This window comes from Ochotona curzoniae, unplaced genomic scaffold, assembly GCF_017591425.1.
Source record: "Ochotona curzoniae isolate NIBS_2020 unplaced genomic scaffold, NIBS_Ocur_1.0 patch401, whole genome shotgun sequence".
Taxonomy (NCBI): Eukaryota; Metazoa; Chordata; class Mammalia; order Lagomorpha; family Ochotonidae; genus Ochotona; species Ochotona curzoniae.
The window spans coordinates 867,464-1,011,642 of record NW_024466975.1 but is presented as its reverse complement, the minus strand read 5'-3'; the positions used below and the strand labels follow the sequence as shown (position 1 = coordinate 1,011,642).

Sequence of the window (144,179 nt, the reverse complement as noted above, 5' to 3'; positions counted from 1 at the left end):
GAGTAGCTGTGCTGTGCAGGAAGGAACAGAATATCAAAGGGATGGCAGCCACATTGTCCCAAGAACTACAGCGGTATTCATCCAAAGCTAATTGATGTCAAACAATGTTTTTCCAATGAAATTATTCCCTTGCTTAGAATTTGGAAAAGTTACTGAAATTCCAAGTCCATGAAAGTTGAAGAGAAGGCCATAGCAAGAAACTAAAAATCAAAAGGATCTGCCAAGCTTTTAACCTTCGGTTTGACAATATGCATAAGCAAGGGCTAACACCAAAGAAAGTGCTGATTTCCACTTGGTTCATCTCCCCTCACCCACATTCCAGTAGAACAACAAAGGTCAGAACCCTAACCTGTAGGGGTCAGGGGGGTTAGCTGTCTTATTGCCAAGGAAGTCCTGAACAACTGACTCTGGCACTTTAAGTACTCTGGGATGGAGCAGGAGGGAAGGAAGTCAGAGCAGAAATGTTCTTGAGAACCAAATGTTGAGTCAAAGTGGAGAGAATATCTTCAAGTTTCTCTTCACTTCCCTTTTCTGGCTCCACAGAGGCCCCTACAAAAGGCCACAGAGACTTCTGAGGGCCTAGCATTATGTTCCAAGTGTCAGGATTCCATATGGGTAATGGTTTGTGTTCTAGCTGCTCCACTTCTAATCCACTTCCCAGTTTACAGCCTGGGAAAGCAGTGGAGGATGGCCAAAGCCTTGGGACCCTGCACCCCCTTGGGAGACCCAACAATTTCAAAATTTTTTGCACTAAAATAAATTAAACATTTCATTTTTTTTTTCATGAAATTCTCAAAGTCTGCTTGAATGTTAATTCTATCTTCATGAAACAGTTTGACGGGATTCAAGGATAAGCCCACATTTCACATCAGAGTACTTGGTTTTGACACCTGGTTCTGGCTTATGACTCCAATATCTCAGACCAGCTTCCAATTAATTCAGACTTTTCGAAGCAACATTGATGATTTAAGTAGTAGGGGTTTTGCTAGTCATATAGTGACCTGGGTTGTGTTCCTATCTCCTGGCTCCAGCCACAGTTCAGCCCTCAACATTGCAGGCATTTTGAGAGTGAACCAGAGAATAAGCTCTCTCTGCTCTCTTCTCTCTCCTTTCTTCTTCTCTCTTCTCTCTCCTCTTTCTTCTCCTTCTTCTCCTTCTCCTCCTCCTCTTCTTCTCTCTCTCTTTTCTTTCTACCTTTCAAATAAAATAAATCTTAAAGAAAAAACTCAGCACGGTGTGATCCCTTCTCTCCCTCTCTCCCTCTCTCTAACGCTCAAATAGACTTCTTAAACTATCAATTCAAATACACTTCACCTGCAAATACATCTGGGAACTATTGCTACAGATAGGCTCATAAGCGTGGGAAACAACATACACACTGGAGTCTTTATTCATTGCTATTCCATGTAACAGCAAACAAAAGATTAGAAACCACTTTAAAAGTAAAGGAGCAACTAAATAAAGTATGGGGGTAGGCATCACGGTGCAGTGAATTACAACACAATGTAGGATGCCTAAATCCCACAGGGAGTTCTGACTACTCTTCACTTCCAATTGTAGTCCCTTGCCTTTGTGCACCTTGGGAGGCAATAGATGATGACTCAAGCGCTTGAGTTTCTGCCACCATGTAGAAGTCCTGAATGGAGTTCTTGGTTCCTGGCTTCACTTTGGCCTGACTATGACTGTTGTAGACATTTGGGGAGTGAACCAGCAAACTTGGTACACCACTTGGCCTTTTTATTAAATAAAATTTAAAAAGAAGTTTGATATAAACACCCATACACAAATACTATGCAGCCATTCAGAAGACATGTCAATAAAGATTTTTTAACAGAATTTTTTTTTCCTTTTAAGTTTGAGAGACAAAGAAGTTCCCATCCCCTGGTTTGTTCCTCAGATGTCTACAGTCGCTGAGGCTGGGCTAAGGCTAAAACTGAGAGCTGAACTCAATCCTTCCACGTGAGTGGCAGGAGCACAGGAGATTCACCGAACACTGCTGCCTCTCAGATTCTGTAGAGCAGGAAGCTGGAACCAGAAGCCAGAGCTGTGTTATGTACCCAGATATTCTGATATGGGATGCCACTGTCTGAGCCTGTATCTTTACCCCTCGGGCAAATACATCTCCTTATTGTCAGATTTTAAAAGCAAAAGTAGAACAGTCAAACTTTGATAGTAAGAATAACATATATCTGTTTTTGTTTAATAATAAAAGGATACTGGGTGCCTGTTAATATAGTTTTTTCTTTATACATGTTTTGAGATCGTTTGAACTTTGAACTAGTTTGAATGTGTTGTGGAAGTTAAAAAAAAAACAAACAATAAAAAAAATAGACAAATCAATATGGGCTCTGGTTCCAGACTGGCTGAGTTTAAAGCCTTCTGCATCACTTGTTACTTGTGTGGTCTTAGGGAAATGATACTACCTCATGTTTGTTTCCTCATAAGTAACATTAGTGGAGAGTGATGGTACTGATTTCAGAGAATTAAAGGAAACCATGCAGATCAAACACTTCAATAAACTGCTGAGATTCCGAGCCACACTTCAGGGCTCAAATCCTGACCCTACTTTTCTCAAGTTTTGTGATCTTAGGGAAGTTATTCAGTCTCACTTCCCTCATTTTGAAAATGGGGATAAAAGAGTATAAGAGAATTAAACTAGTAAATACTTGTTCCGTGCCAATAATGGCACTTGGGACACCGTAAATGTTATTTGTTAAACACTGTATCTTTATTTAACACAAATATGAATTGTTACTACTACAATGTCAACATTTTGAAATAAACCCCACTTTCTCACTACCTTCCAGAATTTCCTTACCTACTTTATTCTCTTTCTTTTTCTTTTTTAAAGATTTATTTATTTTTATTGCAAAGTCTGATATACAGAGAGGAGAGACAGAGAGGATGACCCTCCATCCAATGATTCACTCCCCAATTGACCACAACAGCCGGTGCTGCGTCGATCCGAAGCCAGGATCCAGGAACTTCCTCCAGGTCTCCCATGCGGGTGCAGGGTCCCAAGGCTTTGGGCCATTCTCTACTGCCTTCCCAGGCCACAAGCAGGGAGCTGGATGGGAAGCAGGGCTGCTGGGATTAGAACCAGCGCCCATATGGGATCTGGTGTGTTCAAGACAAAGACTTCAGTTGCTAGGCCACCGCGCCGGGCCCATTACCTACTCTGTTTTCAGCCATGTTCTTATACTATCTATAATCCTACTAATATACTGCATCTGTGGCTTGCCTTGTTATACCCATGGTCTGGAGTGCCAATTCCAATCACGGCTGCCTGAAGAATGCTAACTGTCCTTTGAGATCCTACTTAAAGCCTTCCTCACAGAAGGTGGCTGTCCTCTCCTCTTGGCTACTGCACCTCCTTATTCCATTCTGGCTCCGCCCCACCGTGGCTGTTCCTGCTCCTGTAGCTGCCAGAAGACAAGGAAGGTAGTAAGAAATGCTTAAATAGAACACCAGCATTTTGTGCCTGTGAAGAGTTTCCAAAACATAAGCACTTTCTGTTGTGATCTACTTCAGTTAAAGTCTCAAGAAAGCACAGATCAGGGATGCTAAAGGAAGTTAGGAATGCAATATTTGGGTAGTTGGAAGGTACTTTCTTTGAAAAAGCAATCTCGGGGAGAGGGTTTGGGGAGGGGTAGGGGCAATCCCAGTACCTATGGAACTGTATCACATAATGCAACGTAATAAAAAAAATAATAATGAAAAAAAAAAGAAAGGAAAAGCAATCTCCTTTCTCTTCAATGTTCTGGACTGTTAAGCATTCTTTTTTTTTTTTTTTTGCTTTTGTTCTGCCTTCTACCAACATGGACCTAGCTCCCCCTGCTGGATCTAAAGTCATACAATTTTTTTAAAAAAGATTTATTTTCATTGGAAAGTAAAGAGAAAGGAGATACAGAGAAAAAAAAAAATGTTCCATCTGCTGATTCACTCCCCCAAGCGGCCGCAACAGCCGGAGCCAAACCAATCTGAAGCCAAGGGTCAGGAGCCTCTTCTAGGTCTCCCATATGGGTGCAGTGTCCCAAGGCCTTGGGCCATCCTCTACCGCTTTCCTAGGCAACAAGTAGGGAGCTGGGAAGGGAAGTGGAGCAGCTGGGACATGAACTAGAGCTCCTATCAGATCCCGGTGCATTCAAGGTGAGGAGTTTAACAACTAGGCTACTGCGCCAGGCCCAAAGTAATTTGATGCTTTAAACATCATTGTAAAGGCAGGAAAACAAAAGTTTTTGACATATTTAAAATGCTATCTAGAGGCAAGTATCTGATCCAGTAGTTAAGATGCATGTTAACACATGAGCACACACCTCAAATTATGAGGGTTTGATATCTGGATAACTCCTGAATCCAGCTTCAGACCCATGCAGACCCTTGGAGACAGGGGTCATGGGTCAGGTGTTTGGATTCCTCCCGCCTCCGTCGAGAAAGATCTGGATTGAGTTTCCAGCACTGGTTTCCAACCCTAACTGGGGGTTTTTGTTTGGAGAAGTGAATCAGCAGATGGAAGCTTGCTTGCTCGCTGGTGCACGTTCCCTCTCTGCTCTCAAATAAATAAAATAATTAAAATTCTATGCAGAGTTTTCATCAAGGTTCTTACTACAGATGCCATAGCTGTGGCTAAGATGATCCAACACTGCCATAATGACTGGCTGCACAACAATTACAGTTACCTCATATATGTGGAGGAAGAGGTGTGGCTTTGAAATCCAAGTTCAGAACTAATGGCCAGAAAGTCCAATTTGATGACAGTTGTAAACCTGGCTCTGTTTGATTGTTTTACCATCTGTGGTAGGAATGTGAGAATACTACCAGTTTCCAATTATCACTGAATTGTTTGAGTTATCAGTGAGCAGTTAAGGACTAAATTCTACATGTATGGCAATATTCCAGGCTCTGGGAAAACCAAAAACATTACAGTGTTCCTCCTTCAGGAGTCTGAAGTTCTAAAGAGAAAACGGAGGTTACACACAGTGTTTACATGGCACCTGACATACAGCAAGGGCGCTACAAGCATTTATACATGTTTTCATCCAATAGTTGAGCTTCTGCATAGAGCTCGACTCTGTGATTCCAGGCCCTATAGAATATTTTTTACAATGGATTTTTTTACTAATCTACCAACACCATGAGAACAGGGATCAAATTTTATCTATGTCCCATCCCCAGTTCTCAGGATTAGCATATCTGAGACAGGAAAGGTGCTCAATACATTTTGTTAGGTAAATAGTATTGCTTTCTCTCATTCTTTTTTTTTTTTAAAGCTTTGTTTTTTTTATTGGAAAGTCAGATTTACAGAGAAAAGGAGTGGCTGCAATACCAGAGCTGAGCTGATCCAAAGCAAATTCTTCCGGGTCTCCCACACAGGTGCAGGATCCCATGGCTTTAGGCCATCTTCTATTGCTTTCCCAGGCCGCAAACTGAACACTGGATGGAAAGTAGAGTATTTGGGACACAAACTGGCACCGATACAGGATCCCGGGGGAGAAGAGTGAGGACATTAGCCACTACACTACCACACCAAGCCTCCTCTCTCATTGTTAAAAAAAGCAAACTTATATATACCTCCTCAGGTCTGGCACAGTAGTGGCTAACATCCTCGCCTTAAGGAACTGATGGCTCTGGGCATTCTGATGTCAGCAAGGACACTGTCCATTTGCAGCCACCTGACATGCCACCAGCAGTGTCCTCTTTTACATTGCAACCAAGTAAGAGCTTAAATCTTAGAAGGTTCTAGTACTAGGAATATGACACTTGAAATACAACCAGGCACTAAATGGTTCTGAAAAGCTGTGTAAGCGATAGCCTAGTAGCTAAATCCTTGCTTTGCATGCACCAGGATCCCTTATAGACAACAGTTTGTATCCTAGATGTTCCACTCCCCTTCTGGCTCTCTGCTTGTGACCTGGGAAAACAATGGAGGATGACCCAAAGTCTTGGGACTCCACCTGCATGGGAGACCCAGAAGCAGCTCCTGGTTCCCGATTGGCACTGCTCCAGCCAGTATGGCCACCTGAGGAGTGAATCAACAAATAGAATATCTTTCTTTCTGTCTCTCCTTCTCTCTGTAATTGTGTTTACAATAAAAATAAATAAATCTTTATATGTATATGTATTTATATATATCCTGCAGACTTGCATTCACTGATTTGCGTAATCTAAGTAAGCTCCCTGTCTACCTTCTCTCCTCACCTTTCTGTGATCATTGCTCTTGCAGGGGAGAAAAGTTCTTCCTTCACCCTTTTGTGTTTAGCTGCTGGAGATACGCAAATCAAATCAAACCAACAAAGGATACACTAGTAAGGCTAAGACAAAGAGCAACATGCATACATTCTGGAAAGCCCATAGACAAGGAACTCAAAGTTGAGGTTTGAATGTGGGGTTTACACAGCTAATTCACTAGAGGCACAGGAGGAGGAAGAAAACTCTTAGGAGAAGGGGAAACTTTTGGGGGAGGGTCTGGTTGTAAAGCAGAGGCAAATGGGTTTTTAGAAATACAAATGGGAGGTAACAAAGTTTGTTAGTGTTCACGCTCACAGCTATGAGTGGTCTTTCTGTTTTCGTCAGGACCCTAGCATTGCCCCAAAGATTCCTTGTTCTCAGAACTTCTGCCTTCAGTCCAGTAAGGAAGGCTCTGAGAAGGCTTCTTTCTGTGTCTACTAGATCTCAAATGTCTCCAACATAAATATCTCATCCTCATGAATATTGTAAGAGACTCTAAATCCTTTGCTTAAATCCAGATTTTTACTAATCCATAAGCTAAATACGTAAAGGCTTAACAATATAATTGAGGAAATCCATCCCAAAACATGAAACAAAGAGGAGTGAAAGGCCCGGCGCAACAGCCTAGTGGCAAAAGTCATCGTCTTGAATACAGTGGGAAAGCAGTCAAGGACGGCTCAATGCTTTGAGACCCTGCACTCGTGTGGGATACCCGGAAGAGAAAGTTTCTGGCTCCTGGCTCCGGATTGGCACAGCATCAGCTGTTGCGCTCACTTGGGGAGTGAATCATTGGACGGAAGATCTTTCTTTCTATCTCTCCTCCTCTCTGTATATCTGACTTTGTAATAAAAATAAATAAATCTTGGGCCCGGCGGCGTGGCCTAGTGGCTAAAGTCTTCACCTTGAATGCGCCGGGATCCCATATGGGTGCCGTTCTAATCCCAGCAGCTCCACTTCCCATCCAGCTCCCTGCTTGTGGCCTGGGAAAGCAGTCGAGGATGGCCCAATGCTTTGGGATCCTGCACCCATGTGGGAGATCTGGAGGAAGTTCCTGGCTCCTGGCTTCGGATCAGCACAGCACCGGCTGTTGTGGTCACTTGGGGAGTGAATCATCGGATGGAAGATCTTTCTATCTCTGTTTCTCCTCCTCTCTGTATATCTGACATTGTAATTTTTTTTCCTTTTTTTTTTATTGTTATTAACATTGTATTATGTGATACAGTTTTATAGGCACTGGGGATTCCCCCCATCCCTCCCATACCCCTCCCCCCATGGTGGATTCCTCCACCTTGCTGCATAACCACAGTTCAAGTTCAGTTGAGATTCCTTCATTGCAAGCATATACCTAGCATAAAGTCCAGCATCTTATTGTCCAGATAAGTTCAGTGGCCTCTTGGGGAGACCTTCTCTGGTCTGAAGGTAGAGCTAACAGAGTAAAGTTCCGGTCAGTTAAAAGCCCCAACAAAACCTCAGCATCAATATACAACATTATGGAATTAATTGACATAGCTGACATTGTAATTTAAAATAATAAAAAAAAAAAGAGGAGTGAAAGCTTTTGAAAGTGCTGAGTCACTGTGGTCAATGGGAGTATTTTCAGGAATTGAGAAAAGGGAATTAATGTTACATAGGAGAATCAGAAGAATTTTATGCAGTTTTTGAGTAAAGTCATTTACTCAGACATCCTAGAAGATGGAAAAAAATCCAATAACACAGTGCTTGCCCTCAGAGTTCATAATATTTTAGGGGAAGATGGACAACTAGCAGGTGAAACATTTTAAAAAATTGCAAAATGTTGGGCTATAAAGAAAATAAGGAGGGTGCAGTGAGAAAGAATAATGAGGTAGGGTGGGCAGGGAGCAGTATCAACTTGGGGAGGATGGGGAATAAGGTTAGGATGTCTCTAGGGAGTCATCGAGAAGAAGCTAATGAGAACACACCTATCAGAGAACATTCCAGGCTAAGAGAAGAACAAGTGCAAAAGCCCCTGGAGAAAACTTGGCAGTGGTACCAGGAAGCATTGGGGAACAGCTTAAGAAAGAGTAAGGGTGGGGCAGGTTTGCAGCAGGAGTTGGAGGACAAATGTTAGAAGCAGTCGAGTATAAACATGAATTCCAAAGCGAGTCTTGTTTATGTAAAAAATAGTCAACAACAGTACTTACATAAACATCTATTTCAACACGTTTTGTCTTTTATGTTAAAAAATTAAGTACCACTTTATATATGAATATATGCATGCAAACATGTGATCAAGGATATAGTTTACAAGTTTCCAGAAGACTCATCTATTTATAGAAATATATAATGTAATAAATTAGGGAGTTAAGTAATTGGGGTAGAGGTGAGGAATCAAGAAGCTAAAGAAAAGTAAAATAAGCTAAAGCCAATTCTTTTGAAGCAAACCAAAGAACACACTATACTAACATACATTAAAACATTGACAGGGAGATGAAATTAAAGGATGATCTTATTTAGGCACAAAATATTGTTGAAATCCATGCATAGCTTTTTCATAAATTATATTTTGTGAAAATTATATTTTTATAAAGATTTCTTGTATGCATTAATTTCAAAATATTTTTGCATCAAAAGAAAATTATCTTATAATTCAATTTTCATCAATTTTTTTTGAAGTACCCTCATATAATCTTAAACACATTCATAGCTGTATATATGATTCTGAACTCCCAGGGATAAAGTTGTAAGGGAGTGTGGACAATGTTAAGATTCAATCTCTGATAAAAATGAAGTTCTTCTTTCTTTTTTTTTTAAAAAATTGGAAAGTCAGATTTACAGAAAGAAGAGACAGAGAGGAAAGATCTTTAGTCCACTGATTCACTCCCCAAGTGGCTGCAATGGTCAGAGCTGAATCAATCTGAAGCCAGGAGCCAGGAGCTTCTTCCAGGTCTCCCATATGAGTGCAGGGTTCCAAGGCCTTGGGCTGTTCTCATCTGCTTCCCCAGGACACAGGTAGGGAGCTGGAAGTTAAGTGGAACAGCCAGAATGCCCATATGCGATCGTGGCGGATACAAGGCGAGGAGTTTAATAGGCCACTGCATCAGGCCCCAAATTATGTTATTCTTAAGAGAAGTATAGTCCTTTGGTAATGAGTCCCAAGAGAAATTCCCTCTGTTACTCTATGACACAGTGGTCAAAGTCCTCAACACTACCCCTACAATAAAGACAATAGCAAGATTCCTAAGGCCATCTCCTGTAACTAGTTTCACTGCATAAAGTCAAAACACAAGTCAGTAAAAACCATTTTTTTTGTAATTGTTTTGTTTGTTTCTTCTAATGGGAAAGGCAGATTTCTCTCCTTCAGGGAGGACGGAAAGATCTTCAGTCTGCTGGTTCACTCCCAAAAGGCTACTACAGCCAGAGCTGAGCTGATCTGAAGCTAGAAGCCAGAAACTTCCTCTGGGTCTTCCATGAAGGTACAGGGTCCCAAGGCTCTGGGCTATCCTTCACTGCTATCCCAGGCCTGTTGCAGGCAGCTGGATGGGAAGTGGAACAGCCAGGACACAAACCAGTGCCCACATGCGATGCTGGTGCTTGGAGGTGGAAGATTAGCCAATTGAGCCATTGCATCAGCCCCAAAAATAATTCTGCGAAGACCAGAGGCAATGCTTATTCTAATAGGTTAAATCAGGGATATTTCAATTATTTAGAGAAATAGATGAATTAGTTATTCTTCATGCAATTCTCAATGCATATTATTTCTTTCACTTGAGTTTGTGAAGAATAAAGAACAGCAGATAATTAAATTTCATTTGGTAACTAGAATGGAATACAACAGGCTTTGACAAGCAGTGGACTGCTACCTTTTCAGAGCAGTGAAGAATCCAACAACACAATAGCTCAAAAGAAAGTCCTTCTATTGTCCCTGGAAAATGAGCCTACGTTAATACGTGTGAAGGCAAGATTTTCCTTACAAAATAGACCAGAACACATTTGAACACAGGGCAAATGATGATTCAGGCCCCAAGTGTCATCAAGGTCATTCTAGCCCCAAGTAGTTATAAGACCACCTTAGGGGACGGTCTTTGAGGTTAAGATGACATTTGGGAAATCTACATTCCTTATTAGGGATGCCTGGGATCAAGGCCTACCTCTGCTTCAAACTCCAACTTCCTGCTAATGAACATTGTAACAGACAGCCTATGATGACCCAGGGATTTGCATTTCTGCCACCCCTGCAGAAGGATCAGACGGAGTTCTGGGCTCCTGGGTTTAGCCTGGCTGCATGAGCTGTGGTATTTGGGGAGTGAGCCAGAGCATGGAAGATGTTTTTCTCTAGCTCACTTGAGATTTCTCCCTCTGTAATTCTGCCTACAAATAAGCATTTAGAAAAGAAAAAAAAAAAACTGACTTTCTGGATAATAAATGCTATACAATCTTTTTGACAATCTGTCAGCTAAATATTGGAGGACAGTTACCAAATGCAACATTGGAATGCAATAATTGATTTCAAGCCATGCTTTCTGCTAATAATTACACGGTGCCTGCTGAGTGGTGATCTACAACATCAAGGCAAATAATCAATACAAATGGTCTTCTGAACAAAAGACCACTAAGGAAGTTCATCCACAGGTGATTTCAATTCATGAACAGCGCATTTTGAAAAAAGAAGAAGCTTTCTGCCTGAATCAACAGTTACCTGATTGGTTGACAAGATAAGGACTGACTGGCTGGTTAACCAAATTTGCTGTGGGTTCAATCAACTGCATTTCCCGGCCTAGGTAAGGACAAGTGTGTGCAATTATCCATATTTCATCCTTGGGTGAAAGGAACCTTAGAGTCATCTTGACTGTATTGAGAATGACACATCTTCTGTCAGAATCCTGCAACACCCAGCCTCTTAGCATGTGTGAGGGGGAAATAATCCACTGGTTAAGCCATTGAATGTCCAAGTTCATGGTCACAGCAGGCTGCATACAATCAAAACAGCCTTTAACTAATGCAGTCAAAAATATATTTGTACTTCTCTGTGATTGAGGTTTTTTTATTTGTAAGATAAAGCTATCATGAGCACTTACCTAAAATTGGCTCTAACAATTAAATATGTTAATACATGTAAAGTGCTTCCAGCCACGTCTGGCACAGTAAATTCAATCCATGTTATTTTCCTTTCTTAATTCAAGCCTTCCTAGGCAACAAAAAGCAAACCCCATGCAGGTAAGTCAAACTTCTTTTCACCATTCCAACTGTAGTTAAAAATGATGCCACATTTGCGTGACAGTCAGCACTGTGCTGACACACACCCATTATTGTAGTTTCAGTATGTTCCTGAGTCATTTGGGTGGTCCTACACATACTCTAAAATTGTTCTGATTCTCCAACCTCCGTAGCAATGTTTGGCAAACACTTTTGAAGCTACTAGAGAATGGAGTGGAGGGGGTATAGAAGGGTGAAGAGGGCCTGCCACTATGCATGTGCTAATCCTATCCAGGGATTCTTGTTCTCATTTGTCATCCTAAAGGTAGACTCTATTCACTTGTAATTGGGTTTTTCCAAGTTTGGTTTCACAATAATCTAGTGCATTTGGGGACATGCTAGAAACATATTTGCAGAGTCATTCCTAGAAAGCAGAAAGACAGGAGAGCCAATGTCATGGCATAGTGGGTTAAGATGCCACCTGTGATGCCAGCATCCCTTCTGGTCACCAATTTGACTCCTACCTCCTCTTCTTCTGATCCAGCTCCCTACTTGTGTGCCTGGGAAAATCAGCAAAACATAATTCAAGTGTTTAGACTCGTGTTGCCCACAAAGGAGCATTGGAAGAAGCTCCAGGCTCCTGCCTTCTACCTGACCCAGCACTAACCAGTACAACCATTTTGAGAATTAAAACAACAGATGGAAAATCTTCCTTTCAGTCTCTCCCTCTCTCTGTGTAACTATGACTCTTTTTTTTTTTTAAAGAGAGATTTATTTTATTTTTATTGGCAAGTTGGATAAACAAAGAGGAGGAGAGACAGAGAGGAAGATCTTCCATACATTGATTCACTCCCTAAGAGGCTACAATGGCTGGAGCTGAGCTGATTCAAAGCCAGGAGTCCAGAGCTTCCCGCAGGTCTCCCATGTGGGTGCATGATCCCAAGGTCTTGGGCAGTCCTCAACTGCTTCTCCAGGCCACAAGCAGAGAGCTGGATGGGAAATGGGGCCACAAGGATTAGAACTGGCGCCTATATGGGATCCTGGTGCGTTCAAGGTGAGGATTTTAGCCGATAGGCTACCAAGTTGGGCCCTAACTATGACTTTCAAATAAAGAAATATCTTTTTTTTTTCTTTTTAGGTTAGAAAAAAGCAGATAAACATTTCATTTCATCTATTTTTGCATTCTTCATCAGTCATCAGGTTAATGGGCGATGTTCAGTCCACATCACTGAATTCCACATCCCAGGAAATCCTGATCAGTTGCCTAGGTTTCCTCCTCCTCTGCTTGTTGTCCATACTTTGGGTAACTGCCCTCTCAATCTGTTCAGAAACCACTCCTAGGATGGGCCAACAGGAATCCAGAACCAGGACTCCACAGAGCTGTTCTTCCAAACTGAACCCTTGAAGAATTCCTTGGAGAGCGGGGTTGGGTGTGTGAGGAGTGGAGGGAAATAGCTTCAGTTTTTTAACCCTCTACTTGAACTTCTTTTTTTTTTTTTTTAAAGATTTATTTATTTTTTTTAAATTATTTTTTCATTGGAAAGGCGGATATACAGAGAGGAGAGACAGAGAGGAAGATCTTCCATCCAATGATTCACTCCCCAAGTGAGCGCAACGGGCCGATACTATGCCGATCTGAAGCCAGGAGCAGGTGCAGGTTCCCAAAGCTTTGGGCCGTCCTCAACTGCTTTCCCAGGAGGCAGGGAGCTGGAAGGGAAGCGGGGCTGCCGAGATTCATCCTGGGCGTGCAAGGCGAGGACCTTTAACCACTTGCGCCACTTGAACTTCTTTTTTAAGATTTTTCTTTTAAAGTCAGATTTACAGAGAAGGAGAGGAACAGAAAGAAGATCTACCATCCTCCAGTTCACTTCCCAAATCACTGTTAAAAAAAAAAAAAAGTTGAGCCAATCCAAAGCTGGGAGTTAGAAGCTTCTAGATCACCCACAGGGTGGGCACAGGGTCCCAGAGCCATTTTTCGCTGTCTTCCCATGTGATAAAGCAGAGAGTTGAATCAAAAGTAGAGCAGGCAGGACACAAACCAACATCCATATGGGATGCTGGTGCCACAGAGTAGAGGATTAGCCTGTTGAGCCATGGCAATGGCCCAAATTTAGCCACTCTTACAAATGTAGGAAACAAGTCATACTTGTATTAGCAATATCTGTAACTTTGTCATCAACAGGCATCTCAGATATTTCTGTGCCAAATTACATAGTTAAGGGGTGAGAATTGCAGGCTAAGCATCTGCCTACAAAGCTGGCATCCTACATGGGAACCAATTCAAGTTCTAGCTGCTCCACTTCCAATCCAGATCCCTGCTGTTGCAGGGAAAGCAGGAGAGGATGACCTAAGTCCATGGAAACTTGGAACCATGTGGCACACTGAAATGAAGTTTCTGGATCCTGGCTTCAGCTTGAATCAGCCCCGGCAACTTCCAGTCACCTGGGAAGTGAATCAGTGGATAGAAGTGCTCTCTTTCTCCTCTCTGTAACTCTTTCAAATAAACAAATCTTTACCACTCCCCCCAAAAACTTAATATTTAACTCATGTTTATATTACTAGGAACCATGGTTGTCAATCCTGCCATTTGATCTCTCTCTCATAGATACACTGGTGATTGTAGTATCCTTGAGACTGCAGGAGACCATGGCTTCAGATCATAATCCGTTGCTCACAGTGAATCATGATCTCTCTCTATATATATATATAAATAAATAGATACATTTTTCTTAAATTGGAAAGGCAAATTTAGAGAGTGAGAGAGCCTGAAAGATCTTCTGTCTCCTGGTTTACTCACCAAATGTCCACAATGACTAAAGCTGAACTGATCCAAAGTCAGGAGCCAGGAGCTTCTTCTGGGTCTCCTACATGGGTGCAGGGTCCCAAGGCTTTGGGCCATCCTCTATTGCTTTCCCAGGCCACAAGCAGGGAGCTAGATGAGAAGTGGAGCAGCCAGGACACAAACCATTGTCCCTATGGGATCCTGGCACTTGCAAGGGGAAGATTTAGCCATTGAGCCATTGTGCTGGGCCTGATCTTTATACTTTTATTTATTTTATAATTTTTTAATTTAAATTTTAGTTTATTTGAAAGAAGTATCATCTAGACATAGAGAGATCTTCCTTCTTCCATATCCTTTAGCTCACTTTACCAATACCCACAGCAGCTTAGACTGAGCCAGGCTGAAGCCAGAAGCCCACACTTTCAAGCAGGGCTCCCACTTGCAAGGAAGGGAATCCAACTGCTCAGAGCCATCATCTGCTGCCTCTCAGGATGCACATCAATAGGATGCTGGACCAGAAGCAGAGGAGTCATTCACATCAACCCATCTGATAAGAGATGCAGCAGTCTAAATGCTTGTGGGGAGCAGCCGACCCCACGTGTATGTTAGGTCGTCACAAGATGGCATGGCCGAGGGCCAGGAGGCGGGATTTGTCCCGCCAGCAGGTAAACAGGAAGTCACAGGGATAGGCTAGTGATTATGTCATTGCTACCGGCCTATCAGGTAGCGCCCAGTGGACCCACGGGGAGAAGTGATTGGTGGAGAACTGTATATAAGCAGCCCGCTTTCGGCAATAAACCTTTTCGTTCGCCTGCCCCTTTTCGTTCGTCTCTCCTTTCTTGTTCGCCTGTTCGTTTGTGTGTGTGTCCGTGTGTTCATTCAGTGTGTGTGTGCCAGTTGCAGTGGCGGTTCCAGGCCCTCGAGATTCCTCATCATTTTAGTGTCGCCGCAGGACGGTGACAAATGATGATTTAACTGCTATCCCAAATGTCTACTGAAGATAGTTTTACTTTTAACATATTAATAATGGGGACACAGTGCAGTGGCCTAGTGGCTAAGATCCTCGCCTTGCACGTGCCAGGATCCCCTATGGGCACCGATTCTTGTCCCAGCAACCCCACTTCCCATCCAGCTCCCTGCTTGTGGCCTGTGAAAGCAGTGGAGGATGGCTCAGAGTCTTGGGACCCTGGACCTGCATGGGAGATCTGAAATATACTCTAGGCTCCTGGCTTCAGATCGACTTAGCTCCAGCCATTGCAACCACTTGGTTAGTGAACCAACAGGTGGAAGGTCTTCCTCTCTGTCTCTTCTCTCTGTAAATCTGGCTTTCCAATAAAAGAAATAAATATTTTTTAAATGTTAAAAAAGCAAGTTATTATATTCCACAAGCTGATTTAATATTTTAAGAACTATATTGCAATGTAATTAGTTTCCAGTTGTAGTTGAGCTTTGCATATGAAAACAATCTACCTAGTGAATTTGTATACTTCGTGTAACTGCCGAATAAGTCTAAGGTACAAAAAAGGGAAGCTTCCAGGTTAATAGTTTTGACTCTTGTCTCATACTATTTTTTTTTCTTTATTCACCCTCATCTTTAATCGTACAACAACTAAACTGATTACAATCAGACTCATTGAGATGCCATTCCTTAGGATATGATGGTAGGATGATTAAAAGCTCAGGCAGTTGAATCAGCTTGCCCTGTTCCGCCACTTAGTAACATGTGACCTGGCCAGATTGCTTAACCCTTCTGTGCCTCCTATCTTTAATTCCTAAATGGGAATTAAAGTTATTCCTCGTAAGGTGGCTATGAAGATTAGATGAATTAATATTTTAAATCTCATAGTGCCTAACCTGCAGTAAAGCTCCAAATATTCTCTACCTTGCCAAGTATCTGTCACAGCTGTATGATATTTCTGGGGACTGAAGAGAGAACAGAATACACTAGCTATTCCTCTTGGGAGTCACAGCCTACACATATTACTTTTAAGATACATGAAATAGATATCTTATTTTAAAGCACATAAAAAATATAATTGATAGTTTTCTCATGAAAATTTTCCAGTTTAATTTTACATTTTATGCAGTAACTTTCAACTGAACATCAGGGGACCTGGCATAGTAGCCTAGTGGCTAAACTTCTTATCTTGCATGCACCGAGTTTCCATATGGGCACTGGTTCATATCCTGGCTGCTCCATTTTCCTTTCAGCTCCCTGCTTTTGGTTTGGGAAAGCAGTAGAGAATGGCCCAGGCCTTGGAAACCTGCGCCTACATGGAAGACCCAGAAGAAGTTCCTGACTCCTGGCTTCTGATCAGCTCAGCTACAGCCTTTGCAACCACTTAGGGAATGAACCAGAGGATGGATGATTTTTCTCTCTGTCTCTCCTTCTTTCTATAAATCTGATTTCCAATAAAAATAAATAAATAAAATAAATCTTTTTGAAAAAAGAAACATTTGAAAATAAATAAATAAACACTCCAGAAGGCCAGAACTGTGATGTAGTGGGTAAAGCTGCAGCTTGTGTCTGCGACACTGGTATTGACACTCGTAGTACAAATGTTTGCCAGCTTGTGTGCTGGCAGCTCCATTTCTAATCCATACCCTGCTAATATCCTTGGAAAAGCGTGGACCTTTGGTACCCCCCATGAAACCCTTAGGAAGCTCCTAATTTATAATAGCTATCTGTAATAGCTCAGTCCTGGCTATTGTAGCTTCTAGGGGGTTGGAGTGAAATGTAAACCAACAGACGGAAGACTTTTCTCTCTGTGTGTCTCCTCTTTCTCTCACTCTGTAACTCTTTCAAATAAATAAACAATTCCTACATGTATATATATATGTATATATACACATATATATACACATATATACATATATATATATACACACACACACAATAGCTTCAGTAGCAATACAACTGATCTTGCCACTGGTCTGCAAAACAGGGTAGTCTTTCATAATTCATACTCATTTCTAAACCCTTTAAGAGGTGAATGTTTGCTGTGTCATTTTAATGGAAAAAGAAAAATATAAAATGTAAATGCAAGCCATTACACTCTTTCACTCATCAATGATTAACTTCCTACTGTGCTCCAGGCACTAAATGCAGAAGAAAAGTTAGTGAACCAAAGTCTCTGCTGTCGTTGAACTTATAATCTATTGTGGGAAGGCAAACAACTAAAATAAGAAGAAAAAGTATCAGGTCAATGGTCAATATTCACAGGGCATCAAAAAAATTTCAATAGGGTAGCCGTTTTCAAAAGTTTACTTCTTAGGCCTGGCGGCATGACCTAGTGGCTGAAGTCCTCCCTTTGAGCACACCAGGATCCCATATGGGTGCCATTCTGATCCCGGCAGCCCCACTTCCCATCCAGCTCCATGCTTGTGGCCTGGGAAAGCAGTAGAGGACGGCCCAATGCTTTGGGATCCTGCACCCATGTGGGAGTCCTGGAGGAAGTTCCTGGCTCCTGGCTTCGGATTGGCATAGCATAGGCCATTGCGCTCACTTGGGGAGTGAATCATCGGATGGAAGATCTTCCTTTCTGTCTCTCCTCCTCTCTGTATATCTGACTTTGTAATAAAAATAAATAAATCTTTGAAAAAAATAAATAAAATAAATTGTACTTCTTTTATTATTATCATTTTATGATACATTTCCATAGGCCCTGGGATTTCTCTTACTGCTACTCCAAGTCCCCTCCCATTCCACTAAATTTCCCTATATGATTACTGCAGTAAGAGTTCTTCATAAACAGTCATATGTCCATCACTGTGGGCATGGACAATGGCAGAGAGTCCAGCATCCTATTGTCAAGATATTGTTAACAGTTTCGTTGGGAATCCATCGTTAGTCTGGAAGTAGCAATGCATACTGCATGGTATTCACATCTGGATATGATAGTCTCCATTACACAGTTACTATACATTCCCCTTAAATGAAAAGCCACAATATAAAATCAACAACAGGAAGAAAAATAGAAATATACAACACCATGAAGTTAAATAACATGCTACTGGATATGATAATCTCCATTACACAGTTACTGTACATTCCCTTAAATGAAAAGACACAAAACAAAATCAACCACAGGAAGAAAAAAGAAATTAACAACACCATGAAGTTAAATAACATGACACTAATTGACTAATGTGTTGCTGAAGAAATGAAAAAGAAAATCAAAAACTTTCTTGAAGAAAATGATGTTATTGTATGATCTAGAAGTAACTGATTTTAATGAGAAAGAAAGTGTTTTGAAGAGATGAAACTAAATTAAAAAAAAAAAAATCCATGAGCTATAGTTTCCGCTGATCTTTATTGGTGAGAAATGTCTCCTGTAGGCAATACATAGATGGATTTTGTTTTTTGATCCAGTCTATTAATCTATGATGTTTGACTGATGAGTTTAAACCATTTACACTAAGGGTTAATATGAATAAGTGGTAATTTGGTCTTGTCATTTTAGCAATGGACTGTTCATTGATTTAGTCTTCTGATGTTATTTTCCTGGGATGTTCTTCACATTTGCCTTTGGTTTTGGTTGGTGCTATTCCTCTTCTCTATCAAGAGAACATCCTGAAGTATCATTTGTAGGGCAGGTTTGGAAGAGGCATATTCTTTTAACTTTATTGTGGGGGAATCTTATTTCATTTTCAAAGACAAAGGAAAGCTTTGTTGGATACATTATCCTAGGCCAACAATTTTTCTTTTCTTTTAGAATTTGGAATATGTCATTCTCTTCTGATCTGTAGAGTTTCCTATGAGAGGTCTCCTGTGAGTTTAATTGGCATTCCTTTATATATGTCAATTGATTTTTTTCATGAGCATATTTGAGGATCTTTTCTTTATATTCTATTGAAGAGAGTTTGATTATCATTTGTCGTGGTGAAGATTGCTTTTGGTAAACCCAGCTGGGAGTTCCTGTGTGCATTCTAGATTTTATTTCCCAATTCTTTCTCTAGATTTAACAAAATTTTCCCTTATTATTTCATTAAATACACCGTTAATCCCAGTTTCGCTTTCTGCACCTTCTAGTACTCCCATAACTCAGATTTAGCCTATTAATAGCGTCATTCAATTCTTGAATCTTTTTTGGCCTGATCCAGTTCTACTTCCAGCTTTTTGTTTGGTTTCCTTAGGTGATAGGAAGTATCTTCTGAGATTTTTCTTCTGCTTGCTTCATTCTATTTTGGAGACTCTCCACTGCACTTTTAATTTGCTCCCCTGTATTCTTCATTTCTAATTTATCAGCTTTCATCTGATTCATTTCCAGTGTGACATATTTCTTTTTTTTTTCCCTTTATTGATTACATTGTATTATGAGATATTGTTCTATAGGTACTGGGATTCCCCCCACCCCTCCCCTAACCCTCCCCCTATGGTGGATTCCTCCACCTTGTTGTGTAACCACAGTTCAAGTTCAGTTGAGATTCCTTCATTGTAAGCATATACCAAGCATAGAGTCCAGCATCTTATTGTCCAGATAAGTTCAACGGCTTCTTGGGGAGACCTTCTCTGGTCTGAAGGTAGGGCCAAAAGAGTAAAATCCCAATCAATTAAAAGCCCCATCAGCAACAATATATAACGTTATGGAATTAATTGACATAGTGTTGAGTAAACAATATGTTAAAATTACATGTAAGTTCTTAACAACATCCTGTGACTATTTCAATGACATTTTAACAATTGAGGTGCAAAACTGTTTTAGGAGGGGTATGCAGAGAATTTCATACTGTGGTGAAGAGTACTTAATCTTTGTGTTCTACCTAGTAAGGTATGTGTGAGTCCATGCTGACCAATCTTTCCTTGTTGTTCTCTGCTTATCTATTCCAATTTGTGTGTGTATGTGAGTGTGTGTGTGTGTGTGTTTGGAGCGACCCTGATGGTCATTGCAGAGGGTGGGGACCCAGAGCTGGAACTAAGTAAGGACCAGAGAAAGCTCCTCTCCCTTGTCCTGAAGGAAGTTTACTGTTCTTCTGATTCTGAGGACCACTCAGGGTTCCTGGCTGTTGTTCCGATGACCTTGGATCCTATGAGGAAGGATTCGGGCTTCTTCCATCCCGTGTAGTAGGTCCAAAAATGGGGGAGGGATGTCCTCTGAGTTCTCGGCCTCCGAAGGCATTCCAGTTCCCCGTAGTCTCTTTGGCAGTTGTGATGTAGTCGCTGGTGCCCATTTTGACAGTCCTTGTTGGAAATCCAGGAGTCTCTACAGTTGGGATACAAGCCTCCTCCTGTCCTGCTGCTCCACTCTGGGGCTCTCCTTTATTCTGTGCAATAGATTATTAGGGTCGCTCATGATTCCCCCTGTAGTGTGTAACATATTTCTTAAACTCCTTAAATGCTTGCTCTACATGCTTCTCATTGTTGATAAGAAGTTTTATAACAAGTGTTTTGAATTCTGTATCCCCCATTTTCTTGATGTCTTCCTCAGTTAACTCTGAAGTTGGCAAAGGCTTTTGCTCCTTTGCAAGGGAGCGTTCAGTAATATTCATTGTGCCTTTGTCTCTTCTTTTGCTCTTGGTCATTGTACTTCTGGTCAGCAGATTCTTCCCCTTTGGCACATGTTTCTGTGTCACCCACAGGTCTACAATTCAATTTTACTTATTGTTGTTGGCACACAGCTCTTTGTTTGCAGTCACTTGTGCCACTCTCTCCAACGAGTTCCAGGTCTGGGTTCTTATGTTAGATTTCTACCTTGGCCTCTGTAGTGCCAGCTCCTGGCTCACCACTCTTCATCTTCTGTGATACCATGCTGATGCTGCACTGTTGTCTGCATAACCTTTCTTCCACTTCCTGTTAGAGCAGTTCTCAGGATTAGGGAGATACCAGGAGTCTTATATAGCTAGGTTGGTTGGTGGTGCTGATCTGGCCGTTAGGTGTGAGGGCCACACGGACCTATTTTGCTTTTTTTTGTTTGTTTGTTTGTCTTTAAAGATTTATTTTATTTTTATTGGAAAGGCGGATATACAGAGAGGAGAGACAGAGAGGAAGATTTTCCATCCGATGATTCATTCCCCAAGTGAGCGCAACGGCTGGTGCTGTGCCAATCCGAAGCCAGGAGCCTCTTCCAGGCCTCCCACGTGGGTGCAGGGTCCCAAAGCTTTGGGCCGTCCTCGACTGCTTTCCTGGGTCACAGGCAGGGAGCTGGATGGGAAGTGGGGCTGCTGGGATTAGAACCAGTGCCCATATGGGATCCTGGGGCGTTCAAGGCGAGAACCTTAACCACTACACCATCACGCTGGGCCCCAAACGGACCTATTTTGACCTGTACAATGCCACAGTATTTTCCCATGGGACCAGTGCAATGCACTGAGCTCATTATTTTGCTCCCAGCTCAGCACATGTGCATCTCACTGTTGTCCCTGCAGTCTCACAGCCTTTGCCACGCTGCACAACATGTTGCCTGATGTGCCACTACTAGAGTTCTTGATCTGCTGGCTCTCAGGTCTGACCTGAAAGACCTATTTTGGGTGGAACCTGTACAATGCCACAATGTTGCAGTTCACCGAGCCAGAAATGAGTTCACTCCCAGCTCAGTGCATGCTCAGTGTTGTCCCATAGCCTTCGCCTCCCTAGACAAAATGATGCTCAATTCCCCTCTAGGGGGTGGACTGGGCTGTGAAATCCACCCTCTTCCTGCACCACCCAGCTGGGACTTGCTGCATGAAGGGCAGTTCTTTGTCTGGGTTCACCTTCTGAGCTCCCAGTGAACATCCCTTCCCACCTTGTTGCTGGTATAGTTTGGCTGCTGGTGGAGTTCTGATTACTGTTCGCTGAATGTTGCTGGGGTATCAGTCACTGCAGCACCACATCGTTGTGTCCACTGTTTTCCTGTGTCTGTCAGTCTCCAGGTGCCCCTCTGCTGTCGTTCTGTCCTCTCCTATTTCCTGGAGTGTGCCCTGTCTGCTTCACCCTGGCTAATGTTTCTCCCTCTGTTTAAACATGTCCTTACCCTTTTCTACCATCTTGATTTTTCCTAGGATAGGCATTTGATGCAGAAGTTAAGCAATTACACTTATTCTATATTAAAGCACATGGTTGGAGTCCTAGGTTACACCATTTCCAATCCAACTTCCTATCAACATAGTGCATATGAAGCAACAGATGATGGTGTGACTGTCTGGGTCCCTAAAACCCACATGAGGGACTGGGCCTGAGGTCTGGACTCCTGGCTTCTGCCAGGCCTAGCTCCACCTGTTTATAGCATTTAGAGAGTGAACCAAGGGATATTAGATCTCTATGTATCTGTTTCTATGCTTTATAGATTAAAAGGAAGAAATGAATTTTTAAAAATAATGTTGCTAATTTTAAAAGTAATATGAGAGGTTTTCAGAAAGTTCATGGAAATATGAAAATATGCATAAGTTTCATTTTTTTCATTGGAAAATCAGATTTACAGAAAGAACAGACCAAGATAAAGGCCTTCTATCCTTTGGTTCACTCTCCAAATGGCCACACCAACTGGTGCTGAGCCTTTCAAAAGCCAAGAGCCCGGAGACTCTTCTTGGTCTTCCACATGGGTGCAGGGTTCCAAAGCTTTGGGCCATCCTCTCCTGTTTTCCCATGCCACAAGCAAGGAGCTGGAAGGGAAATGGTGAAGCCTGGATATGAACCAATGGTGGTCCTATGGGATCCAGGCACATCCAAGGCAAGGACATTAGCCACTAGTCTCTAGTGCTGGGCCCAGATTTCCTTTTTTGACAAGCAAATAATCTTTTAACTGTTTTTTTTCCCCCCACAAGCTTTATAAAGTAGCCTCATACAGAGAAATTAGTAGTGATAGATTAGTTTCCAGGAACTAATATCTAAGTAGAGTTCTGAAGGAAAAAAAGGAGCCAGCTAGACAAAGGACATTCCAAGCCAAGGAATAGAGAACAGAGGTCATCACAGCATGACTGAGCTCCTGTGTCTCAGCTGTTTGGGACTGGCCAGAAGGCTGCTGTTGTCCAGAATACAGCAAGGCAGAGTCATGGTGATCCAGGAGAAATCAATAGGGTCAGATCTTACAGGGCTCTGTGAGCAAAGAGAAGATACGTCTAGGAGCAAGGGCAAGTTCTTGGAGAACTTTAACCAGATAGTCAGGTGATATGATTTCACACCCCAAATCACTCCATGTTCTGCATGGGAAACCAACTTAGGAGATCAAAATTAGATGCAAGAAGATCAGTTAGATGAGGGTGTGGAATAAGGCCCCAACAGGGAGATGACAAGTGCCAGTTGAGGCTTTACATTATATTTTGGAGGTAGAGCCAACAGGATTTGCTGATTGGAATGTGAAAGAATGAGAGGAATTGAGATGACTCCTGACCAATGTAACCAGGCTGACCAACGGTGATGATCACAAAGATGGGCAAATCTTTTGGGGATAAAGGGAAGGAAGGGTATGGCACAGGTACATGGCAACACAAAGTTCTCAATTTGTACACATCTAATTAGACAGATTGAGTAGCCAGTTACATAAGTCTAGAGTTCAGAGAAGTCAGGAAGTGAAGATGTAAATTTGATAACCATGGGCCTAGAAAAGGTACCTAAGATAAGATCTCATGAACCCACCTAGTAGAGAAAAGTTGGATGAAAACAAACAAACAAAAAAACAAAGGAAAAAGGATGAATTCTCTCCTATCTTTGCAGGTCTGATAAAAGGGAAGGAGCAACTGAAAGGGAATAGAAGCAAAATAAGGTAGAACTGGTGTCCTGGAAGCCTAGAGAACGAAGCACTTCCAGGAGGAAGTGCTAGCTAAAGTTAAAACCTGCTGAATACTGATAGAATTATGATTCCTTATGAAGGACTACACTATTGTAACAAAATGGGAAAAATCTGACGGGGGGTGGGAGTTTGGGGGGGAATCCCAGCCTATACAAAATTGTACCACATAATTCAAAATTCAAAATAAAAATATATTTTTAAAAAAACCTGCTGAATGGTCTGAAATGATAAGGATACAGAAGGGCCCTGACTGGCAAATTGTGGGTCATTACTGACTAGATAGGAGACATTCAGTATATAAAGGAGATGAAGCCCTAATGAGGTGAGTAAACACAGTCAGCAAACACATGGGCAATTCTTGCGAATTTTGTTAAAATAAAAAGAGAAGCAGGCAGAATCTGGAGCAGGTAAAAGGCCATGAAACAATGGAAAGTTGTGTGAGGAGGGGAGATTTAGTGAGGACAAACAATATAGGGAAACTGTGAGGACAGAAACTTTGCTGTCCACCCTCAGGAAAGTCTCTCAGGGAGAAACTAAGGACACTAGCGGTAAAAAACAAAACAAACAAACAAACAAAAACACTAGTAATGTTGAGCAATATGTCTGACATTGAGAAAGAGCTCAGTAAATAAAAGGAAGCTGCAATTACAAAACAATTGGAAAATACTCTGAGAGGTAATTTTGAATGAAATTTAGCAACCGGCTGTTACTATTTCATAAAATGTAGAGATTATTGTTGACCACAGTAACCACTATTTAACATTAAAAATCAAGACCCATGATAAAGACAAAGTTAAAAACAAATCTGCTACTGTACTGATGCGAAAGAATTGACAAAACTCTACAAATTTAAATAACTTTCAGTTATTTATTTATTTAAAAGATTTCTTTATTTTTATTACAAAGTCAGATATACAGAGAGGAGGAGAGACAGAGAGGAAGATCTTCCATCCGATGATTCACTCCCCAAGTGAGTGCAATGGCTGGCAAGGTGCCAATCCGAAGCCAGGAGCCAGGAACCTCCTCCAGGTCTCCTATGCGGGTGCAGGAACTCAAAGCATTGGGCCATCCTCGACTGCTTTTCCAAGCCACAAGCAGGGAGCTGGATGGGAAGCAGGGCCACAGGAATTAGAATTGGTGTCCATATGGGATCCCGGTACGCTCAAGGCAAGGACTTTAGCCATAAAGCCACCACGCCAGGCCCTCAGTTATGTATTTAATCTCTGTCATTACTGCAAATATTTCAATTCCACTTCTTCCTAACCTGTATCCTTAACTTCTGCCTGAAGCACCGTTCACTTTCATCTTTATCCTTCAGGGCCACTCCAGGAAGTTGCCCTTGCCTTGTCCTCTGCTATGAGGGCAGTTGCTCCTCTTCCGCTGATACCAAGTCCAGGTGTAGTACACCTTTCTGTCACAGTGTACTGACATCTGTTTGTGTATCATTTGTATTTTCCACTCAGAGTCAAGACTCTATGCATTGGGCCTGGCACAATGGCCAAATGGCTAAATTATCCCTTGCAAGGACCAGCATCCCATATAGGCACCAGTTCATGTCCCAGCTGCTCCACCTCCCATCCAGCCCCCTGCTTATGGCCTGGGAGAGTAGTGGAGGAAGGCCCAAAGCCTTGGGATCCTGCAACCATGTGGAAGACTCAGAAGAAGCTCCTGGTTCCGGATTGGCTCAGCTCCAGCCATGTGGTCACTTGGGGAAGATGGACTATCTCTCCCAGTCTCTACTTCTACACTTGATCTTAGCCAAAAGGCTGAGAAGCGATTCTCAGTCTCTACTTCTATCTAATCTGCCTTTCCAATAAAAATAAATCTTAGTTTAAAAAAATATTCAGGTTTGACACAGTAGCCTAATAGTTAAAGTCCATGTTTTACATGTGCCAGGAATCCACATAGGTTCGTATCCTGGATGTTCCACTTCCCTTCCAGCTGCCTGCTTGTGGCCTGGGAAACTAGTAGAGGACAGCCCAAAGCCTTGGGACACTGTACCTGCATGGGAGACCTGGGGGAGGCACCTGGCTTCAAATTGCTTTGGCTTGGTCATTGTAGCCATTTGGGGAATGAACCAGTGATAGAAGATCATTCTCTGTCTCTCCTTATCTCTAAATCTTTCCAATAAAGATAAATAAATCTTAAAGAATAAAATGTTCCCAGGATCAACAAGAAGAAATAGCAAATTTGGAAGCAATGAATTCACACAATTTTCCCTAAACCTCAATCCTTCTTACCCTGATCAACCATATAATCATTATTTAAACAATAACAATAATAAATAAATAAAATGCTGCACACACATCTTGCTTCTGCTTAAAAAGAGGTTCTATTCATCGTTTCCTTTGTACCCAGCCCAGATCCTGGCGGATTTCGGTTGATGTTTATTGGACTTAACTGAATCAGAACTGTGTTAAAGAATTCTGGACTCAAGTCCTTGAAGGATTGACAACTTAAACAATCCACTGCAGCTTTATAACAGGTCTGTGACATGAGCTGTACATCAGCATGCCAGCTTTCACCAGTCCCTTGAGTCTGTAAACTCCATGCACTTCTTGAGTTGCTTCATAGACTTTGCAAATGAAACTTTTTCATCTATTTTATTTTATACGTACAGTAGCAGATATGGAGAAATGGAGTTCAAGATAGAGAGCACTTCACTACCGTTTCAGTCTTTAAATGCCCACAATGGCTGGGACTAGGTCAGGATGAAGCTAGGTACCAGGAATACTATCATGGAAGTGGTAGGAACCTGTTTGAGCCATCGCTGCTGCTGCTTCCAGTATTAGCAGGAAGCTGGAGCCAGGAGCCAAAGCCAGGAAGCAAACTCATGAACTCTAATACAGGAGGCAGACAGGACAAACAATGTTTGCTCCTCTCTTCGCCTCCAGCCCCCCTCCCTTTTTTTTTTTTTTTTTTAATCATTCAGCTTTCTAACCAAAACATGCTAGCATTCAGTACAGTATGCTTTATGTTGAAGAGACTGAATTCTCTTGTACTTCCTTGTTGTTCAGTTTGAAATTAATGTGTGCTCATGGTAACAAAGCCAGCTGAAGGAAGGTTTGTATAGTAAAAAGAAAGGCTTCCTCCTACTTACAGGTCCTCTAGAGAAATGTCTCCTTTCCCAGTTTTGTGGTTATCCTTCTGGAGATAACCTTTGCTATCACCACACCATTCTGGGGGAAAAAAAATGACTACTTTCAGACCACAGATTTTTGGCAATTTGGTACTTTCAAACCAAGAGAATATAATGCAAATCACTCCACAATGGAATTTCCCCCTTATTGGTACACCATTTTAACAGCTATTCAGTATTTTATTTTATGACATCATAATCAATGTATCCTATTAGTTGTTGTTTTCATTCTTTTCCTGCCTGATCATCTTTTTGTCTACCTGATAATTGTTTTTAAATTAATTTGTTTTTGAGCATGGTACAGCAACCTAGTGGCTAAAGTCCTTGCCTTACGTGCACCAGGATCCCATGCAGGCACCAGTTCATATCCTGGCTATTCCGCTTCCTTTCCTAATCCCTGCTTGTGGCCTGGGAAAGCAGTCGAGGACAGCCCAAGCAAGCTGATACAATGATGTTTAAACAAATATTCCTCTGTGTGTGAAAAAATACATATACAGTATTTTTTCACCAAACTGCAGCAATATGGCAGAATTCAACAAACTAAATTTATCAATTTTCAAGAAATGACATATTACCTCTTCAAATTTTCTCATTGAACCAATGATGTTCCTCTAGCTACTCTCAGCTGATCACAGAATGGCCAACAGTAAACCCCTGAATATAGGGAATTCAGTCATGCCCTAGTATCTTTGCACACCCTTTTTTTTTTTACATTTATTTATTTTTATTGCAAAGTCAGATAGACAGAGAGGAAGAGGAGAGAGAGAGAGAGAGAGGAAGCTCGTCCATCCGATAATTCACTCCCCAAGCGACTGCAACAGCCGGTGTTGTGCCGATTCGAAGCCAGGGACCAGGAACTTCTTTCTAGGTCTCCCACGCTGGTGCAGGGTCCCAAGGCTTTGGGCCGTCCTCAACTGCTTTCCCTGGCAACAAGCAGGGAGCTGGATGGGAAATGGAGCTGCCAGGATTAGAGCCGATGCCCATATGAGATACAAGAATGTTCAAGGCGAGGACTTTAGCCACTAGACCACCACGCTAGGCCCTGCATACCCCCTTTGTATTATCTGCAATATTCTTTCTCTTGAGATGTTCCCAGGGAACTTCAAATACACTTACCTCAAGGGGCTGTCTTCTTTGCGAATGGTGGGCAACTACTAGGCTGAACTCTGGTCTGAATCACCTGCTGGTATTCATCCTTTTGTATATTCTGTCTCCTTGATTATGGAGCAGGCTTATTTACTCACTTCCAATAGAGAATGACAGAGGTGGCAGCATATTGCTTTTAACATTAAGTTATGGGGGCCCAGCGGCGTGGCTCAGCAGCTAAGGTTCTCGCCTTGAATGCAGTGGGATCCTGTATGGGCAACGGTTTTAATCCTGACAGTTCTACTTCCCATCCAGCTTCACTAATTTGTGGGTCATCCCTGTGTAGGGGACACATATGTTGTGATTTTCTAAACTTGTGCCATGCTAAACTTCTCTATATCATTCCAATTTTAGTGTATGTGCTGCCAAAGTGAGCACATCCCAAATATCTTTAAAATATATATATGTAACTATGCTGGCACACTGGTATAGTTAACAAAAATTTGACGTTGGACTCAGTGCAACAGCTTAGTGGCTAAAGTGCTTGCCTGGCATACACCGGGATCCCATATCGATGTCTGTTTGTGTTCTCTTTGCTCCACTTCCCATCCAGCTCCCTGCTTGTGGCCTGGAAAAGTAGTAGATGCTGGTCCAAAACCTTGGGACCCTGCTCCCACGTGGGAGACCCAGAAGAAACTCCAAGCTCCTGGCTTCAGATTGGCCCAGCTCTGGCTGTTGCAGCAACCTGGGAAGTGAATCAGTGGATGGAAGATCTTCCTCTCTGTCTCTCATCCTCTCTGTATATCTGAATTTGTAAAAAAAAAAAAATCTTAAAAAAAAATTGGAATTGGGCCTGACACTGTGGCCTAGTGGCTGAAGAACTCACCTTGAACGCACCAGGATCCCATATGGGTGCCTGACAGCCTCGCTTCCCATCCAGCTCCCTGCTTGTGGCCTGGGAAAGCACTTGAGGACGGCCCAAAGCCTTGGGTTCTTGTACCCGTGTGGGAGACTTGGAGGAAGTTCCTGGCTCTTGTCTTCTGATCGGTGCAGCACCAGCCATTGCGGCCACTTGGGGAGTGAATCATTGGATGGAAGATATTTCTCTCTTCTCTCCTCCTCTTTGTATATATCTGACTTTGCAATAAAAATAATCTTTAACAACAGCAACAACAACAAAAAGGCAATAACCAGGCCCAGAATACCGAACAGCTGCTGGCTGCTTTTCTCCCAGCAGTGTAAACTTGCCTAGGAACAACTTACGCAGTTGGGGAATATATAGATATATAAAGATATATATATATAAAGCATATAAAAGATTTATATATATATATAAAAGATTTGCTTATTTATATTGGAAAGGCAGATTTACAGAGAAGAGAAACAGATCTTCCATCTGTTGCTTCACTCCTCAAACGGCCGCAACAGCTGGAGCTGGGCTGAAGCCAGAAGCGAGGAGCTTCTTTCAGGTCTCTTATGTGGGTACACGGTCCCAAGACTTTGAGCATCTGTTGCTTTCCCAGGCCTATGCAGGCAGCTGGATGGGAAGTGAAGCAGCCAGAACATTAACTGGCACCATATGGGATATCAGTGCTTAAAGATGGAGGATTAGCCAATTAGGCCATTCGCATCCTGCCCTGAGCCTTATCTCTCATTTCTAGTTATCCAAGAATTTGCTGAAGTACTCTCATAGTTACGATGTCTTTTGCAAAGCTCCAGTTATCACTAAGCACTTCCCTAGAGAGCTACAATAATCTCTAGACTGGGCTGTTCAACTGAACCGGCTCTAGCCCCTTTCGAATCCATTCTGCCCTCAGCCCCACGAAATGTTTCTAAAACACTACTCTGATTTTAAGCATTGAGAACTTAAACTCTTTCTCCTTAATTTAGGACAAAGACCTAAACTCTTCCCACAGTCTCTCAGCCTGGGTCTGATCTGTAAGCCTCACTGTAGTGTCTCTAGCCACTTCCCTTTGTTCTCAGCACAACAACCAGGCCTTTCAGTTCCTCAGATGAACCCTGTTCCTCCCTCCCTTTCTGTCTTGGCAGACACTGTCCCCACTGCTTGGGGGTGATTTCCCACCCTTCCTCCACTGCTTTTCCATATCTGCTCAATGTCATTGCCTCAGGTAAGGCTTTCCTGCCTTATCACAATTCAGATTAACCATCTGTTTAGGTGTTTCTTCCCTGTGGGTCTCCAAGCTCTCCCTGGTGAAGAGACCTCTTGTCATACTCACCACACTGGGTGAAGCATAGGAAGTTAGGTTTAGAGGCAGGCATTTGATGTAGCAATTAAGTACCCAGGATGTCAGCATCTAACATGGTAGTGCCCAGGTTCAAGACCTAGTTGTGCATTTCTTCCAGCTTCCTGCTGTGATGTATCAGGTAGTGGCTCAGGTGGTTGGGTGCTCTGGCTTAATTTGGCCCAAAGGTTGTGGGCATTTGGAGGATAAACTAGTGGTTGGGAACTCTCTTTCTCTGTCCGTCAAAAGAAAAAAGAAATAAAGGAAGGAAGAAAAAGGATCAATACTTTTTTTTTTTTCTGAATCAACTGCAAGACAGACATTTCCTCGACTGCTTTTTTTTTTTTTAAGATTTTATTTCATTGGAAAGTCAGATATACAGAGAGGAGGAGAGACACAGAGGAAGATCTTCCGTCTGATGATCCACTCCCCAAGTGAGCGCAATGGCCGATGCTATGCCAATCCGAAGCCAGGATCCAGAAGACAGACATTTCCTTTACTTCGCATCCTTTCATCATTTACACATGAAACTTTCTGAGTTGTCATCCCCTATGAGGGAGTTATCTGTCTTAGATAGTAATCTCTGACTTCACAACTTTTAAATTGTGTAATGCAGTACTTTGCAGTGTGCCTTCAATGGGGTAGGGATGCAGTGTTGGGGAAGGAAATAGAACTACTTAACACCAGCCTTTGGTAACTTTGGTACCATTAGCCTGTGGGGGGCAGTGTGAGGTTAAAAGAGCACGAGCTGCGCAGGTAGACCCAGATGTGCATCCCTGCTGTATTATTTTGTAGCTGTGTGACTGTGGGCAAGTTCTTTCCTCTCCACTCCTCAATTTTCTCAGCCTATGAAATGAAGATATAAGAACAATACTGTGGGCCCAGCGCAATGGCGTAGCGGTTGAGGTCCTTGCCTTGAATGCACCAGGATCCTGTATGGTTACCAGTTCTAATCCCAGCAACCCACTTCCCATCCAGCTCCCTGCCTGTGGCCTGGGAGTGCAGTCAAGGATGGCTGAGGGCTTTGGGACTCTGCACCTGTGTGGGAGACCTGGAAGAGGCTCCTGGCTTCGGAAAGGCACAACTCCAGCAGTTGTGGTCACTTGGGGAGTGAACCACTGCACAGAAGATCTTCCTCTGTCTCTCCTCCTCTCTGTATATTCACCTTCCCAATAAAAATAAATAAATCTTTATTATATATTAAAAAAAAGAGAACAATACTGTTGGGTTTTTGTTACACTGGCATCCAATATGGCTACCAGTTTGAGTACCTAGTGGCTGCCCTACTTCAGATCAAGCTTCCCTACTAATGCATCTGAGAAAGCACTGGAAGATTGGCCCAAGATCTTGCACCCACCTTGATAAAGCTCCTGGCTTCAGATCAGCCCAATCTGACCAGTTACAGCCAAAAGGGCAGTGAACCAGCAGATAAAAGATCTGCCTTTTCTTCTCTCTGGAACTCTGCCTTTAAACAAATAGATACACCTTTTCAAAGAAGTTATATTTTATGATTATTAGAGGGACTCAATGAGATAATGCTCATAAACACTAAGAACAGAGCTTGGCCTTAGCTATTACTGAGTAAATACCAGATGAATATCTAAAAATAGCTATTTTTAACTGTGGTTAAAACTAATTTTTAAAAGAAAAGTGCTCCATTTCTCGTGTGGTTCTTGACGAAGCTTGCAAATATTTACAGTGAAGTTCTGTGTGGGAAGTCACAACTGAAACACTTAAAATCCAATGCCTCCTTCTCAATTCTTTATTTCTACTTTAAATTGAAGCCAGTAGGAGAAAAGAGGGGAAACAGTGGTCAGCTAAGTTCTGGTTGGCTCCAGTTTACACTCTGACACGAAGCACACTTGCATTTTCATAAGCCATTACCAGGCAATTGAGACACTAAGGAGGGCCACCTGTTGTTTTTCTCCTGTTCCCTAACAGCAACCCTTCTGCTTGATAAAAGACTGTTAAACAATGGACAAGCAAAAGCTGTAATAAAATAACAAAGGCAGAACTGCCACAAGGAAGTTCACTTAGAACTAGGGCTCTCTGCTCCTGGGGCTCTGGGAAAATATTTCTCACACTGGAGTATAGGAAGGAGCTCGCAAAAATCCAACAGTTAATCTTCCCTGAAGACTCAGTGTTCCCTCCAGGCCCCTTCCCTCTTCCTTTTGTGAAGTCACATTCAGTTCTGGAACAGAAGCTAAGAAACCAGCCAGCAGATAAACTGCCTCCCTGCCTCCCCTCCTGCCTGCCTTTAACCTTGTAAAAGAGCTGCCAATTCTAGAAATTCCTCTTTTGATCAGAAGATAAAGCAGAACAATGCTGTGGAGCTAAGTGGATTCCTAAGGGACATTCTTCCAGGGTGTGTAAAGCTTGTGTGGAAGTGTGTGTGTACCGGAGGTGGGTGGGGGTTGGGGGAAAGCTGGGAGGAGGAAGGGTGGCTGGACCAGAGCTGGCAGCCCATAGCTACAAGGAATAACCACACAGTAGCTTCCAGACTCCCCTCCCACGCAACAGAAATTCCATGTTATCTCCCAATTTCCAGTGAGCTGTGGACATATTTACAGTGGCTAGAGGGGACTCTCCTGCCCTCATCCAAGAAAAAGGGCAAGAAACCAGGTGCTATCTTTCTCCTAATTGCTGGAAGTAAATCTGTACTTCTCCAAGAGCTTTCTCACTGTATACAGAAAAGCCAGCCAACACCTCTTCTATGGGGAAAGGGCTTAATGAGAACACACACACACACACACATTTAACTAGGAATTGCAGGCTAAGTCAATCGACTGCAAACTGGATTATTCAATTCTGAAAGGCAGCACAACCCCCTTCTTACTCTTTTAAGGGATAATTATAAAACCCGACAGAACTGGATTTGAATCCTATTTCTGTCCATAGGCTGTTTGTGCCTCAACTCCATCTGGGTCACTTTTCCTTTCTGCTTCCCAGGGTGTTAAGATGTTCAAATCTACCATTTGAGGGCCAAGTGCTTTACAAGCATAATCTCATTCAAAGCTCATGAGGAAGGTATTATTATAATGGAGATTTATGTGAAAGCGTTTGGTAATGTAAAATGAGCCGTCTGGCTGCGAGTTATTATTGTTGGGCTATTTTCCTTACCTGGCTGTTTGGAGGATTAAGCGAGACTGACGTGAAAGCGCAGTACATACTACCAAGCACTTTGCGTGGCCCACGTGATGGGCTAATTACACTCCCGACAGCACTAGGTCCACCGTGTGGAATCGGTAAATGCAGGTTGGAGGGAAACAATTTTAAGTCTTGCCTTTTCTTTTCAGTCTTCCAATCACAGACTATCTCTGCACAGCCTGGAGCCAAGACCACAAAACTGGGAGCTGCAGCCCGGATGGAGGCGGGAAGCTGGCCGGCGGGGCTGCCTCGGGGCCTCCTCACCCGGCTCGGGGCTGCGGGGAAGGACGCCCCGGGAACGTCGCGGGACTCCGGCCTCGTAGGCAACAGCTCCGGCCTCCGGCGCGCTCCCAGGCTCCGCCCACCACCTCAGGTAGGCCGTCCTCTCGAGCCAATCCTCCTGAAGCCTGGCGCGGAAGGCGGTGCTTGCGCCCGGAAGTGACGTACGCTGCTTGGCTGGCCGCGGAGTCGGTCGAAGCTCTCGGCGGCGACTGAGCCAGCTGAGGAGGGAAGATGGCTCGGGCAGTGGCGGCGGCTACTCCGGCTGTGGTGGAGGTGCAGGCTCGGGCAGCGTGAGGTGAGGAGCTGTCTGTGCGCCTGCGCCCGGTACCCTGGACACGGCGAGGGTGGAGAGAGGTCTCAGGACGGCAGGGTCCCTGGTCGTGGTTCCCAGTCCCCCTGGGTGCTCGCCGTTGACCCTCCGTCCCGTTCCAGGCGCTGCCCAGCCCGACTCGCCTCCCTCCGGGTCTTGCTGCCGCTCGGGCCGTTGGCAGCTGCCCCGTGGGAGGTACGGAGGGGCCCGCGAGCCCACCAGGCCCCTGCTTGTAGGTGGTGGGACTTGATGAGGTTGGTCGTGCCCCCAAAGGGGAGAGGAGACCACTCCTTCGTCCCCTCGGGACGGGGGTTCAGGCGCTGGGACCTGTCGCATTCCCGGTGTGTAGTTGTTGTACTGCTCAGGGATGGCTCCTTGTCGTCACCTCCCGTCCGGTGTCCGGCTTTGGGGACTCGGGATCCACATTCTTCTCCCTGGACCTCCCACCTCCCTTCCCGTTTCCTTCCTCCACCCCACCCCCTGTTTTTGCCGCGAATCCACTTGCTTTGGTAAAATAGTAGTATTTCAGGGTGAATTTAATGCATCATATTTCTGGGGGATGGTGAGATAAAAAACATTTGTTTAATTCTTCTGGGTTTTGGAAGAACAATAAGTAATTGAAGGACAGAAAAAAAACCCCAGATACTTATTTTCTTCGCTAAATTGTTTGGCTTTAGAAACGAGGTTTTCCAGCTCTGGAATTTTTTCGAAAGGGGGGCTGTGGGTGGTGGTGTGGAAATAGGAACGGAGGAGGGAAATGAAGCAGGAGAAACGAAGCGAGGAGGGAAGTCTGGAGATAAAAGGTGGCAGAGAGCCAGAGATTTTTCTTTTTTTTCTCCCCCCCCCCCATAATGGCCTGGGAGAAGTTGAGATTATGTTTTGCATTTGAACGGTAGGTGTTTGTAGAGTGAAAGAAAGGAGACTTCGCTTTGAAAAAGGTTACACAGTAAAGGGATATTCTAATATTTTTCCAGGGGAGTGGGGGCGTCTGGCAGAAAAGCTCTGCTGGGGAAAAAAGTGTTTAACTGGTTGGAGCATCAAAGGCCACAGGGTAGGAGAGAGGCCAGAGCCAGAAGGCTAGTCTTGGAGAAGTGCTGGAGACGAGGATCCCAGGGAAGCCGTCCAGGACAGACTTTGCACCTTTGCCGCCTTGGCTGGTGATTCAGTCTGCACAGGAGGCTGCCTTCGCTGCCAGGCACCGCTGGGCTCCTCGCTGGGGCAGCACATTAGACGGAAATGCCTTAGTTGTGGTAAACAGACTTGGAGCAAATCGGCTTGTTTAATATTAAAACAGTGCCTGACTACTGAAAAACGTTACAGTTGCATGAAAGAAGAGATTTTATTATTTGTTACCCCAGATTTAGTTCAAAAGTGAATTTTGTATTGGAACAGATGACATGACTTGACTAATAGATTTTGCTTAGGAAAATCTGTTGGTATTTGCGTTTTGTATGTGTGTTGCTTGAAGTTTTCTTTGCGTGTATTTGATTCATACACAAGTTTCACAGTTTTTTTATATTTAATGGAATAAATGTTTGCATTTTGGAGTTGCAGAAACTACTGTCATTTTCTGTAGTTAACTGCAACTCACAGTGGCATTCTAAGATTTTGGATTAATTGAAGATTGCATCGATTCCCATGTTCAGAAAGCTTTCTTCCATGTAGCAGAATGTCATACACTTTGTAAATAAACACATTCCATAAGTGAGCTTACTCCTACGGAGTGTCCTTTTTCCCAGGAGCTCAGACTCCGTGTCAGAGCATCAGCCAACCTTTCAGAGCAGCAGTACTGTAAGATACATTAAACAATCTTTTGTGACTTTTCTTGGATAATATATAAATAATCTATTTTATTACTTTTGCATAATCCAAAAAGAATTTAATGCTTTTAAATGAAAGTGTCTTAGTGCTGTGTAGGCACATAGTGGGTGATTTGAATTGAGAGTTTTACCAAAGTAAAGCTAAAAATCGACCCTCTGAAAAATGTGTGAGTACTTGACAGTACTTGGCACAACAGGATTTGCAGGGATAGAAAAGGAGTAAAGCAGTGCTTGTCCTTTGGCAATTCTCTAAGTGGTCTGGGAAGACAAACATACGCATTATGTGAGCATGCTTACAAAGGCTGTAGTGGATCCAGAACGCTGAAATGGTGCAGGCTGGAGAGGCAGCAGGCGTGATGAGGAGCATCACGATACTGAGATTAAGGCTGAACAAGTCACTTTTCTTCCATTAGTGGGGGTGGAGTGGGGAAAAGTGATCAGATTCTAGGTTTTGCTCTAACACTGAGTAGTGAGAGAATCTAGCAAACTGCTTATTGCTTCTGTTATCCATTTTGTTATTTAAGATTTAACCATATCTAATGCTCTGCTGTCCAGTTGACCCATTAGGTAAACCTAATGGGAATCACATATGTAAGGGACTTTGCAAATTCCTGCCCCCTGGATCTTCAAAATTGAACATGTATTTTAAATGCTTAGGATACATCTCAACTCGGCATCGTCACATTAGCTATATGTAGCTAGTACCTATCATAGTGTGCAATGTAAATTTAGAGTATGAGAATTCTGCCATTCTATTTTTTGGTTTCTTCTTGAAAAGGAAAAGCAACTTTTATGAGAAATATGTTACTGGTATAGTTTTTGATTATGTTCATATATTATATTTCTTGTGGGCATTGTGAACATACTTCGAAATATTAATGAGTATCTTTTAGGATATTTAGGGCTAAAAGAATCTGTTAAGCCACACTTTTGCTTTGTTTTATGCGTTTTAATGATTTAAATGATTTTTAAATCATTTTCCACTATAATCTGCTGATCCTAGACTAATGGACTCAAAAGAATGCACACTTTAGGCAGTTAAAAGGATTGCAAACCATCTCTTTTGGTTTTCACAAAATTTTAAATGCAGATACTTGATTGCAAAAGCAAATATGATTTTGAAACATTCTTGTAAAGGATTAGAAGAAGGTGCTTGTTGACATAGCAGCATTTGTTTTTTAAGATTTTTTTTTAATGGAAGTTAGAATTACAGAGAGAAGCAGAGACAGATAAAAGAATCTTCTGTCTACTGGTTCACTCACTACTGCAATAACTGCCCGAAGTCAGGAACTTCTTCTGGGTTTTCCACATGAGTGCAGGGTCCCAAGGCTTTGGGCCGTCCCTGACTGTTTTCCCAGGCTGCAAGCAGGGAGCTGAATAGGAAGTGAAACAGCCAGGATAGGAACTGGCACCCATATGGGATCCTAGCCAATGCAAGGTTAGGATTTAACCACTAGGCTACTGTGACAGGTCTTGGTTTTTTGGTGGTGGTGGTGTTTGGTTTTTTTTTTTTATTGGATTTATTTATTTTTATTGCAAAGTCAGGCCGATATTAAGAGGAGAGACAGAGAGGAAGATCTTTGTCCGATGATTCACTCCCCAAGTGACTGCAACGGCTGGAGCTACACTGATCTGAAACCGGAGCCAGGAACTTTTCCAGGTCTCTCACGTGAATGCAGGGTCCCAAGGCCTTGGGCCGTCTTCGACTGCTTTCCCAGGCCACAAGCAGGGAGCTGGATGGGAAGTGGGGCTGCTAGGATTTGAACTGGCCCCTATATGGGATCCTGGCGCGTTCAAGGTGCGGACTTTAGCCGCTAGGCCACTATGCCAGGCCCCATGGGCCCTGTTTTCTTAATTTTGAGATAGTGTGTAATTGATATTTTTACTGTTAAATATTAGGCTTACTATTAGTCTTACAATGCAAGAATTAGATTGCAAATATTAATAATAATATACTGATTTTTACTCACTTGAACTGGCTTAAAGAAAAACACTAAATAGTTGCGTTAAAAATAGGTAAGAGTTATCTAGAAAAGATGTTTTGAATGAAGGATTTGGAAGGATTCCATGATGGTTCAAGTACTTGAATTCCTGCCAGCAGCATGGGATACCTAGATGAATTTATTGTGACCATTTGGGTGGGTGAAGCAGTGGATGGAAGCATTTATCTTTCAAATAAACACATCTTTTTTTTTTTTTTTTCTTAAGTTCAGATGTTAAGTTCAGTAGTAGGAAGATGATGATAAAATGTTCAGGGCAATGTTATTTTGTTGCACAGGAAGGAAAGACTTGGAAAACTTGATAAGGGAAAATAAAGTATAGGTTTAAGGAAGAATTTACAAAGCTTATATGAAATGATGGGGATAAACTAAAGGTGAAGTAAAAGATGAGAATAGACAACAACTGCAATAGAGTTTATAGGTCAGTGGTCAGAACTTCTATATGTGCAGTGCATGAATCAGGAAATCTTAGGCCACGAATTCTTTATTGCAGTAGATATGTTAGATCAAGAGAGCTGAAACAGATGTTCATGACTGAATGAGCAGCAATATAATACTAGCGCCTGTTATGAAATAGGTAAGGAGTTGAAAAGGAATTTGTGGGAAGAGAAAGGAGTAGGCAGTTTTAGTAGATTTAAAAATTTTGTGCTGGTGCTGTGGCACAGTGGGCTAATCTGTTGTCCTGTGGCATTGGCATCCCATATGGGTGCTGGTTTATGCTCTGGCTGTTCTGCTTCTGACCCGGCTCTCTGTTTATGGCCTGGTAAAGCAGCCGAGGATGGCACAGGTCCTTGGGACCCTATACCGTGTGGGACACCCAAAAGAAACTTCTGGCTCCTGGCTTCGAGTCAGCTTAGCTCTGGCCACTGCAGCCATTTAGAGAGTGAACCAGCAAATGGAAAACTTCTATTTCCCTTTTCTCAAAGTGTAAAAAGCTTCCTTTGAAATAAAAATAAGTAAATTTAAAAGACAAAAACAAAACTGGGGAATCCTAATGGAAACATGCCATTTTTCAAAAAAAGGTACTTCTCTGTAAAAAGAGAAAAAATAGTTTAAGAAACTACCAGTGGAAGCAGAAGAAAACAAATATTATATAAAGATCTATTGTTGAAAGAGCAGGAAAAGTAAAGACAAACAAAGGGTGGTTATTTGGCCTAACAGTCAATATACTGATGAAGATACTGACATCCCTGGGACAAGTGTCTGCTGAGCTTGCTATGCTGGCACTGCTGATTGGATTCCTGGCTGCTTTACTTCTGATCCAGCTCTTTGTTAATGCTCCTGGGGAAGAAATGGAAGATGGTCCAAGTACTTGGGCTCCTGATATCCACTTGTGTAATCTGGACAGAGTTCCCAGCTCCTGGCTTCAGCTGGACAGGCAGTTTTGGCCATTTGGGGAGTGAACCAAGGGTTGAAAGGTGTCTTTTCTGTCCTAGGAAATGAATGTGAAGAAACTGCAGAGAGAAATCAATGCAAATTTCTTTTTCTGGCAAGGTGGGAAAATAACATATTATATGCTTACTTTTGAAAATGTCAGTCTAATTAGGGAACAGGAAAATGCTTCTTTCAGATAGTTTATATGTATTTATGATAGTTTTTCATCACTATAACAAAATGTGAGAAAATCCTTATGGCACAAAGAAATTTATTCTGGTGAGGCTCACGAGGTGGCTGCACTGAAGCTTGTATGAAGGGACCATCGCATGGTGAGCCAGGAAATAGACAAGCTCAGTTCACCTTTTATAATCAGCCGTCCATCCAGGGCTACCCTGTGAAGGCATGGAACCAGTTACCTTGGGACTTCCCACTGGGCCCACATCCTAAACATCATAATTAGGTTAAGTTTCTGCCCTCTGAGTACCATTAACATAGGACTTGGTATTTGAAGTCCTGATGAAGGGTGGATTTTTTTGGTATAATGGTTAAGATGCTTCTTGGGATGGCTGGATCCCATAATAGAATGCCTGGCTCTGTTCTGGGCTCTGTTCCCGATTCTAACTTCTTACTAATTGTACCATGGAAGATAGTAAGTTATGGCTCAAGTGGTTGAATGTCCACAAATGTTAAAAACCTAGAATGAGTTTCTGGCTCTTAGCTTTGGCCTGGTCAGTCCCACCTATTGCAGGCATTTGAAAAGTGAACCAGTTGGTTTTTGTCTGTTTTGCCTTTCAAATGCATAACTGAAAATTTTTACAACATCTGTGAGGTTGGGAGACAAATCATATGTATTCATCAAGTAATATATATGGTGTGGTTTAGTGTATCAAACTTTTTTCACCTCCAGTGCTGCGTTGAAAAAAGGTGTTGTTTGTTACAAGGAAATGTGAAATACCCTAATTTCACCTGACTGATTCTGCCATTTACCAGACTAGAATTCTGCATCTATTATAAAGCATGACATGACATTGCAGTTGTTCAATTTTCATTTTTAAAGTCATACTTAAGATTAGTAAATTTGATCTGTGTTAGGTACATGATATGGTTTGTAAACTTTGAAAAACTAAGACAGTTGTGTAACTGCCACAAGTACAATTAAGATTTAGGATATTTCCATCACTCAGAAATTTGTTTCTGTCCCGCAGTAGTCAGTCCTTTCTGCCTGCCCTACAGTCCTGGCAACAACTGATTAGTTATTTTACTTATCCTTTCCCAGAATGCTGTATGAATTGGACCATCCAGCACGTTACTGCTTGAATCTGATTTCTTAACATATTCATGAAATTCAGTAAGATGATTCTTTCTAGAATTGTGAGCACAAAAGTGAGCACAGTGGCCAGTGCTGCGCCAGTCTGAAGCCAGGATCCAGGAACCTCTTCTGGGTCTCCCATGCAGGTGCAGGGTCCCCAAGCATTGATCCGTCCTTGACTGCTTTCCCAGGTCATAAGCAGGGAGCTGGATGGGAAGTGGAGCTGCTGGGATTAGAACTGGCACTCATATGGGATCCTGGCGTGTTCAAGGTGAGGATTTTAGCCACTAGGCCATGCTGCTGGGGCCGTAAAATTGTTTTATTTATTTTTATTATTTTAAGGGTTTATTTATTTTTATTGTAAAGTCAGATATACAGAGAGGAGGAGAGACAGAGGGGAAGATCTTCTGAGCGATGATTTACTCCCCAAAGCAACAACAGCCGGTGCTGCACCAATCAGAAACCAGGAGCCCAGATCCTCTTCCAGGTGTACTATGCGGGTGTAGGATCCCAAGGCTTTGGGCCATCCTCGACTGCTTTCTCAGGCCACAAGCAGGGAGCTGGATGGGAAGTGGGGCTGCTGGGATTAGAACCAGTGCCCATATGGGATCCTGGCGCGTTCAAGGCAAGGACTTTAGCCACTAGGCCACAGTACCGGGCTCTGTTTTGTTTTATTTGAAAAAATATTTATTTATATTGAAAGAGAGAGACAGTGAGAGGGATCTTCCATCTGCTGATTTACTCCCTAGATACCTACAATGATCAGTACTATACCAGGTGAAGCTGAAAGTCAAGAGCTTCATTCAAGTCTCCCGCATGAATGGCAGAGGCCCAGACACCTGGACCCTCTGCTGCCTTCTCAGGCAGTTAGCAAGGGGCAACATTGGAAGTGGAGCAGCCAGACATACCAGTGCCTATGTTACCTGCTGGTATCTCAGATGGCAATTTTACCTACTATGCCGCAGTGCTGTGCCCCTGTCTCTTGTCCCCTCTATCCCCCAAAATGCCCACATCTGCCTGGGTGAGGCTAAGGGAAAGCCAGGAGCCAGGAAATCCATGCAGGTTTCTTATGTGGGTGGCAAAGGTCCAGTTGCCTGGGCCATTTTCTGCTGCTTCACCGAAATTCATAAACAGGAAGCTGGGTGGGAAGCTGAGGAGCTCTGGCTTAACCCATTGTACCCCAGTAAATTATTTCCTAGAAAATTTAAAGAAAATCTGTGAAGCAAGTACAGAAAATTGTTGTGACCCTAGATCTGGTTAATCCTGTTATTTATGTAATTAGATTTCCTTGCTGATTGTCAAAATTAAGTATGAAAGTTGGAAACTGAAAGGTTCCTGTAAGAATGATGAATTTATACTACTTTTACAGTGGTAGATTATATGTATCACAATCTGTCATTGTATCACTTATTATTTTTTTTAAAGATTTATTTATTTTTATTGGAAAGGCAGATATACAGAGAGGAGGAGAGACAGAGAGGAAGATCTTCTGTCCGATGACTCACTCCCCAAGTGACTGCAACGGCCGGTGCTGCACCAATCAGAAGCCAGGAACCAGGAACTTCTTTCCAGGTCTCCCACGCGGGTGCATGGTCTCAAAGCTTTGGGCCATCCTCAACTGTTTTCCCAGGCCACAAGCAGGGAGCTGGATGGGAAGTGGAGCTGCCGGGATTCGAACTGGCGCCCATATGAGATACAAGCATGTTCAAGGCGAGGACCTTAACCAGTATGCTATTGCACCGGGCCCCAATGTAGGACTTTTAAGTGTACAATTCCATGAAGCAGTTGTGAACCTGTAACCACTGTGTGTTTCCAACATTTCCTTGACTCCATACAGAAACTCTATACCGTGAACGAGTGAGTGTCAGTTCCCTCTTCCCTCCTTCTTTTTTCTGCTTTCTTTTAATTCGTATATTCTTGATATTTATATGTAAGTGGAATTACACAATCTTTGTTCTTTTATATCTGACATGTTTCATTTAACATGTTTTCACGGTGTTTCCATGCTGTAACACCTGTCATAACTTTTGTGACTGGAAAATGTTCTATGTTACCTAATTTTGTATTCTTTTGTTGATGGGCATGTCTACCATTTGGCTATTGGAAGTAATTTTGCTATAAATATTAGTATTTAAATATCTGTGTCCCTGTTTTTAGTTCTCTTGCGTTTATATCTAGGAGTGGAATATCTGAGTCATAGAGTAATTCTGCTTTTAATTATTTTGAGGCAACACCACAGTGCTTTTCAAAGTGGCTGCCCCATTTTATATTCTCCTGCCAGCAAAGTGTGAGGGTTTGTTTTCTATATCTTATTTCTCCCCCTCTCTCCCTCTTTTTCTCTCACCCTCTTTTCTTCTTTTGTTTTTCTTTTTTTCCTCTTCCCCTTCCCTACTTCCCCCTTTTTCTGTTAAAGCTTTTAGAGTAGATTTGAAGGGGTATTGTAGTTTTGATTTGTGTTTTCCTAATGACTGATTTATTGATTTTTTTAAACATTTGTTGCACTAAGCTTTTTTTAATTTTTAAATTTTAAACCAAAATTGAGTTTTGAATTTTTATTCAAGGAGTAGAGAGGGAGAGAAAAGGAACAGAGCTCCCATCTACTTGTTCACTCTACAGGTAACCCTTGGAACCAGGACTAATTGCTGGGAGACATGATAAGTCTAGACCTCCCACATGGGTTACAGGGACCCAATTGTGCTGTCACCTCTGCCTCCCAGGTGGACACTAGCAGGAAGCTGCAGTCAGGAGCCCAGTGTCAAATTCAGATACCCCAATGTGGGACGTGGCCATCTTAACCACTAGGCTGATTGCCTGCACATATGCAAATTGTTTTACCAGATGTATTTGCTGGGCCCAGCAGCGTGGCCTAGTGGCTAACGTCCTCACCTTGAACGGGCCAGGATCCCATTATGGGTGCCAGTTCTAATCCCGGCAGCTCCACTTCCCATCCAGCTCCCTGCTGGTGGCCTGGGAAGGCAGTCGAGGATGGCCCAAGGCCTTGGGACCCTGCAACTGTGTGGGATACCTGGAAAGAAGTTCTTGGCTCCTGGCTTCAGACTGGCACAGCACTGGCCATTGCGCTCACTTGGGGAGTGAATCACCAGACGGAAGATCTTCCTCTCTGTCTCTCCTTCTCTCTGTATATCTGCCTTTCCAATAAAAATAAATAAATCTTTTTTTTTTTTAAAAAAAGATGTATTTACTTATTTGAAAGCTAAAGTGGTGCTGCTGGGGAAGATGGGGTGAGGGGGGAAAGATACCTTCCATCTGTGGTTCATTCCTCCCCAATGACTTCAACAGACAAGTCTGCGCCAGATTAAATCCAGCAACCTGGAACTCTATTCTACTCCATAGGTGACAGGGGACCAAATACTTGGACCATTTTCTGCTACCTTCCCCACACATTAGTGGGAAGCTAGGCTATGAGTAGTTGGGACTTGGCACTGCAATAAGGTAGTGTTGTCATTGCAGGTGACACTCAGTGTGTGTTTTAAACTATCCATTATACATTAAGCACATATGTAAACTTTAAAAAAAATATTTATTTTTATTGGAAAGGCAGATTTATGGGGAGAAGGAGAGACAAAGGTTTCCCATCTACTGGTTCACTCCTCCAAATGGCCACGACAACCAGAGCTGAGCCAATCTGAAGCCAGGAGCCAGGAGCAAGAATTCTTCCTGGTCTCCCACATGGGTGCAGAGTCCTAAGGATTTGCACCATCCCTCACTGCCTTCTCAGGCCTAGTGAGGAGCTGGATAGGAAGTGGAGTAGCTGGAACATGAACTAGCGCCCGTATGGAAACTCAGTGCTTAGAGGTGAAAGATTAGCCAATTGAGGTAACATGCCAGCCCCCATATGTATAATTTTATTCAGCCTTGAAAATGCAGTGACATATCTACCTTTTACAGATGAGAAAATTTAAAATAGCAGTTAATGAGAGGGAAATCCAGTATTTGAGCTCATTTTGTTTTCTCCTGTACCTATCAATCTTTTGTAAAACTAACAATTTCATACAGTGTTGATGTAATACAGGAACAAGATTAAACAGTTTTTTTAACCATAGAACTTGATGGCATTTGAAGACCGATTTCAGAAATAGTCATGTTTTTCTTTTTTATCATTACTGCAACTAAGCTTCATTTTTTCCCTGACGTCATCTATTGAACATGTAAGCCTATAGCATATCACTTAACACAGAAGCTTCACTGTTATTTGTCGTGTTGGAACTGGGATAATGTCAAAGTATGTTTAATGACTCATGTGAAATGAATGAAGAGTAAAGTAGTCCAAAGTTCAGTAATTATCTTCACAGAGTGGTACTACTGTTAGGACTTTGAGTTAGATTGAAAACTGCTTGGTTGGTCAGCACATTGACTTCAATACAGACGTTGTGACTGTGCTCTTCCCAGACACATGCAGTGGTACATATATGCAGACATCAAAACTTGTTCTGATGGGATGCCCTGTGTGTGAACCTCGTAGGAAAAGAATGTTGCTTCTGAGGGATGGAGATGGAGTAATAAGCACTACTCATTAGACTTCTGTCTGGTCTTGCTTTTTGTTAACGAATGACAATTAGATGCCAGCACTGTAAAGGGAGTAAAGCCATTGTTTGCAGTGCTGCCATCCCATCTGGTGTTGGTTCTAGCCCTGGCTGCTCCACTTCTTTAAAATCCAGCCCCTTGCGAATGTGCCTGGGAAAACAAATGGAAGATGGCCCAAGTGCTTGGGTCCTGCTACATATACAGGGTTACTGGAAGAAACTCCTGGCTTCAGACCAGCCCAGCTCTGCTGCAGCCATTTGGGCAGTGAACCAGTGGAGAGAAGATTTTCTCTCTGTTTCTCCCTGTTTTTGTAACTGCCTTTGAAATAAATAAGTCTCTTTAAAAAATCAGTCAACTTCTTACAATATTGTGAGGTACTTTTTAAAAAAACGATCCAGGTGGATGGAAGGTGAGAATTTAGCCACTAGGCTGTCGTTAAGGGTGCTAGTATGTTTGAACACTGTAAATTAGATCATATGAATGTCTGAGTTTGAAATCAACCTTTGGCTTCTTAATACTTCTATCTAGTAACTAAATATGGTAGTATGTTTCCTTCTCCCCAAGTATATGAAGTTTAATTATAAAAGGTCTGCTTGGTGATAGAGAATTTTTCTTTTTTGGAGAGAAAAGTTTTGATTTTTAAAAAATTTTAATTTGTTTAAAGGGCACAGAGAAGGGTGTGGGGGAAAGAGATATCAGTCTGCCATCAGATGCCTGCAACAACCAGGACCAGGGCCAGTTCAAAGCCGGGAGCCAAGAACTCCATCCAGATCTCCCATTTAGATAGCAGGGACCCAACTGCTTGCCCCATTGCCTGCTGCTGCCTCCCAGGATGCACATGAGCAGGAAGCTGGGATCAGGAACAGAGCCAAGGCTCCTTCCTTGATACACTGATATGGGCCGTGGGTTTTCAAACTGTTGTCTTTATTGCTGGCCCAAACACTTACCACGTCTGAGAGCTTTTATAAATGTGCTTAACCAAATGGGTAGTTCCATACATTTTGCTAAATCTGTTTGATTAACTTTGACCATTAATTGAATTTAATTCTTTAGTGGAGATAAGCTCAGAGTTAGCTAGACTTCAAAGTTTGAGGGCATAGCCCATCAAACCTTATTAGACCTCACTTCGTTTGTGACACCAGTGACAAAATGGAATAGGAATTCACAAAACCACCTTGGTTTGACAACTTGCGAAAAGGACACATAGAACTCATTAAGTCTGTTATGCGCTCATGGCTGGGGAGCTCATAGAACATTATCCAGGAGGGCTCCAAACATGGAGCTTCTTGTATTATCTCCCTGTGGAGTCTGGATGCATTACTCTCTTGGTATCAGTTTGTAACGAAATGTTTGTAGGATTACCAATCAGAGAGGATCAACTGAGCTTAAATGTTTAGATCTTTTTATTTGAACTTAATTGCATAGGCACTGATTGGTGGGTTGCTTACATGGTTAAACTCAGTCTACAAATTGGATATGTACTGAGACTTCAGAACTCAAAGCCTGCACCCTGAATCACATTGTTGACTTTTCTGATGGTTGGCTAGCCAAATTAGAAAAAAAGACATACCTATCAGATATGATTTAATAACCTCCCAGAGAATAAGGGTAAAAGCAAGACATTTTTGTTTGTTTGTTTTTATATTTATTCATTTTCATTGGAACAGCAGATTTACAGAGAGAAGGAGAGACAGAGAGAAAGATCATCCATCCATTGGTTCACTCCCCGAATGACTGCAATGGCCAGAGGTGGGCAGATCTGAAGCCAGGAGCCAGCAGCCTCTTCTGGGTCTCTCACATGAGTGTGGGGTTCAAACATTTGGGCCATCGTCTATTGCTTTCCCAGGCAACTGGTATGGAGCTGGATGGGAAGTGGAGCAGCCAAGACGATGCCCATATGGGTTGCCAGGGCTTGTTTGAAGCACCACGATCTTTGTTTACATAAGGTCATAAGGTTGTCAGCTGTGTTAGGTAATGCTGAAAGTTTTATCTATAGCCAGATTGCTCTGTTGAACTCAAGGCCGGTATCTCTGATCCCCAAACTGACATGAACTAAGTGTTCAAAGTATTTCATGATAATAGTTGTTTTGGTCTGACCATAAAGGACCATGTGGCTCTGAGAAGAACAAATCTCAGAATACATTTGTGTTTGGTGACTTATTTGTCATATTTAAGATGCCTTTAATTTTTTTTAAATGACTTTGTTTTTTGTTTGTTTCTTTTTAAGATTTATTTATTTTTATTGGAAAGGCAGATATACAGAGAGGAGGAGAGACAGAAAGGAAGATTTTCCGTCTGATGATTCACTCCCCAAGTGAGCGCAATGGCCAGTGCTGCGCCAATCTGAAGCCAGGATCCAGGAACTTCTCCCGGGTATCCCACACGGGTGCAGGGTCTGAAGGCCTTGGGCCGTTCTCGACTGCCTTCCCAGGCCACCAGCAGGGAGCTGGATGGGAAGTGGAGCTGCCAGGATTAGAACTGGCGCCCATATGGGATCTTGGTGCGTTCAAGGCGAGGACCTTAGCCGCCAGGCCACGCTGCCGGGCCCTAGATGCCTTTAATTTTTAAAATAAAATGAGTTAACAAGAGTGGATAAAAATGTATTTGTATTATCTCCTAGAGTAAAACATTCATTTTGAATGAGGTATTTTTTTAAAATTACAGCAAAGGTTTACTATAGAAAAAGAAATAATCTTAAAAATGGACCTAGATTGAGGCTGAGACTTCTCAAAGATAATTGGGGCTGTGGTTTTATAGGAGTTAGTCTAGCTGTGGGGCTCTTGGTATGTGTGTTTTAAGATTTATTTATTTATTTGAAAGGCATGTTTACCGAGAGAAAGAGAGAGAGAGAGATCTTCCATCTGTTGGTTTACCCCAGCAGAGGGCTGAAACAGCTAGAGCTGAACGCTGAACAGATCTGAAGCCAGGAGCCAAGAGACACTAATGGTCTCCCATATAGGTACAGGTCCCAATCCTCTGCTTCTTTCCCAGGCCCTAAACAGGGAGCTGGACTGAAAGTATAGCTCCTAGGACACTAACCAGTACCTTGATCTACTACACACACTAACCCCCCTTGGTGTGTTTCTGAAGTTACTTAGTATATAAGCCTATGGCTGTTATCATATCCATATGCAGTTTTTAAAGTAAAGTCCTTATTTATTTTAAGATTTATTTATTTATTTTGAAAGGCAGATTTATAGAATGAGAATGAGAGACAGGAAAATATATTCTATCTGCTGATTCACTCCCCAAATGGCTACAGTGGCCAGATCTGAGCTGGTTTGAAATCGGGAGCCTTTTCTGGGTCTCCCTGCATTCAAGGTCCCTAGGCTTTGGGACATCCTCTACTGCTTGTTCAGGCCACAGTCAGGGAGCTGGATGGGAAGTGGAACAGTTAGGACGTTAGTTGGTGTCTATGGGAACCTGGTGCTTGCAATGGGAGGATTTAGCCAATAGAGCCATTATGCCAGGCCCTTAATGTAAAGTTCTTTTTAAAAATGCTTATTTATTTACTTTAAAGGCAGAATTTCAAGGAGGGAGAATAAAAGAAATAGTTGGGATTATTAGGCCAGGCCAAAGCCCAGAGTCAGGAACTTCATCCAGATCTCCCATGTAAGCTCTAGGGCCGTCTTCCACTGTTTTCCCAGGTGCATTGGCAGAGAACTGTTTCAGAAGTTGAGCAACAAATAAAAACAAGAAAAAACCAAAAATAAAAACAAAAAAAGAAGTGGAGCAGCCAGGATTGGGATGACAGTATTGGGGGACAGTGAAGGCAATTTGCATCTTGTCTCATGTCCAAGAAGAATTTCTTTGTGGATAGAGACAGGACAGTGGACAAAGCAAGGAGTTCTTTTTTTTAGAAACTTCCTGCTGCAGCAATCAGGAGGGGCCTCTAAGGGAAGAATACACTTGAATGTGATATTTTTATGTACTAGGAAATATCTAGTAATATTGAGGGAACTCTACAGTGAAGAATTGCTTCCTAAATTTGATCTATACAAGATTTATTTATTTAAGAAATACTTAAATGAAAGATTTCTTCTTCCAGGACTACAGTACTGAGGATAGAACAATGAACCAAACAGCTAAGTCCCAGCTTCATGGAATTTACAGGATAGAAGGCAAAGACAGACAAGAAACAAAGTAATTAATATATGGTCTACTATTCCATCAGAGGAAACAGAAGAGCAGAGGCCCCAAGTTAGGAGCCTGAGTATTTGAGGTACAAAAAGGCCAGTATGACAAGAGCAGGGGAGAGAGTTATTGGAGAGGAGTGATAGGGGTTTAGAGATTAGACAGTCTGGGTGGGCCGTTGTGAAGATTTTATCTTTGCTGTGAGAAAGGTGCTGTCCAGAATTCTGAGAAGAATGACATGAGCTGGGCTTTTCAAGATGGCTGCAGCTCCAGCTTGGGGAGAGTTTGAAGCGGGAGGGTGAAGGGATGGCAGATGCAGCAGACAGACAGGTTGTGAGAGTCTTTCAGTAACCCAGGGCATTGCAAGAGATGATGGCGAGGTGGTCTAAGATGGAGACATCAAATGCTTTGCTTCATAAGTATTTTGAAGGTAGAGCCTGTCTGATTTTATGTACATATCCATTACCATTTGATAGAGCCACCACCGAACATTGCTGCCTTCTTGACAAACTAACTAAGTAGAATTAAGAAGTAAAATAAGTTTACCAGATACACATAAAATGGTGAGAGTATGCAACAACTTCTCACTGATTGGAATATTTACTATTTTTTAAAAAAATGGTTTACTTGTACTTTAAAATGCAACAAATATTTTAGTATAAATTGATTGTTCCTGTTATGTGCAGTGTCTCTTGATTCACATATGGTGAGAATTTAGGAAACTATATTTTGTAAAGTTCTGTTTATTTTGCAATTTTACTCTTTCCCTATGTCTTCATGAAAAAGGACAGTGTTCTTAGTTTAGACTATACATTGGCAACTGAAAAAAGCACAGTATAGCTCTAAATTTTTTATGACCTTCAAGACTGAACTTCTTATAATCATATAATTTGCCACACATGGTAAAAAACAGGCCCATATAGCAGCTGTTCTTAGTTATTTTTCACTTACAGTGTATTGTGTAGTTATGGAAATATGGTATTTCAAATATGTAGGGAGTGGATTCTTGTGAAATAATACAGAAAAGTACATAAAGCATGTATGGTTATTTAATGACTAGCTATCAAATAAACGCTCATGTAACTCAGGTTAGGAAGGAGCACATGGCTGGTAGCTCAGAAATCTCCAGTGTATTTCTCCTTGATCACAACTCTCCTTTCCTCTTAAAAACACAGAATGCAGGGCCCAGTGCTGTAGCCTAGTAGCTTACGTCCTTGCCTTGTACTCACTGGGATCACGTATGGGTGTAGGTTTTTTTTTTTATATATAATATATATTTTTTCAATTATGTTTTGACAATCTTTACATAGTTAATTAGAGTAAAAAGGCTCAAGGGCAACAGGAAAATGGGTAAGACTATTATTTTTCCCAAATTGTTTCCTTCATGTTTAAAGGGGGATATTAAGGGAGAAGGCCCACCCAATTTCCCACCCTCCCCAGGTCCCGGATGTAGGGTATGCTCTGAGGTTCTTGCTCAAATGGTTTTGATATTTCAGCAGTTATGAATCGTTGCCAATCTTGCCACTCCAAGCACTATGAGGTCCTTGAAGATTCCACTGATTGATAAAGGCCATCATAGAGTCTCTGCCCCGTGTTTCGCTGCCAACATATAGCTGGGATGGTTGGTTAACTTGTTCTGTCTTCTCTCTTTTCCTGGTTAGGGTTCTGAGTCCAGCATTTTGATTGGGGAGATCTCCAATGAAACTTTGTCTGAGGTGTTCCCAGACCACATTCTGGTATGTGCTAGCAAGTACAGGGCCTGGCACAGTCCATCAGCCCAATCAGCTGCTGGTTGCAATCACTGGGTTGGTTCTGTTTTCACTCCCGACTTCCACTGGAATCAATGGGTGTTGCAACCCAGCCTGGTACTGCCCAGCTCATACTTGGCCCTCGCATAAACCAGTGGGAGCTGCAGCCTAGTTGGAGCGACCCGCAATAACCCCCACCAGGCCCACCCCCTACCCTGGTTTGCCAGTATGTGTAGCAGTAATCCAGTCTGTCCCACACCCCATTCCACCCCAGCCGCTGTCCTAGTTTTATGCCCTCCCATGGAAGTGGTAACCCAAGAGGGATGAGCCCACTATTTCCCTCCCAGGCCTCTCCCACTCCCAGATTATGCACTCTCCAGATAGTTCTGTGGTTTGACTTGACAGAACTGGCCATATACGGGTGTAGGTTTGTATCCCAGCTGCTCCACTTTCCATCCAGCTCCCTGCTTGTGGCCGGGGAAAGCAGTAGAGGTTGGCCCAAAACCTTGGGACCCTGCACCCATGTGGAAGATCCAGAAGAAGCTTTTGGCTCCCGAGTTTGAATTGGCTCAGCTCTCACCATTGTGGCCACTTAAGGAGTGAACCAGGAAATGGATGATCTTTCTCTGTCTTTCCTTCTTTGTAAATCTGCCTTTCCAATTAAAAAAAAAAAAACAGAATGATAAATTGATAATCCTTTCCTCACAGATTTACTCTCCTGTAGGCATATTGTCGTTTTTCCATGTTTTGAAATGAATAGGAATTAAATATTTAATGTATTGTCTGATTTGCTCAACATATTTTAGATTTTAGTCAGTTTTTTTGTGTGTAGAGCTCTACTTTGTTTATTTACACTGCTTTATAGACTTACTGAAGGGTGGGTATTGGGTGCATCAGTTACGGAATCATTTGTGATGCCCACATCCCCCACTTATTTCAACTTCCTGTTGATGTACAGCTGGAGAGACTGTAGATGATGGTTCAGGTTACTGGATCTGCCACTCACTTGGGAGACTTGAGTTCCTGGTTCCTGTTTTCAACCCGGCCCAGCCCCAGCTGTTGAGGGCATTTGGGGAATAATCCAGCAGATGGAACAGCTCCCTTCTGTGTCTCTGCTTTTCAAATAAGTCAATGAAAATCTGTCTTAAAAATAGAATCCACTGGTTTCAGTGGCTAAATCCTCACGTTGCACATGCTGGATCCCATATGGGTGACAGTTCTAATCCCAGCTGGCTCCACTTCCCTTTCAGCTCCCTGAGGCCTGGGAAAACAGAGGATGGCCCAAAACCTTGGACTCTGCACCAGTGTGGGAGACCCAGAAGAAGCTCCTGGTTTTGGATCAACTCAGCTCTGGCCATTGTGGCCTCTTGGAGAGTGAACCAGGGGATGGAAGATCTTTCTCTCTGTCTCTCTTCTCTGTAAATCTGCCTTTCCAATAAAGATAAATACATGTGTTTTTTTTTAATATAATTGAGTAAAGTTGATGTAATTTTTAAGTTATCTAATTTTTTTTGAGATTTATTTATTTTTATTTGAAAGAGTTGCAGAGAGAGAAGTAGAGACAAAGTGGGATTTTCTGCTGATTGACTTCCCAAATGACCCCAACAGCCAGAGCTGGGCCAGTCCAAAGTCTAGAGCCAAATCTTCTTCTGGGTCTCCCACATGGGTGCAGGGTCCCAAGTGCTGAGCCTCTCCTCAGCTGCTTTCCCAGGATGCTAGCAAGAAGCTAGATTTGAAGTGAAACTGCTGAGACTCGAGCCAGTTCCCATATGGTATGCTGGCAAGAGGCTTAGTTTGCAACATCATGACACCAACTCCAGTATTTCGTTTTTGTATCTGATTCCTGCCACACAGTTCCAATGTGTAAAAGTGATTTTTTGGTATGATATTGAGATATGTCTGGAGACTGGATGTTTTTAGGTAGCTTCAGGATGGACGCTGGTTACCTGAGAAACAAAGGCAATGATTAGGGGTTTGTTGACAGGAGGGTTGCTGGAGGTTGAGTTAATTGTCAGTGGCCAGTGATATAATCAGTCATGGTTCTGTAATGGAGCCTGCATGAAAACCGTTAAATGTTAGGGTTTAGAGAGCTTCTGAGTTGGTTACCACATCAAGGGCTTCAGAGGGTGGAGTTTGCAAACTCTGTGCAGTACTGTGCCTTGCCTTAATGCATCTCTTCCATTTGTTCGTGACTTGTAGTATTTACAATAAACCAGTAACAGCAAACTTAGCATGAGTTCTGTGAGCTGCTCCAGTAAATTACCTAACCAAAGAAGAGTTTGTGGAATCCTCAATTTGCAAGTAGGATGTATGCATTGATAACCAGGGAAGCCAGGAATGATATGATGCTCATCTGAGGTGGGAGCAGTCTTGATCTGAGGCCTTGAACCTGTGGAGTCTGATACTGTTTCTGGTTAATGTTACAAATCAGTAGTGTTGAACTTCCTACAGTGAAAAATACCCACACATTTGGTGTTGGGAAATGTTAGGGGTAGACACACCATGTTTGGATCAATGAAGATTTGGATTATTTCTTGTTTGGCCTGTAATGGACATTAAGCACATACTTGGTGCACAAAGTCTGCTTCTGTAGTGTGTGTATCCTCGGTGTAGTCACTAGGTTGTAGAGTTATGAGAATCTTCAGCTTTCCTTTATGACCTCTGTTTTCTGAAATAACTTTACCAATTATATTTATCCCAGGAGTGTGTATGTTTCCATTCTTTCTTGTCTTCATCACTTGGTAATGTGTGCTATTAATTTTTTTCCAATGCTGTAGGAGTATGTGTATCTTGGTTTGGTTTTAATATAAGTTTCCTTGTTTGCTAATATAATTAAGTGGGTTTTTTGGCATTTATTGGCCATTTGGATTTGTAGGGTTCATGTCTTTTGCTTAGTTTTCTTTTAGATTGTTTTTTCCTATTTTAGAGGAGTTATTTACAATAGATTTCTTTCTTTCAGTATATATTAGAGATATCTCCTATGGTTTTTTTTTTAATATCATTTTCTTTGGTATAGTTTTTCTTTTTTTTTTTTTTAAGATTTATTTATTTATTTATTTTTACTTGAAAGTCAGAAATACAGAGAGATGGAGAGATAGAGAAATCTTCCATTCACTGCCCAGTGGTGTCCAAGCTTCTGGCTCCTGGGACTTTGAAGCATCCCAGCTCCAGCTGTTGTAGCCATTTGAAAAGTGAACCAGAGAATGGAAGATCTCTCTTCATTCTCTCTGTAACTGCCTTACAAATAAAAGTAAAATCCCCCCCCCGAAGGGAATGGTATCTTACATTCTTTACTTATTGATATATTCATTCAGCAATTGTATTAAAAGTTTGAGAGTAAAGATGAGGAAAATAAGTGCTTTTGTTTTGTTTTTTAAAGATTTATTTTTGTTGGAGAGGGAATTTACAGAGAGAAGTAAGAGAGATCTTCCATTTGTGGGTTCATTCCCCAAGTAGCCACAACGGCAGGACCTGAGCTGATGGGAAAGCTGGAAACTTCTTCTGGGTCTTCCACACGAGTGCAGGGTCCCAAAGCTCCGGGCTGTCCTCAAATGATTTCCCAGGACATAAGCAGAGAGCTCTAAGGAAAGTGAAGCAGCTGGAATTTGAACCGGTACCCATATGGAATGCTGGCTCTTAGAGGTGGAGGATTAGCCAATTGAGCCAATGCACTGGTCCCAAAACAGATGTTCTTATCCTCAGTATAACTGTAAATTTTCTAGTCATCTGGAGATTCAAAATTAACTCATCAGTTGATGTATCTAAATATCAGTGTTAACAATCATGATAAAATTAAAGGAAATAATAATATATATTAACAGAAAAATAACTGTTTAAGAATAAGGAAAACATGGGCCCTGCGCAGTGGCGCAGTGGTTAAGGTCCTTGCCTTGCACGCCCAGGATCCCATGTGGGCGCCGGTTCTATCCCAGCAGCCTCGCTTCCCTTCCAGCTCCCTGCCTGTGGCCCAGGAAGGCAATCGAGGACGGCCCAAAGCTTTGGGAGCCTGCACCCGCGTGGGAGACCCGGAAGAGGCTCCTGGCTTCGAATTGGCATAGCATCGGCCGTTGCGCTCACTTGGGGAGTGAATCATTGGACGGAGCATCTTCCTCTCTGTCTCTCCTCTCTGTATATCCGCCTTTCAATAAAAATAATAAAATCTTAAAAAAAAAAAAAATAAGGAAAACAGAGCCTGGCTCAGTAGGCTAAATTTCTCACCTTACACACACTAGGATCCCATATGGGCTCTGGTTAGTATGCAGGCTTCTCTGTTTTCCCTTCTAGCTCCCTGCTTAAAGCTTGGGATATCAGTAGAAACTGGCCCAAGGCCTTGGGACCCTTTACCAGTGTGGGAGACCCAGAAGAGGATCCTGGCTTCTGGCTTCGGATCAACTCAGCTCTATTGGTTGTGGCCACTTGGGAAGTGAACCAGCAGATGGAAGATCTTTTTCTTTGTCTCTCCTTTTCTTTTCTCTATAAATCTGACTTAACAATAAAGAAAAATAAATCTTTTAAAAAAAGATCATAACCCTGCAAAGAATATAGTATCACTTTGAGTCATCGGACGGAAGATCTTCCTCTCTGTCTCTCCTCTCTGTATAAATGAAAAAATAATAAAAATAAATCTTTAAAAAAAAAAAAAAGATTAAGAAAAACGGTTTATATTTATTATTATTATTTTTTTCTGTTGCAGACAGAAAAGTGTATTTGCGAAGGGACCAGGTGAGCAAGGAGGGGAGGGAAGGGGAAGCACCTCCGGAAAGGAAGCGAAAGGGGAGGGAGAGAGAGACACCAAAACAGTTTATATTTATGATGAATAAATTATTAACTTAGACATGGTTTCTGCTTAACATATAAGTATACTATGGTAAGTTATCTAGATTTGAATTATGATTCTACTACTGTCTAGCTGCTCTGAGTTTATACAGATTATGTAATTTGTGTGCTTAAGTTTCTTCTCTTGTTAACTAGTTACTTCATGAAATTTGAGATTTAAGCTACTTGACACATTGTTCAAACACTGCCATATATTTATACATGTATATACAGATAAGAATACGTAAATATTTGTTGCAGTTTTGTCAAACATTTTTCAGGATTACTTCATTCTAAGACATTTTTTAAATGATGGTGTACTAGTCAGTTCCGTGGAAGTACTATAGTTTGTTTTTCACTGAGGTTCATTTTTGTTTTGGAGGGGGAGTTTCTGTAATTGTGAATTCAAATCATTGTTTCTTCGTTTTCTTAAGTATCTTTGAATTTTTATTAGGACTGATTGGGTTTTTATCCTCCCTGAGGTTGAAATTTAAATTGTAAATGAAAGGCTACCACAGATGAAGCCAAGAGCTTTTAAATTAATTCTTCTATTTTGAGGGTATGCTAATGATGTCCAGAAGTTTAGCTGAATAGTTAATTGCTCTCTTTTGAAGACTTTTAAAGTAGTTACAGCCTATCCTCCTTCACTGGGTTTATGTTGGGAAGATTTTGGCAGATAATGTATAATTGTCTTTCAAAAACTAGTTACATTGTCCTTCTCAGCTTGAGGTAAGGGAACATTGGCATTGAAATTTTCATTTTGAATTAATATGGGAGAAATTATTTCCTGTTAGATGGTTGCCATTTAATGAAGTTTCATTTAAGAAAAATTAATGGAGCGTACCAGTGCAGCAGCCCCCGAAAAACAGCTGAAGCACAAGGTTCCTCTTGGACTGGCTTTTTGAATCCTTTATTATTCTGTGAGTGTACATGTGTGATAACCTCTTAGAAAACTAAAATGTGGTCATCTAGGTGCAAATAGCTCGCTGACCTGGCTCAGTTGACTTTAGCAGCTATGTCTTTGGATATCGTGCTCTAGAGGTAAAGGAAATATAAATTGGTGATGTGAGAAGCAAGACCATACTCAATGTTAAACTGTATTTCAAGCTGTTAGTTTTACACCTTTGTCAGCAAATTAGAATTAACAGTCATTTGAAATCTTTAGAACCAGTGCATTCTCCAGTGAATAGACTTTAAGTACATTTTATAAAATCCAGATGCAGGACAGGTATTAGGGTACAGTGAGTTAATCTGCTGCATCCTAACAGGTTTGAGTCCTGGCTATTCAGACCCAGCTGACTTTGGTGTGTCCCAGCCCCAGCTGTTGTGGACATTTGTGGAATGGACTAACAGAAGGAAAATGCATCTGTTTGTCTCTGTCTTACAAATAAATAAAATTTAAAAATTATTACTACTATTACTAATAGTAAAATAAATAAAAATAAGCAAACATTTTTAAAAATCCAAATACCTCTTTTGTATCAGTGCTGTATATAGTTTATTATAAAATATGCCGTCTGGAATGAATTTTTTTTTTATAAGATTTTTTTTTTTTTGGTTGGAAAGTCAGATACACAGAGAGGAAAGACAGAGAGGAAGATCTTCCATCCATTGATTCACCCCCATGTAGCCTCAATGGCCGGAGCTGAGCCAGGATCCCGGAGCTTCTTCCGGATCTCCCACGTGGATTATGGGTCCCAAGGCTTTGGGCCGTCCTCGACCGCTTTCCCAGGCCATTGGCAGGGAGCTGGATGAGAAGCAGATGGGGCTCCAGGGACACGAACTTGTGTCCATGTAGGATCCTGGTGCATGCAAGATGAGACCTTTAGCCGCTAAGCTACTATGCTGATCCCTATCTATTTATATTCTTAAAGATTTATTTATTTTACTTGCAATTCAGAATTAGGCAGACAGACAAACAGAAGGAGAGCTTCCATCTGCTAGTTCACTCCCCAGTGGCTACAACAGCCCATGCTGAGCCAATGTGTAGCCAGCAGTTTCCTTCTGGTCTCCCACATGGGTTCAGGGGCCCAAACTTGAACCATTCTTCTCGCTCTCCCAAGCCGTAAGCAGGGATCAGAGTGGAGCAGCTGGGACGCAAATCAGCACTCATGAGATGCCAGTACTGTAGATGGAAGATTAAACTACTATACCACTGTACCAGCCCCTATGTAAAGTACCTTTAAATATGTGAAGATTTCTGTGTACTTAGGCAGCTTATTTTGGACTGTTGGAAAGACGCATATATTCATATTCACTGATTCTGTGTTAATCATGATTTGTTCATCGTGGCAGAAATTTATTTTTAGCTTGCTTATAAAAAGGGATTTATGTATTTACAAAAATTAAAGACTGGCCCTAGGCCTGGTTGGATCAGATCTTAATGGAATATCCATAATCTGCCAGTCTGCATTCGCCTGTCTTGGTTTGGTTCGTAGGCAGCATCTCTTCAAGAAGCAAGAGGTAGCCACAGACTGCCAGGCTCACATCTTCCCATTTAGCAACCCCAGGGACAAAAGTCCTTTCTAAATAGTTCCTACAGAAGTCCTGGGTTAACGGATGAATCAGGCTTGGATCCTCTGGAGTTGTACGGAACAGGAATTGTTCAGTCCTATTTTAACTGCAGAGGATATGGGGAGATAAGCAGACTTCCTAGGAAATGTTATGTTCTACCTCTAGAAGCAAGGCTGCTGAGCCTGCAAAAATAGCAACTTTATAAAATTCGAGAGAAAACAGTGATGAAAATTTTTGGTTATGCTAAAAAGGATGAATTTTGGTAAGAACTGCTTAGGAAAAATTTCAGAGAGGAGGCGGCATTTTAATTGGACTCTGAAGAACAAGTAATGCTTTTCTTTGTTTTTAACTAATTTATTTTCATTATCTTTTTTTAAAATTACATTTGATTTTATGACAGTTTCATAGGCTCTGGGATTCCCTCAACTCCTCCCCATACCCTCCCCAAAGTAATGTTTTCCAAGACAGAATATAAAGACAGGCATTTCTAGGTCATTCTATTGAGGAGTTTGGCATTGAATGAAGAAAATTAAAATAGAAGCTACTGGAGTCTAAAGGGAAATTGTTGAAATTCCCCTCTCCCTCAACATGATGAAAACAAGTAAGGTTTTTTTTTTTTTTTTTTTAATTTAAATGCCAGAGGGCCAGGAGTAAAGGAGAAGTTGACAATACAAAGGAAGGGGTCACTGATAAGGGTGTTGATCAGCATTCAGTGGAGGTAAGGAGTATTGGTGGAAGAGGCCTTGGAAGATTAAATTTTTTTTTTTTTTTTTTTTTTTTTTTTTTTTACAAAGTCAGATATACAGAGAGGAGGAGAGACAGAGAGGAAGATCTTCCATCCAATGATCCACTCCCCAAGTGGCTGCAAGGGCCTGTGCTGCGCCAGTCTGAAGCCAGGATCCAGGAACCTCCTCTAGGTCTCTCACACGAGTGCAGAGTCCTAAGGCTTTGGGCTGTCCTTGACTGCTTTCCCAGGACACAAGCAGGGAGCTGGATGGGAAGTGGAGCTGCTGGGATTAGAACCAGCGCCCATATGGGATCCTGGTGCATTTAAGGCAAGGATTTTAGCCACTAGGCCATGGCGCTGGGCCTGGAAGATTAAAACTTAATTATTTGAGGATAAGTGAACTATTCCAAGTGATTCCTTGGCCTAGTGTTTAGTTTCAGCTCATCTGAGTACTTTCTTTTGCTGCCTTTCCCATCTTTGGTACTCACGTGGCCATAGCGATCTGGAATGTTTGTGGACAGTGTCGCGAATGCCAAGCCCGGTTACTCGAACAAACGCCACGAGTCGAGAGAATGGATGCTTGCAATCAAGCGTTTATTCAAGCGAGCACACACCGAACAGGATGGGGGAAGCCACCGAGAGCGCCCTTGACTTCGGTCTCGTGGAAGTCTGCTGGGCACATTGGAAAGGCGGATATACAGAGAGGAGAGACAGAGAGGAAGATCTTCCGTCCAATGATTCACTCCCCAAGTGAGCGCAACGGGCCGATACTATGCCGATCTGAAGCCAGGAGTGCAGGGAGGCTTTGGGCCGTCCTCGACTGCTTTGAGCTTGCCGGATTCTCCCGGGCGTGCAAGGCGAGGACCCTTAGCCACTTGCGCCACTGCTGGGCTTTAGTTCTGGCCTAGTGGGAACCTGCTGGCTTCAGTGACTGGGACCAAGGCATGGGTTTTTATACAATTCAGTGGGTCAAGCAAGCAGTTGTTACGTTTTGATTGGTTATTACAACAATACTTGCTTTCTCTTAGTTCTGAGAAACATGTTTTTTTACATATTTATCAAGACACATTTTCTTCTTCTTTTATCATTTTTACCATAACTTGTTTTTCATGACATGCTTACGTACATTAGAGCTTCTTAACAGGAGTGATAAGAGAGGGCTTACGTACATTGGAGTTTCTTGACAGGAGTGATAGGAGAGGTGGCCCCATTTCACCAGTAGTTTAGGAAGATGGAGTCACCTCTGCTCAAAAGCTCCAACATACATACTATATCCATTATTAAGTCACAGCATAATTTACATAAGAGGTCTATTATTATAGCTATTTCTGGGTCATCAATTTCAGACAAAAGTGTAGTAATATTAAGGATATAATTGAGGTTATTGATAATGTTACTTCCCATATCTCCCATAGATTCATTTTTATCTACACCCATATTAAGCATATATTGATGGGACAGTAAATAAACACTTACAACCAGACTGTTCCTAAGGCCGGATGGTCTGAGATGATCATTCAGGACTGGTGTTTGGTGTTTGGGCTTTTCTATTCGTTCTTTCAGGAAAGTTTCTTAATATCCATTCTTAGAATTTCAAAGGGTCACCTTTTCTACAAGTCCCAAAGCCTACTCAGATCAAGATTGTAAAGAACTAGGTTCCAGCACAATAGCGTAGTGGTTAAAAGTCCTTGCTTTGCATGCACCGGGAACCTATATTGGCACCAGTTCTAATCCCTGCTTGTGGCCTGGAAAAGCAGTAGAGGATGGTCCGTAGCCTTAGGACCCTGCACGCACATGGGAGACATGAAAGAGTCTCCTGGCTCCTGGTTTCTATTTGACTCAGCTCCAGCCATTGCGGCTACATGGGCAGTGAATCACTGGACAGAAGATCTTTCCCTCTGTCTCTCCTCCTCTCTGTATATCCAACTTTCCCTTCAAGAGCTTTGGAGTCAGATTTACAGAAAGAAAGCTCTTCTGTCTGCTGGTTCACTCCCCATGTAGCCACAATGGCTGAATCTGAGCCAATCCAAAGCCAAGAGCCAGGAGCTTCTTCTGGATCTCCCACATGGGTGCAAGGTCTTGAGGCTTTGGGCTGTCCTTGATGGCTTTCCTAGGCCACAAGCAGGAAGCTTAATGGGAAGCAGAGCAGCCAGAACACAAACCTGTGCCCATATGGGATCCTCACATGCAAGTTGAGGATTTTGCCACTAGGCCACCATGCCAGGCCCTGCTTCAGCTCTTTATGGGAAGAGCAACAGTCACATCATTAAGGCATGTAAGCAAATTCTACCCATTCTATTCCTCATACAGTTTGTCGTGAACATTTTCAGTTGTGGTAGCCAGGTGGGAAGAGTTTCAAAGTGAATACCCATTTACTTACTGTTTAGAATCTACTGATTTTTTTTTTTGAAGATTTGATTATTTATTTGAAAAGATACAAAAAGTTAGAGACAGAAATCTTTAGATGAACCATAGGTTCACTCCCCAAATGGCTACAGTGGCTGGAGTTTTGCCAGGCCAAATCCAGAACCCCAGACTTCTTCCAGGACTCCCACATTGAAGGGCAGGGACCCAAACAATGGAACATCTTTCTCTGTTTTCCTCAGACCATTAGCAGCGAGCTGCATCAAAATTGAAACAGCCAGAACATGAACCAATACCTCCATGGGATGCCAGTATTGCAAATGGCAGCTCTACTGCCATGCCATAGTCCTAAAATCTACTGTTAACATTTTATTGTAACTGGGCCCAGAGCAAAGGCTCAGTAGTTAAAATCCTCACTTTGCATATGCCAGGATCCCATATGGGCACCGATTCATGTCCTGGCAGTTCCACTTCCCATCCAGCTCTCTGCTTGTGGCCTGGGAAAGCAGTAGGGGATGGCCCAAAGCCTTAGGACCCTGTACCTCCTGGGAGACTTGAAAAAAGTTCCAGGCTCCTGGGTTCTGGTCAGCTTTTTCCTGGCCCTTGTCGCCACTTGGGGAGTGAACCAGCAGATGGAAGATCTTAAAAACAAAAGCCCACATTTTGTTACACTTGCCCATCTTCTACATTCTCATCTATTGCTTTTGTCAGTTCATCTAATCTTTTGATGTATTTTGAAATAAATTATAGATATTTGTACTTTCCTTCTTTAATATAAAGTTTATGTACAATGAAGCATATGGATTTGGAGTATACACATGCCTGTTTTGTGTTCTACCATAAAAAGGAAAACCTTCTAGTAGCTTTTTGGAGTAATGTAATGGCATTCCTCTAAAGATTTTATTTATTTGAAAGGCAGAGTTACAGAGAAAGGGAGAAACAAATTTTTTCTGTCCATGGGTTTACTTTACGAATGGTCCATGGTCTGTCTGGGCTGAGTCCCACGGAAGACATCTGGAACTCCCATGGATCTCCATCTGGATCTCCCATGTGGGTGCAGGGTCCCAAGGCCTTGGGCCGTCCTCTACTGCTTTCCCAGGCCACAAGCAAGAAAGCTGGATGGAAAAGCAGAGCAGCTTGAACACAAGCTGGTCGTCTTATGGCATCCTGGTATATGCAAGGCGAAGATTGAGCCACTGAACCGTTTCGCCAGGCCTGATAGTTTGATGTTATAACTTGGTTTAATTGCAGAAAGTCATTAAAACAGTCACATGGCTTTTTCTATAATTTAACCCTTGAGTGAAGTGTTCCAGTTACTGATAACTAATAACTCACTTTTGTCCTATCTTAATCTGTTACATTATACTTTAAAAATGTCTCTAGAATAATTGCTTAATCAGCTTCATGTGATATCTTGATGAAATAATATTCCTTATTTTATTGATTACATATTGGCTGCTCTCACTGATGATTGGCTTCTGAGCTATTTAAGAAATAAGACTGAAACCATGTTGACTTGCTGTTTGCATAATATTAAACTCTATATGAACTCTTAAGAAATATGTGACTGCCACTTAAGTTGTTTCATGCCAGGAATTCTGCTAGAAGCACCACTGGTTAACGGAAGCCACTGTGACAGCTCATATGAAAGCTTCTTCATTTTACTGTGCCCACTTTTCTGTTAAGTCAGGAAATAGGTTACAGTCATGAGTGAGGGCAACTCAAAAGATTCATGGAAAAGTAGACTTGAATTATGAGTTTATTTTTGTACATAAGATTTGAAAAATCTATGAGTAACTTTTTTTTTTTAATTGGAAAGGCAATTTTTTAGAGAGAGGAGATTCAGAGAAAAAGATCTGTTCACTGATTCACTCCCCAAGTGGCCTCAATGGTAGGACTGAGTTGATCCAAAGTCAGGAGCAGGGGCTTCCTCCAGGTCTCCCATGTGGGTGCAGGATCTCAAGGTTTTGGGCCTTCCTCTGCTGGTTTCCAAGGCCACTGATGGGGAATTGGATGGGAAGTCAAGCAGCCAGGATACGAACTTTCACCCATATGGGATCCTGGCTCATGCAAGTTGAGGATTTAGCCACTGAACCATCACACCAGGTCTGCAGCTTTTCCATAGTACACACTTTTAATAACTTTTAAAGACCTCTCATATCCATGGGTTTCAGCTTTTTCTGCAACAGAAAAGCCTCTTAACTTCATATGTGAAAATTTCTATGTTTTTTTGTTTTTATGATTTACTTATTTACTACAGAGAGCTAGAGAGAGGGGCAACGAGAAAGATCTCCCACCTGTTTCGCTCCCCGGATGGTTGCAACCTCCAAGGGGGCCAGGCCAAAACCAGGAGCCAGTAGCCAGAAGCTTCTTCCGAGTCTCCCGTGTAGGTAGGCAGGGGTCCAAGTACTTGAACCACCTTCCCCTGCTTTTCCTGGGTAATTGACAGAATGCTGTATTAGAATTGGAGCAGTTGGGACACTAGCTGGGGTCCATGTGGAATGGCAATGTGACATAAAGAATCTTTACCAGCCAAGCTATAGTGCCAGCCTTTTATGAACTTTTTGAAGTACACTCTTAACTTCTAGACGGCTTCTTTAACCATGTAGTGTACATGATATTAATTGTTCCTTCAACCTACATTTCACCCATCTGTTCATTTCGTTTATTTGGTAGTGAATTTTTTAAAAAGATTTATTTGTTTTTATTGGAAAGTCAGATATACAGAGTGGAGAGACAGATAAAAAGATCTTCCATCTGCTGATTTCACTCCCCAAGTGACCATAATGGCTGTAACTGCACTGAAATGGAGCCAGTAGCCCAGAGCTTGCTTCTGATCTCCTGTATCACAAGGCCTTGGGCCATCCTCTACTGCTTTCCCGGGCCACAAGTAGGGAGCTGGATGGGAAGTGGAGCTGCTGGGATTAAAACCAGCACCCATATGGGATCCCGGGCATGCAAGGCGAGGACTTTAGCTGCTAGGCTACCATGCCAGGTCCTGGTAATGTATTTATATAAGTAGTTTCAAATTCACGATCATATGGTATAGGTCGTGAATAAAATGCATTTATTTGTGTTTTGAAGATCTGATTAAATGTTATATTTGTTTTTGTACCTAGGTTTTCCTGTTTTGGGAGCTGTGAGATAAAAAACATTAGGGGAAGATTCATTCTTCTTAGTGGACATGGCTCAGATATCCAGCAGCAATGGATTTAAGCAATGTTCATCTTCATCCCTGGAACCAGTAAGAACGAAGGATGTGGACAAAGAAGAAGCTTTACAGATGGAAGCAGAGGCTTTAGCAAAACTGCAAAAGGACAGACAAGTGACTAACAATCAAAGAAGCATTGAGTTGTCAAGCAGCTCACGGGAAAAGGCACAAGTTTATAACCAAGAAGATTATGATCTGATGGTGTTTCCTGAATCAGAGTCCCAAAAAAGAGGAGTAGATATTGATGTAGAAAAGCTCACTCAAGCTGAACTTGAGAAACTGTTATTGGATGAGAACTTCGAGCCTAGAAAAACACCTGTGTCGCCAGTTACTCATGTTCTGAGCCCTTCGTTTTCAGCGCAACTTTATGTTGGATCTACTATTCAAAGAGGACAGTGGCCACCTGGATTATCTGGGCCTTCCAGTTACACTTTACCTTCTATTTATCCTGCAACTTACAGTAAACAGGCTGCATTTCAGAATGGCTTCAATCCAGGAATGTCTACTTTGCCATCTACAAAACCCATATATTTAAGTGTTCCAGGACAGTCTCCATATTTTTCATATCCTTTGACACCTGCCACGCCATTTCATCCCCAGGGAAGCTTACCTGTCTATCAGCCAAGAGTCAGTCCTGAAATGGCAAAACTGTTTGATAAAATTGCTAGCACATCAGAATTTTTAAAAAATGGGAAAGCAAGGACTGATTTGGAAATAACAAATTCTAAGGCTACGACCAGCAATCTACAGGTCTCTCCAAAGCCTGAGGGTATCAGTAAATTTGAATGGTTAGACTTGGATCCTCTCAGTAAACCTAAGGTGGATAATGTGGAAGTATTAGACCATGAAGAGGAAAAAAGTATACCAAATTTACTTGCAGAGGATCCTTGGGAGGCTGTTCTTCTTGAAGAAAAATCACCAGCAAGTTGTCACTTTGAAAGAAAGGTGAATGGAAAGTCTCTTTCTGGGGCAACTGTAACAAGAAGCCAGTCCTTAAATATTCGAACAACTCAGCTCGCAAAAGTCCAGGGCCAAATTTCTCAGGTACTGTCTTTTCTTAATAAATTCTGAAACTTGAGAGTTCATATTTTTGTGCCTAAGTTGTTAGGAAAAAGAAGTATTTTCCGTTTTGAGCCTTGTTTATTTACTCCTAGTTGTGCTCTGATTCTTAGATTATGTGGCAAATGATTAAATGTTATTAGGTCAATTTATAAATTGTTTGCTGGAAGGACATTTGGCCTACTGGTCAAGCCTTGTGGCTAAAGTCCTTGCTTTGCATGTGCAGGGATCCCATATGGGCTCCAATTCGTATCCTGGCTGTTCCACTTCCCATGCAGTTCCCTGGTTATGGCCTTGGAAAGCAGTAGAGGACGGCTTGAAGCCTGAAGACCCAGCACCCTTGTGGGATACCTGGAAGAAACTCTTGGCTCCTGGCTTTGTATCGGATCAGTAGTGGCTGTTGAGACCACTTAGGAGTGAACCAGTAAATGGAAGATCTTTCTGTCTCTCATTCTCTCTGTGAAAAAAAAAATCTTGAGTTTCCAATAAAAACTTTTTTTTTTTTTTTAAGACAAATGCAATTTGGGATACCATTATTCCATGTTGGAGAACCTAGCTTCTGACTCCATTATCCTGCTAATGTAGACCTTGGGAGGCAGTGCACCCAAATACTTGGGTTATTATCACCCATGGGCAGATCTGGCACGTTCTAGACATTTGGGTAGTGAACCAGTGTGTGTGCGCGGGGAGACAATACTCTCTCTGTGCTTCTGAAATAAAAACTTAAAAATTGATTGCTATTAATATTATCTTTTCTAAGATTATAAATAGAGTTTCAATCAAAGATCTGGCTGTGATTGAGAAGCAATGGAAGATAGTTGCCTCTCTATCTACTCATTATGTAGGATCCCTTCTTTTTGTTCCTTAGCTCTTATTTTTTCAAGTAAAATAGATAAGATGAAGGATGCAGCAATAGCCTTTATTGTGAAGTGATTGAGTTAGTTTTACTGTCTAAAAAAATTACCCAAGGGGAAGTAGAGCAAGATGTTTTCCCTTGGAGGAGAGACAGTAGGACTAATTTTTTTTCATTACACTCCACAATTGCCGATTTGTGATTTGCTCTTCTGATAACCTATGAATCCTACAAATGTTCAAACTTGATTCTAACCTTAGCATGAATTGCATCAATTAGCAAATTAGATCAGCACTAACGCTACATTTCAGGCAATAGTAGTAAAATAGCATTTAATAAAGGCAGTTTACATGTCTGAGGGGATGAAGGTTTAGGGGAAAAAAGTGTTTTGGATGCCATGATCAGAATCCAGAAAAAGAATGCTTTCAAAATGTATTCTATTCAACTCCCACTAAGAAATATATCCAATTATGTTCTTTAATACTTATTTTCTCTAATACAAACTTTATGAAATAATTTCTTAGTAACTTTTTATTTGAAACCACAAGGTAATTTCAGAAGTTGAAATAATTAGGAGAATCTGTGACATTATTTAATTATTTCCTTCATTGTCATTAGTAACTAATCAAAATAACAACTCAAAATAATAACTCAAATAATAAAAATAATTCTAAAAATAAAAATAATAACTCAATAATCATCATTTCCTAAAGTATTTGAATGGAGAAGGGGAAGCTTGAATTCAAGGATCATTGGTAAAAACAAAAGGGAATAATATTCCCGGAACTAGAATTGCTGGATTGTGTGGGAATTCTGTTTAACTATTTGAGGAACTACCAAACTTTTTCCAGAGGGGCTATAATTCTGTTTAACTATTTCAACAGGAGGATATATTTTTTTTTTTAAGATTTATTTAATTTTATTGCAAAGGCAGATATATAGAAAGGAGAAACAGAGAGGAAGATCTTCCGTCGGATGATTCACTCCCCAAGTGACCACAACGGCCGGTGCTGTGCCGATCCGAAGCCGGGAACCTCTTCCAGGTCTCCCACGTGGGTGCAGGGTCCCAAAGCTTTGGGCCGTCCTTGACTGCTTTTCCGGGCCACAGGCAGGGAGCTGGATGGGAAGTGGAGCTGCTGGGATTAGAACCGGCGCCCATATGGGATCACCGGCGCGTTCAATCGAGGACTTTAGCTGCTAGGCCATGCGCTGGGCCCAACAGGAGGATATTAAGGTTCAAGTTTCTCTATATTCTCTTCAAAGCTTGCTATTGTTGGTCATTTTTCATGATAACCATACCAATGGATATAAAATGATTCCTTATTGTAGTTTTGACTTACATTTCCTTGACAAATGCTGAGTATTTTTTCATGTGCTTACTGACCATTAGTGTATTTTTTTTGTGCAATGTCTGCTTAAATTCCTTACCAAATTGGATTGTTTATAACGGCTTTATTCATAATAGCCAAGAAGTAGAAGCTTTCTAAATGTCTATTAAACTAAGTGTGGTGTATGCATACAATGAAATACCATTGACTCACAAAAGGAAGGAAGTCCTGCTAAAAACATGGATACAACTTGGAAACATGCAAAGTGAAGGAAACCAGATCAAAAACACCTACTTCCATTTATTTGAAATGTTCAGATAAGGAAAATTCACCGAGCAAGAAGGCAAAGTAGTGCTTGTTTAGGGCCTTAGAGCTAGGAGGAAATTTGGAAATATTGCTGCTTGTGTATAGGATTTTTTTGGGGAGAGAGGTAATGAAAATTTTCTAGAGTAAGTTAGCAGTCATAGTTGTACAACTTTACAAATATGCTGTAAGCCACTGGATTACACATTTTAAAATGGTGAATTTTATGTTCTGTAAGTTTTCTCTCTTTTTAAATTTTTTTCTTTTTGTTTTTATTTTTCTTCTTCTTTTTCTTTCTCTCTCTTTTTTAAAAGAAACACTGATCCCTCTAATTTTCTCAAGCTCTAGGGTCCAGGTTACTGCTCGATTCACATTTGGGTCAATGTTTGATCCCTCCTCAACCATAAATCTCTTCCTTTTTTAGAAAACAGTTTGTTTTATCTTATTTATTTGAAAAGCAGAAAGAAAGAGAAGCAGGCAGACAGAGATCTCCACTCCCCAAAGCCTGCAGTAGACTGAGCTCACCAGGCTGCAGCCAGGAGCCAGGAGCCAGAAAGTCAATCTAGGAATTTCACATGTGAGGCAAGGAGTCAGGTGAGTCATCACCTACATTAGCAGGAAACTAGGGTAGAGAGTGAAACTGTGTCTTGAACCCAGGCCCTCTGACATGGAATCTTGGTGTCCCAAATGGTGTTATTAAACTTCTATACCAGATGTTTCTCCCTAGATCTGTTTTTATAGTAAGCTGTGAGAGGAAATAATTTATGTATGGTATCATGTAGTCTCTTTACAATTGTTTTGGAAGGGCGTCTGCCTAGAACCTGAAGCATTCAGGGTATGGAAAATTGCAGTTTTGATATCAAAGAAAAGGAAGCAAATTGCAGTTTTGATATCAAAGAAAAGGAAGCTGCTGTTCATTCATGTAGTGGTCTGAGCTTAGGGCCAAACCTTGAACTGGTAGAAAACAAAGCCCTTGATTTTCTAGGCAACCCAGAATCTGCACCCAGTTCACCTTCAGACATTTCCGTGACTTAAATATCAGTTCTGTATGTGATGTAATAGCCACAATACGTAGATTATCTTGAAGTTAACATAAAAGATCAATGTATTTCATTTTCTGTATTTTTTTTAAAGATTTATTTACTTTTATTGGAAAGGAAAATTTATAGAGAGAAGCAGAGACAGAATGATCTTTGGTCACATGATTGGAACTGAGCCTATCGGATATTAGGAGCTTCTTCTGGGTCTTCCACGTGGGTGCAGGGTCCCCAGGCCTTGGGCCATTGCTCCAGTACTTTCTCAGGCCACAAGAAGGGACCTGGATGGGAAGTAGAGCAGCCTGAACACGAACTCAGTTCCCATCTGGGTCCCAGGTGCATGCAAAATAAAGATTCAACCACTAGGGTTATGGCACTGGACCCCACTATCTATATTTTAAATTCTAGCTTTGTTGAAAGGTCAGCTGCTAACTATGGAAAACAGATTATCACAGGTAGGTTATTGCAGTTAGCATCTTAAGCAAGTTGAGGTTTCTAGATAGATGGGTTATAAACTATTCATAGATTCAAAACCTAAGAACTTATAAGCTTTTTATCTATATTGTACATGTTTAGATTGAGCTTTTTCCTTTTTTTTTTTCCTCTAATGTTTATCCAAATTTTTGTATCCAAAAGGCAGAGCAATGGACTGAGAGAATCTTCTATCTGCTGGCCCACTCCCCAGATGTCCATAGTAGCCAGACCTAAACCAAATAAAATTCAAGAGCCTAGAGCTCCATGTGTGTGCTATACAGGGCTGACATGGAGCCAAGTACTTGAGTTGTCCTCTGCTACCTCCCAGGATACATAAACAGGAAGCTGAGTCAGGAGGAGAGTAGCTAGGACTCCAGCCAGCACTCTGATTTGGGTGTGAGCATGCCAAGCAGTGTCCTAACGTGCTGTGCCACTACACCTGCTCCCTCCCTGAAAAACAAGAAAGTCAGTGAGACAACTGATGCAGTGAGTTCAAAAGAATTCTGTGCAGTCACAGTAGTCTATTCCTGAGGAAACTGACCTGCAAAGAAGTTAATAAGCTATTACTACTTCAGTGTAATAATGAGTGTAGGTAGTTGAGTTAAACTCGTATTTTAGAATTGTATACTGAAAAACTTATAAATGAAATGTAATTGTTTTCTTTAGTAGAATTGAGTGAAATATTGATGTCTAGGGTAATCATAGACGAAACAGGATTGTGCATGTTGATGATAAGTGTTGAAGCTAGTAGTAGATATGTGTGTTTCCATTATGCTGCCTTGCTTTTTATTTCTGTTTGAAAAGTTCCAAAATAACAAGTTTGAGGTCAAGGAGACAACCGCAGAACTATTTGTAAAAAGCAAAAAGCAAAGCTCTGGTATTCTGGTATTAAAAGGCTTTCTCCTCTTTTCCCTCTTTTTTTTTTTTTTTTTTTTCGTTTTAGCTTAATTGATAGATAGTACATGTTGTTTGGAAATAATAGGTTCCAATGATAGGGATATTCAAACATGGGTCAGAGGGTTAGATTTCTAAACTTGGTTGTGTGTTCCAGTGAGCTGCAGAGTTTAGACCTACTAAACCCTGATTTAAAGGTTGGAGCTGGTGTGTGTGTGTGCATGCATGTGTTTAATTTGAGGAGAGATTTTTTTTTAAACATTCCTTGAATGATTTTGATACACCTCATCTTCTGCCATTCTGACCTTTGGCTCCTCTTGACTAGATGACTTCATACTTCAGGAGCTTATTAAGTTGTGAAGGTAACAAGACAGATGGCAAAGTATAAAAACGATATATCCTAGGAACAGTTTCTTTTAAACTTCATAAACCATAGCTTACTAGGTTGCTTTTATTGCAACCTAGTTGCAATAAACTAACGCATTTATTGCAAAACTCAACTTGCCATCCTGCTGCTCATTTTATTTAGATTGTTCACTTCTGGTTCAGCACGGCTGGCTCCTCCCTTTCTTTTGGTGGGGGCAGGCATGACACCCATGTACTTCTTCCCGTATTCCAGTATGATTGATTTCAAAATAAACATTTTTTTTTAAGATTTATTTTATTAGAAAGTCAGATATACAGAGAGGAGGAGAGACAGAGAGGAAGATCTTCGGTCAGATGATTCGCTCTTTAAGTGAGCATAACGGCCGGTATTGTGCCGATCCAAAGCCAGGAGTTAGGAACCTCTTCTAGGTCTCCCACACAGGCGCAGGGTCCCAAGGCTTTGGGCTGTCCTCGACTGCCTTCCCAGGCCACAAGCAGGGAGCTGGATGGGAAGAGGGGCTACCGGGATTAGAACCGGCACCCATGTGGGATCCTGCTGTGTTTAAGGCGAGGACTTTAACCTCTAGGCCAGGCCCCAAAATAAACATTCTTTAAATTCCATTTTTTTGTGGGCTTTTTGGGGTACACTTACACTTCTTTTCCTGCCCATTTTAATGCTTGTCATAGTACCATCTTGATATTTTCCTTATTTACATGTGCTTTCAGAGAAGTATCTTGCAGGAATGTTAAGGATAGATAGTCTCCTAAAGACAGAAAAGATTTGCCTAGCAAGGTTTGGGTGTTCAGGCCGTATGGCTGCTGCAGAGAACTGTTACTTGCTCAGTTCTAGGAATTACTTAGTTGGGTGGCTGAGCAGGATCCTTTTAATCAGAAACATGTTCCTAAACTTTAAATAAAGGATTTATAGTGATAAGCTGATTGGTTGTTACAGACATGAACTAAAGCCAGGTAAGAAAAATAACATGACTTGGTCAGCTGAGCAATCAGGGCGCCACAGCTGGATTCCCTTAGTGTAGTAGATCAGCAGCTTTACTATTCACATGTTGTCTGGATTGAGGTGATTTGTTCTGGGTCTGTTCTTTCTTTCTTTGTTTTCTTTTTTTTTATTGGAAAATCAGATTTTTTTTCACAGAGAGGAGAGACAGAGAGAAAGATCTTCTGTTGATTCACTCCTGAAACCCGAAGTGGCCACAATGGCCAGAGCTGAGCCACCAAAGCCAGGAGCTTTTTCTGGGTCTCCATGCAGGTACAGGGTCTCATGGTTTTGAGCCATCTTCTGCTGCTTTCCTGAGGCCACAAGCAGCAGAAGTGGGAAGTGAACTGTATATGAACTGGTGCCCGCATGGGATCTCGGTGCAAGCAAGGCAAGGTTTTTTGGCCACTAGGCTACTGCACCGAGCCCTTGAGCACAGTCTTAAATGACATTAACTACAGCCCAGTTGGAGAGATACAATTATTATTAATTTCATTGTATTCTGCCCCATTAGACCCTCATCTAATAATCATGTTTGAGAATCACATTCTAAGAGAATCATTTTTTTATTATATCTAAGAGAAAAGACTAGATTATTCAGGCTTTAGAAGTTATAGCACTTAAAAACTCTAGAAAAGTTTTGTGGTATTGGAGCAGGGGTGGTAGTATAGTGGCTATAAGTCCTTGCCCTGCATGCATCACGATCCTATGTGGTGCCGCTTCATGTCCAGGCTGCTCCACTTCCCTTCCAGCTCCCTGCTTGTGGCCTAGGAAAGCACTCAGGGATGGCCCAAAGCTTTGGGACCCACACCCGAGTGGGAGACCTGGAAAAAGCTCTTGGCTTCTGGCTCCTGGCTTTGGATAGGCTCAGTTCCAGGCATTGTGGCCACTTGGGTAGTGAACAGGAGGGTGAAAGATCTTTCTCTCTTTCTTTCTCTCTGTGAAAAATGCTTGCCTTTCTGAAAAAAATACATAAATTCTTTTAAAAATATTTTTAAATTATTTATTTCTTTATTTTGCCTGTCCCCTCTCCCCACTGAATTTCCCTATATTATTACTATGGCGTAATTCTTCATAAACAGTCACATGTTCATCATTGCAGGCATGGACATAATACATACATCTTAGAAATATCTTTTAAAAATTAAAGAATGTATAAATCTTAAAAAGAGAGAGAGAGATTGGAGGTATGCTTGCCTGAAGAAGGGAGCAGTGATTGAATATGAATTACTCTGCAGCTGATTTTCTCATAAGGGATCCAATTAGTTAGATTGCATAATTTCTGAGGTTGCTTCAAGCATAGTATTTGAAATTGTAGAAAGTTTTGTAAAAGAAGAAATAGAATTCTTACTTTTGTGGGTTTTTTGGCTTTGTGATTTTTTTTAAATTTATGTTTTGGACATAGATGTTGAAATACTAAAATTCAAGATATTAAATATAATTAAGAATATTACTTAATGCTACATTAGATAGCAGTTTGTGTTAAATTTTAAGAGATGAGTATTAGGTCCTAGTGTGGAAGCCTGGCAGCTAAAACCCTCGCCTTGCACATGCTAGGATGTCATACTAGCACTGGTTCTCGTCTCGGCAGCTCTGCTTCCTATCCAGCTCCCTGCCTGTGGCCTGGGAAAGCAGTCGAGGAGTACTCAAAACCTTGGGACCCTGCACCCATGTAGGAGACCCCAGCAGAGTCTCCTGGGTTCTGCCTATGGATTGGCTGATCTCCGGCTGTTGTAGCTGCTGGGGGAGTCAGTCAATAGATGGAAGATTGTTCTCCCTGTATGTCTGACTTTCCAATAAAAAAAAATGAAATCTTAAAAAAAAGACAAGTGGTAACAGCTGCTAAAAGTTAAAATATATTTCAGAGCTTTAAAAATTTTTTAATCTCATTTATTTATATATTTTTTCTATGAATTGATGGACTAGTTTAACATGAATTTTAAGTCTTGTGTCCCCAGAAATAGAACAAGTGAGTAGTCAATTCATAAAGGCAGCTTTTATGTTTCCATCTCCATAGAGAAACTTGTGAACAGCATTCTATAATGTTAGTAATGATTGCTCTCAGTTTGTAAACGTAGTTATTAAAACCACTTGATTAGAGGTTTGATCTAAACCTGTTATTAAAGAAAAGATTTTTATATTCAAAGAAATATTCTAAGCCGATTTTTAATGCTTTCATCATTTTGTGAGTATACAAGAAGATAAAAATTGGTTTTACCAAATGGGAGGAAGTAACAAAACATTAGTAATAAGCCAAAGTTGGCAAAGTTTGTTAGCATGAAATGTAGTTTTTCACAAACCATTTGTTCCTATATACAGATATTTCCCTGAGACACATATTTCTCTTTGGGAAATAATGTTGCAATGCCTATTCTTTCTAATTGCATACTTAATGTTCATTTCCTGTAAAAAAACAAAACAGAACTGTGCTTTGTGGTAAAAACTGAAAAGGGCATTTTCTTCTCACTCAGCAAGCTGCTTCCTGCTTCCTTTTAGTGTCTTCTGTGTTTTTAATAACCTAAATAAAAGAGAAGCCACAGTACTTAAAGCTATATGTTCTGGCAATTTGTTTTTATCAGACTTTTATTTACTATAAGTTTAGACACTCAGAGAAGATTTCACAAATTTTAGTTGTGAATAAATTGTTTTCTGAAAGGTTTTGCCCAAGTTCTAGAGATACAGCTTCTTTGTAAAAGGTCACGGTTTTGGCATTATCCTCATTGGTAGAATGTCTATCATTATTTTAAAGAGGAGGAATATTAAAGTACAGTTTTTATTATTAATCTGGGTGTATTTGTTTCACTTAATAAGTATCTCTGTAAAGTAAAAAAACAAAACAAAAAAAGAGTTGTTACCAACTGTTTTTCTGAATTTAAGTGCATTTAATGATGAAAGTACATTTCTTGAAAACTTAATGTGTGTTTCATCTGTCTTCTGGGGAATATGCCAGGAGTCTTGAGTGGGCACAGAGCTTTTCCATACTTTTGTGCCTGCTTTATAGAGTAAGTACCGATACCTTTTTGTGAATTATATTAAGCCTCCACCAATTTCCTTAAGCCCCAAACCTAACTCTGCTACCTTTCCTTCATAGATAATCTCTGTACTTTCTTTCCCTTTGGTTTCTTTTCCGCTTCCTCCTTTTCTTCTTGACAAAAACCAGACAGGCAGATAGAACTTCCATTTACTTTGTTGCTCCCAATTTTCCCAGTTGTTGCTGGGCCAGACCGACATCAGGAGCCAGGGACTCAATCCCAGGTCTTGCATGTGGGTGGAAGCAGCCAGCTCCTTTATTTGTCGCCTCCTAGGATATGCATCAGCAGGGATGTAAGTATTCCATCCCTACTTTTTAAAAAATATTTATTTTGTTGTTATTGGAAAGTCAGATATATAGAGATATATAGTCAGATATATGGAAAGATCTTCCATGTGATGATTCACTCCCCAAGTGACTGCAACGGCCAGAGCTGAGCTGTTCCAGCCACAGATGCCAGTTGCCCTTAGGTCTTCCATGGAACCATATGGGATCCTGGCATGTGCAAGGTGAGGACTTTAGCCGCTAGGCTACTGTACCAGGCCTCTGAACAGATTTTATCAGCTGTACTTGCTTCTGGTAACATTAATACCAATTGTCAATTCATATTCATTGTCCGGTTTTTTTTTCTGGATTTTCAAGAATAGACTGCATCGTTTTCTTTCAGTTTGAAAACTGATTTTATTAATTTGAAAAGCAGAATAAGAAATCTCCCATCCACTGGTTCATTCCCTAAATGCCAGCAGTGGATGGAATGGGGCTGGGATTGGGCTGGATCTGGACTAGGACTGGGCCTGGCTGAAGTTGGGAACAGTGAACTCAATCCAGGTTTCCAACTGTGGTGGCAGGAACCAAGCAACTTGCCTCTTAAGGTCCACATTAGGTGAAAGCTAGAATTGGAAGCAGGGCCCAGATGTTTAACCCAGGTACTCTAATATCTAATATGTGATGTGGGCATCTTAATTGCTAGACCAGTGCGTACCCCCAGAATTTGTAAAATATAAAGATGATTGTTGAGTTATGCCAAACTAAAGGTTATTTATAGCATTACACCCACAAAATTAACAGTGCTGTTTCTCATTGTTTTTTTCTTTTTTGTAAAGCTTTATTTAGAAGGTGGAGTTACAGAAAGGGAGAGAAATAGACACATCTATTTGCTGTTTCACTCAAATGGCCTCTATGTTTAGGGCTTTGTCCAAGTCAGCAGCCTGGAATTTCCTTCTTGTCTCCCATATGTAGCAGAGGCCCAAGCTCTTAGGCCATCTTCCGATGTCTTCCCAGACACGTTAGCAGGGTGTTGAATCAGAAGTGGAGCAGCTGGGATTTGAGTCAGAATTCATGGGCTGCTGCTGTTGCCAGGGAAGGAGACTTAATTTGCTGTGCTACAACACCAACCACTCTCATTGTTTGTAAGTTCTTTTTTCAGACTTGTTTGGGGAAAAGGATGGCATGGTGATTTAAGCATGTGGTTGTGAGATCAGATTTTCTGGGTTGAAATTCGAACTCTGCTGTGCGACTTACGTGAAATGATTAACTTATGTGCCCCATTTTTTTCATCTATAATGTGGTGATGATCAAGCTGATCAAGTTTTTTGACAAATGACTGAATGAATGCCTGTAAATATTTAATATAGAGTTTGACACATATTAAATGCTTAGTAATTGCTAGATATTTTAAAATAATACTAATATGAAAACATTTTGATAATATTAAATATTAATGTTACTACTATTTTTAGAGGATTATTGAAATGGAAAGTGTCTAACGTGATTTCTAGGACAAGTTCATTGTATGTCAGTGAATTTTAATTTGTTTTTAAAGGGGAAAAATATTAACCAAATTGAACTAAGGGTATGATTCATAAAGTGGATATAAAAATTTATTCTTATCCTCAAGTAGTTTTCTTCATATTGGGTACATAAAATAGGATGTAATGATATTATGCTCTAGCTTAGTACATAAAGTACTGATGGAAAGAATCGCTTCATACTGAGTAATCAGGGAAGGATGGTAGATGGAATGTATTTAGTTGGGGTTTAAAAAGCAGTAGGTTGGGCCCAGCACGGTAGCCTAGCGGCCAAAGTGCTTGCCTTCCATTCACTGGGATCCCATATGGGTGAAGCTTCTAATCCCGGCAGCTCCGCTTCCCACCAGCTCCCTGCTTGTGGCCTGGGAAAGCAGTCAAGGACAGCCCAAAGCCTTGGGACCCTGCACCTGTGTGGGAGACCTGGAAGAGCTCCTGGATCCTGCCTTTGGATAGGCTCAGTTCCTGGCCATTGCAGCCACTTGAGTGAATCAACAATGGAAGATCTTTCTCCTGTCTCTCCTCTTCTCTGTATATCTGACTTTCCAATTAAAAAAAAAAAAAAAGCAAAAAAAAAAAAAAAAACCAACACAGGCTTTTGACTCATGTGGCAAGAATGGTTAAAAGGACAAAGCTTTAGACAAATGGTCAGAATCAAGACAGCATGATTTGTGTTTTATGGGAAAAGGAAATGATTGAAGCTAGCTGGAAAGTGTTTGGGAAGTTATAGGAAATAAGATTGTATTAGATTATGGAAGGCTTGACATAAAAGATCAGAGGAAACTTTTCCTGCACTGCCTTTTTTGGTAGCATAAATTAGTGACGCATGCCTGGAAACTATAGGATTGATGTCAGTCTAATGGAGAGGTAGCATTAGTTCAAGCAATATTTTTCAACATTTTTAAGCAGTGTAAAACAAATGAAGGTGTTAAGAAAAACAGCAAAAGCTTAGCAGAAGTATGGTTTTCTTGATGAAAACAAGTGGTTTTAAGAGTTAGTCCATGGTGGTAAGCTGTTTGATGAAATAGTGTAAAGAAGCTATAGAGACATTTTGTTGAATTAAGAACTTTTTCTGTTTAATGAAATCCACTTCCTGTAGGACGCACTTTCCATTCCATTTCAATTGATTGTCACTGAAGAAGTTAAAATTCAATGAGGAAACAAGAACACTATAATGTGGGCTTCAGATGTCTGAGGGCTATGGAGCTGGGTGCAAATTCGAGTGGGCTTTCAACTGTTTTGGTATTTTTAGTTCTGTTGTTTTAGTTAGTGCTTTGGTTACAGAGTTAAGTTGAAGAGTGGCCTGACTTAACTGGCTCTCCCCAAGGAACCCTGTTATTCTGGGCTGCAATTTTGTAGAATTAAAAGTGATTTTCCTCCCAATGTATATATCACATTTTAGTTAGAAGACTGTTACTTTTTGAAAGAAGGAAATTCGAGAAAGAAGCAGTGATTAAGAGGAATCAAGATGCCAAAAAATAGTGCCTGTAAATTATAATATTATTACAACCTTTAACAGCCTGTATCACATGCAGTAAGATATTGTTATGTAACCAATGTACCAACAATCAGTGAGAGTTAGACTGCTTCTGGTCTACATCAAAGAACTGAAAAGCCTGATATGCTTTTAATGCCCTGTATTAATTATGTAATGGGTTGTGTTGCCAGCCGCATCTGTATGTACTGGCCACATGCCGTACCCAAAATGGCGCCGGCCGGAAAAGCCACACCTTGGTTCCTGGTGGAGAGTTACGTAGCTTTCGCGGTACTGCGCAGGCGCCTAGCGCATGCGCAGTGAGCTGAGGCGTGGCCGGCGCATGAACACTGGGACTGACGAATGCACAGAGCAGGTTGGTGGGGCGGGTGTGGAACCACAGAGTTGAGCAGGAGGAGGCTTGTATCCCAACCCTGGAGACTCTCGGATCCTCACCAAGGACTATATCCCAACTGCCAAGGAGATCACAGGGAATTGGAGTGCCCTCGTAGGCCGAGAACTCTGAGGTCATCCATTCCCTATTGGATCTCCCACATGGGATGGAAGAAGCCCAGATCCTTCCTCACAGGATCTAATGTCATTGGAACAACAGCCAGGAGCCCTGAGCGGTCCTCAGAAACAGAAGAACAGTAAACTTCCTTCGGACCTTGGGAGAAGAGCTTTCTCTGGTCCTTATTTAGCTCCAACTTGGGATCCCCACCCTCTGGCAGTGACTATTCAGGGTCACTCCAGAGCTTTCCCCCCCACCCCAAATTAGATCAGATAGACAGAGACCAATAAGAAAAGCTTAGAACCAGACAGGAAACAGTCAGCTTGGACTCACATATACCTTACTAGGTAAGACACAAAGATTAGTTACTCCTCACTAAGGTATTGAAGATTTCTCTGCACACCCCTCCTAAAACTGTTCTGTACCTCAATTGTTAACATATGCCTTGTTAGAGTTATAAGCCTGTTTGGATATCCTAAAATTCACCAAGTTCAGTAAAAATCATGCTTAAATACTATAAGCTGCTAAATATAAAAATGAAGATAGACATGAGGCAGCTGAATAGAACCCTATGACCATCTTAAGGTGTATAGCAGCTGGTGGTACATAAACTTAAATTGAAATGTCAATGAACTAGTCACATGATGTGGTTAAGAACTTGAACTTTCTAACATATTGGTCACTCAGTATCATGTCAGTTAACTTCATAATGTTGTAAATTGTTGTTGATGTTGTGTTGTGAGTTTTCATTGGAGGGGATGATATTCTGCCAGCTCTACTTTCAGACCAGGGATGGTCTCCCAATGAAACTATTGAATTTATCTGGACAATAAGATTTTGGAGTCTGCATAGTTCATGCCCACAATGAAGGAATCCTGACTGGACATGACTGTAAAAATATGGAGGAATTCAATATGTGAGAAGGGGTTAGGGGAAACCCAGAGCCTATGAAACTGTGTCATAAAAAGAAATTAAAAAAAAAAAAAACCAAGATGGTAGAATAGGGTAAGGACACACTTAAACAGATGAAGAAATATTTAACCAGTATGCAGCAGAGAGGGCACATTCCATGACATAGGAGAGGACAGAACAACAGCACAGGGGTACCTGGAGACTGAGAGACACGGAAAGCACAGGGCACAATAGTGTGGTGTTGCAGTGACTGAAACACCAGCAGCATTCATGGAGCAGCATTCATGGGAAGGGACTTTTCACTGGGAGCTCCGGCGGTGAACCCAGACAAATAATTGCCCTTCGTGCTGGTCTGTTTGATTTGATCAAGAGCAGAGACAGAGCAACAAGTCGCAGATGGGTGCTTCAGGAACAGGGTGGATTTCACAGCCCAGTCTACCCCCTAGAGCTGAATCGGGTGCCATTTTGTTTAAGGAGGCAAAGGCAAGGGAAAGGACTGAACATACACTGAGCTGGGAGTGAACTCATTTCTGACTCTGCGAACTGCAACCACATGGCATCCTACAGGTTCCATCAAAGATAGGTCCAGGTAGCCCTCAGACCTGGCAGACTGCAGATCAAGAACTCTAGTAGTGGCACATCAGATGCCATTTTGTATGGTATGGCAAAAGTTTTAAGACTGCAGGGACAACAGTGAGCTGCAACATGAGTTCTCACCAAGCTCAGTGGATTGCACTGGTCCCACAGAAAAATAATGCTGTGACATTGTACAGGTCAAAATAGGTTCATGTGGCCCTCAGACCTAATGGCCAAAATTTTCTGGAAAATTAGCACCATCAACAATCTAGCTATATAGGACACCTGTTGCCTTCCTAATCCTGGGACCTGCTCTAACCAGAAGTGGGATAAAGGTTGTACAAACAATGGTGGAGCCACAGCACAGTGTCACAGAAGGTGGAGACTGGTGAGCCAGGAGCTGGGGCTACGGAGACCATGGTGGAAATCTAACATAAGAACCCAGACCTGGAACTCGCTGGAGAGAGTGGCACAAGTGACTGCAAACAAAGAGCTGTGTGCCAACCACAGTAAGTAAAATTGAATTGTAGACCTGTGGGTGACACAGCTTAGAAACACATGCCAAAGGAGAAGAATCTGCTGACCAGAAGTACAATGACCAAGAGCAAAAGAAGAGACAAAGGCACAATGAATATTACTGAAGACTCCCCTGCAAAGGAGCAAAAGCCTTTGCCAACTTCAGAGTTAACTGAGGAAGATGTCAAGAAAATGGGGGATACAGAATTCAAAACACTTGTTATAAAACTTCTTATCAACAATGAGAAGCATGTAAAGCAGGCATTCAAGGAATTTAAGAAATATGTCACACTGGAAATGAATCAAATGAAAGCTGATACATTAGAAATGAATACAGTGGAGCAAATTAAAAGTACAATGGAGAGTCTCCAAAATAGAATGAAGCAAGCAGAAGAAAGAATCTCAGAATTGGAAGATATTTCCTGTCACCAAAGGAAAACAAACAAAAAGCTGGAAGCAGAACTGGATCAGGCCAAAAAAGATATTCAAGAATTGAAAGACACTATTAAAAGGCCAAATATAAGAGTTATGGGAGTCCCAGAAGATACAGAAAGAGAAGCTGGGATTAAAGGTGTATTCAATGAAATAATAAGGGAAAATTTCCCTAATCTGGAGAAAGAATTGGGAAACAACATCCAAGAGGGGCACAGAACTCCCAACAGGCTTGACCAAAAGCAATCTTCACCATGACACATGATGATCAAGCTCTCTTCAATTGAACATAAGGAAAGATCCTTAAATGTGCACGTGAAAAAAATCAGTTGACATATAAAGGAATGCCAATTAAACTCACAGGAGACCTCTCACAGGAAACTCTACAGGCCAGAAGAGAATGGAGCGACATATTCCAGATTCTAAAAGCAAAAATTTGTTGGCCCAGGATAACATATCCAGCAAAGCTTTATTTTGTCTTTGAAAATGAAACAAAAATTCTTCCACAATAAAGAAAAGTTAAAAGAAGTTGCCTCTTCCAAACCTGCCCTACAAATGATACTTCAAGATGTTCTCTTGACTAAGAAAAGAAATAGCACTGAACAAAACCAAAGACAAACGTGAAGAACATCCCAGTAAATTAATGACAACAGAAGACTAAATCAGTGAACAATCTGTTGCTAAAATGACAGGACCAAATTACCACCCATTCATATTAACCCTGAATGTAAATGGCTTAAGCTCAATCAAGCATCATGGACAGAAGATTTTCCTCTCTGTATAGCTCACTTTCGCATAAAAATAAAATCTTAAAAAAAAATTTCTGCTCTATTATTGGGGACCTACATGAGCTTGATCTCTTCATTTTCTTAAGACAGTGCATAAACCTTGAATTTCATTTGATATGTATTCACTTTCTAAAATGTAACCTTCAGTACAATTTTGAACAGAAAAGTCTTTAGCACTACTAATTAATACAATCTGTTATTGTTACTAATACAGTCAGCTTCTACACTTGAGCAAACAAAAGCCGTGAACCTAAAGCAAGATTTAGTTGGCATTACTTTTACAAAGGTGGAAATTAATAATTTAAAGTTTTGTTGCTGATATAATTAAGCTTCCACAGCTTTGTATATCTTTTCATTAAAATTGCATTTGTTCAATGATATGTAGTATTTTGGGGATCTTTCAGTTTTAAAATAAAAACACTTTTTTAATTACAGAAAGACCCAAATGGGACCAGTAGTTTGCCAACTGGAAGTTCTCTTCTACAAGAAATTGAAGTACAGAACGAGGAGGTGGCAGCTTTTTGTCAATCTATTACAAAGTAAGGAATTTTTCTTTGCAAATTGTAAATTTTTTAAATACTCATTGAAAAAGCAGCTTGAAAACTTTATTAATACTAATTCATAAATCTAAAATTTTGTTTTCCTTTGGCTAAAATTTGAAGTCAACTGTAGTTGATTAGCACATTATCACAAACTACAGTTGAATATCTTTACTTGTTTTCTGAATAGTTAGATGAAAAAAAATTGAAGTCAGGCGGCACATTTCTGATTGTCTTTTAACCAGTTCCTTTATTAATAAGGTTTATATATAGATTTCAACACATTTGGGAAATGCCTATTTGTAGTATTAATATTTGTTAGCATTCAACATATTCATGAGGTGGTAACAGGAAAGATTAGGAGCACAAATATATTCTGCAGATTAGAAAAAGACATTCTAAGATAATAAATATTTCAGTCTTCAGTATGTGTAATAAATATTCATTATAAGTAAGGAGATCCAGAGAAGATACCTACAATGCTTGCTCAGCTGTTTAGCAGCAGTGCCAGATCTCCTTTGCCTCTAGTTAACTGTGTTTTCCTTTTTGCTGCATCACTGTCTTGTTAGGGCTTATGTTGAATATACTGGAAACCTATCTTGGAGTGACTGAAACCAGGAAGAGCCATGTATTGGCTCACCAACCCATTTAGCAGAAAGAGGAAGGATGGGGCAGAGTTTAACAAGATCCAGGAATTCATATACTGTATATCATATCTTCTCCCTTCAGACTTTTTTTCACTCTTTTCTTTCTTCCTCCATGCACATTAGCTTCATTTTCATTTGTTGCAGATGGGGCTTCTGAAACCAGAACTAAAGCCACTGGTAGCTTAAACTTCACGCATATAATAATGATCTTATTTAACAGAGAAAAAATGCAGTCCTCTCAGCCAGCCAGATAGCAAATTTTATGGCAAGAACAGTGGAACAATTAACACTGTGCCTGCAGGGATGAGATCTGCCACTTCACCATTTGGAGATTTATTCTGAATCTAGAGTTTTCCTTGGTGTGGTCTGCCTTACGCATATCAGTGTTTGGAGTTCTCAATCTTTTTGGGGTATATACATCATCTTAATGTTAAAGACCTTAGTAACATTTAACTTGGGTTTTTTGGTGTTAATGCTTCATTAAAATTCAACTTCCTTTATGTTACCTTTTAACTAACACTTACTTTCCCTAGAACACTTGGGAGGTGACTATAAATGGAGCGATTTTTCTTGGCCTATGTTATTCATAACTGGCTTGTTTCTTGAATTTTTCAGGAGGCATTTAAAAAAGAAGGGACATTTATGTGAGTTAATATTCAAACTGCATGCGTTAGAAATTAGTTCTGCCATCATGCCATTGTGTCATGGTTTGGAAATAATTTGTATTTTTGTTTCCTGTTTCTTAAATTTTCTTCCTAAAACAAGCACTACATAACTTTCTGTCAGACTGTGTTGAGTAACTGCTACATTACAGTTTGACAATTTGAAAATTTGGCTTCCTGGATTTTCTTCTCCTCCTACATTTGACTGTTTTTATTTTTTGTAATATATGAGGATTCATTTTTTTTTTAAATCTTAACATTTATTTATTTTTCTTGAAAGGCAGATTTACAGAGAGGAGGAGGAACAGAAAGAAAGCTCTTCCACCTGCTGGTTCCCCAATTGGCCACATTGCTTAGAGTTGTGGCAATGCAAAGCCATGAGCTTCTTCTGGGTCTCCTTGTTCCTGGCGTCAGATTGGTTCAGCTCTGGCCAGTACAGCCAATTGGAGAGTGAAGTAGTGGATGAAATATCTTCCTTTCTGTCCTTCCTTCTCTCTGTAAATCTACCTTTCCAATAAAAACAAAGAAATCTTTAAAAAAAAAAATGATAAAGAAGAAGAAACTGTCAAGATATTTTTGCTTGTAGTTAATATTAGTCTATGATTAAAATTTCCTAATCATTAGGAATAGGGCCCGGCTTGGTAGCCTAATGGCTAAAGTCCTCACCTTGCATGCGCTGGGGTCCCATTTGGGTGCCAATTCATGTCCCAGCTGCTCCACTTCCAACCAGCTTCTTGCTTGTGGTCTGGGGAAGCCATGGAAGATGGTCCAAAGCCTTGGGACCCTGTACCCACATGGCAAACCCAGAAGAAGCTCCTGGCTCCTGGCTCTGAATTGGCTCAGTTCTGGCCTTTGTGACTAGTTGAGAAGTGAACCAGTAAATGGGAAATCTTTCTGTCTCTCCTTCTCTCTGTAAATCTGGCTTTCCAACAAAAATAAATAAATATTTAAAAAGCAAAACTTAGGAATAGTTAGTTTTTTGTTGTTTTTGTGAAATAATTGAATTAATTTTCTGAAGGATTTGGTACTAATTTATTACTACATATTTTTATTTTTTCTTTTCTTTTGATTCATATTTATCATAGTTGATTAAGCTCATTATATCTGCAAGTTATAGATTCAAATTAAGTTATTTTAAGTATGCTAAATACCAGCAAGCATTTTTTGCTGTTTTATGTATGAGCCTCAGGATGAGAAACTGCTCTGTACTTGGTCTTTTTTTGAATAGCTTTCTAGTCTCTTTTCTTCATGCATAATTTAGATCTAATGTTTCAGCACTATAATAATGTCGGGCTTTATATCTACACCTAATTAATTTTGTTTTAAACAATACTAAGTGTACTCTTTCTTGAAATGATGTTAATCCAATTAAAATCTTTTAAAATTTTCATTTCTGTCTTCCTCTGGCCTTCAGTGTTAGGTGATTTGGTTATCTATATAGAAGTTTAGCTTGACTGAGCACATGGTAAGATTTTAGTGGATACACGCAGATAATAAATTTCCTGAACTATGGAACCCACAAAACAAACGTGTATTCCATTAGTAGACCTGAAACAAATGGGAAGGCTGGAACCTGTTTTTCAAACTACAAAAAAAAAAGTCAGTTAAAGTAAATGCATAAGTTGAGGACAGCATCAGTGTTCTGAGAACAGCAGTGCTGGCTGGAGATGAGCCATACACCATGTTCATTATATTGAGAATTCCACCACCTTGCTTTTGTGAATGCCATGAATACCTTCGCATGTTCTTTCACTTCCCCAAGGTTTAGACATCATTTTGGAGGGATGAAAAAAAGCCTTTGTGGTGCAACAAAAACCTGTTGTCTTTGTTTATTTGTTTTTGTTTTTCAGTACCCAGAACCAAAAATAATGTTTGTAAGGAAAAAAAATTGTTAGGGAAAAAAACTTTTTTAAAGGACAAACTTACCTCTGCCTTTTACAATTTGGGAGCTAAATTTCCTATATTGGTAATTCATTAAATTAAAATCAATGCTATTTGGGGTAATTGTACTGTGTGGCATAAGAGTCAGAAGCAGGGAACCTCATTTAATGCCGTTTCTCCAGTGTATGCTTGGGTAATGTTGATGGTGTTACCAACATATCCTGGCAGGAATTCATCTCTTCCAGTCCCTAGATCCTTTTTATTTAAAAGATAAATGCTGGCATTTGGAATTTTTGATAGATGTTCATTTGTTGTAGGTCTTCTAGAGTTGGGCAATCACAGAACGGACTGGCTATAAATAAACATGTGAAGCCTTGTTTAGGGCTCTCAAATGCAGCTTTCAAAAAAATTATTTGTTTGTTTGTTTGTTTGTGGACAGATTGAAGGCCAAATTTCCATATACCAGTCACTGCACAAATCCGGGCTATTTGTTAAGTCCAGTCACAGTGCAAAGAAACCTCTGTGGAGAAAATGCTAGTGTGAAGGTCTCCATTGAAATTGAAGGATTTCAACTACCAGTTACTTTTACCTGTGATGGTAGGTTTGGTGCTTGCCTTTGGCATTTTGCTTTGCTCTGTTTAGGAGGAAAGTGTTTAAAATGCAATGTTTATCATTCTTACTTGAAGATTTGTATTTATTTAGTTGAAAGGAATAAGAGAAAGAAAGTGAGTTCCTGTCTTCTGTTTCATCACATGCCTCAGTTATTGGGGCTGGGCCCAGGGGCCAGAAATGTTGAGCCAGGTTTCGTAGTTGAGTGGAAGAACTCATTTACGTGAGGTGTCGCCAGTGCTCCCCAGGTCCGCATTACCTGGAAGTTAGAATTAGAATACAGAGCTTGGTTCCAAACCCAGGCATTCTACTGTGAGATCCAGGTACAACCTAAATACTAGGCCAGGTGCTCACTCCTTATTTTATTAATAAACCAACTTTGTAATCATCAGGTGTTCTTTCCTAAGAGTGTGCATATGATAATTTTCTGGTTAGGATTAGTGGAAAAAAAGGTTATCTTTTAAATACATGTTCCCTGAAAAATCAGTGACACTTGGCCTGAAAGTTATAATTATAACCTAATTCTTTCCCCCTTCCCATTTTATGTCAATTCGTAAATGCTTATTTATAAACTACTGGATATTAAAATTCCAAATATCTTGCCAGGTCCTTTTAGAAAGATAATGAATTATTCGGCCCGGCGCAGTGGCCTAGTGGCCAAAGTCCTTGCCTTGAATGCACTGGGATCCCATATGGGCGCTGGCTCTCATCCAGGCTGCTCTACTTCCCATCCAACTCTCTGCTTGTGGCCTGGGAAAGCAGTAGAGGAACGGCCAAAGCTTTGGGACCCTGCACCCGCATGGGAGACCTGGAAGGGGCTCCTGGCTCCTGGTTTCAGATTGGCTCAGCTCCAGCCATTGCGCTCACTTGGGGAGTGAATCACTGGACAGAAGATATTCCTCTTCGTCTCTCCTCCTCTCTGTATATCTGCTTTTCCAATAAAAATAAGTAAATCTTAAAAAAAAAAAAAGGCGGGCCCGGCGCCGTGGCACAGTGGTTAAGGTCCTCCTCGCCTTGCAGGCCCAGGATCCCATATGGGCGCCAGTTCTCTCCCGGCAGCCCTGCTTCCTTTCCAGTTCCCTACCTGTGGCCCGGGAGAGCAGTTGAGGACGGCTCAGGGCTTTGGGACCCTGCACCTGCGTGGGAGACCCAGAAGTCTCCTGGCTTCGGACCTGCATAGCATTGGCTGTTGCGCTCACTTGGGGAGTGACTCATCAGACGGAAGATCTTCCTCTCTGTCTCTCCTCTCTATATATCCGCCTTTCCAATGAAAAAATAATAAAAATAAATCTTAAAAAAAAAAAAGGCAAGCGCTTTTTTATTGGAAAGTCAGATTTACAGAAAGAAAGCTCTTCTGTCCACTGGTTCACTCCCCATTAGCCAAAATGGCTGAATCAGCTAATCCTGGCTCCTGGCTTCAGATCAGCACAGTACTGGCCATTGCAGTCACTTGGGGAGTGAATCATCGGGCCGAAGATCCTTTTATCACCAAAGTCTGTAGCACGTTTTTTGTTATTATTTTTTTTAATATTACTTCTTTCAGAGTTTTTTGCATTTTACAGTGTATGTTATTTTAATGGGACTTGAACAATTTTGACCCAAGAATTACGCAATTTTTTTACTTTGGTGGTTATAACTAGAAATATTTCCAATGCTTGGATACTTTTTTTCTGGTTCTCATGCTTTTGGAGGCCTTATAAAAAATAGAAATCTGAAACAGAAATATTAGCCAACAATAGCAGTCAGTCTTCTAGTTTTTGAAAGAAAAATTGTTTTTTAAACATATTTCAAATTTTAGATGGGAGATCTTGAAAGAACTATAAAACCATTTTAGATGGGCAATCTTATATAACTAGATACGCAGTAAATTAAGGTAGTACTGAAGTTGAAGAACAAAGTAATTGATTATTTATGAATGCATGTCTGTTATGTATATCTCTAATGAGAAATATCAAAGTTAGTTTAAATGTAAAATATTACAAGTGTTAGTTGCAATGTAAAATATCAGTAATTTTTGAATACTTAAAAATATTTTGAATGTATTATGTTAATATTATTACAATTAATTTTACCTCTCTTTTTTCAGTGTGACCATTAGAAAATTTTAGCCTGCATTTGAGATGTTTTACTTTTGTTTTACAGTGTTGTCTTAAAAGTCATACAGTATGGATAGGTATACCCTGAGTGATAAATAAGCAAAATGGAAATAATGGTTAACTCTTTTACAGTGAGTTCTACTGTAGAAATCATTATAATGCAAGCCCTTTGCTGGGTCCATGATGACTTGAATCAAATAGATGTTGGCAGCTATGTTCTGAAAGTTTGTGGTCAAGAGGAGGTACTGCAGAAGTAAGTTTATTCACTTAAATACTTAATAACAGCTTTGGAAATTTCATTTTTAATGACTTAAATTACAAATGCTTCAAGTTAAATTTATATTCCAGAAATACATTGAGTCCTATTTAATTGCTGCATTGGGTTTATAAGCTTATGTTGAAAAGTCCTATGTCTAAAATAATATAGTAATAAAATTTCAGAGATAAATAAGATATAATATTCTTCAAGAACCTAATAGCTTCATACAGGAAGATTTTTGTGCTATTAAATTGATAGTTACATCATTCCATACTCTATTTTCCTTTTGTACTGTTCTCCATTGAGTATTGTTAACTCTGCATACAGTACTCAGCTTGTTATTTCCTTTTGCTTGCCAGAACACCATTATTTTTTTTCTTAATCAGGTAACTTTTTTATGTGTAGCATTTAGTCTAGTTGTTTTACAGATCTTATTCTTAGGCCATTGGAAATGTCCTTACTCTTCTTGTTTTCTTCTTTCTCTTTGCTTTTTGTCTTTCTTCATATAGAATGATTTTTTTTAAAATGTTAGTGTTTGGTTAGAAAATTCTCTTATTTTACCGTTCTCTTCAATATCTATTTTATTCCCTACCTCTATAATTTTTCATTTGACTAGAATAGTACTGTGAATAATTACTGTTTCTTAACAGTAATCATTGTCTTGGAAGTCACGAACATATTCAGAACTGCCGAAAATGGGACACAGAGATTAAACTACAACTATTGACCTGCAATGCAATGTGCCAAAATTTGGCTAGAACAGTAAGTGTATACCCCTTTAAACTGACTTGAGTTAGTTGAATTTGAGTAATTCTATTTATTAGCCATTTTTAAGTTTGCACATTTTCTAAGATTCCTGGATTAGTCTGGAGTTATCAACTTATCTTCAACAAAAGTCTTTAGCAGCTAATGGAAGGTAAGTTAGCACATTCAGAGCTAGAGGTATATTGAACGTCAAAGTGGAGAAATGAAAATTGAGTATGTTATAAAATAGTTTCACAAGAGTGAAAATGTCAGGAAAAAGGAAAAAGGAAAGATTTTAATACTATGAGTTGGGGAAAGAAAAAGTTAACGTGTACACCAAATGGAACAGTTATTTTTTCACAAGATGAAAGCTGTTATTCTGTTTTAGAACATTTAGTACTTTCTTTGAGGTTAAGGCAAAGTAAAATGCAAGTTTAGGCATTGATTTACTGTATATTAAACTTTCCATGAATTTGAAAGTGAAGATTTGCTCTCTGAAGAAAATTATTCATTTGTGAGTATTTTGGATGAAAAAATATCAGCCATTTCCACTTTTTTGTTTGATCTTTACTCTTTGGTGGAATTTATTTCAGTTGGGTGAAAACTGTTTTATGAAATTCAGTACATTTTGGTAATTAATGGTAACTTCTGTTTTCACTTTCCTAAGGGATGATGATTTTTCATAATATGGAATGGCAAAAGAGGCTGGTGCTTTGTTTTTTGGGAGATGAGAGGGAATGGAAAAAAACTTGATGGTATCATTGGAAAAAGAAAGCAACAATTCAGATGATCTCTTTCCCATCTGGTCCCCACCTTTATTTGATTGCCAACCATATTTAAAAGTGTACTCTATATTTAGAACTCAAGTCGTTTTTGCATTAAGAGTTATTTATAGATCAGAAACTAGACTTAAAAAGTATTTTATGTTTTCCGTTTCAAAACCAAATCAACCCCTTTTTTTTTTCCAGAATATTTACTTACTTTTTTTCTGAGTCATTTATAGATAATGGCTAATTCTGATGGAATTTTATGTTTATTTTATTTAATTCTGAAAAATCACTTCCATCATGTTTAATCATATTTGATTTAGAAATATAAAGGAGCAAAATGTATATCTCATCTTGACATGTACACTTGTGTGTTTAGGCGGAAGATGATGAAACACCTGTGGATTTAAACAAATACCTGTATCAAATAGAGAAACCATATAAAGAAGTTATGACAAGGTAATGTATCTGAAGATTTTTACACACATAAAAATTTTTTGGTGATTTAAACAATCTTTTTTTTTTTTAATGTAGTATCCTTTAGCCACAATGATGGTTCTTTGTTTCAGACATCCTGTTGAAGAACTCTTAGATTCCTATCACAGCCAAGTGAAACTTGCTCTTCAAACAGAAGTAAGTCTTGAAAACATTTTGCGTAATGACTTAGTCATTATTCTTTCTTTTTCTATTTTAAATTCTGGTGATGACATTGGATTAAATATTTTGAGACATTTTAAGTTACATTGTTGATATTTGCTGTCTTATTTTCTGACCTACTGACTAACCAGAATTCTCACTAATGCTGGAGTCCACGTGTTTACTCCCCTTTAGTTTTATTACTAGAAGGAATCTTCTAGTTAAATCACATTTCTAGGAATCATACTATATACTAGGTACTTGAACTTTAAAAACGAATGACCACATCCCTGCCTATGAGCAACTTGAAAATTAGTGATGGAGAATTTAAACAATATAGCAATGTGGTATCATAAAATTAACATACAGGGATTCGTTCGAGTTTTTGGTAGAGCAAGAAAGAGTACCTTACCCGGTTGAAATGTTCAAGGAAGGCTTCCTAGGAGGGGTGGTTCTTGAGCCAGCTCACAGTTGAGATTGTGAGTTAGTCAGAAGAAAGGTGAGAACAGAAAACAAACAAGCACACAGATGTGATCATTGTATGGAAGTATGAACAGTTCTGTATTAGGGTGTAATGTGTGAAAAGAAAATTAAGAGTCATAGTAGACATAACTAAACCAAAGTTATGTCAATTTATAATTTGTAATCCATGTTAAGGAGTTTTACTGTATCTTCTAGGTCAGGGAGCCATATTCGGCCTTAGTCCACTTTCTGTTTCTGTGAAGACAGGTTTTTGAGCATAACGTAGTTTGTTTACATGTTGTCCTTGTTGTTGGCATTTGTATTCCAACAGTAGGAACTGAAACAGAGACACTATAACCTAAAAAGCCTACATTGTTTATTGCTGGCCTTTTCATAGGAAAAAAAGGCTAAGCCCTACACTAGCTAACTAAGATACTGTTAGGCAAGGATTAGAGGGTAACAGGGGGTGACTGACTTACTTAATCTTAGACTCTGAAATCACTCTGACCAAACTGTAAAAGTTTGATTTAAGGCGACAGATTTGGTTTCAGAGTTTTGTGTGTGTGTGTGTGTGTGTGTGTGTGTGTGTGTGTGTGTGTGTTTAAGATTTATTTGTTTTTGTTGGAAAGGCAAATTTACAGAGAGAAGAGACAGAAAAAAGACCTTCGATCTGCTGGTTCACTCCCTGAATGGCTGCGTCAGTTGGAGCTGATGACCCAAAGTCAGGAGCTTCCTCTGGGTCTCTGGGCACAGGGTCGCAAGGCTTTGGGCCATCCTCCTTTGCTTTCCCAGGTCATAAGCAGGGAACTGGAAGGGAAGTGGAGCAGCCTGGACACAAACTAGTCCCATGTGGTATGCGGGTGCTTGGAAGTAGAGGATTAGTCAGTTCAGAAAATGTCCCAGCTCCGTGTTTTTTTTAATTGTTATTAATTTACTTATTTATTTAATTATTTATTTATTATTGGAAAGTCAGATTTACAGAGATGAGGAGAGAGAAAGATCTCCCATCCACTAGCTCTCTCTCCTAAGTGGCTCCAACGGCCGGAGCTGAGCCGGTCAGAAGCCAGGAGCCAGATACACTTTGCACCCATATGGAATCCTGGCGCGTGCAAGACAAGGACTTTAGCTACTAGGCTATTGGGCTGGGCCCCCCATGTGTAGTCTCAGTGAAAGATAATGACTGTGTTGAAACTGAAAAGGAGGAAACTAATTAACAATATTTGGGGTATAAAATTATTATTTGGGGAATAAAATTGGTAAGATTTGGTTGGTGATTGAATATAAGAGGAAAGTGTATAGGAAGACTTCCAATTTTTTAGTATATAAGCATATTCTTACATTGAATATCTTATTACTAAAAATCTTGTCATGTGTGGCAATGAAAGAAGGAGACCATACTCCTTGCCTCCAAGTAATTTGTTTTGTAGTTGGTGAGATAGGCTATCAAATAAACTAGGAATATGCGCACGTGCACATGTGCTTCAAAGTGTTCACGAATAAATTGAATTAAAAGGTAAGTTTATTTTAGTGGATAAATTTAAAATCCATGATAGATTTTTGATAATTCACAGTCTTCATGAACTTTTTGAAGAGCCCTCATATACATGGGTTTCAGCATATCTTTGCAGCAAAAAGAAATCTCTCACCTTTCCCTTAAGCTAGCCATCCTTTAAAATTTACTTCTTTATATTTGAGAGGCAGAAACAGAGGTAAAGAAAGAGGGTTCCATCTGCTGGGCCAGGCCAAAGCTGGGATGCTGGAAATCCATCCACATATGTCATGGAGGTGATAGCAACCCAACACTTGAACCATCACTTGCTGCCTCCCTCAAAAGTGAAGGGAAAGTGGATCCAGGACTTGAAACTCACGGCACTGAGATAAGGGGACATGGGTGTCCTTAATTGGTGTCTTTTGTTGTTGTTGTTTTTGTTTTTAAGATTTATTTATTGCTTTGAAAGGCAGAGTTACAGAGAGAGAGGATCTTTTACCAGTTCACTACCCAAGTGACTTCAACAGCTGGAGCTGGACTGGTCTGAAGCCAGGAGCTTCTTACTGGTCTTTGTGGGTTCAGGGACCCAAAACACTTGGGCCAGCAGCTGCTGCTTTCCCAGGCATATTAGCACATAGCTGGATTAGAAGTGGAACAGCGAGGGCTCTAACCAGTACCCACTAAGCCAAATGCCCATCTCTAAATTTAGTTTTTAATTCCATTTTCTGTGAATGCTTTGAAGTGTCATTGTGTTAGTATTGGGTGGGGTATGGATATGTGGATGAGAAAGAGAGGTAAATAATAAGTGCTAAGTGAGAGGGAAAAAGGAGGAAGATAATATTGAAATTTTGAATAGAGTGTTCAGAGAAGGCCTCGTTGAAAACATGAATGGTAGTGAAGAGCTAAAGGAAGGAGAGGGAGAAGTAGCATACCAGGAAGAAATTTATATGGTCTGTTTAGGCCTTTATAGCTGCAATAGAGTGAGGGAGACAGGCAAGAGTAAACCAATCTGCTGCTGCCAGGGCGGAATGAACGGGGTTTGGAGAAGGGATGACATATAAGGAGAAAAGAAAAGACAGAAGTTTTTTGAAAGCAGAGCAAAGAAATCCTGTCTCTGAGAGAATGGGGTCATTACAGTGCCTGTCCTGGTGACATTTGTTTGTGGAACAGTACTTTATGTTAATTTCATTCATTTGTGGATCTACTGAATTATCTGCATCCCAACCAGGAGGTCCTCAGGCGGATCATCGCATGCTCTGAGGGTGGAAGAGAACAGAACTTGCGTCCAGTCGTCTTAGGAATGTGTGCTGCCTGGGGCTCCGGCCTTGCCAAGCTTGGCCCTTGTCAATGCAGCTTTCATTCTCAGACGTTTGGCACTAGTTCTCTGTCCTCCCCTGGCTGCTGCTGTCTCTTTAATGACCTCCATCATCTGAATTTAGTAGCTTAAGAACAACACCTGCCTCTGAGCTTCATCAGCTTTTGCCCACTGCTGGCGTGTGTGCATGCAGAGTGTTCTAGGCGAGTTTGTGCTCAAAACAGTGTCTACCTGCGTCACAAATCAACAAGGCATATGTTTTTCAGGAAGTGGAGAGGAGATTGCACGTACAAGTGGTGACGATGTAGGACTAAATTCTGTGGTGGAATTTGAAGCTAATGTTTAGAGAACTTATCTATAGATTGGCTGTGGAATGTGAAGAGAGAGAGGGATTTATGGTAACTTTCAAAATGTTCTATCTGAGCAGCTGGAATTTTCAGTATGAAAACTGAGAAGTAGAGATTTGAGGAAGATCAAAAATTCAATTTTGGACATTATATTTGAAATGAATGTTATGCATCCTAAAAAGATGCTGAATAGGCAATTTTTAGGGATTTAGCATTTTCTGTCAGTGTTCCAAGTTAGAGGGAATAACTTAGGAAATCAGAATGTAAGCCATATTTTGTAGCTATGAGATTACATGAGATCAACAGGTTGATCAGTGCAAGTGGAAAAGTTAGTTAAATAAAGCAAAAGATTGCACATTCCTCTGCAGTGGCCATACCATTTCTGTTTTTCTTGTGACAGAACTACTTAAAGTTAACTGGTTTTGTAATATTCATTTCCTGTTTTCCTTTTTTCCCATTCTAATCAGGCTTTCAGTCTTAGCACTTCCCTGAACTGTACATATTTAGATCAGCAAAGACATCTGTGATCCCAAGTCCAGTAGTCAGCTTAGTCTTTATTTTTCTCAACCTTTATGTAGATTTGTATGTCTGTGCTTTTTAAAAATTTTTATTATTAATTGACAAAAAATGGTATTTGCTTTCAGTGTACTGTGTTAAATTTTGATATGTGCATATATTTTACAGTATCAAATAAAATAAAAGTTTAGCATGTCTATTTCCTGGAACATTTCTTACTTCTTTATGGTGAGAACATTTAAAATAACTTTTTAAAAAATGATTTATTGGACCCAGTGTGTTAGCCTAGTGGTTAAACCCTCATCTTGCACACACCAGGATCCCGTATGGACACCAGTTCGTGTCCTAGCTACTCTGCTTCCCATCCAGGTCCTCCGCTTGTGGAAAGCAGTAGAGGATTGTCCAAGGCCTTGAGACCCCATACCCATGTATGTAGAAGACCAGAAAGAAGCTCCTGGCTCCTGGTTTGGATCGGCTCGGCTCTGGCAATTGTGGCCACTTGGGGAGTGAACCAGTGGATGGAAAATCTTTATTTTTGTATCTCCTTCTTTCTGTAATCTCCCTTTCCAATAAAAAATAAATTTTTTTAAAGATTTATTTTTATTGCAAAGTCAGATATTCAGAGAAGAAGAGAGACAGAAAGATCCTCCTCACTCCCTAAGTGACCGCAGCTGCCGGTGCTGTGCCAATCCAAAGCCAGGAGCCAGGAACTTCTTCCAGGTTTCCCACTTGGGTGCAGAGTCCCAAAGCTTTGGGCTGTCCTTGACTGCTTTCCCAGGCCACAAGCAGGGAGCTGGATGGGAAGTGGAGCTGCTGGGATCAGAACCGGTGCCCACATGGGATCCCAGCACACTCAAGGCAAGCACTTCAGCCACTAGGCCACACCGCTGGGCCTGGTAAAAAAAAAAAAAATCAAATATATATATATATTAATTGTCCATATTCTGGCTCACTGCCAATGTAGCCACAATGTCCAGGGTTGATCCAGGACAAAGCCAGGAGTTACAACTTAAACTGGGAATCTGACCTGGGTGGTCAGCAGGTGCCGAAACATTTGGGTCATCTTCCACTGCTTTTCCCAGGCCATTAACAGGAAGCTGGATCTGATGTGGAGCAACTTGGACATAGCTGGCACCTGTATGAGATGCTAGAATCAGACATCTACAACACTGCAAAATCCTTTCTGCTGGCTATTTTGAAATATATAGTACACAGTTTCTAGCTTAATCACTCTACTGTGTAGTTGAATACTAAAACTTATTCCTCCTCTCTCTCTATTATTTGTTACAATAGATTCTTCCTTCTTAAACCGTGTAATTGACCTCTGGGATATCATCTTGATTTTCCCACTTGCTTTGGGTCCTCCGTTTCACTCTAACTTGTAGGCTTTTTTTTTTTCCATTTAAAATCTCTAACTCTCTGACCACCTACACCCCAAAATGTCACCAAGGCTCAGTTCTGTGGTCTGTTTAAGTTCACATGCTAGGACATCTTAACATATCTTTATGCTACTGACTGAAATGTGTATATGTGGCCTTGATATTTTCCCCCAACTCCAAATAAGAATAGCCATTAATTAATATCTTTATATGAATGTCCAATTAACTGACATCTCAAATTTAAGATGTATAGACTGAATTTTTTATATTGTCCTTTGTATCTAGTTATCCTTTAGTCTTTTCTTTTTTAAAAGTTTTTGTTTGTTTTTGTTTAATGCAAGAGCAGTTTTAGAATCAGAACAAAATTAAGAGGAAGGTACAGAGTTATCCTATATAACTCCTACTCCCAAAAAAGCTCTATTACTTCCCCATAACAGTTGGCAACTCTGTCCTTCCATTTATTCAGGTCAAAACCTCAACATCATTTTTGACTTCTCAAGTAAAAGATCTTTGACATTTCCATACTTAGTTTAATTCATGTCAGCTTTACCTTGAAAATAATTCATTGCGTGACTATTTTTCTTCAGCACCAGAACTGTAGTCCTAGTCATTCACAGTAGTTCCTTACTAATCTCTCATTGCCTGCCCTGTTCTTCTATAATATCTAGTCCACAGGCAACTGAAGTTACCTCATTTTAAAAATAAACTACTACACCAGGCAGTAGCTTTCGGTTAAGATGCTGATTAAGATGCCCACATCCGAGGGCCAGTATTGTGGCATAGCACATAGAGCAACTCTTTGTTACAGTGGCATCCCATGTGGGTTCTGGTTCATGTCCTGACTGTTTCACTTCCAATGCAGCTCTGCTGATGGCCTGGGAAAGGCAGCACAGAATGGGCCAAGTATTTGGGTTCTGGCCACCCATACAGAAGACTTCAATGAAGTTCTTAACTCCTGAATTTGGCGGCCAAGTGCTAACTGCTGGGGCTATTTAAGGAGTGAACCAGCAAATAGAAATGTTCTGGGAAAGCAATGGAAGATGACCCAAACCTTTGGGCCCCTGTACCCATGTGGAAGACCCAGAAGACACTACTGGCTTCAAACAGGCTCAGCTCTGGCTGTTGCTGACATTTGGGAGTGAACCAAGTTTTTTTTTTTTTTTTTCCTTCTTAAGGATACTAAATGCAGTGTCCTAGATTGTATCCTGGAAAAAAAAAAAAGTACAAGTGGAAAAACTGGTAAAATCTGAGTATAGTCTGGAGTCAGCTTAATGTATTGGTATTAAATCTTACATTTGTCTTGACAAATGTAACACACTTATGCAAGATGTTACTTAACCCAGGTTCTCTCTCTCTTTTTTTTTTTTACTTTTGATGTTTACACAGTTGACCACAGTGAGAAGAGTCGAGAATCAGGGGAAAGTGGATGGGATCATTGTTTGCAAATTTTCTTTCTTCTTCTGTATCTGGGGAAAGGGTGAGGTTAGAAGAGAAGCCACAACCAGCCTCCCACATGTCTCAGTACCTGGGGTTGGAAAACAGCCACCTGATACCATCCCAGGATCCCTGATGTGGAGCACGTGCCACGGGTTCTGTTCAGGTGGTATTGATTGTTCTGAAATGCTGTCGATCTTATCGATCCAAGGATAAGAAAATCGTTGCAAGGTCCATTAGCTGACTTAGTGCACCTTAGAGTCTCCACTTGCCCAGATACTGGATGTCAACGTTTGGGTCGGGTAGTTGACCAATTTGTTCTGCTCTCCTTCCTCTGCTGTGGCACTAGATGTCCTCTTTAGGTCCCAATGAGCTGCCATATCCTCCATGTGCATCTGGGCATGCTGTCCACTGCACCATCTTAGCCACTGAGGAGGCCAGTTCTGACACATGTACTCCACAGTCAGACCACAGATTGTGTGGTTCTTCTCGTGGCTGGAGTTCTGAGTCCAGTGGTTCAGTTTGTGGGATCCCCAAAGAAACTTTGTCTGACTTGACCTCAGACTTGACTCTTTCGTGTGTTAGCCAGTACAAGTACAACTTGCTAGTAATATATTAGTATTAAAATCTTACATATGTTTTGACATGTGAGATGTCGCTTAACCCAGTTTCTTTTAATATTATATTGGAATTCTGTGTAGTATTTTTAAAATATATACATCTAAGATTTTTCCAACTAACGTTTATTTTTAAGGAAATAAGAGCAGAAAACACATGCACAATGAGAAAAGCCCAGAGCCAGAAGAGGGTCTTTTTGAAAGAAAATAAAAATTTATAAGTTCTTTGGGTGGGCATTTAGCCTAGCAGTTAAGATCAGTCTGTCTCCTGTGTGGGTAGGAGGGGACTTAGTGCTCGGGCCATCATCTGCTTCTTACCAGTTCACAGGAAGATGAGTTGCAAATAAGGTGAGACTTAGTCGGAGGTACTCCAGCATGTGGTGTCCGCCACAATGCCCAGTCCTTTCCAGAATGTTTAATCAACATAGCAGTCCCATATAACCCAAATCAAGATTCTCACATTCTAAACCAATGTACCTCTGTCTAGTGCCTGGCTCTAGTTCCTGGCTCCAGTTTCCTCCTAATGCTGGTTTCTGGAATTAGCAGTCAGGACTGAAATAACTGGATTCCTGCTACCCTAGAGTGGGAGTCCTGGAACCGTTCCCAGTTTCATGCATTGGCTGGGCCCCGTGCCAGCAAATGCCCACGTTTGGAAAGTGAACCAAGTATTTGCTCCCACTAAAATGATTTTTCTCCAAATCCTGCTTACAAGTCTTACTACGTAGAATTCAAAGCCTTGCCCTGATTATGGCTTCAAGGCTTTGCCCAGACTGTCCCCCACCTCCTAATCTGCCTGCTTTCTTTTTCTGGATGATTTTCTTTCAAATATTGTCAATAGGAGACCTATTGACCTTACTGTTCTCCCTTGAACTTACTGTTCTCACTACTGCTCTTTCCCCAGAAATTTTTTTGCATCAAGTTTTGTGCCCATTGTCATCAGAGCGCTCCTCACTAACCATCTTATCTAGAATAGAGACTTGGCATCATTTGTTCAGTGTATGCATACAATTCATTGATTTTTACTTTTTAGAAAATGCAGAGTTGTGATTGTCACAACCTAATTTTAAAACACATGTCTATATATATGTCTGTTCTTTTTCCTGCTTTATTGTTCAATTTTTCATTGTATGGCTATACAAGGATCATTTAAACATAAGTTGATGATATTTTGATTATCACAAATCATGCCCGTATAAATATTCATGTATACGGTTTTGTAGATTATGTTTTAATTTCTCTCAAATAGATTCTAGGGAGAGGTCAGGGAGTTTTTATTGCCCCTAACCTTTAGTATTCTAGGGATACGATATAATTCATTTGCTAAAATGAAGTTATGATGGCAATAGGGTTTTTTGAGGTAAGGATTAATGGTTTAGTTTATTATTCCAAGGGGAATAGTGAAGATTGCTGATCAAGGGCAACTGAAAGAAATTTAAATGGTGTAGAGATTCCCACTGGAATTGAGAAAGTTTTATCTTTGTAGTTCTGAGAATTTCTTAGATATTTTGAGCAGTTTGGTAGACGTCTTTTGAGCTCAAAGGACAATTAGTTCACAATGAGGGTGTGTAGGCTTTAAGCAAAGGAGGTTGTGGTTAGGGTATGGTTATGATAAGGTTCTAATAGGGTTGGTTTGAGGTTGAAGATATTGCAGATTTTCTACATAGACATTTATGACTGAGGCTTTTTTATAGGAAGTAGAGAATGAGATTATCTAAAGCAAAATTTGACATGCAATGGGAAAAATGACTACATGTTAATTAGTAAGTAATAGCTAATAAGAGCACTTTATGGCAGAGTTGGCTTATTGTGGTTTGCACACCAACTCTGTCCTGCTGCCTGTTTTTGCAAGTAAAGATTTATTGTACATAGTCATGGTTATTTACGTATGGATGGTCTCTGTTGTCATGCGCCATTTGTAGAGTTGAAATGGATATTTAGGTCCATAAGGCCTAAAATTTTTATTAGTTGGCCTTTTAAGAAAAAAGATGACCAATCCTTCTGTGAGTCCTGAATTAGCAGGTGTATGAAGACTACCATCAGCTCTAGGCTGGGAAAAAATGAACAGTGAAGCAACTCTATGGACTTGATAAGACTTTCCCCCAATCCCAGACTGAAATTCAGATTCTTCGGAGAGGAGGTTATAACTATCACAGGAACACATGGCTTACAATTGGCAAAAAATACTTGAGAGAGAACTTTAGGAAGAACTGTCAGAAAAAGAGGAGAATTTGGATTAAGGGCACAGATAGAGTTGGTCTTTGATAACCTCGGGTTCTTATACTGAATTTAAAAAAAAAAAAAGGATTGGGATGCTGCTTCCTGCTTGTTTTCAGTGGTCCTGTAGTGCCCTCTATTGACAGATTTAAGATTGTGTCAACTGGCAAAGAAATGAAGGGTCTAGCCCTAACAACAGGAAGGAAAGCAGAATATAGAGTGAAAGACAGCAGAAGTGTTAGCAAACTAGAGAACTGGAAGGCAGACCTTAAGGCCCTGAGAACTGTGGGGTGGCTGGGTCTTGGAGAAAATGAGGTTGTTTCATTTAATCTTGAAGGTGAAAGGAACACTCAGTTTGTTATAGCTGAGCCTCAAGGGTGGAAAAATATAAATTTTTAAGGGTTAGTATGGTGCTGAGTTTCAGTCCGTTTTAATAGTACTTGCCATAAAACTTTTATGAGTTGGGCCCGGCACCATGGCCTAGCAGCTAAAGACCTCACCTTGAAAGCACCGGGATCCCATATGGGCGCTGGTTCTAGTCCCAGCAGCTCCACTTCCCATCCAGCTCCCTGCTTGTGGCCTGGGAAAGCAGTCAAGGATGGCCCAAAGCCTTGGGACCCTGCACCCGCATGGGAGACCTAGAGGAAGTTCCTGGCTCCTGGCTTAGGATCAGCACAGCACCAGCTGTTGCAGTCACTTGACGGAAGATCATCCCCTCTGTTTCTCCTCCTCTCTGTGTATCTGACTTTGTAATAAAAATAAATAAATCTTTAAAAAAAGTTTTGTGAGTTCATTTATTATGTGTAAGGGTAATTTTTAATGAAAAATTCTTAAATTTAAAACTTACACCTGGGTGACTTTACAGTGCATTTATGTATGATTGGGTATGATAAAAGCAGTTGATCTTTGTATATAGAAGCAAGTGATAAAGTTGACTCATTTCCCATCCCGGTCCCCAGTGCCAGCCTCTGAAGAGCTTAGTCAATATCAGATTTTTGTAGGAGGGATAGAAGGATTGCTTTCATTGTGGAAATTATTCCAAAATGAGAGTAAAAGTCTTTTTAGTGATTTAGTAATTTGCTTATAATTTGTTTTATTTTAGATTCTAATATGAAATTACATACGAATAATTGTGTCAGTTAAAATTAGCCTTGTTTTTTCCTACTTTATTTTATGAAAAGCTATGATAGTTTTTTTAATTACAAAAGAGTAAAAATTATCTGTTCTTAAGCACAAGTAAAATGTCTGAATTCCAACTTCATTGGTGAAATTAATCTTTTAAATTCCACATGCTTAGTTTTTTTTTTCTCCTCTTTCCTTAATTCACTTTCTATTTTAAAGAACCAACACCGAGGAGTAGATCAAGTAATTAAAGCTGTGAGAAAAATCTGTAGTGCTCTAGATGGTGTGGAGACTCCTGCCATTACAGAGTCGGTGAAGAAGCTTAAAAGAGCAGTTAATCTTCCAAGGAGCAGAAGTTCTGAAGTAAGTGTTTTTAGTAATTGCCATTCTATTATATGCAAGTATATGCTTAAGTGAGCGTCTGTCATTTACACTGGGAAATTTTGCCTTCTGCTGGGCAAATTTTAGCATTTTAACTTTGACTTTTTAAATTTTTAGTAAATTATTTGAGAGACAGAATGAGCTCACGTTTGCTGATGCACTCCCCATAATAGCTAGATTGGTGAACTCAATCAGGACTCCCAGTCTATATTAGCATGAAGCAGTAGTCAGGAGTCCAAATTGAGTGTCACAGCCAGATGTTGTCATATGGACAATGGTCTCTTAACTGACAAACTATTAGTACAGATACCAGCGTGGTGACTTTTACTTTTGAGTTGATCACTTCTTTAGTTAGGTCGAGGATCTCTTAGTTTGGAGATGGACCATATTGGAAGAGCTTTGTGAGTTTCTAGCTAAGTTGGTTTGACGTTCAGAGATAGAAACTGAACTTGGAAGAGCTGGAGAGTTAGCTGCCACTTACCCCTCTGGATGGAAATATCGATTGCCAGTCGGGGAGTTCTTCAGGCCATCTCCCTTTCCTGTGAAAGCACCAAGACACCTGCGCAGCAGAGGCTTTTCCCCTTGCAAGCGGCCAGGTAGCCCCTCTGCTTATTAGAAGCTGTTGCTTCTAATGAAAGCCATACCTTCTGGTGTTTCCATGGAGATTTTATGGATGTTTGCATCTGTAGCAGAAGGATGAAAGAAAAGGTAGATCTCATAAGTCAGGTTTAAAGGAAGGAAAAGTTATGTTACTTAGACTATATTCATTTTTACTGAGATCCTATCTATGTTATATGGCAATTTTTGTTGCTCTTCTTGTATGCCTCTTTTTAGAAATTAATATATATGAAATTTTTCTGCTATCCTTGTCCTAATGTTATATGAGGCATTTATTCATTTTACTCAGTAGATAAAAGTAGTAGAGTAGGTGGCAGAGGAGTTTAACTTAAATAATTGGTAAGAGCCTTTTTGAGTCATTAATAAGAGTTCTAGATTTTTTAAAGGATATCCTTTTGCAATTATAGAGCAACTAATGAGAAATAAAATATTAGCATTTTTATCACTTGTTTCAAGTTAACAAGGCAGACAAATTGTAGCAATTTTCAGTTCTAATTTTCTTGATGCTAAAAATCATGCTTACCTGGTTTGGGATTTTTTCTGTTTGCATTCTTCACTGTTAGCTTCATTCCAATGCAACAGTGCAGTTTGTACTGAGAAGGGTTTCTGTGAGACAGCATTTAATTAACGTTTTATATTGTATGACTTGTTTGACTGATGTTTCCATCTGTGCAGGTGACTTCATTGTCTGGCGGGGACAGTAACAAGAGTTCGGCTGGAGGTATGTCTTTAAATTCGTTAAATTTTTGCATTATTATTGCTTCTGCATAATATAACATAATTAGCTTTTTTTTTTATATGTAGGTTCATTAAATCCTGAGAGTCCCATTCAAGTGAGCATGGACCAGTTAACTACAGCAATTTATGATCTTCTCAGACTCCATGCCAGTTCTGGCAGGAGCCCTGCAGACCTTGCCCAAAATTCTAGGAACACCAAGGAAGCATGGACAACAACAGAACAGCTCCAGTTTACTATTTTTGCTGCACACGGAATATCAAGTAACTGGGTATCAAAGTAAGTAACTGTTCAGAAGAAAATATGAAAGTTTAAGTGTCAGGAAGCACTGTTATCTTGGTGCTTAGATGGATATACAAGAATCCTTTTTTTTAAAGGCATCCATTTTTATATGAAAGGCAAAATTACAGAAAGAGGAGGGGTGACAGATTTTCTTTCTTTCTTTCTTTTTTTTTTTAATTTATTTATTTTTATTACAAAGTCAGAGGAGGAGAGACAGAGAGGAAGATCTTCCGTCCAATGATTCACTCCCCAAGTGACAACGGCCCGTTCTGTGCTGATCCTAAGGCAGGAGCCAGGAACTTCCTCCAGTTCTCCCACGCGGGTGCAAGGTCCCAAGGCTTTGGGCCGTCCTCGACTGCTTTCCCAGGCCACAAGCAGGGAGCTGGATGGGAAGTGGAGCTGCTGGGACTAGAACCAGCGCCCATATGGGATCCCGGTGCTTTCAAGGTGAGGACTTTAGCTGCTAGGCCACTGTGCCAGGCCCAGGCAGAGAGATTTTCTATCTGCTGGTTCACTCCCCAAGTGGTCGCAATGGCTGGAGCTGAGCCACTCTGAAGCCAGGAGCCAGTAATTTCTTCCAGGTCTCCCTAATGGATGCAAGAACTTAAGCCTTCCTCGACTGCTTTCCCAGGCCACAAGCAACAAGCTGGATCAGAAGTGCAACAACCAGGACTTGAACACATGCCCATATGGGATGCCAGCACTGCAGGAGGACGTTTAGCCTACTACACTATGGCAACAACCCAATAATCACTTTTGTGGGGCAGATATTCATGTTACAGTACCTGGTTGAACCCTATCTCCCTGCTTCTGATCTAGTTTTCTGCTGATGTGCATCCTGGATGATCAGCTGATGGTACAAGTGCTTCAGTCCCTGGCACTAACAGGGAGATTCAGGTTAAGTTCTGCACTTATTTATTTAGCTTGCTCAGAAATGGCTTTTGTGGGTATTTGAGGATAGAAATTTTTTTTTAAGATTTATTTTATTTTTATGGAAAGGTGGATATACAGAGAGGAAGATATTCCGCCTGATGATTCACTCCCTAAGTGGCTGCAACAGCTGGAGCTGAGCCAATGCGAAGCCAGGAGCCTCTTCCAGGTCTCCCATGCGGATGTAGGGTCCCAAAGCTTTGGGCCGTCCTTGACTGCTTTTCCAAGCCACGAGCAGGAAGCTGGATGGAAAGTGGAGCTGCCGCGATTAGAACCAGTGCCCATATGGGATCCCAGGCGTGCAAGGCGAGGACCTTAACCACTACACCATCATGCCATCCTTTCTTTTCCCTTTCCTTTTCCTTTCCTTTTTGCTTTCCTTTTTGTCTGTCCTTTTTTTTTTTTAAGATTTTTCTTGGTGGGCCCAGAGCAATAGCCTAGTGGCTGGAGTCCTCGTCTTACATGTGCTGGGACCCTACGTGGACACTGGCTCATGTCCCAGTTGCTCTGCTTCCCATCCAGTTCCCTGCTTGTGGCCTGGGAAAGGATGGCCCAAAGCCTTGGGACCCTGCATCAACATGGGAGACCCAGAATAAGGTTCCTGGCTTCTGGATTCAGATCAACTCAGCTCTGGACACTGTGGCCACTTGGGGAGTAAATCAGCAGATGGGAGATCTTTCTCTCTGTATCTGCTTCTCTATGTATATCCTCCTTTCCAAGAAAAATAAATGAATCTTTTAAAAATAAGTTTTCTTTGTTTTTACAAAAATTGCAGATATTTTAAGTTGTTCAAATAAAACCTATCTGAATATACACAAAAGGTAGGAAACTTAAAAGAAGAAATTATGCTAATTAATAAATGAATTTCAGACTGTTCTTTTTTTCTTCTTTTTTCTTTTTTTTTTTTTTATTGATTACATTGCATTATGTGACACAGTTTTATAGGCACTGGGATTCCCCTCTCCCCTCCCCAACCCTCCCACTCCCTCCCCCTGTGGTGGATTCCTCCACCTTGCTGCCTTACCACAGTTGAAATTCAGTTGAGATTCTTTCATTGCAAGCATCTACCAAGCATAGAGTCCAGTATCTTATTGTCCAAGACTGCTATTTTTTTCTACTTTTCCTGTGGAACTGGGGAAATTTGAAAACAGAGCTGAATGGCACTAGACTTCTGGATGTTTTCCCCATTCATTTTTAGTTTAGCACTTTATAATTTATTTATTACTAAGCTTTTAGTTTTATTTATTTGAAAGACAGAGGGAGAGATAAGAGAGAGTTTTTTAGTTTGCTAAATCACTCCCCAAATGCCTGCAATAACAGTGGCTAAGCCAGGAACTCTGTCCAGGTTTCCCAAGTGCGCGTGCCATTGTACACTGCCTCCCAGATGCTAGCAAGAAGCTGGATTGCAAGTAGAGGCAGGATTTGATCCCACACTCTGATATGAGATGTAGAAATCACAAGTAATGACTTCATCTGTTGTATGGAAATGTCCCTTATATTAAATTTTTAATGTGATCTTTTCATTATAAATTATTTTTTCTTAAATCAGTGGTATAAAAGCATAGCAATTGTGAGGATTTGTATCATGGTGTAGTGGTGTATCATGGTGTAGTGGGTAAAGCTGGGCTGGTATGAAGCCTGGAGACAGGATCTCCTGGATATCCCGTGTGGATGCAGAGGCTCAAGAGCTTGGGTCCTCCTGCATTAGTTTCCCAGGCTATTAGCAGGAATCTTGTCAGAAGTGGAGCTGCTGGGACTCCAACTGGCACCACAGGGGGAGGCTTACTTGCTATTATGCCACAGCACTAGCCCACAAAAAATAGCAACACTATTATTAAAGAACAGATATCCAAAAAACAGTCATAATGAATATGGAAACAAAACTAGTAAAATGAAATAAATAAGGGCAAATGTAATAAAATTGAGGAAATTGCCAAGGATAGTTATTTTGTGATCCCAAAAGATTTAAAACATTAAGATTTAACAGTAACCTAGGGCCTGGCATGGTAACCTTGTGGCTAAATCTTTCCCCTGCATCTGCTAGGATCCCGTATAGGACCTGGTTCATATCCTAGCTGCTCCACTTCCTATCCAGCTCCCTGCTTGTGGCCTGGGAAAGCAGTCAAGGATGACCCAAAACCTTGGGACCCTGTACCGATGTGGGAGACCCAGAAGAAGCTCCTGGCTCCTGACTTTGGAGAGGCTCATCCCCAGCCATTTTAGCTACTTGGGGGAGTGAACCAGCAGATTGAAGAGCTTTCTCTTTGTATCTCCTTTTTCTGTAGAATGACCTTTATAATAAAAAAAAAATTTTTAAAGTTTACTTAGCATATATGAACAGAAACAGAGTAATGTGTTATCCCCACAGTAAGATTATTAGTAGGATATAATTATTTTTAACTTGTTGTTGTTGTTGTTGTTGTTGTTTTTGTTTAACTCCCCAACTGCCTACAACAGTTAGAGCGAGGAGGCCAAGCTAAAGCCATGAGCCAGAAACTCCATTCACGTCTCCCATGTAGGTGGCAGGGATCCACTTATTTGAGTGAGCACCTGCTTTCTACCAGGGTGTACATTTGCAGCAAGTTGAACTTGAAAGTAGAACCAGGACTAGAATGCAGGCACTCTGGTGTGTGGTGCAAGAGTCCCAAGTAGTATTTAACCCCTAGGTCAAACACCTGCTACAGAATACAGTTCTGTTGTTCCTAAGGCTCTTAATTGTATGTGACTAGCTCTCTGCTTGTGGCAGTTGGAGCCAAGTCACTAATGTCTGATAAGAGAATACAGCAGCACCTGTCACCATGGTAGGAAGCCTCCCAACAGAGAAGGAAGCTCAATGAAAGTCAGGCCTATGCACGATTTAAATATGCTTAGCTATTTCTCTGACTTAGTAAAGAAAAATGATGCCTAAAGAGTAACATTTATATTCCTTTTCTCTGGGATTCATCTAAAAACGAATACTTTGTTTGATGTTATTCAACTAAAACCTAAAGCCAAATACATTATGGTGCCCCTATAGACTGGAATCTGCTGCAAATGTTCCTCCTGTTATTCCTTTTGATGTGTCTGTTCTCTGTTCTCATAAAATTTGAAATGATCAAAATTTACATGAATTTTTAAAAATTTATTTTTATTACAAAGTCAGATATACAGAGAGAAAGAGAAACAGAGGAAGATCTTCCATTCAATGATTCACTCCCCAAGTATCTACAATGACTGGAACTGACCCAATCCAAAGCCAGGAGCCCTGAGCCTCTTCCAGGTCTCCCATTCAGGTACAGGGTCCCAAGGTTTGGGCTGTCCTTGATTGCTTTCCCAGGCCACAATCAGGGAGCTGGATGGGAAGTGAAGCAGCCAGGACACGAACCGATGTCCATATGGGATCCCAGCGCATTCAAGACAAGGACTTTAGCTGCTAGGCCATGGTGCTGGGCCCTAGATGAATTTCTAAAGATTGAAATGAATTAGGGGCCTGGCATGGTGGTGCAATAGGGTAATCTTCAGACTATAAGTGTTGACATGCAGTGGGTGCGCCTGTTCCAGCCTTGGCTGCTCCACTTCCGATTCAGCTCTTTGCTTATGGCCTGGGAAAGCAGCAGATTAGACCCAGTTGCTTTGGCCCCTGCAGTCACAGTCACATAGGACACTTGGAGGAAGCTCTTGGCTCCCAGCTTCGGTTCCACCCAGGCTCTGGCGATTGTAGCCATTTGGGGAGTGAATCAGGGTATGAAAACCTCTATTTCTTTCTCTGTAACTCTGACTGTCCAAGTAAAATACATAAATCTTTTTAAAAAATGAAATGAATAGTGGTCAAATTTTGTCAGATTTTAACCATTTTGAAAGAATTAACATTGTATACTTGTATTTGTTAGCTAACTTATATTATCAAGACAGAAATACAATTAAAATCTTTTTTTTTTTTTTCAGTTACGAAAAATACTATTTGATGTGCTCTCTGTCTCACAACGGAAAGGATCTTTTTAAACCTATTCAATCAAAGAAGGTTGGCACTTATAAAAATTTCTTCTATCTTATTAAATGGGATGAACTGTAAGTGAACTTTTTGGCCTTCTAATTCTTTGAGTGTACCCTATTCTTTTTTCCGTGGATTTTAGCACTGCTTACGTTGAAGTTCATTAAGTTGTCTAATCGATGTCTTAAGGTTTCTTCTAGATATGATTCTGTAAAATAGATAGAAATTCTCATTAAAATGTCAGATAATGCTTTTAACTCTGTATATTAGTACCTTGCAAAAATATGCCATTAATTCTCTTTGGCAAGTGAAAAATGTAAATTTATTTGTAAAAGATTCTAGCATGCTGATATAACATTGCTTAGTATTTTTTTCAGTAACACTATATAAGACTCTTTATTCTTGATTAACATATATCCAAGAAAATTAAAACCTAATGATCTTAAATTAATGTAAAACATGATATTATACACTATGAATTATTCTATTTTGTTTTTCAACTAAGGGAACTGTATCATTACTTTATACAGCTAGACAGTTGTACAACTTTTCACTATTCCACTTTTATTAAATGCTGCTCTGTTTTCCTTTATTATTTAAAATTACAAAAATGTCTGAAAGCAATTAAATAATACAAAAATTTTTAACAGCTTAAAATTTATTAGAGTAGGCATTATTGAGTTCATATATTCTTTCAAACTTAAAACAAATCACTGAAATATATAAATATTTGTGTATATATGTGTATGCTTATACCCCTAAACAGAATACTCATTATCATTCTACTAGTTGGTTTGTTAAAGAAATAAAAATGGCCACTGTTATTTTGCCTGGTAATTGACACTATATGTCTTAGGTAAAGATGCTTGCAAAAAGTTATGTTTTGTAATTCTATATTGTTAACAAAATCATTTTTAGTAATACAGGTTAATGAAACTTGATACCTAGTTTTAGGTTACCTCTTATTAAAGATTATTAAGTCAAATAAAGTACTTAACATGCTTTTACTTTAAAGCTTTAAGCTTCATTTTCTAATTTGGCTTTTCCTTCGATGTATTTTCTCTTCCTATAGAATCATTTTTCCCATCCAGATATCACAGTTGCCATTAGAATCACTTCTTCATCTTACCCTTTTTGGAATTTTAAATCAGAACAGTGGAAGTTCTCCTGATTCTAATAAGCTAAGAAAGGGTCCAGAAGTTTTGGGCAGAGTTTCTTTACCTCTTTATGACTTTAAGAAGTAAGTAGAATGGTTGTTTTGATGGATTACTATGGCCATATCTTCACATCAAAACTAAATGGTAACACACATGAGTTAAAGATCTTTGTTTTTCCAGTCTGATAAGAAGAGGTGAGTTCAGAAATACACAACAGAGGAAGCCAAAGTAATTTTCTGTAGGATTGAATGGAAGATTGTCACTATTCAGATTAAAAGCAACAGGCAATGACTATTCAAGAAAAGTACTGTGTTGACCTAATACCATGGTCTTAAAAAATTTCCGTGATAATTCACACAAACGTGCACAAAAAACTCCCAATTTTGTCTATTACCTGCCTTTTTTTTCCCCTGACTCTACTATATTCTTTAATGTTATGGAACACTGCTCATTAATCTCCAAAATCCCCATGTATGTAAAACCCCCTTTTTTTATTGAAGATTTTGTTTGAAAAAGAGAATTACAGAGAAAAGGAGAGATCTTCCAACTGCTGGTTCACTCCCCAAAATGACCTCATCATTGAGGGGAGTGCCAGATCAAAGTCAAGAGTCGAAACTTCTGAGTCTTCCACATGGATGCAGGCGCCCAAGTACTTAGGCTGTGTTCTGCTGCTTTCCCAAGGACCTTACTGGGAGCTATATTGAAAGTTAGAGAAACTGGGACTACAACCAGTACTCAAGAAACTGGGACTAGAACCAGTACTCACAGGGGATCTCAGCACTTCAAGTAGTGACTTGTGCTGTCTAGTTCTTTTCCTTCGCGGGAAAAGAAGTGCTTTTAAATGTGTGATTAAACACTGGATTTACTGCGATAACCAACATATAGCACTCACTGTGTGCTGGGCATTAGTCCTCTTGCCGTACACACACACTTATTCTTCTTACAGCAACTGAGAAGAGTTGTTGTTATGAACCCCTGTTTAATCCGGGAAATAGGTACCTCATAAAGTGCAGAGGTGAATATTTTTCCACAGCGGAGTTAGCTAGTATAGGTGGAGTTGGATTTGAACCAGACAACCTGGCTCCAGGGTCCGTTCTTAACTATTATCCCATGTTACTCAGACTTATTTTATAAAAATATATTTTATATATTTAATGGTTGGAATACTAACATTTTAAATTCATTGCCATGTGAATCTAGAAAATTATAATTTATAAAATGAAAATTACAGTGTTTTTTTTGTTTTGTTTTTTTATATTCATGAAGATTTCTAACATGTGGAACTAAACTTTTGTATCTTTGGACTTCATCACATATAAATACTCTTCCTGGAACAGCCCCCAGAAAAGGATGCGTCATGGAAAGAATAGTGCTACAGGTAACGGTATTACTGGAAATCTTAGAGAGGCTTCAATTTAGATTTCTGTCTGAATAGTAGATGTTATGATTTGGGTTATTATTAAAGAAACCTACCTTTTTTTAATCTCAGCTCTTCAATTTAAATATCAATATACTATTTCCTATTTCAGAAAAACAAGCAAGCATTCATTCTCCCCAGGCCATAAATTCTATGTGCATTGAGAATTACCAACAGTGACAGTTATTTTCAGCAAAAACCCACAAATCAACAATTTGACATTTAATCAAACCTATGATTGCTAAGAAAAATCAATTAAATCACAGCCGATGTGTAGACAATAATCTTTTTTTTTTTAGGTTGATTTTCCTTCTCCTACATTTGATATTATTTATACAGCTCCTCAAGTTGACAAAGGAATGGTACAACAATACAACTTGGATACACTGGAGAGTGATACAAAAGAGAAACTTCTGGACATTCTTCACAGAGACTCATCACTTGGGTATGCTCCATTTATTCTGTTTTCCCTGAGTATCTCCTACACTGCAAAGCCCAAGTTCAGGAGTTATATTAAATGCCCACTTAAGTTCATGATTAGCAGTGCTCTTGGTGTGGTAAGTTTTCTATTTTAAGAAGTTTTAAGAAGTTTTCTATTTAAGAAACTTCATAGTCTTCATAGACTATATGATTTCTAGAAGTTTAGAAATTTCTACTAGTTAACAGCAAAAGGCAAAACTGGCAGTATATTTTCAATTGATATTCATGAATTAATTTCCTTACTCTGTGAAGAACATTTTTTTTAATGGGAAAGTGAGATATCAGAGAGGAGGAGAGACAGAAAGATCTTCTGTCCGCTGCTTCACTCCCCAAGTGACAACAGTGGCTGGAGCTGAGTCGGTCAGGAGCCAGGAGCCTCTTCCATGTCTCCCACACGGGTACAGGGTCCAAGGCTTTAGGGCCATCCTTGACTGCTTTCTCAGGCCACAAGCAGGGAGCTGGATGGAAGTGAGCAGCTTGGATATGAACCAGCACACATAAGGGATCCCAGTGCAAACAAGGAGAGGACATTAACCACTAGGCTACCACGCCAGACCAGGGGATTTTTTTTTTTAATATTTATATTTTTTAAGATTTACAGATTTACTTATTTATTTATTGTTAATAACATTGTATTATGTGATACAGTTTTATAGGTACTGGGATTCCCCCCACCCCTCCCATAACCCTCCCCCCATGGTGGATTCCTCCACCTTGTTGTGTAACCACAGTTCAAGTTCAGTTGAGATTCCTTCATTGCAAGCATATAAGGGAATATTTTTAAAATAGGATATGGGGGGCAAGTTGTTTTTTTTTTTAAGATTTATTAGTAGTGAAATATTTCATCCATGTAAACATTTGTTCTTAAGCATAAAGCAATTAGAATCTCCAAAATAAGTCTTTTTCACTTTGAATATTCCTCAGTTCAATAGCATAATCACATTCTAAAATTTTATAGTAGCATTTGTTCTTTGTGTGGCATTTGATTTTACTTCTAAGAACTGGATGAAATCCTCGCTGTCACTTAGGGTGAGATCTACTTATGCAAACTCTGATGCCTTACATCTATTTTGTAGCTATATATATATTATATATATTATAATGTATTCTAATATATATTATATATAATAAATATATATTTTATATATAAATAATTTTTTTAAGATTTATTTATTTTTGTTAGAAAGGCATATGTACAAAGAGGAGAAGAGACAGAGAGGAAGATCTTCCGTCCAATGATTCACTCCCCAAGTGAGCGCAATGGCTGGAGCTGAGCCAATCCGAAGCCAGGAGCCAGGAGTTTCTTCTGGGTCTCCCATGTGGGTGCAGGGTCCCAAAGCTTTGGGCTGTCCTCGACTGCTTTCCCAGGCCACAAGCAGGGAGCTGGATGGGAAGCAGGGCCGCCAGGATTAGAACCGGCGCCCATATGGGATCCCAGCACATACAAGGCAAGGACTTTAACCACTACACTATCACACCAGGCCCAGTATATTTTTATTGTACTAAGACTGTTTCATCAAGGCAGAATGATTTATTTCCATCTCCAAATTAGGATTAATTAGTGCTACTTGCTGCATATTTTATTTTTCTATTGCAAATTAGTATTAATGGTTTTACTAAGTAGCTGTCCCAAATGAATGAATAATCATTGGGATTATAACTGTCATTATATCACTGATGAGTAAATTGAATCTATTATATGTGCAGACTTTCTAAAGAAGATAAAGCCTTTTTGTGGGAAAAGCGTTATTACTGCTTCAAACACTCAAATTGTCTTCCTAAAATACTGGCAAGTGCTCCAAACTGGAAATGGGTTAATCTTGCCAAAACTTACTCATTACTTCACCAGTGGCCTCCATTGTACCCTCTCACTGCATTGGAGCTTCTTGATTCAAAGTAAGTCTTTATGTAGTATTTCCTATATTCTGTTGTTGTCGGTGTAAGGAGCATAGTTCCCTTTTTAACTTTTAAAACAATTCAATACAGTGTAAATGATTCCATGTACAAGTATTTATACAATCAGCTTTTACATTGAAATGATCGAAAAAAGCATTTCATGAACAAAGTTTGAATAACTCATTACATTTTCATGATGTGAACCAAATTTAACGCTTCTAGATAATTGCCAAACTGGATCTGTATAGGCTTATAAGTCTGTTTTTTCCTAACAAGAGAAGAAGCACACTACTTTTGAATTTAGAGTTATTTGAATATTCTTTGTGAGCTTGGGATGATATTGTTTTCAGAAAATATAACTTAATAAGGATCACTATTTAAACCTTGATTTTGTGCTGTTCTAGATTTGCTGATCAGGAAGTGAGGTCTCTAGCTGTGACCTGGATTGAAGCCATCAGCGACGATGAGCTAACAGATCTCCTTCCTCAGTTTGTGCAGGTCAGCTTTTGCTAGATTCACTCTCTGCTTATTCTTCCAGTCTTTTTGAATAGTAAACTTGTGTGGAGGGACTCCCTTCTTTTTTTTACTAAATGTCATAGTGTGGTAGTGTTGAGAAGTCATTGATTGTAGATTTAATGTTTTTTCCACTGTTGTCATCTGTCCCTATTTAAATATTGCATATATGCCTATATTGTTAATTCTCAGACTTTTTAATGTCTCAGAACAGATTTCAGCTTTTGACTTTTTTTTTTTTACTAGCCAGCAAACCATGATTCGTTAGTATGATTATTAAGTCTGTCTTTTGTACTTCGTTTCCTTGATTGGCCCGTGTTAATTCAGTTTTCATTTTTGTGTCGTCTTTTACCATTGACTAAAACGTGGTTTATATAGTTTCTTTTGGCCATTTTATGTAACAATTTATTATGGATTTAACCCCTGATAAATCTTTTTTTTCCCCTAGGCTTTGAAATATGAAATTTACTTGAATAGTTCTTTACTGCATTTCCTTCTGTCCAGGGCATTAGGAAATATACAGATAGCACACAGTTTATATTGGTAAGATTAAAACTTTATTAAGTACTTTATTTCCATTTTTGGAGCTTCTGTGTTTATAAGCCTGAAAGCTGGGGCTGGTGTTAGGTTATAGCAGTTGAAGCCACTGCTTAAACCATCACATATCAGAGCACTAGTTTGAGTCCTTGGCTGCTCTATTTCCAGTCCAGCTCCCTCATGGTGTAACTGGGAAAGTAGGAGCACACGTGCCTCTTATGGGAGAGCCAAATGGCATTCCTGGCTCCTGGCTTTGAGTTGATCTGGCCACAGCCATTGTGATTAGCTGGGGAGACAGCCAGCAAATAGATCTCCATCTCTCCCCACACTCCTCTCTCTGTTACTCTGACCTTCAAATAAATAAATCTTAATGTCTAAAAGGTATGCCCAGAATACTTAGTATGGATATTGAATGTTTTGTTGACTGACTTTATTTTATATCTTTAGAAATTGCATCAAAAATAACAAACCATTTATTGTACAATATGTGGTCTGTTATAGCTCTGTAAATAATTTTAATTTGCTTCATAACTTAAAATAACTTTTTACACATTAAAATTGAGCTTGTTAAATTAATTTTTGAGAGAAGCTCATCTAGTTCACAACAGTGGCTAATATAAATATTTTGCTGTTAGGCTTCTCAAGGATGCTCTGCATGATGCACAGTTTGGGGCCCGCTATGAACATGTTTTGGGTGCTCTCCTCTCAGTAGGAGGAAAAGGACTCAGAGAAGAACTTTATAAGCAGACGAAACTCGTTCAGCTTTTAGGAGGAGTAGCAGAAAAAGTAAAGCAAGCTAGTGGATCAACCAGACAGGTATGTACCCATAAAAGAGAATGTAAATGTTTTGACATGCTGACGAATTAAGTTGTTACTCTCTCTCAGCAGATTCTCAATAGACTAACAACGCTGGCACTTCTTTGGGTGGGTAGAATTTACGAAAAGTTTCACAGCCCGACTCAAAATAAGAGGAGCACTGTTTACCTACCATGTTTTATAATCCATTTCTGACTGAAACTGTTCTCCAAATATTCTTTTGCAGTATCTTGTTTATAAATTTTTTTTGTGATTATGAAAATATGTATTGATACTTACTTATTTTAAATCCAGAGAATAAAGTTTGTAGAAAAAAAAATGAGGACTTTAGAAGTTGTTTTTCCCCGTAGGCATCTGTGGTTAAATTCTTGCTGTGTGTTCTTCCTAGTGGTCATTTTATCATTTTTATTTGAAAGGCAGAGTTGCAGAAAGAGAAGGAAGATACAGAAAAAAAGGGAGAGGGATCTTCCAATCCGATTCACTTCCCAAATGGTCAAAATGGCTAGACCTGGGACAATCTGAAGCTAGGAGCCAGGAGCTTCTTCTGGGGCTCCCACGTGGGAGCAAGAGCCCAAGGACCTGGACCATATTCTGTCCTGCTGCTTTCCTAGGCCATTAGTAGGGAGATGGATTGGAAGAGCCAGGATATGAATCCCTGTCCATATGGGATACCAGCACCACAGAGTCTTACCCATGGTGGTGGCCCCAAATCCTTTTTTTTTTTTTTTAAAGTTGGAAAGGCAGAATACAGAGAGGAGTTAGAGAAAGATATTCCATTTACTGGTTTATTCCCCAAGTGGCCACAAAGGCCGGAACTGAGCAGATCCAAACACAGGAGCCAGGCGCTCTTCTGGATCTCCCACATGGATGCAGGGTCCCAAAGCTCTGGGCCATCCTCTGCTTTCCCAAGCCACAAGCAGGGTACTGAATGGAAAGTGGAGCATCCAGGACATAAAAAGGCGCCCATATGAGATCCCAGCAGTTGTAAGGCAAGGACTTTAGCCACTAGGCCTCCACGCTGGGCCCAGCTCTCAATCTTGGAAATTTTCTTTTAATTCTATAGAAACAGAATTGCATTACACCGACATGTCTAACCATACACATTTAGTTGTTGTTGTTTTTGTTTGTTTGTTTTTTGAGGTACAATCTGAAAAATACTGTAATTTTAAAATATGTAGGTATTTATTTATTTGAAAGGCACAGTTAAAGAGAGGGTGGGGAAGGTGTCTGCCAGCTGTTGATGCACTCTATAAGTGACCTCAGTTCTTGGAGCTGGGATAGACCAAAGCCAGGAGCCTGGAACTCCATTTGGGCCTCCTGTGGGTGTCAGGAGTCCAAGCATTTGGCCATATTCTACTTTCTTTCCAAGCATGTAGCTGGGAGCTGGGTTAGAAGTTGAGCATCCAGTGGTTGGACTGGTACTCATCAGGGATGTTGGCAACCCACTGTGCCAATGCTGGTCCCAGTGCTGCAGTTTTAGTAATACTTAATTTTCCTGTTCACAGATACAATGTGTATTTCCATGTATTTGAGTATTTTTAAATTCTTTTCAATAGTTATACATTTTTCCCCCAAATAGTGCTATAATGAACATTGGTATATAACCTTTTACCTCTTGCTTAGTATTTTTTTAACATGTTTCTATAGAATACCTGCTTCAAGAACTCTGCACAATTTTCTCTGACTAGACCTAATAAATGAAATCTTACATCTTATTTTTGTTGAATTCCTCTTTCTGTTAATGAGCATTAACATTTTCATTTATGTTTTAAATGTATTATGCTATGTTTATACCTTTACCTATTCAAAGTTTATTTTTACAATAAAGATTAGTAAGAATTCTTTTTGGCCATTTGATAGATATATGATTTATGACTTATAAGCACAGCATAATTTGTCCTCTTAAAAAATAAACATTATAAATACTTACAGTATCAATCTCTTTCCATAGGTTGTCCTCCAAAGGAGTATGGAACGAGTACAGTCTTTTTTTCTGAGAAATAAATGCCGTCTCCCTCTCAAACCAAGTCTAGTGGCAAAAGGATTAAATATTAAGGTGACAAAATACTTACAAATGCATAGATTTTAACATGAAACGTAGGAAAAAGACCACTGGGCAGGTATACTTAAAGCAAACAAGGATACATTCTACATAGGTTGACTATAAGTATGTGTATTTGTGAGTAGCATCCTATTCATCTCAACATGCTTTTACCTAACCACCATTCCTAAAAGAAAAACTGTAAAATTATGTTCTTTGTGTTTTGTTTATTTCATTAAATTAGTATCATTGTCTTGAATTAGCATTTTAGGTTTTTGTTTGTTTAGTCAGGGCCAGGCTGTAGCTAAGAGTCAGGCACTCCATCCTGATCTCCCAAGCCTGTGGCAGGGTCTCTGCTTTCCCAGCCTCTTAGCAGGAAGCTGGATTGGCAGAATAGTCAGGGCTCCAGCTAGTACTCTGAAATGGGATGCTAAACCTCCTGTACCACATTGCAAGCTCCTGGTTGATCTCATTGTAAAATAAGGTTTAATTGTGCTAATAAAATTATGAAAACTTATAAATATTTGATTCCATGGCTAATAATTATAATAGTGCTAAAAGTAAGAGAATGAAGATCTCATCCCAGATCATAATGAGTTAGGAGTATTACAAGACTTTGGGGTCTCTGAGGAATTAAAGGAATTAAAAGCTTAAACTAAAAATTTTTGTCCCAAGTTTGAAGTTTTGCTTCTCTGTCTAGGAAGATGTTTTACTTTTTCTATTTAAGTTTCAAAAAGTAGTTTACTTATATATGTATAAGCATATTTTTGTAAAAGTATATATACATGTATAATATGCCAAATAATCTAGAAATCAGTTCCTGATTTTTATTTGCCATAATCCAGAGAAATACAGGGAAAATGCCTGTAACACAAATGCCTATAAGCCCATTTTTATTCCAGTGTTATCTTTCTTACACTTAACATGTTGCATTTGTAGTCATGCTCCTTCTTCAGTTCTAATGCTGTGCCCCTAAAAGTCACAATGGTGAATGCTGATCCTATGGGGGAAGAAATTAATGTCATGTTTAAGGTGAGCAAAATAAACTTTCCTTTGCTCAAATTCCTTTCCAAAGTTATAATTCTGCATATTTAATATTTAATGAAATTGCATGATTATGAAGAATCAGTGTGGTTGCACATGGCCCTGCTGGCTGAGCATATTCATTACTGCAGACAATACCTTCCACATAGACTTGAATGTGGTTGGTGCCCCGAGCCTTGCAGTACAAAATGGCACAATCATGAGCTGTGGCACTGCATTTTGGAAACATAAAATTATCTGTAGGGAGCAACAGGAATAGGTTACTACAAAGTAATTTATTGTCTGTTAAGATTCTGTTTGTCCTAATCATAATTTGTATAGTTTGCAGAAAGTATGGAATGGTTTTAGTTTAATTCAGTGAAGTTCATGAAGATAATTTCTGTTGAATCACATATATATTTGATATCATTATATAGCAAGTTCCCATATAATCAGATCTGGTCTTGGACTCTATTTTTGTTTTAAAACAGTACCACTCCTTTTGATTATAGAAATTTTATGTTCAATCTACTTTATTCTTCATAATTTTCTTGGCTACTCCCAAAACATGTCCATAATTATTTTACCCAGTGTTAAAGGAGAATGAAAAGTTGTTGGGTTCCAGTTATGGAGGGGTTTGGTTTTGAGGTGACTAGCTCCATAGACAATTCTACCATGTCACAGAGAGAGCTGGTATACACTTTACCCCTGTTTCTCCTCATGGTAACAGGTTACATCATTATTGTGCGATATTATAATCAGAATGCTAGTGTTCATGCATCAAGATGTAGGGGATCTCAAAGATCTCCAGGTCGGTTGCTTTTTTTTTTTTCAAACAAATAGATCTCATCCGCCCTAAAATTCAACATTTTAAATTATACAGAAGAATTTCATTTTTTCTAGATAAGACGATTTTATTCACGTTGTGCTTCACACTTTTAATATTTCCTTCTCTTTGACCCTCAGCTTTTGTAGTATAATCTGTTGTCTTTAGGAAGGGTACAGCTTTCATCTTGTTTCCTTGATTCCAAGGTTGGAGAGGATCTTCGTCAAGACATGCTAGCTTTACAGATGATAAAGATTATGGATAAAATCTGGCTTAAGGAAGGACTAGATCTGAGGATGGTGATTTTCAAGTGTCTCTCAACCGGCAGAGATCGAGGTAAGTCCATTACCTATCTTGATATTTTCAGTTTTTGATTTTTTTTCCTGTTACTGTAGCTCACAAGATAGACTGCTCTAAGTACCCTGACACACAGTAGGCACAGTAGTTTCTTTTTAAATTTAATGTTATTGTTGATTCACTTGTTCAAGATTAAATCTCCTTTTTTTTTAAGATTTATTTTATTTTTATGGCGATGTCAGATATACAGAGAGGAGGAGAGACAGCAAGGAAGATCTTCCGTCCAATGATTCACTCTCCAAGTGACTGCAACAGCCAGTGCTGCGCTGATCCAAAGCCAGGAGTTCTCCGGGTCTCCCACGTGGGTGCAGGTTACCAAGGCGTTCGGCTGTCCTTGATTGCTTTCCCAGGCCACAAGCAGGGAGTTGGATGGGAAGTGGAGCAGCCGGGATTAGAACCAGCGTTCATATGGGATCCCGGCACGTTCAAGGAGAGGACTTTAGCCACTAGGCCAAGGTGCTGGGCCCGTTTAAATCTCTTAAAAAGAGCTCTGTGCAGAGCCCAAGAAATGCTTTGCAGTATCCACGCATAGCCAGCTAATAATTTACCCAGATGAGCTTTTCAACTTACAAAGTCCCATCCACTGTTAATCTCTTCGCATGGCTGCAAAAGCTAAAGTTGGGCTGTGGCCAAAATGGGTGCTATAAACTCAGTCCAGGTCTGTCATGCAGATGGCAGGAACCTAATTGTTTGAGCCATCACTTGCTACCTACCTACCATGATGCACATTATCAGGAATTGAAATAGGGCCCGCTGCGATGGCTCAATAGCTAAACCCTCACCAGGATCCCATATGGATGTTGGTTCGTGTCCCAGCTGCTCCCCCTCCAGTCCACCTCCTGGTTTATAGCCTGGGAAAACAGGGATGGCCCAAAGCCTTGGGACCCTGCACCCACATGGGAGACCCAAAAGAAGCTACTGGCTCCTGGGTTTGGATCAGTTCAATTTCGTCCATCCCAATCTCTGTCTCTCCTGTGTAAATCTGTTTTGTGTTTCGATCAGAACTAAATAAATCTTTAAGAAACAATAATAGGGCCCGGTGCAGTAGCGAAGAGGTTAAAAAGTCCTTGCCTTGAACATGCCAGGATCCCATATGGATGTTGGTTCTAATCCCAGCAGCCCTGCTTCCCATCCAGCTCCTTGCCTGTAGCCTGGGAAAGCAGCTGAGGATGGCCCAAAGCTTTGGTGTTCTGCATCTGGATGGGAGACCTGGAATAAGCTCCTCGCTCCTGGCTTCAGATTGGCTCAGCTCCAGCCATTGCGGCCATTTGTTGAGTAAACCATCGGACAGAAGATCTTACTCTCTGTCTCCCCTCATCTCTGTATATCTGCCTTTCCAATAAAAATGAAATAGGAAGGAAGGGAGGGAGGGAGATGTAAAGATCCCAATTAGTCCACTCTTCCCCCTTTCACCAGCCTGCTAGGCTTTGACTGTTTCCTCCAGTCCTTTGCCCAGACCAGGTATGTTTCCTTATCTTTTATTTTCACATGACTGCATTATCTTATACAAAAAGATAATCTTGAAATTATGGCAGCATATACATATATTAAGTATCTAGATAACTTGAATCAGTTGAAAAGTTTATCTCAGTTTTCTTTCATATCTGTTTTCAATCTAAAGCATCCTTTTTCCAAAATAAAACTGCTTTGTACAGACATTGTTACACTGCAAGTTAAGCTGCTGGTTTAATACATCTCCATACTGAAATAGAAAAACATATCTTATAAATAACTTTACTAGTGAAATCAATCTAGTTTCTAGTTTAAACTGGTTTTTCTTTGGGGCTTAGCACATTCATATACAGACTACAGTCTCAAGTAGTGCAAATCAAATCTTTATGTATTGGGTAAATTTGAAAATAAAAAATAATGTTGATGATTTACATCTTCTAGCATGGCCTGCCAAATTTTGAGAATGATAATTGCTAGCTGGCATCTTATATTGGAGATTGGAAGCTATAATTTAAAATGTTTTCACGTACATTAATATTTTTTGTTAAAGGCATGGTGGAGCTAGTTCCTGCCTCAGATACCCTCAGGAAAATCCAAGTGGAATATGGTGTGACAGGATCCTTTAAAGATAAACCACTTGCAGAGTGGCTGAGGAAATACAATCCCTCAGAAGAAGAATATGAAAAGGTGATTAGCCTGTCTCCTTTTTCTAAGTAACTGTGTCAAAAATATATTATGAAGGTTTTAAATGATTTCAGTTTCTAAATAGACATCTAAATAAGAAAAACTGTTGAAAAGCATATAAAGCAGAATGCATTTAATAGCAAGAATATTACTGGAACCAATGTTGAATTACTCAGAAAAATATTCCATGCACTTAAAGGTCAGCAAAACAAGTGTTTTTATAACTCACAATGTTGTAGTTCCTGAAGATTTTGGAAGAAGTTACGGAAGTGAGTGAAAATAGCTGCATCATGTGGTAGTTAAGATCAGGGTTTATGAGCCAAAATTTCTGGGCTTGAATTTATGCTCTAAATTCCCTTACAGGGTTTTGGGCAACTTATTTAACCTCTTACTGCCTTATTGATTGCTACAGTAAAATATTATTGCATATATTGTGGTGTTATGGTACATACATGTCTATAATAGTATAAAAATTTTAAATGGACTAAATAGGTTATATATAAAGCACTGCATAGGGAATATTTTATAATTCATAGCTCTTATTTTAGGAAACGTCAACTATTGTTTTAGTCTCAATTTGAGTTATATTTGAGGAGTAATCAATCTCTTAACATAGTAATGCCTTCTTAGTATTTTTTTTTAAAGATTTATTTATTTTATTGGAAAGTCAGATATACAGAGAGGAGGAGAGACAGAGAGGAAGATCTTCCGTCCGATGATTCACTCCCCAAGTGAGCACAATGGCCAGTGCTGTGCCAATCCAAAGCCAGGATTCAGGAATTTCTTCTGGGTCTCCCACGCAGGTGTCCCAAAGCTTTGGGCCGTCCTTGACTGCTTTCCCAGGCCACAAGCAGGGAGCTTGATGGGAAGTGGAGCTGCCAGGATTAGAACCGGCGCTCATATGGGATCCCGGGCGCATTCAAGGCAAGGACTTTAGCCGCTAGGCCATCGCGCCGGGCCCCTTCTTAATATCTTAATTTGGCTTAAGAAAGACTCAAGAACACTTAAAATAATGATGTAAGCTGACCCCAATTTAAGTGTTGACATCATTCTTTAGAGACAATTAGCTGCTGGCTCTCTGTGGGTCTTTTAAACTGTAAGATTGTGTCCTTTATGACCTGGGAAAGGCAGTGCAGCAGAGGCCAATATTTGTGTATTGTAATATTGGTCCTTCATAAGTTTTTTATCACACATTAGCTGTCAGTTAGCATGTGGGGAAAAAACTTTGTTGCATTTTGCAATAGTACCTCATAGATTTACTGTGAAATGTGAAGAGAAAGAGAAAGGTGTTATTTGCAGTATTAACAAGACTGTTACTGTTTCAGATAAAGACATTCACTTTTTGTATCTCACTGTGTCCTTCCGTATGGTATTTTATTACTAATTCTAGTAGTTCTCAAGACTCACAGGACTTCTTTAACTACTTAAAGGCCCCTGAGATATTTATAGGTGACAAATACAGAATCAGCAAGCAGGGAAGCAGAAGACATTAGTCTTTATAATTGGATGCTTTCGGATGCTTTCTTTATACGTGTCCTCCCTAACAGAAGAGTACAGGTTTTTCTCCTATCCAGATTAATTTTGTTCCAATGATATCATTCGTGGTAAATAGTTGAACCTGCAGAACAGTGTTCTACAAATATACTTAAAAGCTGTTCCAGGACAATGCCTACCTCATGTACAGACTGGCAGGATCCCTGTCAGGTAGAAATAACACTGGAGAAAAGGACAGTGATGACCTATAGAAGGGAGTTTTTGTTTTTGAAATGGAATGCGCTGGCTTTTATTACTGTAGCCCAGTTTATATACCTGTTGGTAGAGTGAATTACAGCAGTATTTTTAAACAGTGATGAATTACTCTTCTTTTACAAATAATTCCTTTCTTAAATAATCTTATGTGTTTGTTACAGGCTTCAGAAAATTTTATCTATTCTTGTGCTGGATGCTGTGTTGCCACCTACGTTTTAGGCATCTGTGATCGACATAATGACAATATAATGCTTCGAAGCACAGGACATATGTTTCACATTGACTTTGGAAAGTTTTTGGGCCATGCACAGATGTTTGGTAGCTTCAAGAGGTATTGCTGTTGCTATTATGGGCTGTGACTGAGTTTTGCTTTTGCTGTCTCTGAGCAGACGGGTGGCAGATAGGCCCAGAGAGATAACTTACAGTAAAGAATGCACAAAGAGTCTATGCAAACGTTGTGGAAATGAATTAAGGCATATTTTACTTGATGCAGGCTGTGGTTGCTTGCATCTGTTAGAAACAATTTCATTTGTGTAATGGCAACCAGTACAGATTTTTTTTTTCTCTATATGTATTTATAATTAGTGTTTGTGCTCTCTTTGGAATTGTGAATTTATAAATAGCACATTGAGAGAATTGCAGTGTAAGTTCTAAGTAATGAAATCATTATGTGATGACTTTTCTTGAAAATGTGATTTTTTTAAGCATAGAAATTCAAAACTACCTAATATGAAGTTTCCTAGTTGGAAATTTGTAGAGTTCCAAGAGACGAGTTTAATATGCCCTATAATAGTTACAGCACTGTTTGAACATCTTTTGTAACTAATGCTTTGCTTGTACTTCATTTTGCATAGGGATCGGGCTCCTTTTGTGCTGACTTCCGATATGGCTTACGTCATTAATGGCGGTGAAAAGCCCACCATCCGTTTCCAGTTGTTTGTGGACCTTTGCTGTCAGGCGTACAACTTAATAAGAAAGCAAACAAACCTCTTTCTTAACCTCCTTTCACTGGTAACTATTCTTGACAAGCATTTAAATAATTTTATATTAATGCATTTGTGTTTCTAAAAACATTAATTTTGTGATTTTCGAACAAATTTACGGTTGTCATAAATGTCAGCTACCTGATTATACCTTTGTATATCATTTGTTAGTAAAAAGTAAAAAGACAAAAACCAAGAAAGCTCTGCTAGGATTATTGTGACTAAAATTGATACAGTAATAAAAACAGAGGCCTTAAAATGGGAAGCCTGCATGTCACAGCTTTTATGCCCTACCCTGGCCTGGATCGCCAACACACGGCTTGGATGCCTTGGCCTTGACTGTTCCCATTTGTGAAATCATCACGTAGGTCTCCAGAGCACCAACAAACTCCTCACAGCTGCAGTTATTTTCTTGGTTTTAACTGCTTGACCAGCTTTCAGGGAGGTTGGGGAGCAAAAATGTAACCATTTTTTTTTTCTTTTCTATAGATGATTCCTTCAGGGTTGCCAGAACTTACCAGTGTTCAAGATTTGAAATATGTTAGAGATGCACTTCAACCCCAAACTACAGATGCAGAAGCAACAATTTTCTTTACTAGGTCAGGCATATTTAAATATATTGAGAAAGCAGTTATAAGTTGGCCTTAATTAATTTTACCTTAGTTTGAATAAATGTCATATCAAGAAAAATATTTTTTTTAAAGATTTATTTTTTTTATTATTATTATTTTTTATTGGAAAGGCGGATATACAGAGAGGAGAGACAGAGAGGAAGATCTTCCGTCCGATGATTCACTCCCCAAGTGAGCCGCAACGGCCAATGCTATGCCGATCCGAAGCCAGGAGCCTCTTCCAGGTCTCCCACGCGGGTGCAGGGTCCCAAAGCTTTGGGCCGTCCTCGACCGCTTTCCCGGGCCACAGGCAGGGAGCTGGAAGGGAAGTGGGGCTGCTGGATTAGAACCAGCGCCCATATGGGATCCCGGGCATGCAAGACGAGGACCTTAACCACTTGCGCCACTGCGCCGGGCCCGAAAAATATTTTTATATATAAAATTTTTTGCAGGGAAAAAGTTATGATTAACAGTAAGTTGTCAAAAGTTTACTGAGTAAATGCAAAAGATTTGTAATAGTGCTTTTAAAAATAATTTCTCGGTCCCAGTACAGTAGCCTAGTGGCTAAAGTCCTTGCCTTGTATGCCTGGGATCCCTTATGGGCACTGTGGTTCATATTCTGGCTGCCTCACTTCCCATCCAGCTCCCTGCTTGTGGCCTGGGAAAGCAGTTGAGGACTGCCCAAAGCCTTGGGACCCTGTATCCACATGGCAGATCTGGAAGAAGCTTCTGGCTCCTGGCTTCTGATCAGCTCAACTCCAGCTGTTGTGGCCACTTGAGGAATGAACCAGGGGATGGAAGATCTTCTCTGTCTCTTCTTCTCTCTGTAAAATCTAACTTTCCAGTAAAAATAAATGTATCTTAAAAAAAAAAATTTCTCAAAATATCTCAAAGCTTAGTATATTATTTCAATTATAAAAAAATTGCTTGTGACCTTTTTCTGAGAAACATGTTTTCTGCAGTGCCATGTACTTCTTTAAAGCTTCTTTCTAAAATTATGTGTTCTAATCTGTTCTTCAGAATTCTGTCTTAACAGTTGGCATGGATATCCTCAGTGCTTAACAGCCAGCTCTGGGACAGTATTGTAGTACAGTATCCCTTATAGATAGCATAGTGCTTGAACTATATGTACTAACGACTGGCAGTTGTGTTTGTCATTATAGCCTTAAAAGTAATTTTGGGGGAAAAGATATTCCAAAATTCTAGTGACCAGGTTGCTACTGCCACATCATCCTAATGCCACATGGGGAAGGCTGAGGACATGGAGCTCATGTTCTTTTTTCTCCTTTTTTTCTTGCCTTCTTCCTCGCAGTGAAAGAGTTATAACACACTGCACTGCACTTCTCTAGTCTCAGCAGTCTGGGCTGAAATGATTGGAAGGAAGCTGACTTTTATACAGCCTTCCATACTAACCCCGACAATTTAGGTATAGATGAGTTCTGTTTGCTTTAAAAATTCTTTGGTTTCCCTGGGCAAAATTACAAAGCAGGCGTGTATTCATCTACTTGGAGTGTAGACTTGCTGTGGGCTTAATCCATAGCAGTTGATTTCCTCACAGTTTTGTTGTCCCAGATTAAGGTACTAGTGGTTCTTGGTGATGGCTCCTTTCTCAGATTGCAAATGACTACCCTCTCCTTGTATCCTCACATGATAGTGCAAGTGCAGACTCTGCTTTTGTCTCTGCCTCTCAGGACACTTCTATAGGATCAAAGCTGTACCTTTATAACTTCATCTAACCATAATTACTTTTTGACCCGGTCTGTCTCCAAACATAGTAACATTAGGACGTGGGGTTGAACATAAAAATTGGAGGGAATACAAATATTCATTTATTTTGTAGCAAAGCGCAAACCTGTGTTTGAAATTTTCTTCTCATTTTGATTCTCCTACTTTCTGCATTTCTATACTCTTTTTTTCTAAGTCTTTGTTTCCTTTGTAAGACTAAAATGTTTTTGCCAGGCCTTACAAATTGTGTCCATCAAACTTCCCACTCTGTTAAGACTTCTTTTCCCAACTGAGTGAAAATTTGATTGTTTAAATGGGCCTGACCCTAAATTCTACTATTTAATAGGAAATAAGTTTCCAGTAGTTGTCACCTCTGGCTTTGTTATAAATGAATAAGATAAAAATCATCTTCTCAACATTGTAAGAACCATCTTCTGTCTAGTAGTTGTTAAATTAATCTTTGATCCAACAAGGTTCAAGAAAACCAAGTGTCATTTCTTGTACTAAAGTTTTTTGTTGGGAAGAAATGTATTTTAACAAGCCTTTGGCCTGTAGAACAAAGGGAATTCCTGACAAAGAGAGTTGGCCTCCTCATTAAAGGAACAGAAGTGTTCTTATTATGTTAAAAAAAAGTAAGCATGTCTTCATGAGTGTTTTTTGGTAACAAGCCCTCTGATTATTCCATAGGCTGATTGAATCAAGCTTGGGGAGCATCGCCACAAAGTTTAATTTCTTCATTCACAACCTTGCTCAGCTACGTTTTTCCGGTGTTCCTTCTAACGATGAGCCCATCCTTTCATTTTCACCAAAAACATACTCCTTCCGACAAGATGGTCGAATCAAGGAAGTCTCTGTCTTTACATATCATAAGAAATACAACCCAGATAAACATTACGTAAGTTTGATTTCAATATTTGTAGACCATTGATGTAATTACATTACTGTTACCCTTTGTGCTTCCCTCTGCCCAAAAGTTCTAAGCATTTGGCAGTAGGCATTTGGCTTAGTGGCTAAAACACCCACATCCCACCCATACCTGAGTGTCTGGCTTCAGGACCTACCCCGGCTTTTCACTTTGTCTTCCTACTAATGCAGACTGAGGGATTTAGCACTAATGATTCAAATGATTGGGTCCCTGCCACCATATAGCAGACCTGAATTAACTTAATGGCAGCTGGTGAGTGAGTGAAACAGCTCACAGGAGCTTTCCCTGTCACTCTCTCCCTCTTCCTCTCAAATACGTAAATATATTCTTAAAGCTCCAAGCATTCTTTCTACTCAGGCTTGTTTCATAAAAAGGGTGATTGAAAAGTATGCAAATATAATTGGAACATCTCTAGTTTTTAAATATATGTGTTTGTTTGTAAACTTGCTTTGTACTGAGAACTAAATGATATTCTTCTCAGAGGTAAGGTTATACAAGTATTGCTACTCTGTTTTTCTCAGTCTTTTATCTTTAATTTTTTCTTAATTGAGAGGTTAAAACTTGCTTCTAACAAATTCAGCCAATAAAGAAGTATACTGAAGTAAAAAGTGTGTATCTTCTGTTCTGCTCTCTGGTAAAGTACTATCCTCACAGTTTTAGAACCGAATTGTGACTATACCTTCCTGTCCTTGAAGTGGGACACCATCAGTTTTGCTGTTGTTTTTCACCCTAGTGCTGATAGTTTTGTTGGGTAATACTTTATAGCACTGTCCATTTTAAAAGTAGTAATCTTTCTGTATTTTATCTTAATGCCATTTTACTAAGTGGATCATTCTTTCCCTAATGGCTTATAATGCTGCCTTCACATATATACTAAGTTTATACATATCTGAGCTTTCTGGATTTCTAAAGGTAATGTATGAATCTATATACCTGTATATTGTATTTCAAGTACTGTAACTTCATAATAGATTTTCAGTAAAATAAGTTTTCAGTACATTTTTTGCCTTTGTCCTTTTTGAAATTAGTATTTTCATTAGAAATACACTACAAATGGAAAGAGCATTTATTGTATGAACTTCCACTTTCAAGTTTTCTATCTCATCGATGATTATCATCATGCTTAGACTGTAGTTACATGAGCTATAAATTTCATGACTTTTATATTTACTATTTCCAATTGCTGACATGTTACCAATTTTAAAAATACTTGGAGAGGAACTTTCTTTTCTATTAGGAAAGGGGAATTTATTATAAATGTAATGCATTTGGGTATGTGATTTCTTTTCAGATTTATGTAGTCCGAATTTTGAGGGAAGGACAGCTTGAACCATCATTTGTCTTCCGGACATTTGACGAGTTTCAGGAGCTACATAATAAGCTCAGTATTATTTTTCCACTTTGGAAGTTACCAGGGTATGTACCCATCAATTGTTAATCCTTTTTTTGTAGGAAATGTTTATAAATATGGATGAAAACCTTGTATTAACACAAAGATTCTATGGACCACATCTGACTTATTTCCTTTGTATCATAAGGACCTAATGCAGAACTAGACATAGTCAAGGAATTGTAATTCTTGTTGAGTGAATAGGCAATGAGTATCTGTTCAAGATATTAAAATATGAGATTTGCCAGACTTGTAGATTTATTTGACTTTGTAATCTTCTGTACCAAAGTAACTAACACAAGATAAATTATAATCTTTGTTTTTAAAAGTCAGATGCTAAATGGTTACAGAAATCATGAGAGCCCATCTGATCTCTGATATAAAAAACTGAAGCAACCATTGAAACTGTTCATTAAAATCTTAGTGCTTACTTTTGTATCTGGTATCCTTTGGGAACTCTCAATTTTAATGCAACTCAGTGAACAATAAATTTCCTGGGTCAAATGATTCATGTTCTTTACAGTCTGGGTTTCACAAGTCAGCTGAGGCAAAGCATGATAGTATGTTTCTGTATGTAGTCCTCATCTTTTTCATTGCCACTACTGTAAGTGGAGTTGAAGTTACTCTTCCAGGCCTCGTGTTATCTGTTATTGGTAGGTTTTACTGGTATCTATGGATGATTAAGTGATAATTTTTGTAGATAACAGATCTGGTAAAATATTTTCACAAATATAGAAATTGAGAATAATAGAAAATAAGTAATAAGCACAGGAAATGTATAACATTCATATTTTGGCCTATAGCTCATAAAGGTTTAATTAGTAATTGAACAGTTTTATCACATGTACTTTGAAGAGAAATCACAGAATTGATTTATAATAGTTTAAGATTTCTCTCTTTAAGTATGTATAAGCAAAAGTGTATCCTAAGTATGCATTGTACTTGATGCTTCAAGATGAAGTGATTTAAATCCCATGTTTTTGTTCTGTAGTTTTCCTAATAGGATGGTTCTGGGAAGAACACACATAAAAGATGTAGCAGCCAAAAGGAAGATTGAATTAAACAGTTATTTACAGAGTTTGATGAGTGCTTCAGCGGATGTGGCAGAGGTGAGCTTCCTAAATAAGAAATAATAACATACTGTGCTTCTTGTGCTACACAAGGTTTCATGAATCTTTTTTTTCTCTTCAATCCTAGTGTGACCTTGTTTGTACTTTTTTCCACCCTTTACTTCGTGATGAGAAAGCTGAAGGAATAGCTAGGTCGGCAGGTGAGCTTGTCTTTTTTTTGTCATGATGTGTAAATTGGTATCTTCTCAGTGAGAATGTAGTAGTGACAGTGATCTTACTTTGCTGCAGTGAAAATAGGAACATACGACGGTGCTTCAAAAATGAATGAAAAACAGAATTAAAAGATGGTGCTCGCTTCGGCAGCATATATATTAACATTGGAATGATAATATATGCATTTTCTGTGAACTTTTTGAAGACCTCCCCAAGCCAATCAATTTCTAGATGAATTTAACTTCCCTATAGAAGTAAAAATCAGTTGCCTGTGAGGTTCTTTGCTTCCCCCCACCTTGCCTCATGCACTATCCCAGGAAGTAAATGCTTTTTGTTACTGCTCAGACAGAATAAACAAGAAAATATTTTTGTTTTCAGATGCTGGTCCCTTCAGTCCCACTCCAGGGCAAATAGGAGGAGCAGTGAAATTATCTGTCTCTTACCGAAATGGTACACTTTTCATCATGGTGATGCACATCAAAGATCTTGTGAGTGATCACAAACAGGGTTGATTGTAGAATAAGCCTATACTTACGTAGGAAGCATTACTGTTAAGGATTGCTTTTCTTTATAGGTTACTGAAGATGGGGCTGATCCAAATCCATATGTCAAAACATACCTACTTCCAGATACTCATAAAACTTCCAAACGTAAAACCAAAATTTCACGGAAAACAAGGAATCCAACATTCAATGAAATGGTATGTTAAAATCGTTTCTAGTAAGTTTTTTTTCCTAATTTTTTTTTTGATTTGTTTATTTTTATTGGAAAGTCAGATTTACAGAAAGATCTTCCATCCACTGGTTTACTCCCCAAGTGGCTGCAAGAGCTGGATCTGTGCCAATTCAAATCCAGGAGCTTCTTCTGGGTCTCCAGTGCTTTCCCAGGCAACAAGCAGTGTTCCGGTCAGCTTAGCCGGTAGCATGGACACGGCGAGGGTCAGGGAATCAGACACCGACAGGAGACCAGTAGTGGTGGAAGAGATCTCTCTTGGCCTCCCTTTATTCAGCCATATATATACCTTTCCCCCAAGCCTCTAGCAGAACAATAGGATGCTAATGAGTCTGACAGACAAGGTCAGACAAGGTCTTTCTTTTTTGCAAGATCATTTTATTACAATATCTTACCTCACTTTCTTCCTTTCTCATTTTAGCTAGCTATTTTCATCTTAAGTTTTACTGCCATGTAATTTCTGGTTCTTTATTTTTATCCAATGATTGCATCTATTTTTGTGCATCTCTGTCAGACATTAAAAGGAACTATAAAGCCGTCTAACACACTTATAATACAGAACGCACTTCAGAAGTATTTAAGCAAATTCCATCATCGTGACTGATGTCTCATTATAGTCACTCTTTGGTTAATATTTTCACCTGTATTTCACTTAAAATATTCCAAGAAACCAACAAACTTTAATTTATAATTAATTACTTCTTTCTTCCTTTCTTGTAGCTTGTGTACAGTGGGTACAGCAAAGAAACCCTCAGACAGAGAGAACTTCAACTAAGTGTACTCAGTGCAGAATCTCTGCGGGAGAACTTTTTCTTAGGTGGAGTAACCCTGCCTCTGAAAGACTTCAACTTGAGCAAAGAGACAGTCAAGTGGTATCAGCTGACTGCAGCAACGTACTTATAAACTGGTGAATTTCTGAGCTTTGGAAGCAAGAATAATTATCAACTTGTGTGCCCATGCACACACACTGGTGAACTCTGTATAGTATTTTTATACTTGAGCACAAATTATAAATACTTGCTGAATTATAACATATTTGTTGGACCAACAGTCACATAACTAATTTTTATGAGTTTCTGAAAGCCATTGCTGTCTAAAAGTCATTATATTGAATGCTGTAAACCCTACATGTAATATGTAATAGTAAGTCCTCAAAGGGACTTCCAGATCATACCATGTCAGTTTCGCCACCTCGTTGTGTTGTTTCCCATACAGACATAGCCTGTTTGTTTTCCTGGATGCACCTTCTACAGCCTTTACCACTGTGTATGCTCACAAACACCAAAGATGCAGAATGTTACCATAAAATGCAGCTGCTAGTCACAGGGCTGAAAAGCAAAGCACAAGTAGATCACTATCTTAAGAACTACTATGGAGTTTGTAGACCTAGGGAAAAAAATACACTGTTTTTCTACTCATTGTTAAAGCCTTCTCCAGAATAAGTGCCAATCACTAAAGTTGTAAATAATGGTGCCTTACTTTATATGCTTCCCTGGCACTTCATTCTGATTTCTTTCCTGACTAAAGAAGTAGTTCTCACTCGTTTTCAGTGAAATTACGTACTAATGTTTTCCCCACAAAATGATCATTTTTCTACTTGTGATGTGTGATTTACTTTAGTCATTTTTGTTGCCCCATGACTAAATGAGATTCATTGATACAGTTGTATACTAATTTCCATCATTCCATTATAATCCTACATTTATTCCCAGACATGTGAACTGCAATTTGGTCACACCACCTCTATATATCTATATACATCACTCCCTATATAAACAAATGCAAGTTCTTCAGCCATGTGCCCTTTTTCCCGTTTGCTACAAAAACTCCTGAAGTAGAGAAGACTTCATAGGAGGCTCAGGATAAGGATTCTAAACTCCAAACCTCTATAATAGTTCATCTTTGAAACTGTCTTACATTTATAAACATTGTCCATTCATATGGATTGTTGTTTTCCATACTATGATATGAAATCAGAGGACAGGATTAAAATTATTCAATAGTAACCATTAAAAATAAGATTTGTTTTAGTTTTTCAATGTCAGACATGATTTTGTTTAAATATAGGTGTATATATAGTAATTTTCATGGTTAGAATAAAAATTCAGATATTTTTAAAATGGTAATAGAGATCACAGCAATCTGGTTGCTGTAAGAAAACCAACAAAATATGCATTGAAAGGTACCATGAGAGAAAGGACAATCTCCAGTTCAACTGCCCAGAATAGATTTTTTTTTTTTTTTTAACAAACTGTGCAAGGGTTTGATGTTAATGGTGATACTTGCAAAGCCGAAATGAGAGTGAGGATCTATCAGTGCAATGGCTTAAAGGCAAAAAAAATGAAAAAACTTGAATTTTTTTGGTGCCTAACACTAATGGTCCATTTGTAGGAAAACCTATGAGTAGGATATATTAATGTCTGTTTTTTTTATGTTGAAATGTGTTGTCTAATAAGTTAATTAAAATATATATCAAAGCTCCACTCTTTGCTTTTTCCACATACAGTTAACTCTTGTTAAAATGTCTGAGCAGCTTTGCAAATGTAATATAGCACTAGAAATTTTCACTGAAGCTTTTGAAATCTAACTCCATTCCATGAGTTGTCAGCCACTGTAAAAAAAAAAAGAGAAGTGTACTGTCTTGGTGTAAGGTCATGATTAATTGGACTCAACATGGACTGCCTTTTCGCAGTCTGTTACAATAGTGTCTTTTCATACAATTAGAGCCTAGACTATGTGAAATCACTTTTTAGTTACAGGAAACCTGGAATCATATCTAAGAGTATATATTAAGACTAATGCTGTATAGTTAACAAGAGGTCAGAATAAGTGGTAATATTTCTCTTTATTTAATTCATTTTGTGCCTTCTTTGGTCATTAAAATATCCATACATTTGTCTTACATGTACCTTAATATAAATTATTCCTTTGTGAAATGCTGGTCTGCAGCCCAAACCAAAAAAAAAAACAAAGGAGGGCAGCCTCTTTGCACTACCACTGCTACTCAAACAATTTTAAATGCCTGAATTTTCAAACATTTTTTTAAAGGCTTAAGGTTAAGCAAACTAAAAAAAAAAAAAATTTAATAAGCAAACTGGCCAAGACACTAATTTTTTGTGTATGATCACAATATTTTATTCTTCTCTTTATTGAGTGAAAATAATTATGTTACATATAAATTCTCTACCAGAAGCTTTCTCCTTCCCAGTGTTTAAGGGTTTGAAGATAATGGTTCACTCCCAAGGACCTATTGTTTTCTCTGCTGAGGAACTCAGTGTAGACCTGGCACTGGTGTCTCTCACTCCCTTTTTATGAATTTGTAGATAGCTGAAGGTTCACAGACCATTGGTTATGTACAGTGAGGCTTCAAAACATTCGTGGGAAAATGGAATTAAAAAGTAATGCACATTTTCTTTGAATGTTTTGAAGCCCCCTCACATTCTTTCTTCAAATTAAAGATGTATAAAAGTTTCCTGTATCTTGCCTTAAATGTGTTAACTATTATTTCTAGAATTCAAGTGTTGTGTTTTTAAAAAGAATATCCTCACTTTCGTTAGACTTCAGATCCAGAAGGCTGACGCCCCACTACCCTAATCCATAGATGAAACTCACATGCTGTTTGATTAGCAGTGCAAATATGAACTAGTCTCATCTATAAGAACCAAATACTTTAATTATATTAAGATAGTGCATAAAGATGTATAGTATTTTTATTAATACTTTAAATATATTAAGTGGATTGAATGTGACTTTATAACTGTACTATGATTGTATTAAAATATTTCTGGAATAAAGAAACTCTTCTATCATTTCTTTCATTGTTGAAATAATTTTTGGCTCCAAAGTATAATGTGAATTTAATATTATTGTTCCTTGCATATCACTCAGGCATTTATTCAGTCTAATTATTCCTAAATTTCAGAATTAGCCTGTCAATCCTAAAAATGCCACATAGAGAGCCTGGTTTGTGAAGCTCAGGGAGCCTGGTTCTGTGAAGGTCTGCAATGCTGCCACTCTGCTTCATCCCCAGCAGCTTTTTAGATGTGAAATGTTTTTGTGAATACAGTCCCTGGCCTTGGGTATTTTACTTAAATAATCAGTACAGCAACGAACAGCCACATCACAGACCTGTGTAAAGAAATGTTTGGCGTTGCTGGTATCCTATATGGGCACCAGTTCGTGTCCTGACTACTTATTTTCCAATCCAGCTCCCTGCTTATGGCCTTGGAAGGCAGTGGAGGATGGCCTAAGGCGTTGGGACCGGACCCTCCTACATGGGAGACCTAGAAGAAGTTCCTGGCTCTGGATTGCCTCAGCTCTGACCGAACCTTCATCCTAGAAAGTGAGCATGAGGTTGTGCTTCTCTGACCCTAGGATGACATGCAAAAGGATGCAAAAATCATGGAATATCAATTACAACCAGTTCTTGCAATGAAAAACTGAATTCCCGTCAGACAGATTTTAAAGAAAAAAATCTTTATTGCATCCTTAGTCGTTAAAAACCTTATTCCGCAAATTTCAAACATAGAAAATCAGACAATATAATTAACTCCACGAATGAACAACTTATCACAAAGCTTCAGTGATTATTAGCTAAGACTGACCTCATCAGATCATTTTAAATAAAATCTATTTTTAAATCTAGGATTCTTAAATCTGTGGGTCAAGAACCTTCAGTTCTTAATATTTGGTAGCCTTTGTTTTGTTTTTTTTATTTGAGAGGCAGAGTTAGAGAAATCTGTACACTGGCTTACTCCCCATATAGCTGCAATGGTCAGGACTGGGCTGGACTGAAATGAGGAGCTTCAACCTGGTATTCCACATGCGAATAGGAGCCCAAGGATCTTGTACCATTTTGTGCAACTTCCCCAGGCACCGTAGCAGGGAATTGCTTGGGGCGTGGCACTCAGGATTCCAGCTCCGTGGGCAGCAACTTTACCTCCTGTGTCACAGCACTGGTCCCTCTACTAGCTTCAAATGCTGTATTTGCTGCATTCTACTTTTCTTTTGGAACTCAACAAATGTATATTGGGCCTTCCCAATTTTATCAATATCTTTGGCTTCTCTCCACCTTTCCTTATTTTCTTTTTCCAATGTCTACTGTATTCTCAGTCATTAGCTGTGACAGCTTTTCCAATGTACTTCTTTTGTTTAGCTTTTTAATCCATCAAGTTTTAAATTTTAGCTATCTGATGTAGCACAGCCAGTGATTCCACCATCTGCATTCCATGTGGGAGCTGGCTTCCCACACTGGGAGACCCAGCTGAAGTGGCTCCTGTTGGCTGGCGTCAGCCTGGCTCAGCCTTGGCCCTTGAGACAGTCTGGGGAGTGAACCAGCAGGTGGAAGATCTGTTTTGCCCTCTCTCAGTAACTGTGCCTTTCCAATAAATTAAAAAGGTAAAGATTACACACACAATGGAGGGGAAAGACATTTGAAAATAGTACATCTGATTAGGATCTAGTAATCAAAATATATGATGAACTCTTACAACTCAACAATAAGGCAACCCAATTTTAAAATGGTCAGAGGATTTTAAAATGTTTCTCCAAAATAAACATTCTCCAAATACATATATGTTCAACATTAATCCTTAAGGAAATACAAAGTCATGACTTCACACTGGCTAAGTCGGCTAAAATGAAACAAGGAAGCACTGGCGAGGACGTGAAGGAATTTGTTTTTTGTTGTTGGTGGTGGTGATTTTTTTTTTAAGATTTATTTATTTATTGGAAAGTCAGATATACAGAGAGGAGGAGAGACAGAGAGGAAGAGCTTCCATCCGATGATTCTCTCCCCAAGTGGCCGCAATGGCCAAAGCTGTGCCTGAGGTCTACTTCTGGGTCTCCCTCGCAGCCGCAGGGTCTTCTTTCCCAGGCTGGATTAGAACCGGCGCCCATTCGGGATCCCGGCATATGTGCAAGGCAAAGACTTCAGCCGCTAGGCTATCACGCAGGACTGGCCTTGGCAATCTTGCTCCCCAAACCCTCTCTTGTCGGTAACGTACTGCTTGTGACCAGGGCCACCAAGGTCTAGTTCAAACTCCCTGACGGAGTCTTCACCATCAGAGACCTCTGGTCTGAGAGATCCGGGCTTACAAACAAATGGAAGAACTAGCGGGGCTGCAGCCACAACCATTACCTTCAGTTGTTGCACTAGTAAGACGATGGTGGTAGTGCGGACTCGATGCAGGGTGAGGAAAGCTGAGCGATCGAATGCTGAGGTAAAGCGCGGCACTGGCGAATGAATGAACACTCCTATGCCGCTGCTTTGTAATTCCACCGGCTTACCGCAAGTCCACTCCGGGCCCAGGATTCGAACCCGTGTCCGAGTGGCAGTCCCGCCTGTGTGGAGGGAACTTTGATGGGAGGCTGCAGTCACACCCGCTTTCCCGCTCTCGCCCGGGACCAGCTCGAACGCCGGGCACGCCGGGAACGACTGAGGGAAATGCCTCCTCCCCGCAAGGCATGTCGGGATATGTAGTCTCGCGAGCGCAGTGGCCTGCTGCGCAGCGGAGCTCCACCTCCTGCGTGTGAGGTCACTTCCTGCGTACCGGGTGGCTTCTCGCGGCGTTTCCTGTCTCGCTCTCTCTCTGCTGCCTGTCCGCCGCCATCATGGGTCGCATGCACGCTCCCGGGTGAGCTCGGGCTGCTGGGCCGGGTGCCTGGGCTGCTGCTGCGGGGGTCGGGACGGGAGGAAAGCGGGTCAAGGGAGGAGGTGCTGAGCCGTGGGGACCCGGGCCGCCATCTCACCCGCTGTATCTGTTGTAGGAAGGGCCTGTCCCAGTCGGCACTGCCCTATCGCCGCAGCGTCCCCACCGTAAGTAGCACGCGGGGGCCGGGCGGGGCCGGGGCTGCTGTGCTCGCCCGCCGTCCCCTTCTTCTCAACCCCCAGGACCCCTCTGCTCTTTTCCGTAGTGGCTGAAGCTGACGTCCGAGGACGTGAAGGAGCAGATTTACAAACTGGCCAAGAAGGGCCTGACTCCCTCCCAGATCGGTGAGCGCGCGCGGGGGGCGGCGGTGGGGAACAGGTAGAATTTTCCAAAGATGGCAGTAAGCCCTGGCTGCGTGGCCTCCCACGCGAGCACCTAACGCCGTGCACGCAGTGGGTCCCACTTCTCTACCCCCGGTTTGCACTGGAGGCCACAGGTGTCCCCCTTGCCCGGTGGCACAGCTGGTAAGTGTAGCTGTAGGGTTTGTTCCTACACGACGTGAAGCACCCTCAGCCGCATACTGTGTGCGCCTCAACTCCGCGAGGCGCTCTATCAGGGCAGGTCTGCCTGCTGCGTGCTCTTGAGGATGCCTGGCGGTTTTGTTGTTGTTGTTTCATAAGGCATAAAATGCCTGTCCTTTTAAAGCTTGTGGTGTGATGGAGGTGTGACAAAATAATTAAAATAGTGAGAATTTATTTGAGGGTTAAAGGGAGGAACATGCCGGGTTTAACAAGAGTGGTAGAAATTCCTCAGGCTTAGTTTTGCTAACAGAACAAGGGTAAATGCAGGGCTCCGGTTGCTGAGGTCAGCTGTATTGGGCATGCTCACTGTGATGATCGTCTTCCAACATTCGCAGTTTCCACCAGAAAGATTCTCCTTAGTGTTGGGCAAACCTTCCTTGGATGTCTGAGTGAGCAGTCTCGTGCAGGTTTCTGATGCACAGAAAGCCCTCCCATTGGGGAGTCGTGGCATGCTGTGCTGCAGCCTTTTTCGCGCTGGAAGGTCACACAACACGTCTCTTTCAGGTGTGATCCTGAGGGATTCCCACGGTGTCGCTCAGGTGCGTTTCGTGACAGGCAATAAGATCTTGAGGATCCTGAAGTCCAAAGGCCTGGCTCCTGATCTCCCTGAGGATCTGTATCATTTAATTAAGAAAGCCGTTGCTGTGCGGAAGCACCTCGAGCGGAACAGAAAGGTGAGAAGCAGAAATAACTGCTGGGACCAACTGTAGTTGCTGGGACAAGTTCCTAACAGGAGTGGATCTTTGCTGTTAATTCCCCCCACCCAGTGCAGGCTACCCAGTTGCTTAGACACGTGATCGCATTTTCCGGGGGTGTTTCTTTTCCAGCCCATTCCCATCAAGTCTTTGCAGAGAAGCCTCATATTCCCCCCACATTCATCTAAGCAACCCTCTCATTCTGCTCCAGAATGTTGGCTAATGTTTCATTAGAATAAGTGCTCTGTGGCCCTCCCATTTCCTTCCTCAGTAGCTGTTTGGTAGTCGTTTGTATGGAATGGTTTTTCTTAAATTGTTTCACAATTATCTTTAGGATAAGGATGCCAAGTTCCGTCTGATTCTGATAGAGAGCCGCATTCACCGATTGGCTCGATACTACAAGACTAAGCGGGTCCTCCCTCCCAATTGGAAATAGTAAGTATACCTTTTTGTCAGGGGCTCCAGGAATTGGCCAGATAGTAGGTACTAACTCAAAGGACTTATCAGTAAATATTTTACACTCTAAGCTTGGCCATAGCAGGGGGAAAGCAGCCATGAATGCATAATCAAATGGTCCGGCCTGCAACAAGCTCTCACTTCCTTTGGATCAAGAGTGAAGGTTCACTTCTGATCTTTGCTTCCAGATGTTAGCTTGGTGTGGGTTTTTGCCTGAATTGCTCTCTGGTGATTGAGGCGCAGTTAATCAGAAAGGTTTTTCCCAGCGTTGGCCAGTTCTTGCTTGACACAGTGTGCTGCGCACAATAAAGTTGATTGACTCCACCACTTGATGCTCTTCCCCCTGTAGTTGGTTTAATTTAGCCATCTCTGAATAGCTTCCTTAGCAGGCAGGTTGTGTGAATGAATGGATACTGATGAACAGTGTTAATCCTGATTTCCTCACACCCCTCCCCCCCCTTTTTTTTTTCCTTTTCAGTGAGTCATCCACAGCCTCTGCCCTGGTGGCATAAATTTGACTCTGTATTCAAGCAATAAAATCATTGTTTGAAAAAAATGTTGGTTTGTGGGATTTTTTTCCTTGTTTAAAAAAAAGTATAATATGTGTTGGTGATGGATGTGTGTTTTGGATTTTTTGATGGGGAATTCATGTGCTTTCATAAGAAGTGGTAATATACGGTATTAATTTTCAACTTTTTACTGCCCCTAAGCTAGTTTAAACCGCATAACCTGATTGATGGTTCCTGTGCACAGAGGTGTTTTAAAGATAAAATTTTACTTGGTTTCACAGAAAATTTTTCTTTTTAAAATTTCACAGAAAACTTACTAGGAAAAAGTGTGCACTCATTTTGAGGGCAGCATTATAGAAAGCACACTTCATTTGCTAACTTCCTCCAGATGGCTACAGCTGCCAAGGCTGGTCCAAGCTAGTCCCTAGGCCATCTGATACTGACTTCCCAGATCCAGGATGCTGGAGCAGAAGTAGAATAGCCAGCCTCACACCTGTGCTCCAGTATGGGTCGCTGGCATCAGCAGCTTAACATGCATGGCCCTTCCATGAACTTGTGGAAGGAACCTTTTAAGGCCCAATGAAGCTTCAGGACAGTGTCGCTGAAAGGAGAATCTGGTACAGAGAAACCTTGGATACTGAGGAAGAGGTGACAACAGGGAACAGGAAGTGAGCACAGTTCTGTCTTGGGCCCAGAGTTCTGGAGAAACATCAGGTTCCTGGACTTTGCAGCTTATTGAAAGGTTTGTTTTATTTATGTGATGTAGAGTACCTTAGTGGTGAGTGGCTATGTGCAAGTAAGGGAAACTGAAGTAAGTGTATTACCCTAATCTTGAACATTAGATAACTTGAAATGGAGAATTCCTTAACTTTTGATTTCTTTGGGCTAGGACCAAGAACTGGGAGCTAGGTATCCACACATGAGTGACAGGGAACCAATTACTTAATCACCCCTGCCTCTTGGGTACCCATTAGCAAAAGCATGTTAACTGAACTGGAGATGGGAAGTGAAATCTGGGAATATAGAGAATGCAGTTGTGTAGTAAGCCCTGGTTGGTTTCAGATTTTTTTTTTAGTACTTTATTTGACATAAGCAATTTCCTTAAATTAAGCCTTATTTATTAGAAAGTCAGAGAGGAAGATCTTCCGTCCAATGATTTATTCCCCAAGTGACTACAACAGCCAGAGCTGAACCAATCGAAAGTCGGGAGCTTCTGGGTCTTCCACTCGGGTGCAGGTTCCCAAGGCTTTGGGCCATCCTTAATTGCTTTCCCAGGCCACAAGCCGGGAGCTGGATGGGAAGTGGGGCCGCTGGGACATGAACCAGTGTCTGTAAGGGATCCCAGGACAGGTAGGGCTGGTACTCGAGCTGCTGGGCTTGGGAAGGTTGATTACAGAGAAGAAAGATATCTTCTATCCACTATTTCATTCAAGTGGTCACAACTAGTCTGAAGCCAGGAGCTTCTTCCAGGCTTCCCAGTAGTGTAGGGTCCCAAGTCTTTGTACCATATTCTCTACTATTCCAGGCCACAAGCCAGGGACTTGGATGAGAAGAACATTTGGGACACAAACTGGTGCCCATATGGGTACTGGTGCTTGTAGGATGTGGAGTTAGCCAGTTGAACTATTACGCTTCATCCTAAATCAGTATTGTGTATTTCTGGCTCTGTGACAGGTTGATGAAGTTCCATAGTTGCCATCCTGTAAGATACATGTTAAAAAGTTAATGATGACCTTATTTTCCCATTTGTTTATTAAAGCTGACTTACTATTATGTTTAATGAGATCTGAATTTAATCAGGAGATCTTTCATTTTCTCCACAGGAGAGAAATATATCTGTGCTCATGCAAGTTTGACCAATGTCTTTTGTGCCCACCATGGTGCACTGTAACAACTGAATTAGCTAAATGAGGACTCAACCTAGCTATTTCCATATGGGATTCAGGCCATTTAAATTGCTAGAATAAATGTGGCATAATATTTTTTATTGCTCATAAACTCTTCAGCTTCTATTTGGAAGTAAATGCCATAAGCTTGTGTTTGATTTGTATCCTTGTTACATAGTCATGGTTATCTGGTACATACTGGTCCTTCATAAATACATAAAAGCACATAAAACGGCAGACCAAAGCAGAAAACCCAGAAGCTTGAGTCTCCCCCATGGTTGGCAGGAGCCCAGTACGTAAGCCATCTGCTATCTCCCACAGTGTGCATTAACCATAATGTGCCATAATGCCTGCCCCTGTTAATTTTTCTTCCTCTAAAATGAAAGAATTCTTTTTTTAGAAAAAAGATTATTTATTTATTACAAAGTCGGATATACACAGAGGAAAACCCTCTGTCTGATGATTCACTCCCCAAGTGAGCGCAACAGCCGGCTGGTGCTGTGGCAATCCAAAGCCAGGAACCAGGAGCTTCTTCTGTGTCTTCCACGTGGGTGCAGGGTCCCAAGGCTTTGGACCATCCTCCACTGCTTTCCCAGGCCACAAGCAGGGAGCTGGATGGGAAGTGGAGCTACCGGGATTAGAACCGGCATCCATATGGGATCCTGGCGCGTTCAAGGCAAGGACTTTAGCCACTAGGCCATGGTGCCGGGTCCCTAAAATGAAAGAATTCTTATCTACTGGTTTTCTCCCTAACAATAGCCAGGGCTAGGCCAGCGAAATCCAGGAGCCAGGAACACTGTCCAGGCCTCCTACAGGAGTGACAGGAACCCACACTTGGGCCTTCATGTGCTGTCTCCAGGTATGTTGCTAGGCAGCTGAATAGGAAGTGTGGAGCAGCTGGGACTCAAACCAGACACTGCAGTAGGAGTGTGGGTGTCCCAGCGATTTAGCCACATGTGCCACAATACCAGTTCCCATGAAAGGCTAAGCAGTATATAGAAAGAGCTCTTGATCTGCCAGTTCCGGGATCCATCCAGGTAATCTAAATATGCAGGCCATCTGCTGCTGCCCTGTGTGCAGTAGCAGGGAAGTGAATCCAGCGTAGTCGCTGGGACTTAAACCAGTGCTCCAGTAGGGGAGTCCAGGGTTGCTGGCGGGAGCGTAACTTGATGCAGCAACGACACCTAGCCTCCTATTTGTAATTGGTAGCTTGTTTCTCTTGGTGCTATTCTCCATCCAGGACCTCTCACCCGTGGCTCCACGTGAGACAGGTTTCTCTGGAGAACCACACTTGGAAGGCTTTGCACTCGCCAGCAGTGTGGGGTTCTTGCACCCCCATGGCCAGTGTCCCTCTTTCCTTGGTGACACTCTAGTGTCTTCCCTTGAACCTCGCTGCTTCTGTGTTTAAATCATTTATACATCTAGAACAAATATTATCTGATGCCCAGAGCTAGGTGTGAACTGGTCTCCACTTCCCTTCTTGGATCTCCATAATACCTGAATTTTTTATTCCAGGCTCAGCTTTTGATCTTGGTAGCCCAGTTCCCCCAGATGGCTCCATATTTGTGAAATGGCAATTCATTCTTGAGCCAGAAGCCCTTTTCTACTTTTTTCTAACATCACGTCTCGCCCTGATCACCAAATCTTCTTGCACCACTTCACATTAACACTGTTGTATAAGTCATCTTGCCCTTGCTATTATTAAGAGCCTCACTGCTGTCTTGCTGGACTCTACCCCCAGGTCTTCTCCATACCCAGTAACCCAGAGTGATCTTTTAAAAATGCAAATCATCTTGGCCCACATTCTCAGGAACCCCCAGTGGCTTCCCAACTCGGAAAAATCTAAAAATCCTTACCATGGGTGGGCATTGTGGTTTAATGGTTAAACCACTGCTTGGGACTCCTGCATTCCAGATGAGTTATCAGTTTAAGTCAAAGCTACTTCACTTTTTTTTTTTTTAATTATTTTTAAGATACTTATTTGAAAGGCAGATTTGCAGAGAGGAGACAGGGAGAAGTGTTTTATCTGCTGCTTCACTCCCCAAGTGGTTGGAGTTGGGCTGCTTCAAAACCAGGAGCCTGGGCTGTTCTGGTTCCTCTCGTAGAGGGGTCCAACCACTTGGGCCCTTTTGCTGCTTACACAGGTTTATTAGGGAGCTAG

General features: G+C 40.4%; 2 protein-coding genes and 1 non-coding gene across 3 annotated transcripts; all 3 read left to right on the top strand.

Moving 5' to 3' along the window:
* Positions 1 to 33,964: 33,964 nt before the first annotated feature.
* LOC121167627 (phosphatidylinositol 4-phosphate 3-kinase C2 domain-containing subunit alpha-like) lies at positions 33,965 to 135,039 on the top strand. The gene is made up of 34 exons (XM_040997167.1): positions 33,965 to 34,060; positions 64,548 to 65,447; positions 65,520 to 65,683; positions 82,428 to 82,531; positions 86,161 to 86,318; positions 88,559 to 88,679; positions 89,336 to 89,447; positions 90,576 to 90,655; positions 90,766 to 90,829; positions 101,947 to 102,090; positions 103,402 to 103,447; positions 103,531 to 103,741; positions 108,599 to 108,721; positions 109,717 to 109,884; positions 111,068 to 111,179; positions 111,518 to 111,663; positions 113,406 to 113,594; positions 113,999 to 114,092; positions 114,556 to 114,650; positions 115,280 to 115,460; positions 117,412 to 117,516; positions 118,441 to 118,533; positions 119,557 to 119,686; positions 121,710 to 121,846; positions 123,754 to 123,923; positions 124,447 to 124,603; positions 125,065 to 125,174; positions 127,599 to 127,806; positions 129,128 to 129,252; positions 130,218 to 130,335; positions 130,424 to 130,496; positions 130,888 to 130,997; positions 131,084 to 131,209; positions 131,962 to 135,039. Exons 2-34 carry the CDS (start codon positions 64,613 to 64,615, stop codon positions 132,142 to 132,144), a joined length of 4,992 nt encoding a protein of 1,663 aa, XP_040853101.1. The 5' UTR covers positions 33,965 to 34,060; positions 64,548 to 64,612; the 3' UTR covers positions 132,145 to 135,039.
* Positions 135,040 to 137,771: 2,732 nt separating this feature from the next.
* LOC121167624 (40S ribosomal protein S13-like) lies at positions 137,772 to 140,179 on the top strand. Its single transcript, XM_040997166.1, has 6 exons — positions 137,772 to 137,876; positions 138,010 to 138,058; positions 138,157 to 138,235; positions 138,977 to 139,146; positions 139,502 to 139,602; positions 140,102 to 140,179. Exons 1-6 carry the CDS (start codon positions 137,854 to 137,856, stop codon positions 140,133 to 140,135), a joined length of 456 nt encoding a protein of 151 aa, XP_040853100.1. The 5' UTR covers positions 137,772 to 137,853; the 3' UTR covers positions 140,136 to 140,179.
* Positions 138,776 to 138,865, top strand: LOC121167629. The gene has a single exon (XR_005885608.1). It is a non-coding gene; the product is annotated as a small nucleolar RNA SNORD14 (small nucleolar RNA).
* Positions 140,180 to 144,179: the final 4,000 nt, after the last annotated feature.

Coding starts and splice junctions, on each gene's coding strand:
- LOC121167627 (XM_040997167.1), top strand. CDS start 64,613: ATGGCTCAGATATCCAGCAGCAATGGATTTAAGCAATGTTCATCTTCA. Junction 82,532..86,160: donor TTTTGTCAATCTATTACAAA/GTAAGGAATTTT, acceptor GTTTGTGGACAG/ATTGAAGGCCAAATTTCCAT. Junction 127,807..129,127: donor ACAACCCAGATAAACATTAC/GTAAGTTTGATT, acceptor ATTTCTTTTCAG/ATTTATGTAGTCCGAATTTT.
- LOC121167624 (XM_040997166.1), top strand. CDS start 137,854: ATGGGTCGCATGCACGCTCCCGG. Junction 139,147..139,501: donor ACCTCGAGCGGAACAGAAAG/GTGAGAAGCAGA, acceptor AATTATCTTTAG/GATAAGGATGCCAAGTTCCG. Junction 139,603..140,101: donor CTCCCTCCCAATTGGAAATA/GTAAGTATACCT, acceptor TTTCCTTTTCAG/TGAGTCATCCACAGCCTCTG.